The sequence below is a fragment of the Martes martes genome (assembly GCF_963455335.1).
Source record: "Martes martes genome assembly, chromosome: 17".
In the NCBI taxonomy this organism is placed as follows: domain Eukaryota; kingdom Metazoa; phylum Chordata; class Mammalia; order Carnivora; family Mustelidae; genus Martes; species Martes martes.
This window is the reverse complement of record NC_137905.1, coordinates 4,783,345-4,904,363: the sequence shown is the minus strand read 5'-3', so window position 1 is coordinate 4,904,363 and position 121,019 is coordinate 4,783,345. Positions and strand designations below refer to the sequence as shown.

The 121,019-nt window shown below is 53.6% G+C and overlaps 5 protein-coding genes across 10 annotated transcripts; 2 read left to right on the top strand and 3 right to left on the bottom strand.

Moving 5' to 3' along the window:
• Positions 1–2,133: 2,133 nt before the first annotated feature.
• Positions 2,134–54,101, bottom strand: MBTPS1 (membrane bound transcription factor peptidase, site 1). Of its 2 annotated transcripts, XM_080827720.1 has the most exons (23): positions 53,945–54,101; positions 41,476–41,966; positions 40,600–40,857; positions 37,404–37,607; positions 35,541–35,651; positions 34,995–35,104; positions 33,614–33,730; positions 33,109–33,176; positions 29,864–29,966; positions 28,396–28,547; positions 25,457–25,618; positions 21,097–21,241; positions 17,904–18,086; positions 17,152–17,324; positions 15,828–15,943; positions 15,147–15,303; positions 14,049–14,173; positions 13,297–13,374; positions 10,690–10,830; positions 8,749–8,880; positions 7,620–7,746; positions 4,473–4,603; positions 2,134–2,918 (listed from the first exon to the last, which is right to left on the bottom strand). In XM_080827720.1, the coding sequence occupies exons 2-23, from the start codon at positions 41,636–41,638 to the stop codon at positions 2,722–2,724; spliced, it is 3,153 nt and encodes a 1,050-aa protein (XP_080683846.1). In that variant the 5' UTR covers positions 41,639–41,966; positions 53,945–54,101; the 3' UTR covers positions 2,134–2,721. The 2 variants fall into 2 exon arrangements, with proteins under 2 accessions (XP_080683846.1, XP_080683847.1); XM_080827721.1 differs by lacking the exons at positions 40,600–40,857; positions 41,476–41,966; positions 53,945–54,101 and adding exons at positions 37,780–37,894; positions 38,362–38,496.
• Positions 54,102–55,879: 1,778 nt separating this feature from the next.
• Positions 55,880–75,952, bottom strand: HSDL1 (hydroxysteroid dehydrogenase like 1). Of its 2 annotated transcripts, none has more exons than XM_080829268.1 (6): positions 75,835–75,952; positions 68,045–68,114; positions 64,358–64,583; positions 63,282–63,727; positions 62,836–63,063; positions 55,880–58,202 (listed from the first exon to the last, which is right to left on the bottom strand). In XM_080829268.1, the coding sequence occupies exons 3-6, from the start codon at positions 64,575–64,577 to the stop codon at positions 58,104–58,106; spliced, it is 993 nt and encodes a 330-aa protein (XP_080685394.1). In that variant the 5' UTR covers positions 64,578–64,583; positions 68,045–68,114; positions 75,835–75,952; the 3' UTR covers positions 55,880–58,103. The 2 variants fall into 2 exon arrangements, with proteins under 2 accessions (XP_080685394.1, XP_080685395.1); XM_080829269.1 differs by having other exon boundaries at positions 64,358–64,542; positions 75,835–75,941.
• Positions 75,953–76,195: 243 nt separating this feature from the next.
• DNAAF1 (dynein axonemal assembly factor 1) lies at positions 76,196–97,989 on the top strand (the record flags this gene model as incomplete). Its single annotated transcript, XM_080828016.1, has 12 exons — positions 76,196–76,319; positions 78,844–78,979; positions 79,462–79,553; positions 81,668–81,889; positions 82,007–82,173; positions 84,430–84,551; positions 87,612–87,778; positions 90,888–91,151; positions 94,076–94,185; positions 95,998–96,057; positions 96,867–97,227; positions 97,892–97,989. 12 exons carry the CDS (start codon positions 76,196–76,198, stop codon positions 97,987–97,989), a joined length of 1,923 nt encoding a protein of 640 aa, XP_080684142.1.
• Positions 93,533–107,599, bottom strand: TAF1C (TATA-box binding protein associated factor, RNA polymerase I subunit C). Of its 4 annotated transcripts, none has more exons than XM_080828015.1 (14): positions 107,420–107,599; positions 105,120–105,258; positions 103,955–104,036; positions 103,673–103,770; positions 103,510–103,599; positions 103,343–103,416; positions 102,502–102,740; positions 102,238–102,354; positions 102,036–102,153; positions 101,875–101,946; positions 101,593–101,728; positions 101,258–101,401; positions 99,997–100,381; positions 93,533–99,914 (listed from the first exon to the last, which is right to left on the bottom strand). In XM_080828015.1, exons 2-14 carry the CDS (start codon positions 105,255–105,257, stop codon positions 98,941–98,943), a joined length of 2,667 nt encoding a protein of 888 aa, XP_080684141.1. In that variant the 5' UTR covers position 105,258; positions 107,420–107,599; the 3' UTR covers positions 93,533–98,940. The 4 variants fall into 4 exon arrangements, with proteins under 4 accessions (XP_080684141.1, XP_080684139.1, XP_080684140.1 ...); XM_080828013.1 differs by lacking the exon at positions 103,343–103,416 and having other exon boundaries at positions 99,997–100,134; positions 100,207–100,381; positions 102,238–102,366; positions 102,548–102,740; XM_080828014.1 differs by lacking the exon at positions 103,343–103,416 and having other exon boundaries at positions 99,997–100,131; positions 100,207–100,381; positions 102,238–102,366; positions 102,548–102,740.
• A 5,171-nt stretch (positions 107,600–112,770) lies between these two features.
• Positions 112,771–118,684, top strand: ADAD2 (adenosine deaminase domain containing 2; the record flags this gene model as incomplete). The annotated part of the gene is given in 11 exon segments (XM_080828011.1): positions 112,771–113,230; positions 116,217–116,357; positions 116,653–116,700; positions 116,791–116,954; positions 116,957–117,013; positions 117,016–117,170; positions 117,274–117,441; positions 117,542–117,771; positions 117,883–118,126; positions 118,373–118,493; positions 118,580–118,684. Coding segments are annotated over 11 exon segments (1,893 nt in total).
• Between the last annotated feature and the right edge of the window lie 2,335 nt (positions 118,685–121,019).

Here is a 121,019-nt window from a genome sequence, read left to right as displayed (position 1 = left end):
TAACCACAGGTCCCTAAAAATCCTGCTACACTAACAACTCTCCAATTCTCGTCCTGTCCCAACTCTGCAACCCTACGGACCCTACGCCCAAGCCTAAGCCATACACGTGTGCGCCCCGGCTGGCACAGTCCACCCCACCTAAACAGGAGAGCCAGTCCCGAAGGCAAGGGACACACGTGGACACCGACCTGGAGGGCCAGGTGAGGGAGCCTCCCAGCAGGAAGGGACAGGGGACATCTACCAGGGAGGAGATGCCCAAGTCTGCAGACAAACAGGCACACCCACGGCCTTCAGCCGGCATGGACTCTGCGGTCTAGCACTTCGTTCCACAATCACACGGTGTACAAAGTCACAAAAAATGTCTCTAATTCCGTCACTCACCACCATACTCCGGGTTTCAGGCTTTTCTGGAATAATCTAAAGACGTGCTGTCCCCGAGGCAGGGCCTGGGCATTCCAGCCAGTCCCAGCTCCCACAGCCTGCGGTCGATGCCCAGCCCGGCTCCTCATTCCCAGGACCTGCCTGGGCCTGTGCAGGAGCACAAGCTGGGACCCCGACTTCTACAGTGCTGAGGAGCAGGTGGTGAGCTGCCCACACCTGTGGGGCACAGGCAGTGGGACCAGAAGGCCCCACAACAGACAGTGCCCGAGCCCTGGGCTCTGACACACCCAAGCTACCCTCGGATGCGCGGCCCACCTGACGACCACAGGGCTACCGTATGCCAAGTGCTGATGTCCTCTGAGCTGCTTGGGGCACAGAGAGCTCTGTGGGGACCTAAGGGATGCCTGCAAAGTCACGAACATGACCTCTGAGGATGGCCCGTTGCAGGGAGAGGTGGGCCTCAGCGGCTTCTCCCTCATCCCGTGGCCTGGGCCTTCGTCTTCCCAGGACCTCAGCAGCAGCCTGATCCCTCGGGTCTCTGCCCCTCCGGCCAGTCTGTCCTCACCTGCGACGTGAAGGCTGAGGTCAGCCGGTCGGCATACGGAAGCAGACTGGACCGGCAGGGGTTAAGTATTAATGGGCTCCCTTGGATGAGGCCGTGGTTTCCTACGAATGGCACCTGAGAGATAAAACGGCCTTCATCAAAATTAGACACTTTCACGCCTCAAAGGAGACAATCAGGAAAGTGGAAAGACAACCAACAGGATGAGAAAAAACATTTGCAATTCACATACCTGATAAGGAACCTGCACCTAAAATACAAAAACAAGTCTTACTCACACCGTGATAAGGAAAACCCAATTACAAACTAACTCGAGACAGACACGTCTCCAGAGAAGACATAGACGGCCCACAAACAGGAAAAGATGTTCAACATCATTCGTCTTTAGGAAAATGCAAATCCCAACCACAACGAAGACAGCACTTGATGCCCACATTGTGCTAGAAGGACGGGGCGGTCAGGGGCCTGGGTGAGGGTGCGGAGAGGCTGGGACCCTCGGACCCCGCTCCTGGGAATACAAAATGGCACCCTCGCTCTGGACAAGAAAAGTTAAGCAGTTCCTCAGAAAGGTAAACATGGTGCTCTAAGATCTTACTCCTGGGTATTTACACCCAACGGAGATGAAAACTGATGTCCACGCAAAAACTTGTACACAAACACTCTTCCCATCAGTACTCCTAGGAGCCAAAAAGTAGAAGAGTCCCAGCGTCCACCGACGGAGGAACGGATATACAAAACGAGCCCATCCGCACGCGGCACCGGTGCCCGGGCCGTGCTGGCCAAGCCACCACAAGAGCGCGTCTTACAAACGTGCTACGTGGAAAAAACAAGCCATGCATCACGTGATTCCACACGCGTGAAATGTTCGGGCCAGATATATCCAGGTACAGGAGGGGCTGCCGTGGGCTGGAAGGGAACGGACACAGCTTGACTTCTTGATGGGACAGTCTGTTTTGGGGGTGATGAAGAAGTTCTAGAATCACAAGGGTGATAATTACACAACCTTGTGAATATACTAAAAACCACCAAATGGGACACATCGGAGAATTTTATCGGACGTGACTCAGAGCTCAAACCACACCCCCCACCCGCCTCCCCCTGCCACCCAGCAGGCTGACGGGGACCCTGTTCCAGGCGGTCATCAGGGAGAACCGGGGCAGGTGGAAGAAGAGCCTGTTACACTTTCTTTTCAGCTTCATACAGGTAATGCATATTTATTGAAAATTTTCTTCACCGACAATGGTGAAATCAAGACCCCAAATTACAAAACATGATGGCAGTTGATACTTATAAAAATAAAGCGAAGGTCTATGTTTCACAGATCTGTGCAAATTTCCTTCAAATCTCAGTCTGTCCTTTCATTAAAAAGGAGATCACGGAATCTGTGTTATTTCTCATGATGTCATAGTAAAAAAACCGCATTCCACTGACAAAAAAAATAGCTTTGCTTCCAAATAGCACAAGTCTTTAAAGTGACTCTTCCCAACAATAAATATAGAAAATAGCCTTTGATGAGCACAGTTCAGCTTGGTCAGAGCTTCCGCTGGTGTAAGGCGGCGCACCCCTGTGGGTCGGGAGCCCCCAGCCCGCGTGCCCGAGGCCCCTCCGGGTGGGCTCCCCGGAGGCTGACCGCCAGCCCCTCCCGCAGGCCCCCGGGAGGCCCGCTGAGGACAGACTGTGTGCCACCGCGGCTGGAGACGTGACCCCTTCCCGGCGGGCTGCCCCTCACGGCCATCCTCGAAGGCTCTCTTTGGCTCTCAGGGCCAGCGGGTCTGGGGTCACACAGAAGGGGTCTTCGGCGGGTGGGCCTGCTGCACGAGCTGGGGGCGCTTCACCCTGGGCTTCCTGCGCTTCGGCCGGCTCCTGGCCTTGTTGATTTGTACCACGAAGAAGGCCAGGACCACCATGGCTCCCAGGAAGGCAAACACGGGGATGGTCTGGCCCACCTCCTGGTTGTAGCGACCGGGCATGATCCCTGCAAGAGCACAGCGGCAACGGTCAGGGGCACCCGAGCGTCCGGCTACCGCCTCTCTGCCGCGGAGGCAGACGCGTCAGAAACGAAACGAAATGCGTCAGCGAGGCTCACGGGGCAAACGGAATTTTGAAACCTTAGGTGAGGGGACCCGGGTCATGTGCAGAGAACAAATGAGAGATTCTCAGATTAGCAGCCTTGGGAGCGGAGGGGCGGGGTGGGCAGAGGTGTCCTGAGATGAAGTTTTTGCTCCTTCCTCGCCCTATGCCCACCTTAGACGGAGCCCAGGACTGGCCCCTCTTCTGTCACACACAACCTACACAAAGGGGTGTGAAGAGCTGCTTCCGGTTCCCCTAAGTGCATGGGAAGACGGAGGAGTCTGGACGCTGGGCGGGAGACAAGTTGCTGGTGTCTGACTAGCTGAGTGGGAGGACGAGGAGGGAGGGCGGGCAGGGCGCAAGGACGGCTGGCCACACCCCTATGCTCCTGGGAAAGCCGACCACAGATGGGACATGTGGTCAGAAGTCGAGAGTGGCACCTGGAGGACGCTTGGTTCCAGAACGAACCACCATCATACACCCCATGACTGCAGGCAAGGCCCTCAGGAGCAGGGCGTCACCACACAAGGCCCCCAGGGTTGGAACACATGGGCCACGGCGCCAGTTCCTGGAATCAGGAATCCCATGGGGAGCTGTAACATCTCGAAGGAGCACAGAGCTCTCCAGAAAAAAAAAAAAAAAAAAAAAAAAAAACTGCTGCCCACACTTTGCTGGAATGACTGGATCCTGGTCGCTCCAGGTAAAAGATGACCTGTCCCAAATGGTCTAGTCAGGCCAAAAACCACTGCCCGTGGAGGGGACATTCTGTCACTCGGGATGGGGGGCACAATCAGATCAGCTGAGGGGCAGAAACACGCTTTCAGTGGAGCGTCCCAGCCCAGGTGAGCCAGAACGGAGAATCAGCGGAGACCTCTGGGCTGAGGGTTTAGAGGCCAGGGTGGCTCAGCCACTGGCTGGGACCCAAACCACCCAATGACAGAGGTGTTCCCCGCATCAGACACATTTGCCTGCAGAACTTTGACAAGAGTGTGCAAATTACTCTACAGGAAGAATTTCAGGTGTAACACCTGGCTATCACAAAAGAACTTTGTTCTTCTGAATTTGAAAATCACGGTAGAAAGTTCCGAAGGGAACACGGTATGTAATCTCAGGCCTACTTCTGGCCGTGCTGATTCATACCACAGAGAAAGCATGGGGGCGCCTGGGTGGCTCGGTGGGTTAAGCTGCTGCCTTTGGCTCAGGTCATGATCTCAGGGTCCTGGGATCAAGCCCCGCATCAGGCTCTTTGCTCAGCAGGGAGCCTGCTTCTCTCTCTCTCTGCCTACTTATGATCTTTCTCTGTCAAATAAATAAATAAAATCTTCTTTAAAAAAAAAAAAGCAAGCATGGACCAGATGCTGCCAGGAAGGCGAAGGCAGGCCCACCTGGCCCACCCTGAGGGGGGGGGACCGGAACAAAGCGAGCAGGGTCTAGCACACCGAAGCCCCTAAGAACTGACCTCCAGGAATGTCCCAGGCACCGCTCTCTCCGGGAGACAACGGCCTCACTTGAGGGCGGTTCGATCGGAAGTTGGGTAATACCACTTTGTCCAGGTCGATGGAGAGCAGCTTCTGGTGTTTCCAAAGATTACTTCAGGAAAACGGATCAAAACAAATTAAAAAAAGCAATCACACTAGCTTATGAAGCTTAACCAATACCTGAGAAGTAAGAAGTGATTTAAGGAGAAAGGTGAAGCCATGTCCCACCAACACCTACCTAAGCCCAATGCACAGCACACTAGCGACAGCTTCCAGGTCCCAAGACAGAAATGTCAAATTGAGTCTGTACATGTTCTACTGGGTTCCTAATAGGCCCCAAACGGTGTGCCTCTGCTTAAACTGGACACATCGCCGCGCAGTGGGGGAGGAAACCACCCATGAACCTCTGAAAGGAGTCTGAAGGGGCTCCGGGCCCCGGGGCCGGCGGGAAGGTGTGTGGACGTCTCTGTCACGGGGCGGCACAGCCAGCAGAGCCTGCTTTCCGAGGAACCCAGACCAGTGCGGCCTAGGAGGCTCCACGGGTGCTGGGAACCAGACGGCCTCTGTCCTCAAAGATATCACCACAAGGGAGGATGAGGCAGACACACAACGACGGAGCCATCAAGAAAAGCCAACTGTGGGAATGCACGTCAGCCTTGCCCGCTGGGCCAGGACGAGGAAGAAGGGCGACGTGTCCACTCTGTAAACACGCTGGCCTCACCACGGTAGATGAACCGCTAGTCTCGTTCCTGATGCTGAGACCCAGCAACATTTTGGGGTCGTACCTGACGTATAGAGAGGCCAACACGCTACACAGAGCAGCAGAAAGCTGGCGGGGGTAGGGAGCGCCCAGATTAGAGCAGCGCGCTGCAAGTGGGCCACGCGAAGACTGCTCTGGCCGACTCGGCAGGAAGGAATACAGTGTGTCTGCTGATTATCAACTCCCTTTTTTTCTGCTTCTTACTCTTCTGGAAGCGGGGAGCCGGCCTTGCACTTTGGCCCACTGAGGCAAAGATACTCCACTCTCTGGGCACCTGGGTGAAGGGGCGCCGGGGGATCCCGGGTCTGGGAAGGGGCTTTATGCGCAGGAAAGGCAGAAGCTCCTCTCGGCTACCTGCAGCTGGGCAGCGGCTTGGAAAATGCCGGTGAGCACAACCTATCCTGCCTCGCAGGACTCAACTTTACCATTCAGGTTCCAACCTCCGAAAATCAAACTGACAAGGTCAAGTTATGGAATCCAGGCCAGATATGACCCTGTGGCTGAACAGATGCGGGCTGTGCTGTAATTCTGATGTGAGATCCGGCTCTGGAACGTAATTATCTGGCGATGGCACCTTCTAGTTGAACAACAGTGGAAAACAGCACACTGTGTTGTAGTCCTCCAACGCAAGGACAGAGGGGTCACCCGGCCCACAGGTTCCTCTAGTGTGACATTCCTGCAACTGCTCTAAGTAAGGACACCCGGTGTCCTTAGAACTCAGAAAGGGGTCATTTCAGAAACAGACAGAAACTTGTGCTCAGCACTGGACTGACAGACACTAGGCCTTTCCAGGGCTGTGTAGAGCCGTCTGATGTGGTCTCAGATCTCTCAGCTCCAGAACTGAGACCCAGATATAGATGTCTGGGGACTGAAAATAATTTTCAGCAAAATGTTTTATGTGAGATAAGGGGGAGCCTGACGGGCAGGTTAAGAGGCAATTCCCGGGAGTGCTGGCGGACGCCAATCCCAGGCGCTGCACGGCATCCTTTACGACTGGCTGGTGGCGGCCAGATGCCCGACGTGGGCGCACCTAAGGACGCAGGACAGCCTTATCTGCTTCTGAGTCCCCAACAGCACCGGGGGGAGAAACTGGGCTTCGGCAATTCTGGCTAACACGGGCTGTTCCCTGACTAGGAACTGCTGACGACAGCTGGAACGAAGTGTGGCCTGAATGCTATGATAATGGGAGGTTATGAAAAAATGGATGTAAAAATGGCATCTTATCAGAAATTTTTAAATGACAGGATATTAACTAGAATGGAAAACTACTCCGTAATTAAAGTTTCAGGAAGAAACAGCTGATGAGAAGATGACGTGAACACTTCACAATCCCACGGTCTTCTGCCGAGCGTGTTCTCCAGAGGACACACGGTCCGTGACTGGTGCACTGAGTAGTCTGTTCACGACGTCCGGGCTTCTTCCTCCCGGCCACTCACTGCGTCGACAGTGGTCCTCTGTCCCTTGCCACCCCCAGCCCCGGCCCACCAAAGCCTGTACACACCAAGACCCAAGCTAAGTGGGCAGCTTGGTAGGGGGAGCCCCGCTGGCCAGGAGGCAGGAGCCGCGCTGCTGGTGAGGCGGGCGGCTGCCCGCAGCGCGGCGCAAAGGAGAGGCACGGGAGGACCGCCCCCCAGCTGTCCTGGGACACAGGCCCCGCCTCACTGTGCCAGGACCCCAAATCAGGACCAGCGCCCATTCCTCTGTCCAGAAACAGGGAGGAGGAGTGAGGGGAGAAAACAAGGGGAGCGGCTCAGCGGGCCGCGGTGCCCAGAGGGAAGCAGCAGGAGTAACTCTCGCGGTGGCTTCTGAAAGCAAAGGGTGCGGAGAAAGGAGTCGATGGCATCCGTGAAACGAAGCAGCAGGCAGACCCGCAGCGTCTGGGCACCACACACGCAGGGGCGACAGGGACCGGGGGAAGGGCGCGGACATGCACTCCAGGCCCGGCCACAATCTGGAACGCACACCTCCCCCGAGCAGCGTCGGCCCCTGGACTGACAGAAGAACCTGTCGGCATTTCAGAATCCGCACCACAAATAAGGAGCACTCGCCTCTCGAACCCCAAACCAGAAGAGTCAGAGCTTCTGTTCAAGTGACAGCACTGTCAGACCTCGGCTTTTTAAGCAAGAATCAAGCAAACCTAACACAATGCTAATTACCCAAAGCGCTTCCTTAGGCAGGACACCACCAGACAGCGTAACTGTAAAGGTCGATATGGGGGCTCACCAATTAAATAACGTCACAAAATGGCAAGCTAGAAGATCGGATGATTCGATAACGATGTCAGTAAAATTCCATCCTCTCTTATAAACAAAGAGTAACGAATCACAAACCCCGCAGAAGGAGTGGAAGAGCACAGGAAGGCACTAACCTGGGAGCCGTCTCGTTCAGAGGCTGTGGCTTGGCCCACGACAGGTGCGGACAGGCCGGCAGAGCCCGAGGCTCCGGGCCTCCCAAACGGGCCTCAAGGACCTTGGAGTACCGGTGCAGGTGGTTCCCTGGGGTGGCAGCAACACCAGCGACACAAAACCACGGTTGTTAGGAAGATGCCAGGAGACAACTGAGGGGCCTTAGCCTGTCTGCCTGCCTGCCAACAGGCCCACTACGTACCCTGGTAACCTGACTCCCAGACGCTGACCAGCGCCCCCGGGGGACGCGTGCTCACTGCTCACGGCAAGTGAACAGAGCGGAAGGGCCACTCCCTTTCAAGTGGCCACGCCACACGCAAGGCCGTGGCCGGGTGACCTCTACTGACCACACTTCCACACACTTGTAAATATGCTTCTGGAAGAAAAGCTTTCTCTTTAGGAGTGTTTAATTCTCAGGCAAAACAAAAAAAAAAAATATGCATCTTTAAATTTCAAAATTTCTTCTATTTCTCAGACCTGTGCTGTCCAGTACTGTAGCCGTGTGTGTGGGTACTGAGCGCCTGAAATGGCGTGTCACGTTCCAGCGGTTTTGGTGTACTGGGCCAAAGAACTTCACTAAAATGAATTTCACCCATTTCCTTTTACTTTTTTAGCACAGCCACTGGAAGATTTAGAACTGTATCTGCAGCTCACGCTACGCTTCTAGTGGTCCCAGCGGTGAGGACCTGAACACTCCGGCCTGGTGCGCACACAGGCCAGCCATGTCCGACACACAGCGGGCAAGGCCACAGGTCGCCACGGCTCACCAGCCAGTGACCTCGACCAGTTACATCTCTCAACTCCTGTCTCTTCATCTCTTCTCCCAGAGCTCTGAGAGGCCCGGGGGAGGTGATCCGTGTACCTGGCACTCAGTGAGTGCTCAGAAACGCTGGCCCTTCTTCCCACAGACCCCCAGGAGCCACGGCTCCATCTGGGAGAGGGCATGATACACGCTAACTTGGGGAACCGCGAGAACCTCGGAGTTCGCGTCCTTTCTATTCCCACAACAGCCGACCTGCGAACGCTGGCGACAGCCGGGGGCTCGCCAACAGGCTCTGTTTCTAGCAGGCACGATGGCCCACGCACACTCACCTTCCATCCTCTCTGGAGTGGCCGAACCGGCTCCGCTGGGAGGGCGATGCCGGTTCCCGGAATGACTGAGGCTGGGAGGGGTCACCCCGTAAGACGTGTACTGAAGGAGTGCATCGAGGAGCCAAAAGCAGTCTGCGGGTTCAATGGGCATGCCGTTTAGGGATTAGAGTGTTTTCAAGGAATGCCTCTAGGAAATTAAAAGCCCCCCAAGTGAGAAGAAACAGGGCGTGAGGAGGTCACCTATTCCTGAGAAGCCCACACCCCCTGCGGTCAGCGCCAGCCCACAAACACCAGGACCTGACCGAGGACTTCACTCCTAGCCCCGGGGCTCACGTGGGTCAGTGCCACTGGGCGCTGGGCGGGACAGGCTGCCCGAGCGCCACCTGGCTCTGGGCTCCTCACCATGAGGACAGAAATCCCACCCAGGAATGGCTGGACCACATGACACCTGCTGAGCAAAGAATCGCTCAGAAGAAGGGGGCACTAAAGCTGCTGCCAGTTCCCGGAGGCTGTCCTGGGGGAACTATCGGGATCGACACTTCGAGGGGTGAGCCGGGACCACTGTGTGCACGCCACTGGGCAGTGAGTTCAAGGTCAACACAAGGGCAGAGCCTAGTAATCTGGGCCGCTGGGCCCCGCACACAACATAGGGGAACAGGAAACAGTCATTCTGAGGGACCCAGCATGGAGTCCAGGCACTGGGCTGCGGCCGACGGCTCATCAGACCCACACGAGGGTCCTTGGGTCAGGACGCGGAGACACTGCGGCATCTGTAAACCGGGCCCCGCTGCCTCCACGCAGGCTCAGCCCGCGCCTGCCACTGCAGACCCGGGGCCACCAGCAGGGGCTGGACAGGCCGCCGACAGGCGAGGCCAGCAAGAGCTTCGCTCACTCAAGGGCGCTCTGGCTGCGTGCGTGAAGCACGGCCGCCGGCAGACTGCGAACCAGGACAGTCCTCTCAGGCATTTAAAATTTTAAAAAAGACTCTCACCAGGAGATCTCCTGTCTTAAAAGGGAATCTCTATGGAAATAAAACATGAATCTTCTTTCAACTGTGACTTTAACCTTTTTTAAAAAGATCAACCATATTCTAAGGGTTTACACAGAACGCTAGCAATCAGTCAAGCTCAGCTTCACTCAGAGATGCACGCACACCCGGCTCTCGCTCCACGGGCCCGGCGCTCTGCTCCGGCCGGGCTCCTATTTGCAAGCGTGAGGCTCCGGCCCCCTCCCCAGCCCCTCTGTCCGGGAGCCCGAAGGCGAGCTTTAGGCCTGGCTGTGGGCACCTCACCAGGCTTAGACATGCAACGCTTTCACCCCTCCTTTTCTCATTCCCAGCGAGAAATAAACAGTCTGCGTCCAGGCGCGAAACCCCCAATGTGGAGGATGCACTGATACCGAAAAAGCGGACGGATGCCAAGGACCAGGCCCCCCTCACTAGCTCCCCTAACCGAGGAGGGTACCGAATGCCCCCACTAATGAAGGCTCCCAAGAGCCAAATCCCCAAGTCTGGGAGGAGAGCCAGGCGCCGGCCCTTAGGAAGAGTGGATGCGACCTGGAAAGGGCACCACACGCGGCAGTGCCTGGGATGTACAGACTCCAGAGGGGGGCGCAGCAGGCGGGGCGGGCAGAGCCACACAGAAAGCCCCTCCGCGGACACACAACGGTCCCAGCGTCCGCCCTCCTGAGGACAGCAACGCGGCAGGGAAGGCAGCACGGCCCACACACGCGGGTTTGGCTTACTCCGCGTGTCCAGACTTAGACACGCAGCGAGCGAGCCCCATCACCAAGGCGGCTGGGAGCTGCTCGGCCGCACCAGGCATGCATGCCCCCGGATCTTCCAGCCCCTTATCGGTGCTTTTCGAGGGCCCAGGGGGACAAAAGGTTTGGCCACCAGTCAGGAAGCCCACACTGCTTCGCAGCCGCACCCCCGGTCCTCACCCCTCTGTCGGTGACTGTCGTCCAAGCAGTTGGAGTCTCCATACAGCACGATGCGGCCTCCGCCCTCAGTGGGAATCTGGTAGAGTCCCAAAATGGGCACGTTTTCAACAACTGCTGTTTCCTGCTTCAAAACCTCCAATCCTAAAATAATATCACAACAAAAACAAAAATGCTGAGGAATGAAATTTTTTGTTGTTGAGGAATGAAATGATTTTCCAATCGCTACTTGACATTTAATCCACACAACGAAGAAAAAGAATGAAAAAGAAAAAATAATAGCAAAATCTAATATTCAATCTCAACAGTGCAAACTTTTACAACAGGAAAACATCTTTAGTGCCACTAATTTGGTTTTACCGAAACTCACTTCTATGTGTATACACATTACCATGCCATCCTCTCACATCTTCATTTGAAAACGGTGGAACACAGTATTTGTAATCCTGAAAACACACATTTATGTCCCCTCTGATTCTGACGGAAGGCCTATATCCTGGGGCTGCATTCACAAGGGGTCACTGGCCAGGCAGCTCTCAGTACACAGAGGCACCTCTGTGGCTTCAGTTACATATCCCTAGGTTTTGCATTTTATTATTAAAAGCAAGGACAAATATAACTGATTTTTAGAGCAGATGCCCACCTACTTTAAATTCAGACTGAAGGCACTTGTTACATCCGTCTCACAAATGTTCCAACAGCAGAGCCTTCTTACCTCTCTGCCCAATCAGATTTCACAGTTTACAGTGGCCAACGAACCAAGAAGTCAAAAATTCATCAGTGGCATGGGCAGCAAGTGCCCGGGACCTCACTGCACACCCTACGAGGCTAGCCCTGAAGCCACAACATCCCTCTGCACCGCACAGATGCATACCTTCTGCGTGGTGTTTACCGTGCTGGTAACACCTAAACCAGTCTGTGGCTATAAAAATACGGCATTTCTTGGTCTCTGTGGATAATCCCACAAGGAACTAACTGGAAGAGAAAATAAGATTCTCTTTGTTGGAGGGAAAGACAGAGCAGGAAAACGGATGAAATGGGGCAAGTGCGTACCCCGTTGCCATGCGGCTCGTGGTAAGTCAGAGGTTTCTTTCTGACAAAGGGTCCCCCCTGATTCAGTATAACCCAGATTTCCACATTCCTATTTCGTACCCAAAAGATTATTCAACTTACAGGCTACTTGGAAATAAAAAGCCCCTTAGAAAGGACTTCAAGGTAATTAATTTTTATTTTCACCACCAGAACAGCAAAACACACGCCCTGAAATCTACAGTGCTTCCCCCACCCTCTCGCCCCAAAACCAGGCAGCGATAAGCCAGCAACATGACCACTACTCTCAGACCCGCACCAAAAACCACGTTGCCCTGGGAGAAACAGATTCCCGAAAGAATCACCAGCCCATGGTAAACTCTGCCTAGCAACTGGGAACACAGAATCATTGATGTGCCTGAAGTTAAAATACAATCTTATGAACACAGATCTATATATTGACTGACCTTGCCTTGAAGAAGGGAGAAAAATCACTCTAGGTAATTAAAAAAATACATTCTACTGTACAAATGCAAACGGATGACAGGGAAATTCTGCTTCCTTGTCATTTTTAACCAAAGAAACTGTCCCTAACTTCTAATTATAGGTAATAGCGACCTTCATTAGCAGCAAAACTGCAAGGGAAGAACTTTCTTTCCTTCAAATTCCTTTTTTTTCCCCTTCTTCTTAAGATTTTAAGTCATCTCTACGTCCAGTGTGGAGCTGGAACTCCCGAGCCCCAGATCAAGAGCCGCTGCCCCCCCGACTGAGTCAGCCAAGCGTCCCACTGCCCTTCGAATTCTTAAGAGAATTTTAAAAGATGATTCCGTAATTAATATTCTTTACACAGCTAAGAACTTTAAAACATGATCAGCAGTTTTCTAAAATTTTAGTGATCTGCCAATCACAGAGACAGACCAATTCACAAATAGTAACAAATTTTAAGCAACTTTGAAGGTTGTTAAAAAGTCACACATATTCAACAGCTGCCCTCCTGAAGGAGTTCTATTTATCTCGCAGTGATCAGTGCCCACAACTATTCAAATTCACTATCTCTGCAGCCCCCAGAGCCACCATCCAGAAGTCCTGCCTAAAGCAGGTACCATACAAAAAATATTACAATAAGCTTTTTAAAAACACAAAACTCCTAAGAGGTATAGAGTGATGAAAATGTTCTGGAAGCAGGTAATAGCGATGCCTGTACATCTCTGTGAATACGAAAGTCACAGAATTTTACAACTCAAAAGAGTAAATGTGGGAAAAAAAATTTTTTTTTTAAAGTCAAAGTGAGGGGCGCCTGGGTGGCTCAGTGGGTTAAAGCCTCTGCCTTCAGCTCAGGTCATGATCCCAGGGTCCTGGGATCAAGCCCCGCATTGGGCTCTCTGCTCAGCGGGGAGCCTGCTTCCTCCTCTCTCTCTCTCTCTCTCTGCCTGCCTCTCTGACTACTTGTGATCTCTGTCTGTCAAATGAATAAATAAAATCCTTAAAAAAAAATAAAGTCAAAGTGAATTATATGCAAATAAAATGCTTATTTTATTTAAAAAAAAAAAAAAGGAAAGACAGTAAAATAGCATTCCTTACCTTGGTCTTTAAAAGTCTGTGTTATCACTATGCCATCTTCTGGAAACTTAGCGATGCTGCACCCTGACGCATAATACACTGGGAAAAGAACGGTATCCGGAGTTACGAGAAGGTAGGGACGCGCTCGCTTTATCAACAGCTACGCGTTCACCTCAAGTGCAGTCTTTATGTCAGACGGTTTTTCGAACCTTGTTTTTAATTCTAAGACAGAGGCTGCTGCTACTGCCTGTTCACATTTAAACGGCAGGTTTAACCCCCAAATTCAAGCTGAAAAAATGCTACTAACGTGAGGTCTCAGGCTAGACTTCGGAAGCCCAAGCATTCCGTCAGGACGAGCAGGGGCTAACAGTAATGCTCAGGATACTGTTCTAGAGACAAATTACCAAAACTAACCTGCGGGGAAACTTCTTCAGAGAGACATGCAAAGTGATTTCCTGAACAGAATTTTATAAATCAGGGACCCGTGAGGGCTTCCCTCTCCGGGAACACACATCAGTGAGGTCAAGAACCTGACCAGTGGCACCAAGATCAGCAACGCCTGCAGGCAAGACTCTCATTTTAAGAATCTGGATAAAGCGACAGCTTTACTGCAGACATCCTCTTCGAAGACACTGACCCGTCCTGCCCACAGACCCTGCTTCTTCAGGAACCACACCGCCCTCTCCCTCTGCAACCGTGTCTTCAAAGACACGTGGCTTATGCTCTCACATCCTGAGATCATGGGCCCTTTTAAAGAACAAACGAAACCTTACTGTCGTGGTTTGCTAAAGTAAAATCCCCTTCGTACAGGCCATCGCTGAACCCCATGTTCCAGACCGAGAGAAGTTCGTTCAGAGCAGGGACATTCGCCCCTCCGGTGTCCGGCATCCACCACTGCCTAGGGAACAAACAGGGGGCTCGGGCTGTGAGGGGTTGCAACCACTCTCCCACCACACACACACACACACACACACACACACTCTCACACTCACTCTCGGTCTGTCTTTTCATGATGAGACTAAATGTCGCTGCCAGGATCCAGCCTGGGCACACTAAGGTTTCAGCTGAAACCCCCTGTCTGGGCTTGAGCGACAATGTAATATACACACTTCAGCCAATGTACAGAGTTAATCAAAGCTAAACGCACTGGACGCCACACACCACGTGTGCACAAATACATCACTCCAGAGCCTGGACCACGAGCGGGTCCGTGAAGAGACAAGAAAGAAGTCTTTAAAGCCGAAGTCACAGACTCTGAAGAAAAAAATTCAAAATATGTTCTAATGATACATTCATAAAACACTGGGAATCCCTGATCAATAACTAATCTACTAAAAGGTTCCTTTATTTTATTTTTTTTTTTAAAAGACTTTATTTATTTATTTGTCAGAGAGAGCACAAGCAGAGGGAACAGCAGGCAGAGGGAGAGGCAGGCTTCCCACCAAGCAAGGAGCCCAATGTGGGACTTGATCCCAGGACCCCGGGGTCACTACCCGAGCTGAAGGCAGACGCTCAACCGACTGAGCCACCCAGGCCTCCCTAAAAGGTTCCTTTAAATAATGGTTCCTTTCATCCACTTAAATTCGTATAGACTCAACAACAGAGAAATGAAGAAACTGAAAGCTCCAGTATCTAATATCTAGGACCAACGAGGGAAGACAGCACCCGGATGCAGAAGCGCGTTGCTTATTCCGCAAGCGCCCCTCGGCAGCATCGCCGTGGGGGACAGGGAGCCTGCTCCAGCCCAGCGTCTGAACCCGTCTCTGGCCACAGAAGGACTGCCTTCGGACCAGTCCTCTTAAGTACATGCTGGACAGAATTTAATCCTCAAAAGGCCAAATTTCTTATCAAATACCAACTCCCATCAGTACCTTGTGTTTTCATCGTAAAACTTGACTTTCCTCATGACAGACGTGTTGTACCAGTCACTGAAGACAATGAGTGAAAGGCCATTGTCCACATCCCGTCTCAGCTTGGCGACCTCCTCAGGGAAGTACTCCTCCTCGCTGTCCACCATGAGCAGAGTTCCTGAGGGACGGATTGCGGGTGGTGAGACTCTGTGCCTCTGAACTGTGGGACTTGTGGCTTCAGAAACACACTCATTTCCCTGGCGTCTGCGTCTCAAGCTCCAGCTTCTCATATTTTGGTCTGAGGCCCCCAAACCCCTCTAAAAGGGGTTAAAAACAGAGGACAAGGGTCCAAAGCACAGTCACCTACTAACAACGCTGGCCTCCTTCGTGTGTGACACCCAGGTACACAGATGTCACTCGATGGACAAGCAGCAAAATGCAGCGCTAATTTCTTTCAATTAAAATGAATACATAGAATGCACTTGTCCCGAGTTTGCCAGTCTCCCCTTTCCCCAAAGGTTACCACTGTCACCGCCAGACGGGAAGGCGTGTCACTCTGCCTCAGAGCCTGGCTGCAGCCTCCCCAAGGACGGCAGGCCCCGAGCCCGCTCCCTCGCCGCCTCTCGCTCAGCCCGCAGTCCGTCCTTCCCCACACCGCGACCCGGCGGGAAGGACACGGGGCCGGCACCCGCGGCGACTCACCATACTGACTGGCGTCAAAGCACGTGAAAGGGGAGCCGAGGACTTCGACGAAGTAGCCCATGCTCCTCAAGTGCTGGTACATGTCCCTGAAGTTGGTGTGGATGTGGTCGCCGTTCCTGAAAGACAGCGCGCCCCGCACTAGATGGCCCCGTCCCTGCTGGTGACGAGGGCTTAGCCGGCCACACAGCTGGCTTCCCACGCCGGCCGCCTCACACCCCACGGCTCGCTGCCAGAGGGGCCTGGGGGCTCCCGCCGGCCGCACGGAGCTCAGCCTCCGCAGACCAGCGCGCTCCGGGCTGGCACGTGAAACGGGGGGGCCAGGCAATCACACATACGGCATGAGCTCGGAGACACAACGATGAGAAGGACTGACCGAAGAGCTGCTCTGCCAAGTGCCCTGAAGCGTCACGTTGGCGGCAGCAAGCACGGAGAGCCACCACCAGACCCAGCACGGGAACGCAGAGCCTAGTGACGTTGACCGGGCAGCACCGACGTGGATCACCTTCCCATCCCTTTGCCCGAGCTCGCTCATTTTCCCACTGTGCCCTCTCCGTAAGGCCCTCGCCAAGCGCCCCACGGAAGCGCCGGGGCCTCCCTGCAGCCCCCCAGAGCCAGCTCGCCCACAGCAAGAGCCCGTCTTCTCTGTGACGTGGCCCCTACCTTGGCCCACCAACTTTTCACCACTCCTGCCCCCCGGCCTCTGGCCTGAGCCTTCCAGAGACATCTTCACGAAAAGCCCATCACACCTGTGAGTGTCCTGCCCCCATCTTTCAAGGCTCCCTCCTCCCCCATTTCCAGCATTAAGTCCAAACTCCAGTCCTTACAGAGGGCCACAGTGGGCCCGGCGTATGGGCCACAAGGAAGCCAGGCCAGCTGCCCTAGAGGGCAGGCCAGGAGGGCTGGCCGAGGGCTGGCATGGGGCAGGGTCTGGATAGTGGAGCAGGCCATAGCAGGGAGTCTGGCGTGTGAACGAGTCTGGAGAGTTCGAGGCCAAGAGTGCTCGGGTCCCTGCTTTTTCAGATGACCGGGGCTGCTGCATGGGGAATGGACTTCAGGGGAAGAGCGAGACTGGCCAGGAGGCTGCCGTCCAGGCAGGCAAGGACGATGACCTGGGTGCGGACGGGGCGGGGAGCAGAGGCACAGCAGCCAGCTGGGCAGGACTCGGGACGCGCTGAGAAGGCAGGACCGAGAAAGCGTGCTGACCGACCCGGCAGAGTAAGGAAAGACAGCAACTGAGGACGAGCTGGGGGGGGCGGGGCGCTAAGGTCGGGCTCCCCTGCTGTGAGAGGACGGGGGATAAGCGGGGCAGCTGGCGGCTGCTTACCAGTCCAGAGGGTCATTCTTCATCCTCAGGTTATCCCTGGGGAAGTAGCCGGGCGGGTAGCGGAGGTTGTGGTACTGGTCCCAGAGAACTCTCTTGCTCCGCGGAGGAGCGGGAATTATCTTCACCTTAATTGGGAGCTTCACGGTTGAAGTCTGTTCTGCACCATTTTTCGACTGAAATAAATAAAAGGCATTCAAACTGCCGCTTTTGCTCAGAAGAAACTGTCAGGCTTTTGGGTTTAAAAAAATCACTTCTATGTATCAATTTAATGCAAATAATTTGAACACAAGCATTCCTAATGACGGATGAGAAGAAACATTCACATGTCACAGTTCACCCCATTAAAATCCTTCCTTTCAGAATTTAAGACGTAAGATTTAAGGCACCTTGTTTCTAAAACCTACCGGACTACACAGGTTTGGCCCCACAGCCCCTTGTAGAGCACGAGTATTTGTGCAATCGTTCTGAACTTGAACTCTTGCACGAGATACTCTTATCTGCTGTTGCTCAGCAAGACCAGGGAGGCAGCACTACTCCCTGCTGAGTGGGCTCGGAAACTCAGCTGCTGCACAGGCCCGGGCAGCCCCGACCACGGCCTGCAAGCCTCATCACACCCGTCAGCCGGCTTCAAATCCCGGACCCCAGGCACTGGGCCTGCACCTCCCAGCACCAACCCCCACTTCCTGGCAGGAGACGGTGGAAGGTCAAGGGCAGCCCCCCACGCCCCCACCCCGGCGCGCACCCTCTCTCACCTCAGCCGGGGAAGCCACGGTGACCGTGACGTGGCCCTGCGCAACGCCCTCCCACGAAGCTGCCTTCTTGGTGACAGAGATAGAGATGGCCAGGTAGCCGGACCACGGCCATAACACGGAGGAGTATGAGAAAGCAACCTCGATGTTGTCGCCGTTCTGCGGTAAGTAGGGCTGCCAGTCAGGCTGCGGAGGGAAACATGCAGAGGCGCCGGTGAGACGCTCGCCTGCAGCCTTCCCCGTCTCAGCCTCAGACCCCTGCTCCACTCAGCAGCACCGAAGGACACTTACGTTCCGATCCTAAACTACCTACAACCGGAGCAGACTAGGTAAAGTCTGGAACAGCATCCGTTAGAACACTAGAAACAACTAATTCGGACAGTCTCCAATTCTAAAGAGGATTTTTTGCCAAGCTTAAAAAAAAAAAAGACAATGGTTTGGCAAAGAACTTTTATCTGATAAAGAACGTACATAAACAAAAACTCTCCAATTTGAAAACAACTTTCAATTATTTGTATGCTTTAAGAATCGCACCAACATAATGCAAGAAAATGCTAAAATGGCGTGGATTAACTGTCCAAACTCAGACCACACAGCCAGTGGCCGGGCAGGCAGGTCTCTGCAGGACGCCCGGAGGGAGAGGGGGCCTGCGAGTGGGCAGAGGGGAGCATGTAAAGAGGCATCTGAAAGAAACACAGACTCGCTCCTACAAAATGGACCAGTATTTCAAACCAACCTAAATTACTCATTTCCCTCACAAGCCAGAGAGCAATATTCTCCCCAAGTCAGCTTATTTAAAAAAAAAAAAAAAAAAATCTGAAAAAGATGACAAGTGCTTATAGGATAGGGCACCACAAACATTGAGGAAGGAAAGGGATTTGTAACAAATGCTCCAGGGATCACTGGTTAACAACGGAAAAAAGTTAGTTTTTATCCATCTCTTATGACATGTATCAAATGAATTCAACACTGATGAGAAAAGTAAGCATCTTACAAGCATAAACAGAATAGTAATACAAAATAAAATCAAGATTTTTGTCCCACTGTGGAGAGAAAAGTTTCTAATTTTTGAAACAAGAGAAATTATGAAAGATGAAAATTCAAGCGTTAGCAAAGTGTGGAACTTGTACGAAACCAAAAAGTAGTATGTAAATAACACTATCACTAGCGTCAAAGAGAAAGACACTCATCTGGGAGAAACTGTTACGTATAACACAACAATGGGTAATTCTTCTAGGACAGAGAGAGGTTCAGATCAACAGAGAAACCCTGAATTCTAGCAGGAAGAACAGGTCATGGGAATGAAAAGCTGCCTCACACAAGGGGCCATACAATCGGGGAACCAACCTGGAGGGCGCCACCTCCCAGATAAGTGGAGAAGACCTCAGAAGCAAAACACGCACTTCCTCCCCTCTGAATTTAAAGTTAAAAGATGAACCACCTTCAAACAAACCAAATGTCCACCAACCGATGCATACACAAACGTGGCCCAACCACACAACAGATATCACTCGGCTCCGAAGAGGAACGAAGCACCGGCGAGCTAGGACACGCTGCGCGAAAGGCCAGTCACGACGGGCCACACCAGGCGTGACCCCATGTGTACCAGCTGTCCATAAGCAGCAGCTGCAGAGACAAAAGGCCCTCAGGGGCTGCCCAGGGCTGGGAGGAGGGAGAACGGGGAGCGACTGCTAACGGGGCTTTTCCTTTTCCAGCAATGAGAACGTTCAGGAATTACAGAACATCGGTAGTTGTGAATATACTAGGAGCTCCTGAATCACTTGGTTTAAAAGGCTGCATTTTATGGTATGTGGATTTTATTTCGATTTTTAACAGCCTCATGGAATTAAAATAAAGAGCTGTCCCAGCCAGTGAATACAATGGGGCCCTCTGCAGAGCACTGGCAGGTCTGCTGACAGCAGCGTGCACGGACTTAACTCCTGGCAAGAGCTCAGTAGCGTGTACCAAGGGCCACAGTAACGTCCACGCTCTCGGACTTGGGATTCCAATCCAGGGAGTTTACGTTAAAAATGTATTTCAGAAGAAAAGGAAACCACGTATGCAAAGATGCTCAGTGAGACATTTACAGCTGGAAACCCCCAGCTGTCCAAGCCCCGGATGCGGGTCATTTCCCACAGGGCCCTGGCGGCTAACATGACACTAAGCAGTCATAGCGGCAGCCTCTGCGTGTGGACAGATGTGACATTAAGAATTCATACTGTGAAGAAGTGTGATACGGAAACCGTTGGCAAGTTTCTGAGATATGATGACGATGTTTCAAATCACACCCCAGGGAAGGACACTCAGATCAGTGGAAATACTCCACCAACAGAGGACGAGGGCCTGAGCGTGAACAGAGTTCTGTTTTGTCTTTTACGGACAACAAAGTAGAAATCTCTTTTAACTTAATGTTTGGATTATGTAAACCTGCACTGTAAATGCCCATTTTTGTATGCTCATCACAATTATCTTGAAAAGAAGAACAGCTTGTCCCCTGAAGGCTAAAAGAAGGGTTTGGGTTAAAAAAAAAAAAAAAAAAAAGTAGGTAAATTATGATTTAGCACTGCTCTGTGGTATCAAATAGCTGTCAGCAAGTACCCCGGGACTGTGCGGAGTTACGTCTGACAACATAATGAGAGTGGAGAAGACGAGACTAAACTTGGGCCTTACAGAGAACAAAAACACATACTTGAGATAAAGGCTGGAAAAGAATACTTTAAAAATAATGGTTACATTAGTGTGCTGGGGAGCTGGAAGTGATTTCCCTGCTCTCTTTTCCCAGTCCTTTACTATCGTGATAATGCTTATGCAGGAAGTAAAAGAAAAATTACAAAAACGAGACTAAAAACAAGAACACCCCTTTTCAACCAGAGGGCCCATTCGTGCTCACTCAAGAATACAGTAATGACAGGTGGGCATTTAATTATAGGTGGGAAATCATATAACGAAGAATCAAATGTAATTAGTCCATTCAGGAGCCAAATCTGAAATGCCAAAGTCAAAAAGTACCAAGTTGTCTCCATTAATTTATTCTGAGCATATCAGTTTCGGACTCGGGAGAAAAGAAACCACTGCTTCCACACCCTAGCACCCAGGACAGGAGGAAACCCGCCCTGCTTCAACAGGCAGGAGAGGGAGACAAGGCACAAAGGCTGGGCCACGTCTGAGTTCACCACAAGCCCGAGAGCGATGTCACCTTATCTACAATCCTTCCTGTGACGCCCATGCCATTAAGGATGGTGACGTTGACGATCGTCGGCATCCCTCCATAGTAGATGGGCTGGGAGCAGTACGGCCACATGTAGGGACACTCGGTCAGGTCGATGTAGCTGGGGCTCAGGCTGAAACAAAGAACACCAGGTCAGAGAAGGACAAAAAGGCACTAGAGCTGCAGAAACGCATCTGTGTGGGGACCCGAGCCAGGGACAGCTGCTCACAGGGCCGCCCTGGGCTGACACCCAGGGACCTACTTAGCAACACTCTGTACGCCCAGAGGCCACCAGGGCGGCCTGCCCAGACTGCTCGTGTGTGGCACGGTGAGCGGGAAACACCTCTTTCCTTCCACGATTCTGGAACTCTGGAGGCCCTGGCTGGCACAGAACCACCCCCAGGGAATACCCAGGACCCAGAGTCTCGAAGGACGGCACGTCACATCCCTGGGGCAAAGACAGACGTTTTGGAACGGGAGCTCACAGACGGGTGGCCGTGTGGCAAAGACACAGTAAGATCCCTGTTTCACAGGGACAGAAGAATAAACTCCACACGCACCAGAGAAACTTGAGGATATAAAAGAACACAAACACAAATTAGAAGAAAACGTGGGTGAATTTCTTGTACTTTCGTGCAGAGAAAAGGTTTCTGTGACTCAAAATCCAGGCTGGCAACACCAGCAAGAACCTAACAAATGTGGCTACTGGAAAAACACACTGAATACAACGAACACTTCACACCAAGTCAAAAAACTGACACATGGAGAGAAAGATCTGCAGCGCATAGCGCTGACAGAGGCTCAGTGACCCTGCTCTATAAAGAAGTCTTAAAAACTGAGGAACAAGACCACACAGGAAAACAGAAAGAATAAGCCGATGCTTCCCAAGAAAGGGATAAAAACAGCCCTTCAGTACAAAGTGCGCCACCTCACTCAGAACCAGACACAGACGAAAGCAGCGGTGAGTGCCGCTCTGTCCCCCAACAGACTATCAGACTGGCCGCTAGTTAAGCACGGAGGGCGTCCTGCGGCGGGGGCTCCGGGAAGCAGGCCCGCACGTGCGTGGGGCTGAGGCCCGCCGTGAGGCACAACCCTTCTGCGGGGGGGGGGGGGGGGGCAGGGCGGGACCTAACAAACCCCCGCACTGTCTTAGCATGGACCTAGCCACCCCGAGGACAGCCCCCACCCCCCACCCCGTGCAGCTACAGTGCACGGGCGCGGTGGCGCTCCCTGCAGCAGGCTGCCACCAGCACGCCCCACAAGTCATCGAAACGCCCACAGAGAAGGAAGCAGCTGAAGAGACAAGGCACGTCCACACTGCGCTGCTGCAGAGAAGAGAGAGCTCGGCGAGCTGACATGGAGTGATTTCCAGGATGCTGTTAAGTGAAAAAAGCAAAAGCAAAAAAACATGTGCAGTGATGTTGTTCTACGGAGGAAAAGGGAGGCAGGAACGTACACGTGTACCTGCTCATTTGTGCAAAAAGAAACACAAGAAGGATAAACCCCAAACTAATGAGACTGTTACCCACACGGGGTGGATGGGGACCTGGTGGAGAGATGGGGGAGTGGGAGCAGGAATGGGGCGGGGGTGGGCTCCCCTGTGCACCTTGATGTGGGGGGATCCACAAAAAGACACAAACTAACCAACTGTATCAAAAATGAGTAAGGGCAGGGGATGAGCAGCGAAGCACCAGGAAGCACCACAGAGGCGGTGGGAGACGAGAAGCGAGCTGGAGAACTCTGGAGAACTCGGGGGCACGGCAGGGCCACGTGCCGCACAGCCGAAGAGAATGAGACACAGACCCTGCGCTCCAGTCAGGACATCTGTGTTTCACGACGGGAGGGCTCAGCCATTCCGGGACTCTCTGGCACAGACTGTGAGGACTGAGCGAGCAGGTGAACACTCTGTGCCCGGCGCGGGGGAGAAGCGCGTGGCACGTAAGGAGAGACGCGCCGCCTGGGCGGAGCCGGGGAGCAGGGAGCAGTGCATTCACCTGCTCCTACCCACAGCGACAGAAAGACACTGCTACGAGGGCCTACAAAGCCACAAGCCCAGCGGCTGGGGGCGCACTGCCGCCGGGCGCTGCTCCCGGACACCCCCCACTACGGCAGGGCCGGGGCTGCGTGCGGAAACAAGGAACACCAAGGCCGGGGCTGGAAACGGGTGCTAAGCCCGCGCCGCAACAGTGAGAACGTGTTCAAGACACAAGCGAGGAGCCCCGCAAAGACACAGCGGCCGACCAGAAGGAGCCTCCAACGGGTCCCAAATCTGGGACGATCCGGTAACAAAACCAACAATGGTATCGATGGCTCCAATCCAGAGAAAAACAAATACCCCCGTGCCCACTCTGATATAAACCTGCCGGTAAGCAAATGCAGGAGAGAAAAGGCACAGTTCTTCCTTAGAAAAGAATTTCAACTAATAAACGTAGGAGGAACAAGAGAAATAAAAGTGAGCAGAGCGCACCCTCTAGATTAACAGTTACAGGCAAGAACCAGCAATGCATGTGGAACCTGTGAGTCAAAGGACGTTAGAAACAGGATCTCCGGGCGCCTGCGTGGCTCAGTCAGTTTAGCACCTGCCTCCGGCTCAGGTCATCATCCCAGGGTCCTGGGATCCAGCCCGGCGTCAGGCTCCCTGTCCAGAGCAGAGCCTCCTTCTCCATCTCCCCCCGTTCCTCCCTCTGCTTATGCTCACTCACTCTCTCACTGCCCCAAATTTTTTAAAAAAAGAAATTAAAAAAAAACAAAACAGAAAAAGAGAAGAAAAGGATCATCTCCAAGTGCGCCCACACAATGCACTCAGCAATCACAGGGGACAGGGGAGGGACCTGGCAGGCGCCACCTGTGGAGCCAGGAGCCCTGCTGCTCGGATCTGCTGCAGGAGCGCGGCCGACGGACCCTCTGCCGAGTCTGTGCTGGGGCAGGCTGCCCACTGCTGCCCCCGGCCAAGGCTGAGCATGGGGGGAACCAGGGCAGGCCCAGCCCGAGACACAGGCTCCTCAAAAGGGCCACTCTGGTTCAAGAGCTCCCCATCAGTGGACACACTCTGGGACCTGTGCTGTGGCAGTCCTAGGACTCTTCCTGTCTCCTTCCCATTGTCCTTCCTAGGTCCGTTCCCTGTAGCTGATCTCCTAGACATGCCCTCCTTCTTGGTGCCTGCCTCCTGGAGGGCGCAGAGGGACACACCACCTCAATCATATGAGGCCCATGGACACCACCAGCCATAAGAGGAACAGGAACCGAGGAAGTGTCCTCGCAGGAGGAGACCAGGCACATGGGCCCACCCCGTGTACTTGCAAGATGGTGGCTGCATCCTGAACCTGGAAAAGGACGGGACACACAATGGGTGACGTCTGAGTACAGTCTGGAGATGAGGCCATGGTAACGAAGCAGTGCTAATTTCCAGGCTTTGAGGCAGGCACCACGTTCCCTAAGCTGTAGTCCTCAATGTACTATTTGTGACTTCATTGTAAACCTAGTAATTTCAAATAAAAGTTTCAAAATAAAAAACAAAAACAACTCTGACTAAAAATACATAACCTCCAACTAATCATGAGAAAACACCAGGTAAATTCACATCAAGAGTCAGTCTACTTACTACCCGCTACTTAAGTAACCAGCACTCCCCAAGGAGTCGTGGTCACGAGTGACAGCAAAAGACAGATGAGCTGCGAAAGGCTGGAGAGACTGGTAAGGCAGGGCAAGAGCACAGGCCTGGATCCCGGCCGGATGGACGCAGCGCACTGAGGCCCGGGCGCCTGTGAGCCAAGCCTATGGCTTCATCACAGCAGAGTGTCAGTGCTCCCTGGCTGGCTCCAAGCGTTCAAGTACTGTCAGCAAAGGTGCTGGTGTCGGGGAAGCTGGGTAAAGGGTATGTGACAACAGCGACGCTACCTTTGCAAATTTCTGCAAACCTAAGATTATTTTAAAAGAAAGTTCTGGGGCGTCTTATGTGGCTCAGTCAGTTAAGCGACCAACTCTTGATTTCAGTTCAGGTCATGTTCTCAGGGTCCTGGAATCGAGCCCTACACTGGGCTCCGGGCTTAGCAGGGAGTCTGCTTGAGGACTCTCTCTCCAAAATAAATCTTTAACCAAAAAAAAAAAGAGTAAAAAGAAACCAAATCAGTATCTTAAGCTACATGTGTTCCAAGTAGCAAAACATGAGCGGAACCGCGCTCTGGCAGCAGCGTCCCCGTGGCAGCGGCGTCTGCCCTCCCCGAGGGTCCAGCGCAGTGTGATCAGTGCCCAGCTCCGGCCCCGAGGCCAGGATCCCGTGCAGGGAGTGGGGGCACCACCCTCAGAGCCCAGGGCGGGAGGGAGGCCGATGTAGAGGAAGCGTACCAACCTCGCCTGCGGCTTGTAGCTGTTGAGGATCTGATAGGCCCTGAGGAGATCCAGCTTGCCGTGGCCCTGCTCAAACATATTGACGCCAGGAAGCCTCCGGGCGGATGCAATGAGCGCCTGCTTCATGCTGGCCGGGTTCACCAGTTCGCGCTTCTGCACTGTGCTGGAGAGAAAACCACGGATTTGCTCATTACCTCTCGGCGGAAGGAGGAAAATCGGACTATCCCCGTGGACGCGCAGACCTGTGACCTCCGATCTGGCGTCACATCTCCCAGGGGCTGCTCCGGTCAAGCCCGTGCGGGCTGAGAATGAACATGTCATTTCCGCACCTGCCTCCGGACGACTTCTGAGCCACGTGACTCCGGGAGCTTCTGCCTGTTTGTACTGAGTCTGTCAGAAACACTTATTTTCCCAGCGACACGACTCAGCAGACCGCAGAGGCGGCAGGAGGCAGAAGAGGTCAGAGCGCCCGGCTCCTGAAGGGAAGGGGAGCCGGCTGGCCGGAGGCAGTGGACCAGCCGCGACAGCACCCTGCGGCGGAAGGAGCGGACACCAGACAGGGCCGGGGAGGACCTCCACGTGGGACAGGCCGGAGCCACAGGGCCAAGTGATGCCCACGGCCTCTGGGTGTTGCGCCGCCTCCCGGCAGGGAAGGCCCAACAGCACGCGCACACCTGGGCCGCTGCCTCATCAGAACGCACCGGACAAACGACGCACGGCTCTACCTGGCCAGGAGGCCCGGGATGCGCGGGTGCCATCGGCGCTGGAGGACGCCAGCACGAACACGCAGTTTCTTTATGTTCACAAATCATAAATACAAGTAAGTGTCAACCCCTCAACGTGGGGAACAAAACCCAGAAAACGAAAAAGAGAAACAGACTCTGCACAGCTCCCCAGTATCTGTGAGGGCGGCTGGTCTTGGAAGGTGCGTGGGATTTCTACTCGTCTGGGTGGGCCATCCAGTGTCAGGAGAGGCCGAGGCGGTCCAGCGGGAGTGAGACCCGAAGAGCTGCCAGGAGCTGGGCCGCAGCCGCCCATGCCCACCCCCATGCCGACAGGCCAGACCAAAGGCGAGGCCCGGCCTCCTCGGGAGGGCTGCCAGGCTGGAGGCGAGCAGACTCACCCTGGGAGCACTTCTGAGCTGCAGGGGGACAGGAAGGTCAAAGCCTTCCCTGACACCAGAAGCAGCTGTACTTAGAGAAGCTCCTGGAAACGAAAGCCTCCTCTCCTCCCCGCTCGCCCAATGGGGAGAGGTCTGCTGGGCTCAGGAGTGCAGCCGAGCCTCAGCCCGGCCCGCAGTCACAGTCGGCGGGGAAGGAGCCAGGGTCTCTGTGCCCCTAAGCAACAGCGTAGCAGGACCCTAGTCGAGCGCGCTCCCCCCACCGAGTATGAAAGCCTGCGTGCGCCAGGCGACTCCACGGTCCGCCGGTTCTCGCCGCCGCCTCTCCACGTGGAATGCAGCGTAAGGAAAACAAGTGGAAGGGGAAAGACGGTTCTTCTCCAAAGACTGCCCCAGCCAGGGTCTGTACTTTCAGGACTATGGCTCTGAACGCTACGGGAAGGATGGGAAAAGGAGGACAGAGATAGACAGCTACCTTTATCAAAGATTACTAATTAAAAAACAGCCCAGGCCTCAGAAGCTAAAATCAACATAAACTCACTTCCTTTAAAAAAGAATTTCAAATATAAAAACATTTACTATCATTTCCCTCTTACTTTTAAAATGAACACGGACTACATTAACTTTCCACTACACGGGTTTATGTGAGTCCAACACAAAAGCTCAACCGACACCTCACCCCAGTAGAGAGCAATTTGGGGGAAAACACCAAATGAGCACGAACTCCAAAGACCTCTCTGTAACCTTTGGACTGAGGCACACGGCCCATCCGACTAAGTCACAGCCCATGAGCGTCACTTCTGGCCAACTGCCTCTGAGAACATCTTCCAACTTCACTCTCTGCAGAAGTAAGGGCCAGTCACCAAGCTCTGTTCCAAGTGCACAAGGGATTCAACGAGAAGGACTGATAAACTACACAGAGACGGTCCGTCCCGCGGCCTGACCGCAGCTCCTCGGCTAACAGAGCACAGGGAAAGGGGACTCCCTGAGGAAATGAAGATAACGGGAGGAAAACATCAGACTCTTTGTGCCCTGCCTGATACACACACTTGTTCGGACTTAACAACTGTAGCACAAAATCGGCATGCTAAAAAAAATAAAATGGAGGCACAGGGTCCGTGGCGAACCCATACCTTCCTCAATATTGCTGTGAGCTATAACCGCTTTTTATTTAAAAAGCTTTATTTGAGAGACAGAAAGAGAGAGCACACACGCACATGCATGAATTGGGGGGGGCGGTCAGAGGAAGGAGGAGACTCCCCACGGAGCAGGGAGCCTGAGGACACGGGGCTCAATGCAGGACCCTGAGATCATGACCCAAGCTGAAAGCAGCCCTTCAACAACTGACTCTTTAAGGGGCCCCTGGGTGGCTCAGCCGGTTAAGCCCCCGCCTCTTGATTTCGGCTCAGGTCATCATCTCAGGGTCCTGAGAACAAGGCCCGGGTCAGGCTCTGTGCCAAGCATGGAACCTGCTTAGGATTCTCTCTTTTCCTTTCCCTCTGCCTCTCCCCCTGCCTCTCCCCCGACTCAAATAAATCAATCCTTTTTTTTTTTTTTTTTTTGAGGTATTTACCATAAACCAACCGGAACAAAAGCAGACACTGGAACTGTGGCAGGTACCGCCCCTCACACAGTGCTTTCCAGCCAGTCACCGTGTGCTCACGCACGAGAATCCCCCGAACACAGGACGCGGTGGAGACGGAGAGAGGGAGGGAGCGAGGTCCCCGGCACGCTCCTCGACCCTCCAGCCTGGCTGGGGACAAGCAGGACCCAGGTCCCAGTCTGCGGGCACCACATCCTCTCTGCTGAGCGGCACTCACCTTACCAGCAAGGTGACGGCGCCGGCGACCACTGGAGAAGCCACGCTGGTCCCTGACAGGGCCCGGCAGCCCCCCTTCACACCGGAGCCCCTCACTCCAGCACCATAGGTGACGATATCAGGCTTCACGCGGCCGTAGCCTCCCGGGAGTTCCTACGGAGGAGAGAAGCTTGGTTTCCCCCAAAGCACAGCGCCGGCACGCGGCTACCGCAGTTCGGGACAGACACGGGTATTTCCACACAACGTAACCTTAGCCATGCACTGGTTTTATCTGAAATTCACTGCACTAGAACTCACACTTAAATGGCCATGTAGGAAATGAAATTATTTTGGGTGTGCTTTATAATAGCCAGTATAAGAGTAATGCCACAAAACAACTGAAAGTGAGTATCTAAAAGACCAGAACCTGGAGATTGCTCTAAGGAATTTACACGTTAGAATTACATTAAAATATCAGAAAATTAGAATTAAAAATTAAGAAAAATGTTTCTTTACAGGGAAAGTATAACACGACACAGCTGGAGATTTCAGTCCGTCAGCAGAGGGGAAAGAAAACACCCAGAATGATAAAGGTAACTGCAAGAGCAACAAGATTTTAACTGAGTACTCACTCTTTTTAAAAAAATTTTATTTATTTGACAGAGATCACAAGTAGGCAGAGAGGCAGAGAGAGGAAGAGAAACAGGCTCCCCGCTGAGCAGAGAGCCCGATGTGGGGCTCGATCCCAGGACCCTAAGATCATGACCTGGGCTGAAGGCAGAGGCTTACCCCGCTGAGCCACCCAGGCACCCCTAACGGAGTACTCTCTTAAATGTCCCGGAAACTGAGGCAAAACGAGAATGACAAGATCTTACACTGTGTCAGAAAGAAGCACGCCAGTCTGAACTGAGCGAGTATTTCCTAGCTCTCAAACGTAACTAGGTGTGGGATCCAGACTCGCGTGGGGGACTGCGTAAAGATGCCTTCCAGACCAAGCACGAATGCTTCTCCAAATGCCGCCACAAAACAAGGCCTTGGTGAAGGCCAAGGCCACGACCTGTGAGTCAGAGCACCAGGAGGGCAGACGGGAGTACCCGGTGCGCTACCCACAGGAGCAGCTCTGCTCTGGGGGTGAAGGAGGACGACTCAGCGGCACCATTAACCCCAAGGAGCCCAACTGATGAATGTGCTGGCGCTACTCCAGCGAACAGGATTATCTCCAGGGCAGCAGAGCTGAGGAAGAGCTGTTCTTACTGGCCTCTCCAGCCTCCTAAGACAAGAAATATCCTCTTCCCTAGCATGGAGGAGGCACTGCTCACCTTCACCTGGGTGCCACAATGAGACAGCAGATGTCCACAGGGCCAGATCGCTCATCCTGGTGGCCAGGCGAGCCCTCCCCAGCTCTCCTCCATAGGCACACCTATACACACACCCACGGCTCGAACACACACATTCTGTGCAGCACATCCTGCTAGTGAAGAAAAGCCTACCCAGGTAGTCATTCCCCTCGAAGAGAAGCGGGCGATGTTGTCCTCAAAGTCAATGCCGCCCACTCCAATCACATCCATTTGGTCAGCAGGGTTGTTCAGCGTGCTAGAGCGAGGCACAAAAACACAAGGGAAGAGAAGTCAGTTTACATGAATAATTCAGGGAGTGCCTGGGTGGCTCTGTCGACTGAGCATATGACTCGTGATTTTGGCTCAGGTCAGGATCGCAGGGTCCTGAGATCGAGTCAGACTCTGCACTGAGCACAGTCAGCTCCTCTCCCATGGCTCCTCACCCCGCTCCCCGTCTCTCTCTCATAAATAAAATCTTAAAAAAAAAAAAAAAAAAGAGTAATTCAGGTAAGGGCCATACTCCCAGAGAAACCCGAGATGGCATTAGGTTCTCATATATCTCCTCGTGGCTGTCCAAAGGCCACGCTCTCTGCTGCCCACACAGCGGGCTAAGGCCGTTATCTTGTACATGGAGCACCTCCTCGTTTTCTCCCAAGACACTCTTCTCCCTCATGCTTCCGGGGCTGGAGGAGTCCTCTCTCCAAACGGCAAGAGTCCATGAGCTCACGACAGTCGTCCACTCACGTGCTCTCACGTCACCCGCATGCCGTGCCCAGGGCATGCACGCCGCCCCCATGAGATCGCACACTTCTCTGGGAAGCAGTGACAGCCACACACTGGCACCTGCCACCACCGTGAAGTCAGAGTTCTCAACTGGCCTGCCTCAGGGCGGACGGAGGACCGACCCCCCCACCCTCCTCGGGACCCCCTCACGGCGCAGACAGACATAAAGAAGAACCACGCAATTCTCCTCGATACCTCAAGTGGGCCGGATCTGCACAGGAATCACAGTGGAGCGAATCACAACAAAAGGTTTTAATCCTAAAGACAAGAGGTTAAGATAAAACCGAACTGCTGGAAAGTACCAGTTTTAATGCATGAAACTCCATTTCTGAACTTCACCTACTACAGCTCCATCACCAAAACCAGAACTGTGACAACTCAATAACCACAAGTGACCCGCAGGGCCGGAAGCGGTTCTAGAAGCAAGCCTCCAGGGCACGTGCTTTCACCCAACTATTCCGAAGCACCAGGACTCAATCCCGGCACGGCCTTCTTAGCTCACCGGCCACCGACATGCTACCAGCGGGTTGCTCGAAGGCCCCAACAGGGATTTTTTTATTGGCTTGTGAAAAAAACGAAGTCCAAGTGTGCCAAGGGTGCAGGACGCCGAGAGGGGCTGCCGGCGGGCATCTGTGGGGACGCAAGCATTACTTCCAGAGTGCGTGCAGCGCTGGCAAGAGGGGTGCGGACAGACGGCAAGACAAGCCAGGAGGCGGAGCAGCAAGAACAGGTGATGGCGGCGGATCAGCGGGGCTACTGCAGGGGGGCCAGGAGGGGACCGGGCCCGGGGAGCGTGCAGGGGGCTTGGGGGGCTGAGCGGACCCAGCACCTGCAGGCTCCAGTTCCCCGACTGGGGCTGCGGACCCGAGGGGGCCCACCGTCTGTCCGGGCACGTCACGGTTCCCTGGAACAGCCACGCCCACTCGTCCACACACATCCAGGGCCGCCTTCCCGCTACAGGGGCAGGTGGGTGCTGACATCGAGCACCACACGGCCTGCAAACGCTCAAGTATTTACTATGTGAGCCTTCGCAGGAAAGATTTGCCAGTTCCAGGATAGAGTAGCGAGGACCTTAAAAAACAACAAAAAAGTGTACCTGATTAGGCAATGAAGACCTACAGCAAAGTCTTGAATAAGAAATTTGCCAGAACGTCTCTGAGAAGAACAGAAAACAAGGAACGAGAACAGCCACCACTTCCAAGAGCTCAGTATTGGCAGAGCCTTCCCTGCGGGTCGAAGGTGTCCCTCGCAAGCGCCCCTCGCAAGCACCACCCAGGGTGGCCTCACGCCCACCATGACAGACAGCGAGGCCGAGGCCCAGCAACGAGAGGGCCCCACGGCCTGCGCTCTTCCCACAGTAGTGACCTTACACTGTCCAGGCAGGGAGACAGGCTGGAAAGCGGACGGACAGTCTGGGGACTCTGGAGTGAGGGGGGACCAGAAATGGGAGAAGTGGCCGAGGAGAGAAACACGATAGGGGTAACGGGACAACCGTAGAGGACTACGCAGTACCGGGGCGTCCCACAGTGGAGCCGGACACACACGGCAGGCGACACAGCAAACCAGAACCGTGGGCCCCTTCCCAGGAGACAGGACCACTAACAACAGTCAGGCTGGAACGACGGCTGCCAGCATGTACAGCTCCTGACCTATACCAACAGTCATCTCCCAGAGCTCAGCCCGGCCCTGGGCCCGGGGCCCCTCATGTCAGTGCGTCAGTCCTCGGGACCCCGGCGTGCACACCTGGAGGTGTCAGTTCATAATGCAGGGAGTGACTGGGAGGGCACACGCATGCACACACACACACACTCATCTCTCCCCACTGGGCTGCAGAGCAGTGAGCACACTCTGTTTTCTTCCTCCTCCATGGTCACCTCACCCCATCACAGCACCAAACCGCACACGGGAGGATGACCCACAAGGGAGAACGGTATTTCAGCACAAGAGAGGACTTACATGTGTCGCCTACAGGAAAATCGGAGCAGAGGTGAAAGACTGGCCAAGAACTCAGGGCCCGTACTGCAGTGACCGATGTTCCGCCTCTCACGCTGCGTTAGTTCACAACGACCCAGCACAAAGGGGCATTTCTGGGACAGTGTTCTCTCTGCCTCCCTCCATGTGACCCCACTCGTCGACCCGCAGACACTGGCCAGGTCTGCATCGCGGCCCACACTCTCCCTCTCCGCCAGCTCTGTGGCGGCTGCGCCCGGTCCTTCCCAAGACGACAGGCCCCTCGTCCCATTCACCTTCTCACGCCCGGGCTTTGCACAGAGCAGGTCTCCAAAAATACCATGCAATCCACTTATTTCTAGCAGGTTTACTTCCCTGACTGATTTTAGGGAAAAAAAGTAGAATAAAAACTGCAGGCCTCCAAACTGCTTACAGCAAACAAGAAAATAATAAATAAAAAATTAAACAAAAAGAGGCCAGCCTGAGCTGACCCATGAGGCAGTGGGCACTGGCTCATTTCACAGCCTGGCTGGTTGTGCAGGGAACATCCCCGTGATACACAGTTCGAGACAGATACAAAAAGGAAAAAACAGAGACAGACGAACAACAGATCTGGAGTTCTTTCAGGGGAAACACCTCCAAGTCATCGCTGGGGGAGTACTTACCCATAAAGAGGCCCGTCGTTGCCAATAGCAGAAACCATGATCACGTTGTTGGCCGTTAACTCCCACACCTACAGGATTAGCAGACATTTATTTATGGAAGCAGGCCAGTCTCAATCAACATACACCACACAACTGTCCAAACTGTCCTTCTCCTCGAGGAAGAAGGGTGACCTTAAAAATGTCAGACCCTCTAGACCCTCACGGGCATGGACGTTTGCCAACCAGCACGTGCGTGAGTGCTGACGAGACCCAGGGCACGGGGCCTTCCGTCACACAGAGCAGAGCCCGCTCTCCGGGCAGGTTCGGGAACGCACCGTTCGGAGAAGGAACCGAGCCGGCAGATGTGCCGCTCCCACTGCAAGTTGCCAAAGCTCACGCCACCACCCGCCGTCCTCGCGAGGCAGGCACACTGTGCGTGACAGGCCACCAGCGCACCAGAGAGAAAGCGCTCAGAGCAGAAGCTGTCAGCAGGCACCACCGTCCTTCGTGCGGGGACACAACCAACCTTGTCGACGAAGGGGTGGTCCATGAAGTCGGGGCCGCCGATGCTGAGGTTCAGCACGTCCATCTTCTTCAGGATGGCGTAATTGAAGGCGTCCAGGAACCAGGAGGTGTAGGACACCTAGTCAACCGCCAGACACGACTTTAGGGGTTTTAGTGGAAGTCTCCAAGGGCGACGACAGAGTCTGCTTCTAAGTGTCCCTACAGACTCTTAAGCAGCATGACGTATTAACTTAAATTTCAGAAACGAAAACCAAGAACAAATAATGCTCCAAAATGTGAAGCAGACACCCGGAAATTCTAGGTCCCGGCAGCCGGACTCAAGGGACAGCTGGGCTGTGGGGGTGGCCGCGCTCTCCCAGCCAGCCGTCCAGCACCTCGCCCTCCAGTACACCTTCCAGGGTGACCTGAACCCCACAGCTCTCAGTGCCACCTTGAAAGGACTTATCACAAGATATGTCCCTTTCAGCTGAGCATTTCTACACAGTTTAATGGACTCGTCTAATGTTCTTCATTCCTAACCAGACCGGAGGGTAAACGGCATCAATCAAAGTTATCTCACAGAATTATTTCTCAGACAGAGCTGAATCGCCTCATGTACCACCACTCAAGACGTTTTTATAAAAAATACAATTAAACTTACAGTAGAAATGGGATTAGTGCAATATTTAAGAATTACGTTTCTTAAAGGCTTTCATAAATAAGACCTGTTTATATTTGCTCATATAAGCAAATACAGGAGGAGGGAGTACAAGAAATTAAGAAGCTATCACATGGGAGACACGAGGAAGTAAAGGAAGCCCCTGCTGGACAGGGACAGCATTGCGGGAATTTTCCCTGCGTTGTCTTTAGATATTTCTGAACTGTGCACGATCTGTACAAAATTAAATTTAAAAAATAAGGATCAGGGTCCTCCCCTTTTCTATGACTAGTTCTGAAAAGCATGGGGACAGGGCCTGCTCAACGTGACACCTCATGGTACAGCGGCAGCCTCGAGCCTGTCACAGCCCAGGAGGGGCAGCAACCACACCACCTCGTGATTCCTCCCTCGTGTGAAAGCACCAGAACCGTGTCCGTGACGTGGGGGTGCAGGAGCCCCAGGCAGGCCCGGAGGACAGGAAGGAACGAGACACAGGGAGTCCCTCCTGTTCAGTGCCCTTGGGGTGGGGTCTTCAGGGTCCAAGTGAGGCTGATGAAGGGCGGGGGGGTGGCGAAGGAGCGAAGCCACACAGGGCCACAGAGGGACGGTGTGGCACACGCAGGACACCAGAAGCAGCACGGCATCGAGGAGGTGTGCTGCTTCTAAATGAACGGGTTCTTCCAAGTTTCACTTTTTATGTTCTGACGTCAACTCCAAAAGCCTCAGGGGTCCTCAAAACACCTACCTGGTTATTGGTAAAGACCCTGAAAATATGGAGTTCCGCATCTGGAGCAAAGCCTTGGCACTCCCGCATGCTAGCTATCACACCTGCCACGAAGGTGCCGTGGCCCAGCCCTGCAGACCGCAAGGAGAAAAGTCAGAACACGGCTGACACTGGGTGTGAAACCCACCTGAAAAAGACCACCAACTCAAAGGATGCCCTTCTCTGAGCCCCGGACGAAGAAGCTGCACTGCCCCGGAACGCTCCCCCAGCCGGAGCCCACGCCCTGGCTGCCCCGATTCTGGGCCTCGCACCCCCGCCGCCACCCAAACCGAGAGGTCAGTGCTCCTCCACCAGGCAGCCCTCTTGCCTCCGACACTACTTCCTGACCTCCCAGGACAGTCAAACAAACTTCTGCCCAAAGGCACATCAACAACATGGGTCTGTCTCGGTAACGGCTGCCCATGACTGTGTCGTCACAGGCATCCAGAAAACTGCACTCTTAACCCATACAACCGGGGACAGGAACAAGGGTCAGAGACCAGGTCACACCACAGCAGCGCCACCCACCGTCGTCCAGCGTCCGCTCATTGGTCCAGTTGGTTCTCTCCTTCACATTTTTGAAGTGGGGGTGCTTCTCACTCAGCCCAGTGTCAAAAACAGCAACCCTTACATTAGCACCTTATTCCGAAAAAAACAACCAAGCAAAATCATGTTTAGAAAAATCACCTTTTTGGATCTTGTCTATAAAACAGTCCTGAGGGTAGCTGGGTGATGGACACTGGGGAGGGTGTGTGCTATGGTGAGTGCTGTGAAGTGTGTAAGCCTGAGGATGCACAGACCTGTACCCCTGGGGCAAATAATACATTATATGTTAATAAAAATAATTTTTTAAAAACTCACATATTCTTCCTTGGGACCTGTCACGGAGGCCCAGAGACCACCCAACAACTGCGCATTAAGTCAGGTGCCCCAGGGGCCCTGGCTGAGCCAAGACGAGAAGGGGAGACTGGGAGAGATGTCATCACGTGCTGCTTTAAGTAAGACTTGAGGCTTCAGGGGAAATCTCTTGGCACATCCCTCCACTGTCACCAGGGCTCAGTCCTCTACACGAGGGAGTCCCCGCTTCTGGTGACTTCCCCGGGTCTCCCTCCCCTCATCTCCTTAGAGAGGCACTATGGAACAAGGGGCATCAAGTAAGAGCACACCCTCGGGGGACAGGAGACGATTCCCGTGCCTCCCCTCAGACACTGCTCATTAACCCCCTCTGCACATGGGGCTGCTGGCGACACGCGGGGCTGAGGGCATGGTCAGGAAAACCACCACGCAGTACACCTCGCTATAACAAGGAGCCTATTTCAGATACAGGCCAAAAGCTACGTGCACCAGTGTTAAGACTGATATTGCCAGATAAGGAAATTCTAGAAAACAGGTAGAAAACCCTAAGACACTTGTAATGTTAACAGCTAACAGGTATCATAGAGGTGGGGTCTTTCTGGTGCGAGAGCTGTGCTGACATGTCCATACTATGTTAAATCATCAATTACACCGAGATAACTAGCAAAACATACTGCTTACATTTAAATAATGCACATGATCTCAAAAACCACTTGGTTTGGGGGGGACAGAAAACGCTTTTGTTTCGAGAATTTGCTTTGTGAAGAGTTCTCATCTTGAAGAGATAAAACCACGAGGTGACAATCGTTTTACTGAAACTCCGGCCCACCAGGCCTGAAGAGTTTAATGGTCTCAGACCTACTGCAGGGCAGGGGCTGGGGAAACCAAGGGAGAGGTAAGGGTCTCCAAGGCTGGAGGACATGGGTGAGGACCCCAAGACCGGCTGAGATGGATGGGGTGGAGGGGGAGCTAGAGAAAGGGGCTTCCATTTGAGCGGGGGTTCAAGCCTTCACAGGAGTTATGACAGCGATTTTCTGCCATGATGCACGGGAAAAATACTATATTGGCTGTTTTATTTCCTAGGATATGGTCCCTAATGCCATCTCCTGCTCTGGAACTAAGCAACAGGTGCACAGGCTGTAACTCAGCCACTCGGCACAGAGCTCCACTCTCAAGGGATAAGCTCATTTTCACGTTATCACCTCACAGTAACCATGTTTGCACTTGATCTCATTCCCTGAGCAGCTGCTGTGTATTCACCTGCATGTCAACAGGAGAGAAATGCTCCACCATCTACCCCCAACCTCAGAAATGGTACAGAAACACACCGAAGGTACAGAGGATTCAACAACTGAAAAAGGCAGGCCCAGATGCCCCCTGCACAGCAGAGGCCAAAGGCGGGGCCGCCGGACGCGTGCAGCTCCACACGAAGCGGCAGGGCCAGGGCCCGAGGCCGTGGCTGCAGCGCCAAGCACCCGAGACGGAGGGCGAGCCAGCCACCAGCCCCCACGCGGGTCCTGGGTGAACAGCACGCACCTGTGTAGCCCATCTGCCAGAGCACGTCCGCCTGCAGGGTCTGGGCGACCTGGCGCGGGATGGCTCTCAGCAGCCGTCTACTCGAGTGTCTCCCTGTAGCGTGCCAGAACCCGGAGCCCAGGGACAGGCTGGCTCTTCGCAGCGGGCGCGACGACTGCCACTTCTGGCTCCACCGGGTGTCGTTACAGGGTGTGACAGGGTCAGCTAGAGCCAAGGAGAGAGAGAGATGAGGACGCGGAGCAGCACGGGGACAGCCCGAGCCGGCGGGGAGAGCACGCACTCTGAGAAGGGCGGCGACCAGCCCTGAGAGCCCGGGTGACCGGAGGGGGAGTTCTCTCCCCCCGCCAGAGGGCTTTCTCCATGCAGTCACACTCACGGGACATCACTTAGCTGTCATCACTGTTCCCCAAGAGTCCTCTACTTGGCCTTTTCTAACTGACGGAAGGCAGACTGGCAGAACCACCGCGTTGAACCGTGAACCGTGGCTGCAGCTGAAGGACCAAGAAATGCCCGAGCTTTTGTGCGACTTGCTCTCACTGAGCCAGAAGGGTTAAAGACAACGACGACAAAGACAACAAAACAAGGAAGCAAACGGCCCCCTGCGATGGCGAAGCTTCATAGCACTGGGCTGCTGGTACAGGAAGAGGGGCTCGTGTTAACCCATCACACCTGTCTCTGGTGCGACAGCCTCAGGACCTTTTGTCCACTGCACACTGCTCGCTACTCTCCACATGCTGCCTAGAGTGTCCCCCTTCCAAAGCAGATGCGCTAGAAAGGAGTCGGGGGTTCGGAAGGCAACGAACCACGTCTCCTCTCGATCCTACAGGCGGACCAGCCCTGTGCACATCAACACCCACCCCGTGGCACTGAGTCCACGGGTTCCACTATCTGTAAGGACCCTACTTGGTGAAAAAATGGAAGAAAAAAGCAAAAGAACCACCACGGGAGGGGTCCTTACCTTTCAGGACTGTGCTATCATGCGAAAACCTGCATCTCACACCAGCTTTCAGCAGAACACAGCCGTGCTGCTACGAACGACATTCTGTCTCTAGAGCTAACGCCTACCGTGCAGTCCAGTCTTGCCAGGCCCCCCACGAAAGGGTACAGGGACCTGGGAAAACATGTAGTTGTGTCAACTCCATTAAGTAATTATTTGCACAGACCAACTGAAATTATTCTGCACTGAACTCGCTGTGTTGACTCTGCTCTTTAAGTCAACAGTGCGGAGGGGTGTGGGGGGGTGTGCCCTGAGTGGCTCAGTGGGTTGAGCCTCTGCCTTCGCTCAGGTCATGGTCTCGGGGTCCTGGGATCGAGCCCCGTGTCGGGCTCTCTGCTCGGCGGGGAGCCTGCTTCCTCCCCTCTCCCTCTGCCTGCCTCTGCCTACTTATGAACTCTCTCTGTCAAATAAATAAATAAAATCTTTAAAAAAAAAAAAAGTCAACAGTGCGGACAATACTGGAGGTGTTGACGGAAGACGGGTGTTGACAGCACAGGAGGGTCTGCTCTGTCTGCCTGAGGCAGACCAGACTACACCTGAGTAATGAACTTGGCTCTGTAAGAGCAATTCAGAGAGCCTGGAGAGTACTGGAAGGGAAGCAGTTAAAATGGTAAGAGGGCTTGAACCCGTGTCAGGTGAGGGACAGGCTAAAGGATCTGGAGAGGAGAATCCATCAAGGACACCACAGATACCTTGAAAATATCTTTAAACACTGTCTTGCGGCAAACAGGTTGGCTCTGTCTTCCAGCCCACGGACAGGGCCAGGGACGGGAGCCAGGGTGGGACAGGCTCCAGCTAAAATAAAGCAGAGCCTGCTCACAACACAGCCAGAGAAACAAGCAGTATTTAACGTCTATTTACATCCTAAAAATTCTGCTAAGCTCTCACACTTGCTCTATTCTATTTCATCTCCGTGAGAACCCTTGGAGGTAGGCAGCATTATCTCCAGTTTTTGGACGGGAAAAGCTGGAGCCCACAGGAAAGCGGCTCACCACGCGAGGCAGCAGATGGCGACAAGGCTGACTGGGACTGTCAGCAGCGCAGCACGGCCTCAGGGGGCATCAAGCTCTGTGTCTGACAACCGTGGCGGAGAAGCAGAGAAAGGAACCCGGCCCTGAGAGGCCAGGACTGCTCTGCTAAAGTCAGGCGTTTCCACGCTCCTTACAATGTCCTGGGGGCTCTTTATGGTAAAAAAGTAAAACAGAAAAGCTAATGTACGCCACTTATCTGGCTAAGTGGACAAGGTCTGGTTTGCTTTCACTTCCTGATTGCTCGGAGGCTACTGCTCTTCAAAGAGAAAAAGCATCACAGAACATCTGGCCTGGCACAGAGCGCTGAGGAAGCCGGACAGCTGACCTCGGGGGCGCCCGAGAGCCGGCCTGTCCCACTATGCAAACTCGCGTGGCTTCCCCCGGTCCCTTCCTGAACCTCAGAGGCTCTCACGCCTACTACCTGACAAAGGGGGAAAGGGAGACTGTCCTCCTCTTTCCTCCAGGGCAATAAGTGACAGTAAATGATAACAGAGCTGGCAATCTGTTACCCTACCTTATCACAAATGGTGAAATAGCCCTTTTTTTGGTAGTAAGTATGCTTCAGAAAATATTAAGTAATAAATATGTAATTTGTTTAAGCTCTACCCTGATGAGACCAAGCTGTATAGAAGTGGGACAGAACAAGCCCTGCGGCTGAAGGGAGAATCATCAAGTTCCCTCCGTCCTCACCCCTGCGCAGCCTGCGACTGAAACTGGCCGCGCCCCCGTGCGTAGCCAGAAGGCTCTCAGAAAACAAAATGAACCCCATGGAAAGGGTGTTTTCCGAGACACCTTAACAATAAAAACACACACTGACGAGCAGAGCACAACCAAGAGGGAGACCCGAAGACCCGCCTTTCACTTCGGGATGTGCGGGGCGCAGGGGACTCCTGGCTCCGGCTGAGCACCGGCAGACACGAGCATCACCACCGTCCTCCTGCAAACCTGCAGATTTTTTCCCCACCAAACAGCAGGACATCTGTTTCTAGTTTTTCAAATGCCTGGGAAGATAACGTTCACAACGGACGAAACTGGATGAAGGGACTCGGGGCCTTCCTGGAACGCTGCTGGCCGGCCCGCGGGATCACACGCACTCTGTCCCCGCGCCGCAGCCGAGGGGGGGCCGCAACAGACGCGGCCGCGCGGAGCCCGAGCCCACGGTACTCACACTCCGCGTACTTGAGCGAACGGAAGACTTTCCGCTGGGGCGTCACCCGTTTGATGTTGGGATGGTCTTCAAGGGTCAGCAGGCCCGCTTTCTGCTTCTCTTTGATCTGAATCACCTCAAAATCACTAGGGTAGTCACTGGATGGGTTGTTTCGAGGAATGATTCTCCAGTTGTCTATTTCACTGCTCTTCAGGGCACTTGAAATAAAAGAATTTCTAGCTTTGGCTGTAAAGTATCCATTGAAAGCCACAATGTATTCTGAAATCAATGACCACAAATAAAAATAAGAATTTATGTCCCTGTATTGTAACCTAAGGGTGCACCTACTCCCTGAGTTCCCTGGTAAAAGAAAACCTATAGATCCTAAAACTGACAGTAGGAGGAACAGTAAACCAAGACTGGTTTGCCCTACACAGCAGTCCCCAGGGCTCTGAGGTCAAGCAATCTGTATGAGCCCCCTGATCACAGAATTCACCCCTTAAAATCAGATACCTGTGCTGTTTTTCAAAAAGCAAAGATCAAGAGAATTTTGAATATATGGCAAAGAAATGTGTGTAATTTTTTTCAAACAGGAGAAAGGGATTCAGAAGGAAAGGCTCGGTTTTACTTTCATGAGCATTTGGCATCTCCCAACTCCCCACCCTCAGCGGCTACAATGGCACCTGTTCCACAGAGTCAGGTTTTAGGGAAGAAATTCCCGATGCCAATGTATCCCGGGAAAGCCAACTTTAGCAAAGAGAACATCTAAGCACTGTGCACTCACCTCATGTGAAATCGTAGAAAAGAGGGAAATGAATTTTTTGGCAAAAGCTAATTATTTAGAGTTAAGGTTTTTTTTTTTTTTAAACGGGGAGGGGGCTAAAATAGTATCATTACCATATTCCACAACCGTTGAGGAGAATTCCACCTTCAACGTCAGGTGGGAACAGCCAGGGCACGGGGCCTTTTCGAAAGACTTCTTCTCCAACCTGTCCCCCAGATGTTTCCTCCCGCAGAGCAAAACCACGAGCAGAAGCAGCCAGATGTTCACAAGCTTCATGGTCAAAAGTGAATATGGTCATAAAATCGCATAAATTCAAATCACACTTTTTTCTTCCTTGATTATAAGTTAATTTTTGTTTCGGCAAAAAGCTGAAACATTATTGATCAGCCATTTTACAGTCTTGTCCAACATAAAAAGAAGTTAAATTTCATGGCCTTTTGTGGTTTGGCCTGGAAAGAGGCTTTCATTTCTTTCTTCGTTTCTTCTCCATCTTGGGCCTCGGTCTCCTCTCACTCCGGCCCAGACAACTGAGTCCTCCCCTCCATCTGCAGCACGGAAGCACGGTGCGGCGGGGCGAGCGGTCACTCCGGCAGCTCTGAGCAGCCTACGAAATGGAACAAAACAGGGCAAGCGGGCGGGAGTCAGTCCCACACGCACCGCGGGCCAGAGCACCCCAGAGACGCGCAGTGAGGAGAGCAGACAGAGAGGGCTCAGGCACTGAACACCTTATCATTTCTTTAGTCACTCCTTACTTCTCTCGTGGGGAAAAAGGTTTTAAAGCAGCTTCAAAACTAGGAAAGGTTAAAACAAACGAGAAAAACGAGCAAACTGAGCATAACAAACAACGCCAGAACACTGAGCCCCTCGCAGCCGGAGAGGGGATCTCGGTCCCGCACATTGTCCCTCCGCTCTGCCTCCACCTCAGACCCTCCGGTCTCACCCTGTGCAACCCTTCGTCTCCAGGGCTCTTCCCCCACAGCATTTTATTTATTTCATAAGTAGGCTCCACACGGAGCGTGGAGCCCAATGTGGGGCTTGAACTCATGACCCTGAGATCAAGACCTGAGCTGAGAGAGTCGGATGCTGAACGGACTGAGCTATCCAGGCGCGCTGAACAGCAGTTTAACTCCCCATACATTTTGCCAACTCTTCCAGCAAGAGCTTGGTAGATACATCCTCACCTTCTACCATAAAATAGTACCTAAGGACAAACTAATTTGCATCCAAGTCAAATCCTTACCACTTTCTTTTAGAGAAACTATGTTTTAAAATTATTCAAACTATTACCTTTCTGAATTTGAAATATTTCCTGCCAATTTTATGAAGAGGGCATAGAAGGATTCACGTGGTCATCCAATGTATTTTACGTGAAGCCTCACCTTAAAGGGATCTAACCCGCTAAATAGGTTGTAAAACCAGATTACCTCTTTCCCGGAAGTAATACAAGAGAAAATTTCGTGAGGTACCCTGCTGCCAAAGAAAGTGTTATCTGAGTGTTAAATTACACACAGGCACAGATACTTTTCAAGTATCTGAACGGCAGAAAAATGATCATTCTTCACAATGAAAAACAGACTCGCAATTGAAAAAAAAAAAGAAAGAAAACGATGCCGGATGTAGCACGTCCAGAAAGATCTGTTGCACGGATCCTACCAGAAACATAAATAATCCAGCAAGGGGAACACAATCAATTGAACAGGACAGGCCTTATACTGCTAACTTGTTTCTTAAAAGAAAACACTTAGGACCAGGAGTCAGGCCTCTTTAAGCAGAGGCACAGAATTAAAAACGCCTTCTTCTGGCAGCAACCGGTACTTTGGAGTAACGAGGACTTTGTGGCTTCTGGAATTATTCATACGTGCATCTATTCACAGGAAAACACTCATAGTTAGAGTTTCTAAAATAGCCTGTAAGGTTACTATCTAGGACTTCACTGCTGGAGGACCACACGATCCTGAAAAGCAGGCCTTCTCCGGCACTAGAGACTGAGGTGGGTTGAATGAAGCTCATCAGACGGAAATGAAATTCTAGAAGTTATTGCCGTATCAACACGAAGAACAACGATAAAAATGCCAACCACAAGAACAAAGTAATTAACACCAAAGATCAGAACAGAAAGAGTAAAGAAAGGCAACAGGAGACGCCAAAAAAAGCCGCTCCGACGTATTTCGTGGCAATACGCTTGGGAGCGAGCCCCAATTTTTTCGGCTTATACTAGGTATCTGCAGCAATGGCCCATCACAGCACAGAACCACAGGAGGCACATGCGTCCATTACAGGACGAGTGGTCACAGGAGACAGAGCTCAGCACCGGTGAGAAGGGTTCTCATGTCATGTTACACGAACTGACAGTGCAAACGATTTAAACAGGTCTCTCAATGAAGGGAAGTTTTTAAAAAAAATAATCTCTTTATCTCTCCTGCCTCGAGCTTGAAGAATCTACGACATATTTGGGCTACATGTAACAAGTATTAGTGAATGATACTAGTAAGCCCATCTCATCTAATTGTGTCAGATCAACTGTAATTAAACGTACTCTTAATTCACACAAGGGTCCGGACAGCGAACGCACAGCGCAGCCGGTGTGGAAGCGACAGCTGGCGTCCTACAATTGGGCCAGGAGACCGACTTCACGAGACAGAGAAACGGGAAGAAAAGGTTTGAGGGGTTTTAAACTTAAAAAATCCCTAAGATAATCAGCTCTCTCCCAAAGAGAAAACTTTCTAGGTTTTCGAAAATAGGACACCGCAATATCCCTAAGATGGTCTACCTTAACCTATGCAATTAAATTCTACAATCGGATATCGTGCTTACCAAGATCAAGGTGGGATCCAGCAAAGCGGCCAACGATGAACGCAAACAGCTAAACAAAGAGCAGGAAGCCACCGGAGAGGAGGCCCCCGCAGGGCCAGGACGCTGCACCGAGAGCTTCTCTGGGTGAAACGGCAGCACCTGCGGACGAGCTGGGGGGCACCTGGCAGAACCCGAGCCAGCAGAGCCACAAGCATGGAAATGAGGAGGGAGAAGGGGAGCCTGAACGAAGCTCATCACAGGCCAGAAAAACACGGGATGTGCAAGGGATCAGCGAGTCATCGCTCCAGGAGGAAGGCCACGGCGTGCCAGTCTGGGGGTGGAAAGACGGTGGGAAGCAGGCAGGGCAAGCAGGTGCGACCTCTGAGCAGAACAGGCAGGAAACAACGGGAGTGGGGTGCGCAGAGCCGGCCGGGGCTGCTGAGCAGCCCCGCTCACCCGCCCGGCTCCTTTATGGTGAGAGTCACAGAGCCACTGAGCAGGCAGCAGGGACACAGCAGCCAACAAAACCCAACCCAAACCTCCCAGTTCACGGCGCTGACCCAGAGTGTGTGTGTGTGCGTGCGTGCATGCGTGTGCACACACACGTGCGTGCACGTGCCAGCCTGGGAGGGGGGCCTCTGAGGAAGGACCCAGCGGAAGCAGGAAGCTGGCCAGGCCAGCTGGGCAGAGTACTGGCGGCACTGGGCATGGCGAGCCCCAAGGCCCGAGGCAAGGAACATGCCTGCTTTGTGTAAGGAAAGCGAAGGGACCGGTGTGGCTGGAGCAGGGAGAGGAGGCGGAAATCAGACAAAATGGGAGATGTGACTAATGGGGAGACAAACCGGGGACGGCCTTGTAGGTCAGAGAAAGGACCTCAGCTTTCACTCCGAATGGGAGGGAAAGCAGGATCTGAGCCGCGAAGCCACCCCAGCTGGTCTGCCCGTGAACTGGTTCACTCTGGCTTCCGTAAGGAAGGGGACACAGGCAGACACAGGAGACGGACTGGATGGCTCCCATGATGACACTGGCTCAGGCCGGGGCAGAAGGAGCAATGAAGGGGGGCCCGTGACAGAGGTGACCGCAGTGAGACAATCTGCGAACAGCCAGACTGGGAGGTGCGCACCTGAGGAGCCACGGGCAGCCCTGAGGCCTCCCGTCCGAACAGACGGGCATCTGCCCCTGATGGAGATGGAGAAGGTGCAGGCAAAGCTGGTCTGGGGAAGACAGGCAGGTGCTGAGCTCTGACCTTGTGAAAATCAGGGTAAGCATGAGCACTGGGAAGGCACGGCTCCAGGTAGAAAGGAACAGGGAGGTGAAAAAAACCCCAAAATCTGTGGGAAAGGATTTCCATGACTAATGGTGGCCCACACGCAAAAGGATGAACAGCTGCCCGCCCCTAACTCCAAAGCCACCAGCGGCAGGAAGACACCCTCAGGCAGAAAAGTGCCAAGGGGCTAAGGCTGGAAACAGTGATACAAGGACTCTTCGGTTTGGGTATGGCTGACCTGCTTACAGTCTTTCAAGGTGAACGAAAATCTAGGTTCTAAGAAGACATTCTTGTCAAAGACCCATGGCTCCTAAAAAATTCTGACAACAGGGGCGCCTGGGTGGCTCAGCGGGTTGAGCCTCTGCCTTCAGCTCAGGTCGTGATCCCACGGTCCTGGGATCGAGTCCCACACTGGGCTCTCTGCTCAGTGGGGAGCCTGCTTCCTCCTCTCTGCCTGCCTCTCTGCCTGCTTATGACCTCTCTGTCAAATAAATAAAAAATCTTAAAAAAAAAAAATTCTGACAAGATACTAAAGTTTCTGTGGTTTCCCAATCCCAGAATAAGAGGGCTTCGAAATATAAACTTGCTTTTAAGAAAACAAAACTGCTACCAGGGGCACAGAGGCTGGCGAACCATGCCACCGGCACCGAGGTCGCAGGGCCGGCCGCTGCACTGCTGGCCTGTTCTGAAGACAGCCCGTCCCCACAGACTGTCCTACAAGGCTTCAAGGGCGCAGACCGCAGCTCCCGCATCCGAAACATGGACTCGCCTGTGTCAACGAGCAGTCATCCCACCGGCTCTCATGACTCAAGGCAAACCTACGGAGCACCATCCCCGAGCTGGCCTCACCGTCTAGCCACAAGCATGGCAGCGGCTACGCGGCGTATAAACACAGGCACAGACATACATACGCAGGAAAAGACACGCTTTTTAACAAGAGTTCTGTCCTTCCTTTTCTTCCTCCCTTTCTGCATAATCCAGCCGAGGGCAAGAAGGTGAGATGCTGATGGGGGCCTGGTGGCCGGCGGGGGTGGGGGGGGGGGTGGCATCTTGAGAGACAAGGAAGGTGTGTTCGGGGCAGAGGCACCAGGAGAGGGAGTCGGAGCCTGACTGGGGCAATGGCCATGAAAGTGCGAAACTCATCTGATCAAATAAATACTGACAGATAATGGGAAGCAGCTTTCTACTGGCAGAGAAGAAAGGCACAGGTGCGAATACGGGAAACACCCAAAAGATCCACGCAGGATCAGACTGAAGCTGAACCCCCGGTGTGAGCTCTGGGTTCTCAATGCACGGACAGACAGACGTAGAAACAAACATATGCGAGTGTGTGTGTGTGTGTGTACATTTCCTAGCTCTGTCTACTGCAAGGGCACGGGAGAAGTGGCAGCCCAACAGGAGGGAGCCCATCTAGTGGCACCCAGAACTGGTTTCTTTTTCTCTCTTTTTTTAAAGATTCATTTATTTGAGAGAGGGAGAGAGAACACGCTCGCACGAGCAGGAGAGAGGCGGAGAGGAGGAGAGAAACTCAAGTGGACACTGTGCTAGCCACGGATCCCCACGCCGGTGCTCCATCCCGTGACCTCAAGGTCAGACGTGAGGCGAAACCAAGAGTCAGACGCTGACGGCACCACCCAGGCCCCCCAGGACTAGTTTTCTAAATATCATTCTCCATTGCAAGAAACCAGGCTCCTGGTTCCAGGCGAGTGGCCAGTGGAGTCTGGGACATCCCGGGCCACGGAGTGAGGAAGCGCTCCGACAGTAACGGGAGTGTGTCTGAGGACCAGAGAGGCCAGTGAGGGACAGCCGGAGCATCAAAATAAACAATGAAAGTAGCAGATGTTAAGCCACTGCAGAAAATACAAAACAAGCGTCCACAGTAACATTTATAAGCAAGCTGGAAGCCTGAAGGAGGTATTCACAGAGTCCCAGCATGCCTCCCAACGACATCCTGATTTCCAAAGGGACAAGCTGCTTCTCCTACAGCACAGAAGCTCACCAACCTGGCCAGCCAGGGCACAAACGCACCCAGGTACACGGAGCAGGTGACGGAAGAGGCCAGCACCGCCTGGGCGGGTCCTGCCAGAGACGCACAACCTGAGTCACATCAGGAGGAAGGAGCAGAACCCAACTAAGGACAGTCTTCAAAGTCAACACCTGGAATTCTCAAAATTACCAAGGAAGGTAAGGAGAGCCAAGGAATGGCTGAGACACAGCTGCAGACGGAAGGAGACTCAGGAGACTCGACCGGTAACTGAACCTGAGGTTCTCAACTAGGTCCCTCGGCCGTGAAGGCACCTGGAACAGCTGGCAAACCTGGACGGGGGCCTCCCTGGGACGACACGGCGGGGGGTATCCGGACTCATTTCCTGCACCTGAAGGCTGCGCTTTGATTGCGTAAGGACTGTGCGTGCAGGAAATGCCCCGCGAAGTATCTGGGGATCATGGGTATCAGGTCTGCAACTTGCTTTCACAAATGGTTCAGAAGGGAAAAAGGCTCGGTGCTGTTCTTGGAACCTTTCTGGTAGATTGAAATTGTTCCCAAAATATGCAAAAAAAAAAAAAAAAAGAAGAAGAAAAAGAAAAAGAAGTCTTATATTTAGTCTCAGCTGATAGGAATGAATGAGAAGAATGGGAGTATTAAATTTTAAAAAGGTGGAGAGGGCAATTTAGGCTCTCTTCTGGTACTCCGTCTGAGCTGCCCACTGTGCACGACCAGACTACACACCATGTCAGACAGACTCACACATGTCAACCGTCACACAGAATGACATCCTAACAGCCCAACAGATGTGACTGAGCTAGTCAAAGGGAAACTCAAACTCATTCCCCTTCTAACGAATTGAAAGAACCCCTGAAAAGTTTCATGGCAAAGTAAATTTGTTGAAACTGACTCCAGGGGCGCCTGGGTGGCTCAGTGGTTTAGCCTCTGCCTTCCGCTAGGGTCATGATCCCAGGGTCCTGGGATCGAGCCCCACATCCGGCTCTCTGCTCGGCGGGGAGCCTGCTTCCTCCTCTCCCTGCCTGCCTCTCTGCCTACTTGTGATCTCTGCCTGTCAAATAAATAAATAAAATCTTTAAAAACAAACAAAAAACTGACTCCAGTGTTCCCACTATTTACATTAGATCAAGAAACTTCTTAAAAACTGAAGTGTAATTGACACAGACTATCCTAGTACTTTTCAGGGCTCATCAGCTAATGCTCTGATTTCCCACACACTGGAAGTGATCCCCCGAAGTCTGGCTAGCACCTATCACACACGGAGTTATTGCAGTGCAGGCTGTGCCTGACACCCGACTTACTTATAACCACAGGTCCGTACCTCCCAGTCCCCTTCACCTATTTCTCCTGTCCCCCAACCCCTCCCCGCTCTGGTAACCAACAGTTCCCTGAACTTATCAGTCACTATTTGTTTTGTTTGTTCATAAAAATCAAGTAACATTGTCAGAGACATAAACTGAGACACCAGGATAAAACACAAATCACGTTTAAGAACTCAAGCCAATAAAAGGAGGACTCTCATATGTTGTGAGTGAACATAAAAAAAAAACTGTTACCTTTTAGAACATTTACCAACATGTATTAAAAGCCTTAAAAATGGAAAACCCTTTCCTAATAAATCCAGAAATAAAGATAAAAACTTAACACACAGAGCATTTATTCTGTGGCAGGCGCTATCCTAAGCAACCTTCACAACCTCTTACTAACCCCCCGCTTCCAGATGAGAACACGGAGGCACCCACAGTGGGTCATCACTGTGCCTAGAGCCAAGTGGCAGTGAGTGGGAAAGCCAGGCTGGAACTCGACTAGTCTGGCATGGAGGCCACCCTCTTAGAAGGTAGGTAGGTTACCCTGCTTTTCTAAAACCTCCCCTGGAAAGGCACTCTGGTGGCACACTTGGTTAAGTGTCCGACTCTTGGTTTCAACGCAAGTCCAGATCTCAGGGTCACAGGACCAAGTTCTGTGTGGGGCTCCACACTCAGGCCGAGTCTGCTTGATACTCTCTCTGTCTCCCCTCTGCCCCTCCCCTCAGCTCAAAAGCGCACGCATGCACATACTCTCTCTTTAAAATCTTTTTAAAAGGGGCGCCTGGGTGGTTCGGTGGGTAGGGCCTCTGCCTTCGGCTCAGGTCATGATCTCGGGGTCCTGGGATCGAGCCCCGCGTCGGGCTCTCTGCTCAGTGGAGGGGGGAGCCTGCTTCCCCCTTTCTCTCTGCCTGCCTCTCCGCCTGCTTGTGATCTCTGTCTGTCAAATAAATAAATAAAATCTTTAAAAAAAATTTTTTTTAAAGATTAAAACGAAATAAAATCTCCCCTAGAAATTCATTCCACAGAAGTGTGAATCTGAAAGCATACAATGATTTACACCCAAAGATTACAACCAGGAAAAACTAGAGAGTATCCAAATGTGCAACAGGAGACCAGCTAACTGACTAATTAACCGGGACTATGGAATGTTGCGCAGCAACTGCAAGTGACATTCCTCTGGAAGGCTGCATAACGGTCCCCAAAGCTATCCACATCCTCATCCCCAGAACCCATAAATGTTACTTTATACGGCCAAAGAGATTCTGCATGTATGATTAAACTGAGGATCTTAAAATAGGAAGCGTATTCTGGATTATCCGAGCGGGACCAATGTAATTACAAGAGTCTCTACAAGACGCAGGCCCACTGAGCTACTTCACCGACAGCGGAAGAGATGATGGAAGCCGTAGGCTGAGGTAGTAAGTGGAAGAGGCCAGGAGCCAAGGACCGCAGGTGCCCCTCGAAACCCAAAAAGGGAAGGAAACAATCTCTCCTGGAGCCTCCAGAGGACTGAAGCCCTCCCGACACCCTAACGTCAGCCCAGCAACACTGATTTTGGACAACCGACCTCCAGAACCGTAAGATAATAAACTGGTGTTGTTTTAAACCACAAAGTTTGTAGAAATTTGTTAGCACAGCCACAGGTCTCGAATATACTTCCCAAAGAATATGGGGAAAGGGTAATGCAATATTAAGTAAAACAGCTCACGGACAAAGACCCGAATTTCTATTTTTAAATAATGTATCTATATGCACAGGAGAAAAGGAACAGGAGAAGATCTCTGCCACAAGGGAACGTGGTCCTCCCTCTCCATGCCAGCAGTACAGGGAGTTAGGGTCTTAGTTCTAGTATTTACAATTTTACAAAGAGCCTGTTACACTTCCATAATTAGGTAAAATAACTACTTAAGTACTTTACTAAACCTTTTAAAATAAATTTTATAGAAAAACAAATTTTCTGGTTAAGTGAGCAGCACAGAGATTCAAAATAAAGGTTAGATTTCTTTTTAATAAATTCTGTTTATTTTTAAGTAATCTCTAAGATGCCTAACATGGGGCTCAAATTCAGAACCCTGAGACTGAGTCACACACTCCACTAACTGAGCCAGCCAGGTACCCCAAAGATTTGGTTTTATCTGTACATTCAGAGCTTAAAAGGGATCCATTTTCTAGGAATTGTGTTAAAAAATCTGTGTCTACCCTAGAGCTCCAGGCCAAGCTTTTTGGCATTCATTCTGAACAGGCTTATCATGGGCCGTATCACCTACTCAGAGGGCCTGCTTAGGGCTGTTACTGGATCCACGGTTTACTGGATTTAATTCCTATAAATTCTTTACAAAGGTGACCTGGTGATCTTTCCAAACAAAGGTACGCCCTGTAAGATGGTATTTGCACAATTATGGATTTTCTGTTAGTAAGTATGCCTCCAAGACAGGTGTAATCCAAAACGTATTTGACATCAAATACTAAATGGAAAATAAACAGTTCAAACAATATATGCCAGGAAGAAGATTTAACGAGCTATGAGTGAAAACGAGACCAAGGAGAGGAAATGGGTTACCTGGGCAAACCACTGGTCTGACAGCTAACATTCGTGCACCTCGGGTGCTTCGACTTTGCATTATAAAAGAGTATCACTCCGATTATAATTCTGGGTATAGCTAAAGTATATCTGAAATCATTTCTTTGCAAATAAGAACACAATTCAGGGCAGAGGAAATCACTGGTATCACTTGACAGTCATCTAATTACGCAGACACACCAGCTTTTTCTAACGAACCTTTACTGAAATAGCTCCAGAGAAAACGAAATTGTGTTTAGGCCACGAAAGAGTAGCACTCAGTTCAGTTCAACTTTGGCTGTAGAAGTACCACTTTCATAACTAATTGCGTCCTTGGCTGTACTACCATTATTTAACCGGCTAACATTCAAACGATGCCAGACAGCACTATCTTGAAATAAAGGTGTATTCTTCAGGCTGACCGAACCATTCCTTCTGGCACATTCTGTCCATTACCTTTTGTAAGGGGACAAAACAAGCAATTCGGCCCAAAGAGTCAACAATGCCAGGGTGAAGAGGTGCTTGTCTACACTGTCCTTCATTCTTCCACAGGTGCTGTGCCCGTCTCCTTATTCTCCTGACCCTTTAGTCACCCAGGACTAGCTGGCCGCACGAGGCAGGCACCTCCAAAGCCAGTACTCTCCTCCTTTTACTTGAAACTCATTTCCTAAAGCAAAGACACCGTCAAGATTAGTAACTCCAGGTCATCCAGATCTCTGCAGCACATCAAAACTGATTAGGTCACAGAGGAGGGAAAATCGACCTGTTTTTGCCACCTCCTTGGCCTGTCTCAGGCAAGATGCTGAAGGAAACCAAGCACCCCACCCAACCACCAAATGCAAGGTCTAGCTTCCCATCCCTAATTAAGATTTCAGGTCACGAAGGGTTGGAGAGTTGTCATTTTTCCAATGGAATAGAGAGAGAGTATCTCAACTCTCTCCCGGTGCAAAGAGGCAGTTGCAAATCTCCCCCTAAAAACCCCACACGGGACACAGGTGGAAGCCAGGTGCAGTTCACCTGCGTGTTCCCCCTCCTAGCTTCTGTTATTCCATTTGTGACACTTAACTGTGGCTGCCACACGGAAGAGGCAGTAGGCAGGACAGAGCGGTAACTATCTACCCCGAGAATGATAGAAGACGGAATCGAACAACGTGTGAATTTGAAGGGAATGCTAAAAACTTAGCCAGAAGAGCTCCAGCTTGGTCCCACGGGGCCCCAGGTGCTTCAAAGGTTCTGCAAGGACTAAATGAGAATTTCTCTTTTTTCATGGATACAGACAACTCTCGAATATGAGAGATGCACGGGGAGTGCAATGCAGAGGCCTAAGGGGCACCAGTCCCACTGACTGAGGCCGCTCCCAGACACAAAGGCCACAGATGATCCCACCTCAGTGAAATATTCAAGAGAGACAAGCCTAGGCAGTTAGAGAGCAGATTAGTGATTGCCTGGGGCTAGGGTCAGAAATGGGTAGTGACTGAACATGGGCACCGGGATCTTTCAGGGGTGACGAAAATGTTCTAAAAGCGCGTTGTGGTGAGGACCACACAACTCCGCATTCACGCGGTGGGGGGGGGGGGACACGGAGGGCGGTCACTGAATAAGTACACTTAAAAGAGGTGAATTTTATGGTATGTAAATTTGACCTGAACAAAGCTCCGACTTAAAACAGAAAGAGAGAGAGAGTGAGTGGGGTTATGGACATTGGGGAGGGAATGTGATATGGTGAGTGCTGGGAAGTGTGGAAACCTGGCGATTCACAGACCTGTATCCCTGGGGCTAGTAATACATTATATGTTAATTTAAAAAAATTTTTAATTTATAAAATAGAGAGAGAACGTGTGCTGCAAATTAAAAAAAAAAAAAAAAGTTGGCAAGAATCAGTTCTGCAAGCTCCTCACTCTTAGACAAATGCAAACGGAGACCCTGCAGGTGGGCTGCTTACAGCACAGCTAAGGCTAACGAGGGGCCCCGGGAAAACAGATTCTACGGAGTTCAGCTCTGCGGTCCCACGGCCCTCTGCTTCACTTGGAAGCGTCGCTCAGAACCTAAAGTATTTGCCTTAATTTGCACAAACTGGCCACCATTCCCAGGGGCTCTCACCAAAACGAAGGGTAAGCATCTTAATAAAAATGATGTTGAAAATCCATCATACCCTATCCCAGCCGTAGGGAGCACAGACATGACAGGGCAAGGCAGGAGTCTCAAGGGCCCACCTTGCCCACCAGCTTCCCGCACTGCGCTCCTGAAAATCGGCACGCTGGGCAGTGAGCTCAGACCCCGGCTCGCGAAGAAGCGAGGTCGCTGGAAACGTGATCGCGGCCCCCGCGGGAGCCGGCCCGGAACCGCGGGTGCGCCGGCTGCGCGGCTTCGCTGCGCTCAAGTTTATCTGACGCGAGGAAACGGTGAGGCTGAGCAAGCCAGCACCCCGCGTGAGCCCGGAGACAGGGCCCCGCACCGGCTGTCTCGCGTACGGGAAAACGTCCCGTCCCCCGCCCCGCGCTCCGGTGCGGCTCCCGGAGGGTCCAGGGGCGCAGGGAGGCCCCGGCCGCCGCGGCGCACACCCCCAGCCTCGGGGCCTCGGGCGCGCGGGCGGCTGCACAGGCCGGCGGGTGGGGGAGCGGCGCTCCGGGCAGCGAGCCGCCACCGAACCTACCTGCGGCCGCCTCAGGCTCGGGTCCGGCGGGCCCGCGATAACGGCGCCTTCGCGGCGAACACGCCTCGCGTCTCCATTCGGGGCTGTTTACTCCCAAGTCTCGCGAGAGTGCGCGACCGGGGCGGGGAGACCGACGGCTGAGAGCGCCGGAAGCGCCAGCCCCGCCGGCCGTGCGTCCCCTGCGTGCCCGGCGCCGGCCTGCGTGCGCGCTCCAGACGCCGGGGGCCAACGGGCCCGGGGCGGGCTGACGGACGAAGGTCTCGCGACACTTGCGGCCCGGAAGGGGCGAGACAGGAGGGGGGAGAGGGGTGTGGCGAGGTTTCGGGTCCGGGTCCGTGGCGGAGGCCCGGGCCTACGGATGGCGGTCCTGGCGGAGCCGCCCGCGTTTACCGTAAACTCCCGAGAGCTCCGAGCGCAGCGCCCTGTCCCTGGGGCCCGACGGGGGCCGAGGCCGGATCCGGGGACCCGCCCTGGAAGGCGAAACCCCCGCCGCAACCGCGCTTGCTGCGCCCCACCCCGCGCATGGCCGGGACCCCTGATGCCCGGCGGCTACCCTAGTGGACGAAACGAGGCTCGGTGCGTTCGACTCGGAAACGCTGGCCTCCCCCAAACGGATCGCGGGCCCTCCTCCGCCCACGTGTTGGAGGGGCCGCGCTGGGCGCAGGGCACGGGCGGGGGGCGGGAAGCGTGGTTTTGGCCGTGCTGTTGGAAGGTGATGTGCTGCACGGCCGGGTAACACCGAACTCCCCGCAGCCCCGCGGTAACGCAGAGGGGCGCCAGCCCGACAGCACCGCGGGGCACTCGGTGTTCCCTGGGTCGTTCTCTAACCAGACCGGTTAGCACCCCATCACTCACTGGCTTTCATCTCGGGCAAGTCGCAGCTCCGCTCTTCTGCCTCACCTGCCCTACCCGAAAGCGGTATTCGTACCCACCCCCCAGGATGAGGGCTTAACGAAACACGTGTTCGGTACATCTAGACCCGTCCGCACCTAATGAACGGTGAGATCGCGCCGATGTTGGGAACTTCGGGGAATTCTGGACTCTCTGGCATGGTCAATCCTCGAAGTTAAGCAGTGCCTGCTGCCACCACGTAATACACTTGTTCTTAAACTTAACTGTGGTGTTCTAATGTGGGGTAAATTGGTCTAAGCCCCGGTTCTTTTAACAGGCCTTGAAGTCACTGTGCCACTGAATACACAACCCAACTGTCACGGACTGATGTAGGCTAGTGAGCTGCAAACACCCTTGTCATGGGATAGTGAAGCCCCAAAGCAGGGAAAAGGACATTGCTGCCAGCCCCCAGAAACCTATAAACTGAAGGGGGCGTGGGATGAGCAACGGGTTTGGAAATCTAAAGAAAGGATGAGAGCCACAGGATCCTGGTCTGTCAGTCTTCCACCACTCCAGGTTCTGAAATCACTGCATGCTTTATGTGTGTAATAAAGAATTTGCAAATTCCACGGGAAGGTAAATCTTTATTCAAACCAAGTAGTATTTTAAAGAATAACAGCCAAGCCAGTAGTGAGACAGACAGACTGGACTTGGTTTAGGAGGGCACATGGTGTCCAGACTGATGACACCACCTAAACCCTCTGGTTGCGAAATGCGGTAAGATTCTGAGTAATGGAGATTAAAACAGAAAGACTCCTCCAAAGAGCTCTCTCTTTGCTGACTCCCTTTCCACTCTTCCTCCAACCCACCACAATCAACCTTTCATCCCCACCACAAGGTAAAATGGCTCACGGGAACACCAGCAGCCATCTACAGGTGCTGAAGTCAATGATCAGAATCTACTTTCATCTACTCAACCTATCGGGGAATGAGATCAAGAAATCTAGTTAGTCGTTTGGAAAGACTTAACAGACACATGGTTGTGCACAAGTTTGTTGCTGAATTACAAGTTTTTAATGAATTACTACCACAGGTGTTCATAGATTAACTTTTCGATAATTTTAATGTTTAATTTTAATGTTTCTATAGGGAAAAAATCTCTCTCGTCCCAAATGCAGACACATGGAACAAAACCTCTTCCGCAGGAAGCAGAAGCAGCAGTTTTTACTGTTAAATTTTCAGTTCGCAGATTGTTTCAGAGGTTCTTAATTTCCCACATTCTTAAGAAACCCCGTCTCCAGTGGCCCAGTGATGATTCTCGAATGGATTCTGGAAAAAGGTGTATTATCAGAGAAAACCTAAGGAAGATTCTTGGTTTTGATCTTTCACTAGCTTTGCACCCAACAGCTTTTGCACGTGTCCTGCCAAGCAGAGAATTTGCAAACATCACTGACATGATTTACTTACTCATCATTTGGCAGTGACTCCCTACGTCACCTATAAATAGAAGACACGGCTGAGCCCCGTAACTCCTGGGAGGAAAACAAGGTGCTTGTACATGTGCATCTGCGGCTGCTTACTACATGTCAATTACAATTCAGGTCGATGTGGCAGGAAGTCAAATTTTCTCTAGTCTTAATGACCATAGGTTGACTATTAGGGGAGGGAAATTTGCTGAATGTGACAAAAGGAAGGCCTCCAAGCAGACTCCATCAACACCTTCTGTGCTGCGTAACACCGCTAGCAAGTTTTCACATCTGAAATGTCTTCTTTTGTGTAATGAGGGCCTGGTCTATATGTGGAAGAGCTTCTGAACTCAACCACTGAGCTTCTGAGTCCAAGTGAGATCGGGAAATACTGAGGCAATGGCAGTGGCAAAATCGTGGGTGTGCCATAAAGGCATGCCCAGGTCTAACTCCTAATGGAATACCATACTCAGAAGACAATTCCAACAATTCCTGATTTCAGCCAATTTACTAGTTTCTGCATCAGTGTCACAGTAATAAGCTCCAAAATTCTTAACTTGCACACAGTGTCACATTCATATAGTGATTTATTGTTGCTGAAGCACTAGAGAGTGGTCCCCAAAAATATCTGGCTTTGTGAGGTCTGAGCCAAAAACATTTATTTCACAGTAGGTGTCAAAGCTAACCCCTATCGTGGGGGGGTCGCACACAATGATCTTCACACCAACAAAAGCGTTCACTGTAATGCGTAGATTTGTTACACAAACCAAGAATGAGTTTCTGACTTATTTTAACACATACATCATATCACACACATCATTTATCCACATTTTAACCACTATTCCATAAGTAACTGATGTTTACTCCCATAACGCTACTATAAGAGAATATTACATAGAAAAGTGTATGAAAACCAGATATAACAAGCTCTGAAGGGCTAAATTTCAGTTATAAAATGGGTCACAGGCTGAGAAATCACCACTTAACCAAAACAATTATAAACCAAGAGATGACTAAGGGTCGACCATCATAGGTTCAATTCTAAGGATGAATTAATTCCACAGGAGATTAAAAAAACAACAACCAACAGAAGGTATAATATTACACACGGCAAACTTATAGCCCAAAATTGGATAGGCATGTTTAGTATGAAGAGGAATAAGCTAGAATTTCAAGACCCCATAAGGTTCTATATTAAGCCACCTTAGCAAGACATCCTTTTTTACAGTAACTGCCCCATAAATGAACTTGCCCAGATGTACAGAACATACACACACACACACAGTTCTCTAGTGGAATATCGCTTGAAAAGCAGCATTTTCATACAGAGTCAAACAAAGCTATACAATAGGACACAAATGGATTTCTACTGCTAATTACTGCTAATTAGCGATCTTACTTATAAAATAACACTTTTAAATACTCTTTCCTGATGAACATTCAAAAAACAATACTGGAATTCATCTACAGAAATAATTTCCCTTAAACAACATTTGAAAGTTCGAGAGCTGACAAGTCCTATATATTTCAGTAACGGACTGCTGTAGCTCCTAGAACATAAATCACACGGCTTGGAGAGAGTGTAGAGGAAAAAAAAAAAGCATCACAATTTAGGTTCCCTTGATACGTTCTTGTGCCTCGGTCACTGTGTGCCCTGTGCCATCTACGTGATGCGGCCCTCGTGGTTTTTCCACAGCATTCTCTGAAAGCATTATGTGCGCTTTGCAAATGATGAGTCAACAGTATGCTACATAACCAGTAATAGAAGAAAATACAGAAGATAAATTAAGTGTGTTCTTCCAAACATCAGAATACTGCAGGTTCCGAGGAGGTGGCGAAACTTCCCAAACCATCAGGCAGTTTCACGCTTTGCAGGATAAGGCCTCCTTACGTAAAGAACGATTGAGAACATTTGCTCCCCACACCCAGAGCCATTCAGGCATATACTGTGCAAAAAGAAACTAAAAATGAAAGAGAAAAAGGTTAGAAGGTTAGAACCCAAAGCACAGACCTTAAGTGTCAATATATGACTCAATGCAATAAATACCACCAAATTAAATACAAAAAAAGAAAAAAGAAAAAGTCCTCAGGTGCTCTTGTACCAAGCACCTACTTTGGCCTAAGAACCTATGCTAGAATCTGTGGGAGTACAAGAAACAGGACCAGCGCCTGCCCACCCCCTCTCCAATGAGGGAGACAGACTCGGGTGCGGCACTACAATCCCATCCTTACTTAAGCGGATACCAATAACATATCCACTTGGTTAAGAATGACAAAAACCACTCCAGGAATAAAAGGCAGGTGAAATGGATCAATGCATCCGTGATCAGTACAGTGTGAGAAAACTGGGCTGTGAGGGGCACACTGGGCTGAAATTAGTCAAAAACGCTGTGACAAAAAGAAATCAAAAACGCTAGGACGCTGGGCTGCAGTCCTGAGACGTGATGGGGACGGCCTGGGCACGCGGGGAGGCGGTCCTGCTGACCGAGCTCCGCTCTGAGGCTTCTCTGCCAGGGCCCTTCCCCCACCCCCGGGAATATATCCCAGGGGAATATATGGCAATGTCCAGAGACATTCCTGGTTATCACAGGTGGGGTGCTGCTGCTACTGGCATCCAGTGGGCAGAGGTCGGGAACGCTGCTGAACATTCTAGAGTGCCCAGGAGAGCCTCCCCACAAGGGATTATCCGACACCAAAGGCCAACAGCGCCGATGGGGAGAAACCCTGCGCTGTGCTGACGGGTCTGTCCAAGACTAAGCTGAGCACAAGCGCCACTTGTATGCAAAGGAAGGGAGATGAATGGGAGGTCTGACTCAGTCGGTAGATTGTACAACACTGGATCTTGGGGTTGTGAGTTCAAGCCCCATAATGTGCACAGAGCTTACTTTAAAAAAAAAAAAAAGGAAAGAAGGGAGATGAACAGGCCACTGCCTGTTCTAAAGTGCTAAAATGCTAGCCTTGAACAGAAATAACAGAGGTCACCCCAGACCCAGGGAAGCCGCACTGAACTGGACGAGGTCCCAGTCAGGGAAAGCCGCAGCCGGCCACCGCAGGTCCAGAGGAGCTCCAGCTGACCTCCTCGGGGTCAGGAGCCCTGTATCTGGCCAGGAGCCACGGGAAACGTTCTGGGGACACGACTAACATCTCTCTGGACCTCGTGTATCTGGCCAGGAGCCACGGGAAACATTCTGGGGACACGACTAACATCTCTCTGGACCTCGTGTATCTGGCCAGGAGCCACGGGAAACATTCTGGGGACACGACTAACATCTCTCTGGACCTCGTGTATCTGGCCAGGAGCCACGGGAAACGTTCTGGGGACACGACTAACAGACTAACACGACACGACACGACTAACATCTCTCTGGACCTCGTTAAAGAGCCAGGATTTTGTGAGGAAATACTGGGGTACCCTTCCTCGGAGCTGCTGTTTTAAAGCGAAAGATTCTAAGCGTAAGGAGATAAAAGAAGTCAGCTTCCGGTCGCTTAGGAGCACGCTGGAAGAAGGGATGCACTCAAACGCATAGGCACCTGGGACAGACTACAGAGCTGGATTGCCTCTTTCGAGTACACTGGTGCCCCCGCTGTCCTGGTTTTGCTTTCCACGGTTTCAGATACCCACGGCCAAGGTCAACTGTGGTCCAGAAGCAGATGATCCTCCTGACCCAGCGTCCTGTCAACAGCCGCCTAACGTGACGTCCCCTTACTCCCTGTCCCCACACAGGCATCTGATCATCTCACGTTCATCTCAACAAGAAGGCCACGTACTGTACAGGTATTTCCAGAGAGACCACATTCACGTAGCTTTGATTACAGGACACCGTTACGACTGCTCTATTTCATTACCAGGCATCGGTGTTAACCTCTCACTGTGCCTCACTGATAAAGTAGACTTTATCACAGGTCCGCCCGTACAGGGAAAAACACAGTCCTTATAGGGTCCAACACTACCTATGGCTCCAGGCGGCCACTGGGTGCCGTGGAACATATCCCCGCTGATAAGGGGAAGACTACCATGCATTTTTTCAGCATTTATTTAGTGGAGAAGGTATCAACAACCAGAAATCTGTTTGTTCTTAATTTCCGCTCAACATGGCCACTGTCTGTCACGGGGGAACCAGCAGCAGGACACGCCCTGCCAGGTTCCTACAGGGCTACGCCTGGAGCCGCCGCTGGCACACCACTTCTGGCTGATCTTAATGGGGTCTCAGCACCCTAGGGAGCAGCTAATGGAAGAGGAGAGAACTGCATCCTCTGTGTACTGACAGATTAGAAACGAGAGGGCTGACTCATCCGCTTGTTTAGAGGGGGAGTGAGGGAGAGCGGAGAGCGGAGGGAGGGCTGGGTCTTTGGCTCTGGAAGGCTCTGTGCGTGTTCAGAGACCTGACTCACCAGTCCAGGCCTAAGAAAGGAGCTGTCCTCCCTGCGACAAAAGCCAACAGTAACTGACAGCCCCTGTGGGGACCCTGAGCCAGAAGAGGACGTCAATGGCCGATACCCACGGACAGCCATCGGATGGAAATCTGCACTGGCAATGAAAATGCCAAAGCTTTAATGTCTCCCAGAGACTGGGATGGGCAGGACCTAGGTAAGAAATGGGGATGGGAAGGAAGGAAAAGACCCCGAGAACTCGGGCTGGATCCTCAAGCCAGAGAGATTCCGAAGGTGGAAACAAAGCTAAAGTGCTGGTGTGTGGTTTGAGGCTCCCTTCCTGGCTGGCCGCGGGCGTGGGAACCTGGGCTGTGCAGGAGGGCCCGGACCTCAGCTGCTGGCCTGCCTCCCCTGGACCTGCATCCCGGAGCCTTCTCAAGGCCAAGGAGCTCCCCTCTCCTCTAAATGCCACATCATCTTTCTCCAAGAGCAACACAGACACACTACGTGGGAACAGATACGCCTCAAGTGGGTAGGAATTCAGAGCAAACTGCAGGCCAGTCCAGAGCTCAGCTGCCCCCAACCCGCTTGCCAGTCCCTGTGGCTTTCTCTGTCTTCCTACACCAGGAACACAGCCCCTGGAGTTATAAGCAAGACTGGTCAAGTTGTCAAGTTAATGGCTTATCAACCTAACACATACGCACGTGTTTCTGGCCTCCACGTCAAGTAACCCAAACAGAAGGCCCCAGGCTTTTCCGCCAGCCTTACTCTGTGTTCCAAAGCTGAAAACTCGGCCTCATGCAATTCTGAAAATGAGAAGAAAGGCTCCCAAAACAACACTGATAACTAGTTAACAATTAAAGCCAAGACACCCGACGGCTTTAGAGCTGCTTTAAGTCCAAAGCATTTTTTTCTGTTTTCTGCTCACAAATCGTTAAGACAACTCGCGTAACACAGAGAAGATGCCATCATCTAAATCCATGAATCCCAAGAAAGTAAAAAAGGCCAACTCATTCAGCTCCTGCGTGGGAACGGGGTTGTGCAGACATCCCTAAGGGCTGGGGCCCGGGAAGGAGTGAGGGCTCCTCCCCCTGACCTCTGAGCAAGCTCACCACAAACAACTACTGATACACACTGAGCACCGATCCAGATCAGTAAAAGGCTATGAAACCACTCTAGAGGCCATCCTGGCAGGGGCTCCCAAAAGGGTCACTGGCACAGGAGCAGCGCCCCGCTCTCCACCCTCCCCCCGACACTCTCACTTCAAACCTCCTCGCTCTGCAAGCCCCCACCTCCTGGGAGTCAGCAGACAGCAGACAGCAGCCCCTGCTCGCCACTGCGGCTTCCCTGTCGCCCCCTCTACTGTGCTCTGGGTCCTGCCCGCGCTGCTGGGAAGCACACCTTCTCTCCCCTATCTTCAGGCCATTCTCCTGCACATCCCCTTTCCGCCAGCACTTGGTCCCAGCCACGTCTCTGCTGCTGTAAACGGATTAACAAATACACCTGCTTCCTCCATCCCAGTCCACCTGCCTGCCGCACCCCACAGCCTTATTTGCGGAGCATGCGGTTTCCGTGGCCCTCCCCCCCACTCACCTGCCCACTGCAATCCACAGCTCCCTGAAGGGCTCCCAAAACCGCCTTCAATCAAGACACTGAGCATTTCCCAGATCCCAGAGCCAACAAGGGCTAGCTTTCCCTCTTTACTCAGGCCCTAACGTGGAAGGCTGACCGGGATGAGCACAGACATTTCTTTACATGGTGTGTCTGGCACATCAAACTTCCTCCAGCAAACTCCTTATGGGCTAAACATTAACAGAGGAGTGAATAAATCAAGCTCCTTCTTACTAAAGAAACTTTCAGCCAAATCTTTCGATAAAAGTAAAAACTAATTGCTGTTTTTCTTATCTATGGATGTAGTGATGGCAAATTTAATAATCTTTATGCAAAGAGCCCCTATGAATCCTGAGTAATTTATACTCCTGCCACTTCCTAGAGTAAAGCAGCATTCTTCCATCTCTACGGGGCCACACAAATCAAACTATCAGTAAGAGCAGCACGGAGAATTTCAGGGACTTCACCAGAACCACTACGAGTGTCAGGTTTAAGATCAGAATGTGCAATTCTCCCGTTTCGGCAGCAGGCTCCATTGGGATCGCCATGTATCATTCCGAAAGGCTGAGGCCGCATTAACCTAATTGTAAGAGTTGAAGCGCATCCTGTTACCTGGATAGAATGGGACCAGTATCCTGTGGTCCTTTTCGAGATGCCAAGGGTAGAAACGGCATGGTGCGCGTACACTTTGGGCGAAGGCACCAGCCACGGGCACTTGTGCAGAAAGCTGCCAGGTGCGGTCACGTTGGTTGCGACGTAGAACGGGATGAGACTCTGTACGAAGATGCCTTTAGAAGCGTACTCATACTGCAGGGCTCTGCTGAAGTGGTCTAAATACGCCTGTTGAGAGAGCGGGGGTAAAGACTTAATGGGCGGGGGTGGGGGGGGGGCCTTGGAAGAAAATTCGGAAGAAAACAGCCCTGCTTATTACCATGTCAGGCAAAAGTACAGCAGAAATAGACATGAGCTGGACACAAAGAGCTCTGCAAACTGGACCGAACCATATAAGCAATGTCCTCCTGCTTTATGACTTCACTTTCCAATCGGGAATACATTACCTTAGAAGCAGAAAACGCAGCCAGCTGGGGCGTCGGCTTGCAGCAGGAGCCGGAAGAGATCGTGACAACAGCACCCTTCTTTCTCTCCACCATCCCTGGTAACACTATATGGACCATCAAACTAGCCGCAGCAATGTTTACATTGATGATGTCCCAGAGTTTGTCCTCGGAGACCTGAGTAAAATACTGGGGGTAGGGATAAAACACGCCTACGTTATTCACCAAGATGCCAATGTCTTTGTCTTTCAGAGCTTCTCGAATCGGGTCGTAGATCTCGCGGCCGCTGCTGAAGTCCGCAACTATGACCTCGGTTTCCACTTTGTAGGTGTCGGCTATGTCTTTGGCTACCGTCTGCAACTTGTCTTGGCTGCGGCTGATCAAGATGATGTTGAGGCCACGGCTTGCCAGCTCCTCTGCGTAGGCTCTTCCGATCCCATCAGTCGCACCTGCGATACAGGCCAGGGAAGGTGAGCGGGCTCATCTCATGGTGCAACCTTCAGAGCAAACCTTAAATCTCCTGTTTCTGGGTTTCAGCTGAGAAGGGTTCACACTAGAAATAAACCTGTTCTCACACTGATCACTGTGTCAGGTACAGTGTCGCATCCAAGTATCACCGGCACCTTTAGTCAAACACTCTCGCAGACACCCTGACAAGCAGGGGAAGGGAGCTTCACGTTCACCGAGCTTTTGGGAAACATGGCAGGAAATGGTTTTCAAACTTGTATCTGGCTTACATGAGTGTTAGGGAGGTACCTTCCTGGGAAATAATGATAAATCAAAATGAAACTTAAAATAAGGGAACAGACGGTGACAATTTCTAAGGACAATCTCAAAAGGGAGCGAAGGTGGGCTGAGGCAGGACCGGGGACAGGAGGACAGTGTAAGAAGGACAAACATCGTTCCAAGAGGAGGGCGCTAAGAAACGGTGACCAGCATCACAACAGAGCTGTGTTCCCAAGAACACATCACGGTGAATTCAGTGACTCCTCGAGGAAGGCACCCCATGGAGAACGCAGCCTCAACAGGAGAGATGTCTGTGTTCTGAAATCGGGCCAGGACCGCATCTCCTTTCTTACCACTCACGACTGCCCATCTTCCGTACTGCTTGATCAGATCTGCTCTGCTCACCAGGCGCGGGATGAAATGCAGTCTGACCAGACTGTAGAAATCACAGATGACCGTGATGCTCTTCCTAGCCGTGTACCAGGCTCCGACCAAGGCCAGAGCTTCCATGTAGCAATTGCAGGACCTGGCGATCTCCCTATACAAGAGGTAGAAGCTGTCAACGGCAGCCATGGCGGCCTGCAGGGAAGGGGAAAGAGAGAGGTGTTTTTGCTTAATTACGTTAAAGGAACACGCAGAGTCAGAATAAAGATAGACATCCAAGGACGTCGGAGCTTATCAGTTAGGCACTCGAATAACGGTAGCGTTTCAAATGCACGTTCCCCAGGGACCCGCTCGATGTATAGTCTCATTACCATCTGCAGCTCCGGAAGTTCTTTCCTTCCAAGGAGATTACCGAGAGCTGTGCGATTCCTACTAAAATCCAGGCACCGTGGGGCATGTTGTAGATACAGAGATAAACACAATATGCTCTGTGCCCAAAAAAAGCTCCTCGCCTGGCAGTGACAGACACAGACTTCCAATTCCTGTAACAGCTCAGAGGTGTGTTTACGTGTCTGCTCCTTCATCATCAGCCCGAGGAGGGCCGCCCACCCACGCGGAGACAAAGCCGGAGGAGCCGCAGCAGTACGAAGACGGCACCTTGGCCAAAAAGAGCTCACAGTCCGTTTGAGGTAAAACTACCCTGTAGTGAACTTTCACATAAATTATTTTATGTATATGTAATATGCATAAACGTTGATTTACAAAGAAATACTCCCCGAGCTTGAGGAACTGGTTTTCTTCTTTCTTTTTTTAAGATTTTATTTATTTCTTTGACAGAGAGAGACACAGCGAGAGACGGAACACAAGCATGAGGAGTGGGAGAGGGAGAACCAGACTCCCCCACTGAGCAGGGAGCCCAATGCGGGGCTCGATCCCAGGACCCTGGGATCATGACCTGAGCTGAAGGCAGACGCTTGCTTCATCGACTGAGCCACCCAAGCACCCTGAGGAACGGGTTTTCTGAAGCAACAAGAAAGCGAGCACTCCTCCGTCTTACTGCTGTCGCGGGCACCCCATCTCTGCCCTGCGCCTTACAGCTAAGGAGAGTCCCGTACGACTCGTGTATGTACCCACGCGGCAAGCATTTACAAAGCGCCTACTACGTTCCATGGACCGTGACAGATGCAAAGGATTCAAGTATGAGTTAAACTGTGCCCAAGAGAACAGAAGGACACTTAACGAAACTATTCTAAATGCCATATGAACGGCTTTATGTGTCCCTGTGGTGGGAGACGACCCCGCAGAGGCAAAGGCCTGGTGCCACCGCGGCTGATGAACTTGGGTCCTAGACCAGACCTGGGAACCACTGAGGCCAGATCCAGCTGCGTGCTGTCTGCGAGGGACGAGATAGCGAAGGGATCACAAGAGCCTGCAATTAAATTACGGGGAGCTCTGATACTCACAAACTCAAGGATTTATTTATTACATGAAGAAAAGCTGACTTTAATCCAAAATATATATGTAACACTTATGGGAATGGGCTCTCTTCAAAGTCCCCTTGAAACAGAAAAAAAAAAAATCATGAAACCAAGAGAATTCCCAACGATAGCAGCAAAAATAGGCATAAGCTGAAGGAAGAATGAGGGAAGGCGCCGCTGAAGTGCGACGCAGGCCCGAAGAGGTTCTACAGAGTGAAAATGAGCGAAGCGGGAGAAAACCAATCAGCCACTGAAATGGAACACATTCGAAGAGCAGCAGCGTCCTGCGCTAAAAGGCCTAAGATGACGGAAACCCTGTTGACCACAGAGAGAGGTCTGTGAATATATATACATACATACAGGGATATATACATCAAAGTGTAATCCAAATTACAAACCAAGAAAGGACACATGGAATCAGGACAGAAAACTGGAGACAGGAGCAGGCAGTAGGATTCCCAAATGCCCCACAACAAGGACACAATCGCTCAAGCCAGAAGGGGCACACAGCTACCATATTACTGAGTTGATGTCACATACTTTTTTTTTTTTTTTTTTTTAAATTTTATTTATTTACTTGGTGCAGAGAGAGACAGAGACCACAAGTAGTCAGAGAGACAGGCAGAGAGAGGGGGGAAGCAGGCTCCCCGCCGAGCAGAGAGCCCGATGTGGGGCTCGATCCCAGGACCCCGAGATCATGACCTGAGCCGAAGGCAGAGGCTTTAACCCACTGAGCCACTCAGGCGCCCCTGATGTCACATACTTTAAAGAAATGTTTTCCCCAAATGGCAGAGAGAACAGCAGAAGTTGGGCCATCTCAGTTCCTGTCGGTAAGTGCCATATCCTGGGGTTCTGCGCACAAAGACGTACCCCCCACAAGAATGCCAAGACTGATCAGGAAAAGAAAACACTGTAAACTTTATGAACACCACAAGCCAAATCTGTAATAATGTAACAACAATTAAATGCTCCTTTGGGGTAATTTGTCTTCAAGGACCACACTGGCTGAGATTTTCTGAGGTCTGAAGTTATCAGCATCAACGGAGTGTGGGCTGAAGAGGCCCTTCTTGTCCTGATCAGTGTGCCCTAGAGAAGGCAACAACACCGGGAGGGCTGCTCCCAGACCCTCGGAAACACATTCCCAGTTAGCATCATGTCTCAAATACGTCCATTCTCGTTTTGCCGTGCACAAATGCCCCTCCAAGCTTCCAGCCACTAGAGAGGAGGAGTGTCGTGTGACCCTTCTCAAGGGCCGTTGCTCTGCAGCTCAGTACACAGCCAAGTCCCTGCGGAGGGAGCCGGCGGACTGGGCATGCCCTTGACCTGGCATGCCCCCAACGTGTCTGCAATGGCAGCAGCCCCCAGACAAATGACCAAAACAGTAATTTCTTCCAAGAAAGGACATAAAAACGAAATCCCATGTTAAACCTTCACTTTGGGGAGTTCCTGAAATAATTCCTTCGAAGTGTGCACGTGCCTTCTGCTGTAACTAATCTAATACGAAGCCACAAGGAAAGTAAAAGCAAAAAAATAAAACATTTGTAGGTACTAGTCCTTTTCCAACACAATGTAATAAAATTAGGAATAACAAAACTACAACAAAAAAATCTGGATTCTTAGAATATTCAATCTGTTCTCCTAATAACAGGTGGGTGGGGGCACCTGGGTGGCTCAGTCGGTTAAGCCTCTGCCTTTGGCTCAGGTCGTGATCTTTTCGGGTCCTGGGATCGAGTCCTGCCTCGGGCTCCTGCTCAGTGGGGAGCCTGCTTCTCCATTTGCCTCTCCTCCCTGCTCCTACTCTCTCTCTGTCTCTCTCTCTCTCATAAATAAATAAATAAATAAATAAATCTTTGAAAAAAAATTACGGGTGTATATCTAAGCTACTGAAACACTGTTTTCAATGAAAATTTATACCCGGTGTATGAAGATCTACGGGGCTGCCAGCAAAGCCGTCCTTGTGGGGAAGGTACCCACAGAGTCTACAAGGTTCTCGCTAACAGGAGCAGGTCAGACACGGCTCACGGCACAGCCTCATGCTGATGGGAAGCTGCGGAAAGGGCCCTTCTCCCCCCTCAAACACAATTTTTTCCGAGAGTCTGAACGTTTGGAAGGAAAAACTATCAAAAGGGGCCTGACACACAGGAGATTCCCGATTCTTCTGCTGGGGTCCTTGCCCACCTTGGTTTTCTCTGACCTTCCCTCGGCCGGTTCTGGGTGTTCAGGAAGAAGCCGGTGTCTTCAGGCCAACCTGCGAACAGACAGACATGAAACAAAGTCTTCCCTTCGCCCTCACGCCTCAGCTGAGAAAGCTTGATAGAAACATTAAGCCGAAGTTTTTCAAAATTAAGGAAACACAAATCCTTACGCCATGAATCCCCTGTGCAGACGGCCAAGCCCTTTCTCATAGCAGAAAAAGGAGGACACCGCCCGCGTCTGACGGAAGGCTCAGCTGGAACGCGCCGGCTCTGCCCGCACCTTCTCTCTCAAGGAACAGTTCATCGAACGGAACGAAACCAGTCCCAACAGCTGGGAGAGAGGGGGCGCTCCGCACAGACACCGGGAGCTCGGGACGCAAAGCCCAGGAGCAGAGGGCCGGGGAGGGGGAGCACGGGGCAGGGATGGGGAGCAGACCGGGCCATCCTCGCCGCCCGGGCCCGGTGCCCGCCTGGGCTCAGCGGGGGCCTCACGGCTCTCTCAGCGAGCCGCCCCCCACGGTTCGGCCTGCAGGGCCCCTGGGCTCCCCCAGGGCTGCGGCCCCCCCGGTGCCACATCCCTGGCGGATTCCGGCTGGCCGCCGGAGCCCAGGCATCCCGCGCTGTCTCATCAGCGGGCAGAGGTGGCAGAGCCGCAGCAGCCCCTTCTAGCACTTTCAGAATGCACAGAGGAAAGGAACCTCCGGCCCCCCTTTCCCCTTCTTCCCACCCTGGACGCTGCCTTCTACCACTGTTTGTGAAGCCCCCCCAGCACGCTGAGCTGCTCCAGGGCTGAGGCCAAGCCTTACTCCTCTCTGTGCTTCCAGCCCCTCCCACCACAGGTGGCCCATGGCCAGGCGGCCACTACGTGAAGCCACACGACGGGCCTCTAGCTCAGCTCTCAGCCTGCACACTTTCACATGCGCCAGCTGGCAAGGGGACCACCAAACTCCCCCCCACAGAGAAAAAACCCCACGTGCAAAACCCGCCAGCGACCCCCCCGCTCAGGTGCAACAAAAGGGTGCACCCGCTGCGGAGACACGGAGAACAGCGGTCTCAAGGGCCTTGGACCTGGCGGGGCCTGGCTTCCCGGCTCTGCCCGTCACACTCCCCTCCAGCCGTCCTGTCACAGGGCGACCAGGACGATAGTCAACATCGCAGCTCCACCACAGGCCAGCACCTTAAACACAGACTGTCACGGCTACCTCTGTGTTCCATCGCAGAGGATCCGAGGGCTGCCAGGGTTCTGGCCGGGTCTACAGCCCTGGGGGACAGCACGCCACCTCCTCACTCCCCAGACACGGCTCAAGACGGAGACCTGACTCACAGCCACCAAACTCACAGAAGACGGACATGTTCAAACACCCCATTTACTTACAAACAATAAACAACAGCACCAAGAAGTCTAAACACGCACGGTCACTGGTCTGTAGGCGAGTCCACCTGGAAAACCAAACTACCAAAACAGCAGCAAGCGACTGAGCGCCAGACGCTGAGGACCCTTCCCCAGGAAGTCAGGAGTCCCTGCGTCGCCGTGTAGGCGGAATTCACCAAGATAAACAGCGCGACTCAGGGCGCAGTGGCGAGGGCACTGCTGGGCTTCCAGACCCTCCTGAGCAGAGAGGAGCCAAGGGCACAGCACTACAAAAGGACCAGCCTGCCAGGAAACGGTGACAAATTCAACAGGCTCCCGGCACAGGAAGTGCACCCAAGGGTGACAAGGCGGCTGGAAGGGAAGACCAGATTGTGAAAGGTCTTTGTGCCAAACAGAAGCGTGTGGACTGACTCTCTGAGTTAAGTCCCTTTTGCCAAAGGAGGGAGCCGATCGGGTTTGTCGTAAAAGGTGGCTGGCAGCAGAGGGGGGCGGCTGTGCGGATGCGGGCAGGAAGTGAGGGGTCTGGGACCCTCTTCCTTCCAGAAGGAGACAGGGCAAGGCTGAACAGAGACCACATGGCTTTGTGAAGACTCGTGCTGCTTCTCAGACAGACCAGACTTTCTCCTACATTCATTCACAGCCTGATGGACCGCAAATGGAAAATGACAGGACAGTAGACATTCCGGACATCCTCTCAGTCCTCTCCCTACCCTTGAGTACATGATGGAAAATAATGTCTTCCTAATGAAAGAAGAAATCAAGACTTCCCCCAGAGCCATTAACATCCAGGAAATCTCACAGAAAGGAGTTTATTACACATTTATTACACATTATTAAAGGAGTTTATTACACATTGAAGCCCAGAACCCTACCAAGATACCTAGCTGCATTTACCCTGCTACGAGGGTTTGACTAGGTCACTTCTCGGCAGACAGGTACTAGCCTAAAACATAGCGAAGCCCGTTATTTAGAAAGCAGCACTGCAACACAGTAAAATTCCGGCCCCCACCCAATCTGCTTGTAGAAGTTACAAAGCTTTGTTTTCCTGCCGCTACAGAAAACTCAGTCATCAGTGAACAAAGTTGGAGAAGAACAGGTGGAGGAAAAGAGAGCTGTCCCCCAAATAGGAAAAGAGCAATTCCCTATCATCTGAGGCACTTTCCACGTCTACAGGGCAACATTCATCAGCGCTGATGCATCAAACACATGAAGGTCTCCTAGGTAAACTACGAACTTCGGGTGATGATGATGTGTCCATGCAGGTTCCTCCCTGACTTAAAAAAAAAAAGGCACCATTCTGGTGAGTGACCTTGACAGTGGGGGAATGCTCTGCATGTGTGGGATCAGGGGTATGCGGGCCATCTCTGTACCTTTCTCTCTGTTTTACGGGAAACCTAAAATTGCTCCCAGAGGGTCCTAAAACAAACCCTAAAGGTAAGAGTGCAAACACAAAAGTGTCATGGGATAATTACAGTCAAGACTCCAAGGGGCAAAGTCACATCTTCAGAGCACGGCTATAGGGGCGCCTGGCTGGCTCAGTCAGTAGAACGGGCGACTCTTGATCTCCCGGTCACACATTCAAGCCCTATGCTGGGTGTAGAGATAATAAAATAAGTAAAATTTAAAAACAGAACAGAATAAAGCCCCGCTGTGACATGTAACATTCTCCTGACCCAGAGTTTAGCGGGCTCAGCCCAGCAGTGACAAGAGCCGGCAAACCTCATATGAAACCTTCATGAAGCAAAGAGTTCTGGGGCACAAGTAGGCTCCACCACTGACATCACCAAGTTACCTAAACAAATGAGGCCTGACGGCAAAGGCCATCAGACAGACGGGCCGGATGCTTTCACGGAAACAAGCTGGCATGATGGGAAAAGACAGTGAAAGCCCCACCAAACAAAGGCAGCGTGGGGCTCCGACAGGGGCCCTGGGAGCTGGCCATGCCCTAATCCTCGCACCTCACGAATGCCCCACCTTACGTGGCAAAGAGGCCTTTGCAGATGTGATTAAGCTAAGGACCTTAAAAGGAGGAGCTGATCCTGGATGATCCCGGTGGGGGCCGCTGTGGCTGTGATCGCAAGTGGCCTTGGAGAAGGAGGCAGGTCAACGTCGGAGGGGATGGGATCAAGAAGGAGATGGGATCGAGAAGCAGAGGTCAAGGAGACAGGCAGGATTTAAAGACAGGAGGCCGCTGGACTTGATGATGGGGAGAGGGGTTACCCTCTAGAACGCAGGCACCTCTAGCATCTGGCAAAGGCAGGAAAGAGGTTCTCCCCCAGAGCCTCTGGGAGTGACACAGCCTTGCTGACATCCTGGTGTTAGCCCGAGACGGATGCCAGACTTCTGACCTCCAGAACAGTGAGAAGTTTGTGGTCATTTGTTACAGCAACAATAGGAAATTAAGACGGATCGATGGATGGAAGGACAGGGAGACGGTCGGTCTCGTCTTTAGGATAGTACAGACACAAGTTGCAAATCCTGCACACCCCTTAAACCAAAAGCTTCTCGTGTTCGCAGGAGCCACGAACAGCCTCAGAGATTCCTATGATCTTCCCCTGAGTGGGGCAGGCCTGAGGTGGTCCTCCCCACCCTCATCCACAGCTGCCACTGTCCAGCTTTTCAATAAGGCTCCTGGGCTGGGGGCTTAGTTCTCGTTAAGGTTTTTCACAGAGATCTTACTTCTTTCACCTAGAGTCTGCATCTGTTTTGCTGTAGGCACTCAAATCCTGTCTGTCCTCCCAAGACCAGCTCAACCCTCCATTCGGTGCCAGCGCTCACCGATAAGTGCCAGCGACACGCCAGGCGTGGGGTGAAGGGGAGCCTCTTCCCACTCCTCCTCTGGCCACTGCACCGAGACCCCGAGTTCCCATTTCCCGGTCTCACCCACAAGGCCCTTCCCGCACCACTCTGGGTTCTGTTCAGCTGTTTCCCTCATCTCCTGGTTCCCCAGCCAGAGCACAAGCTTCTCAAGGGCAGATGAATCCAAAACTAATTTTGCTGCCACTTGAAAAAACTGAAAAATACGCACAGAAGTTGTAAAACCTCTTACACATACTTCAAAGAAGAGCCCAACACCCACGAGGCCACCCCACTCAGAAGCCCCATAGCATCTCCCCTGAACCTATCATCACCTTCTGGGCCCCCCCGGAGGGTTACCACCCTCCTCAATTCTGACCTCCCCGTTCCCTTGCCCTTTAAAGAAAAAAAATATATAGTTGTACGGTTACCCCAGCAACTTTTCTGAAAGAAAAGTGTTCTGTTTTGTCTGGTTTGGAACTTTCTCTAAAGGAATCACAGCGTGTGTATTTCTGGTGACTTTTTTTCACTCAACGCTGTCTTCGAGTCTCGTCCCTGTGATATACTTTCTCTGTGCACACTGGGTCGCGGGACAAACGCACCGGGATTCACACTGCCATTCTGTCCCTGATGGGCATTTGGGCTGGAGTTTTTCTGGCTTTTACTCTCAGTTAGGAACAGAGGTGCCGAATGCACAGGTGACCAAATCCGTTGAAGGGACACACCGGAGTCACGCTGCCGGGCCCCAGGGCCCCAGTGTATTCTGGCAGGCACTGTCCAAGCTGCTGGGCCAATCCCCACGGCACAGTCAGCCAGCGTTAGTTCACAGTGTCCCTCCCCAACTGGATGCACCAGTAGGTTCACCTTCGGCCCCCAGGGTGGCCTTGAAAGGGGGGGTATGCTCTGGCTTTAACTTTCATTTCCTGATGACTGATAAGGTCGACTGCATCCTTACAAAGCTTCTCTGCTGTCTGTGAGCCTGTTCCTAGCTTTTGCCCTTACTTCTACTGTGTTGTCTCCCTTTTCCCTCTATGTTCTAGATACTGGTTCTCTATGTTTGCTCGCTTTATAGTGCTTTTGATGAACTAACACCTTGATCGTACGGCAGACAAACAGATCAATCTTTTTCCTGTATGCTTTGTGCTTTGTTGGGTTTCAGGTAAGAAATCCCCTCCTAGCCCCAAGACATAAAGTACCGTTTTCTCGAATTTTTCACAATTTTGCTTTGCAGGTTTACGCCTTTAACCCTCCTGCGAGGGCTCGGTGGTGATGGGAGGCTGGGATCGCCTCCACCGTTAATATTTCTCCTCAGCAGCTGGTATAAGTCTGTATAAAACATCTGTTTAATAAATAGAAGCAAATACAGCTTTGGGTTCAAAGCTCAGATTTCACTCTTGAGGAGAAAAAAACACAAGGAGCTTCTCAACCTTTGTGTCAGCACTCTCACAAAGTTACTATTGGTGTATCATGACATTCTGGAATTTCCTTTCCTTCCTTTGCCCACTTTTGGGATACCACTAGCCTGAATTCACGGGGAGCTCGGCAGAAAGGGCAGAAATGGGAGTTCTCATCCAAGATCCAATAGGCCTGGGTTTCAGGGCTCCATTTGGAATTAAAATAACAATGGCATCCATTCCTAGGTATCCACCCAAGATAACTTACACAAAAAACTTGTAGAGCGTACTGCGTACCGCGTACCACCGCCAGCTCCGCCAGCTCCGCCGGCAGCTCCGTTCACAGTAGATAACACAGGGGAATAACCCAAATGTCTATCAACAGGCAAATGGGTAAACAAAACGCGATCTGTCCACATAATGGAGTATCAGACAGCAATAAAAAGACTGAAGCGGGGTGAGCCGCTGAAACAGACCCCAAAAACACCACGCTCAGCTTAAGACCAAACACCATATGATCCAATCTATATGAACTGTCCAGATAAGGCAAATCCAGAGACAGAGAGTAGATCAGGGTGGCCAGAGCAAAGGCAGAGCGGGAACAGGGAGTGACTGCTAACAGGGGTAGGATTTTTTTCGAGGATGCTGGGAATGTTCTGGAATTAAACGGTGGGGGCCGTGGCACATAGTGAATGCGCTGCTGTGAAGAACACACTTTTAAAATGGCTAAGAGGCTGAATTTTATGTTCTGTGAATTTTCTGCCAATTTTTAAAATCTACTAAAAAATACTGATTTGTTGAACTCTCTGCTCCTAGAATATTACTGTAGTGACTAAACCACAGACTCTGAAAATAGATTTCCTGGAGTCGGATCAAGGCTCTCCCCCTCCCAAGAGCTGTGCTGGATGAAGCTGAAGTTACTTCACCTCCGCGTTTTCCTTACGTTACCCGATGTCACCGAAACACGGAGATAAGAAAGAGTTCCAGCCTAAGATTTTAAGAATTAAACGAAGTCATACACGTAAAGCAGAGAACAGTCCCCAAACTTCAATGCTCAGTAAACCTTAGCTATTAGCTCCTCTAACTCCGTGTTCAAGGTGAGCTAGCACCCGTCAGGGTTAGAACTCAGAGCTGGCTTTAAGCAAAGGGCTGGGGGTTTTTTGGTTTTTTGTTTTTTTAAGATTTATTTGAGAGAGAGCGAGCACGACCAGAGGAAGCAGCAAAGGGGAGGGAGAAGCAGGCTGGATGCCTGATCCCAGGACCCCCGAATCATGACTGGATCTGCAGGGAGCCAATTTAACCTACTGAAACACCCAGACGGCCCTAAGCAAAAGGCTCTGTCCCTCACACCTCACTGTTCTCTCACCAACCTCAGGGGGCTGAGTTACAATCACCCGTTTACAGATGGGGAAACTGAGGCCGACAGAGATGCAAGTGACATACCCAGGCCCCCACGGGAATTCGGATCGAGGGGTACCGAAGTCCAGAGGCCTGGCTAACCGCCCCATTGTGAGACCCCCGGGGCGGGAATCCTGCTGGCCTCACCACCAGGGCTCCAGGGCTCGCTTGGGTCCGCCGGGCTGCACGTTCCTCTGAACCAGGGGACAGCTTCATCCATCTCCCAAGCCTTCCTCTCCGGCAGCCGGCAGCGCCCAGCAAACCCCAGCAAACCCCCGCGCTTCGGGGGCCGCGGGTGCCCTTCCTTCCAGAGCGCCCCGATTCCGAATTACTCCTACTTCAGAACAAAGACGACAACAAATCCCACTCCAACCAAGTCCTTGAGAAATGAGAATAAAGGAGCACGGACAAAGGGGTGACTCTCGGAGCCTCGCTGGGAGCCCCGGGCTGGGGTCTGCGGCCAGAGGGGCCGCGCTCGGGTGGGTGCGGCCCCGGGTCCGCCGGGTCCTGGGGGAGGGGGCGGAGGGCGGACCCAGAACAGAGGGTCCTCCGGGGGTGCGACTCCGGGATGGAGCCGGGAAGGGGCGCCGTGGGGCTGGGAGGCGAGTCTGGAAGGAGGGGTGCCGAGGCGGGGGTCCGAGGGGACGGAGAGACGAAGGGGGTCCGGGGGTCCGGGGTGCCGACGGCGCCGAGGGGTACGGCCCCGGGGGGCGTGGCGGGGCGCACCGCGAGGCACGGGCCGAGGGACAGCAAGTGGGGCCGGGCCCCCGGGCCGGGCGCGGGGAGGCGCGGGGTGAGGTGGGGGCGTGGTACCTGCAGAGGCGGCGCAGTCTCGGAGCCGGTCCCGCCACAGCCGCGCGGCCGCCGCCCCCGTCACCACCAACACCCCCGTCACCGCCGCCGCCGCCGCAGTTGCCGCGGGCCGCGCCCCACGTGACCCGCGCACGCGCCGGGGGCGGAGCCGTTGCGCGTCCCGCCCCTGGCGTCTCGACGTGCCGGGCCCCCCCCCGAGTGCGCGTGCGCGCCGGTTGCCGTGGAGACCAGACAAGCGTTGGGCTGCTGCCAACGACTCGGGCGCTAGTGGTCGGCGGGGAAGGAAAGCAGAGCTCCGCGGCCGGGCCCGGGGGCGGTCTCGACCCCGCGGAACCGGGTGTCCGGTGTGTCCGGAGTAGGCATGCACCCCGAGGCCTCGGAGCCCGTGGTGGACGGGCCGGCGGAGCAGGGCTGCGCGCAGGAGCCGGGCGTGGAGGCGTCGGCGAGAGACCACGGGGACGCGGGCCCGCGGGGCCGCAAGGAAGGTGCAGACCGCCGGCCCGAGGGAGCCGAGGGGGGCGGTGGGCTGACCCAGCGCCACCCCGGCCCTTGCCCGCCAGCGGCAACGGTAGTCACGACGGCAGGAGCGCCCGCCCCCCGCGGTGCGCGCTCCTCCCCCACGTGGTGCGGCCAAGACACCGAGACCCGCGGAGGTCCCGGCGCTTGCTCCTCGTGCGGCCCACGGTAGAACAGACCCCGCTGGAGAGTCCGACCCGGAGCGCGGGCCCTTCCCCACACGCCCGTGCGTGTTTTGACTGTATCCCTCCACTGCTGTCACCCTGTAAGAGCAAAGGCGCTGGGGCAGGACGTCCTGGCCGAGTCCACAGTGCCCGGTCCGGTGCCTGACCCACCGTGCAGCGGGAATGAGCAGCTGGTGGTCCCGGGGTCACTGCGTGACTCCTCACCAGTCTCCCAGACAGACTTCAGCCTCTGCTCCCACTCTGGGGCCCTAAAGGAAATTGTTTAACGACCAGATAAACTACTTGATCCGTGTTTCACTTTTTAGAAAAGATCTTATTTATTTGACAGAGGTCACAAGGAGGCAGAGATGTAGGGCGGGGGCGGAGGGAGCAGGCTCCCTGCTGAGCAGAGAGCCTGAAGCTGGGCTCGATCCCTGGACCCTGGGACCATGACCTGAGCCGAAGGCAGAGGCTTAACCCACTCAGCCACCCAGGCGCCCTGTGTTTCATTTTTTGAATCCGGTCAACAAACACGGAGCTTTAACTATCCAGGCACGCCCTGTATGAAGAGCTGTAGGGAAGCCGTGTAGCTCTCTGGAAAGAGACAGGCTTTGGAGCCACTCCCGCTGGATCCAGATTACAGCTCCACAACTCGCCAGCTTTATGGCTGTCACCCCAGAGTTTAACCTCTCTGCCGGCGGCCTACTCGTCCATAGGCAGGGATCATTACAGTTAGGTTTCTGGGTTAGAGTGGGCCATTAAGCAAGGCTAGTTCTCATATTCAGATAATCATGATGTATATTGAGTCCCTCTTCTTTATTTATTCCACAGACACTTATCTGGTGCCTCTTGTGGCTGGGCATTGTGTGCGGTGGGAAATGGAAGAGTGTAAGACACACTCCCACACACAGAGCATTTAGTCTGGTTCAATAGACCACAGGAACACAGCGCCCAGCAGCCAGCGGCTCTTAGAAATTAAGTGCATTTGAACTGGCTGATTTTGATTGACCTTTAAACAAAATTAAGTGACTTTGAATGTGCTCTTTCTCTTTTTACCAAAGATATTTTCACCACTTTTGTTTCTTTTCCCGTGGCTTTTCTTTTGGGCGTTTTTAAAAAGGAAGAGGGAACATTTTGACAACCACCCATGTGTCATCACTAAGAATTGAAAATGATGAACATTTTATCATTTTTACTTAAGTCTTTTTTTTTAGATTTTATTTATTTGACAGACAAGGATCACAAGTAGGCAGAGAGGCAGGCGGCCCGGGGTGGGGGGCAGGGGAAGCAGGTTCCCGGCTGAGTAGGGAGCCCCATGCGGGGCTCCATCCCAAGACCCTGGGATCATGACCCGAGCCGAAGGCAGAGGCTCAACCCACTGAGCCACCTAGGTGCCCCAAGTCTTTTTTTTAAATTGAAGAAATAAGACATTTCAGATAAAGTTGGCGCTCCTTCCCCTAATTCTCAGTCCCATTCCCTTTTCCCTTCCCTTCTTTGGAATTTTGTGTGGATTCTTTAAATCATCTCTCTCTCTCTCTCTCTCTCTATATATATATATATATATATCTCTTTCTCTCTCTCTCCCCCTCCCTCCTGCACATGCTCTCCCCCCCATACATATACATCTATAAAATATGTCCTTAAACAATATATAACACATTGGTTTGTATGTTTTTAACTTACATAAATGGTACCCTGTGCTTATTATGAAACTTGCTTTATCATCTCATACATGTTTCTGAGAATTTCTGCATTTATTAATGTAGCTCTGATGTATTCTTCTCCAAGGCAGAATCCTAACCCATTGTTTAACCAGTCACAATGGGTAGACGTTTGCACTGTTGACAGTCTTTGGTGTTAAAAGTGATGCAATGATGAATATCTTTGTACATGTGTCCTTGTGCCCCTGTACCCAAGACTTTTTATTTATTTATTTTTTATTTATTTAATAATTATTTATTTATCTATTTATTTGTTAGACAGCGAGAGAGGGAACACAGCAGTGGGAATGGAGAGGGAGAAGCAGGCCTCCCAGCAGAGCAGGGAGCCCGATGTGGGGCCCGATTCCAGGACTCCGGGACCACGACCCGAGCTGAAGGCAGACGCTTAATGAATGAGCCACCTAGGTGCCCCCAAGTACCTGAGCGTTCAGAGAGGACCTGCCCAGAACTGATGTTTCCACGGTCCTTACGAATGCTTTACACACTGTCACACACTTAAAGAGTACTCCTGGTCCATACTAAAAGCAGACATTTATTAATCAAGTTGAAAGTGGGCAAACTTTCTATACATCCCTTCATCTCTGTAGAGCAAATCTCTTCTTTTACAGAAGTTAATGATCCGAAGGAAATATGTATGGGTCCTTCTGCCACGTCCTACCCAAGTGAGCAGAAACAGAGCGGTGACAGCAGGTCGGACAGTCGCTTCACACACCAGAGAGATGACAAGGAAGACTGTGGCCCCAGGTATGTGGGCACGTTGCTGCCAATTAAATACACATTTACTGAGGAAGGTAGATGATGTCATCACCTCTTTGTATAGATAAGGAAATTGAGGCTCTCAGAGATTAAACAGTTGCCCTAGTGTCTGAGAATCAGTATCAGAGTCAGAACAGCTCTGCCTCTATGACACAGCTAACCACAACGTATTAAACTTTAATGCCAGGCCTGGAGAGAGAAACATCGGTAGTTCTTGATGACACTATTAAAAGTATTTTTATTAGAACATACATTGCAATTTTTAAGAATGCTGAAAGTAATGATATTGGATGAGGCCCTGAAAGGCATGCAAAAAAAGAATTTAAAATAGTTTACCAGGCCAAAAAAAAAAGAAGTTATTCGTCATGTAGGCTATTTTGAATTTTAAGGAAGAAATGGGTGTGGTAGAGAAGTTTTGGAATATATTTCACAACTGACAAATTGCGATCAATTTCTTGTTCACTTAACAGAATGACTAAAAGTTTTCTGCAAAGACTCTGCAAGCAACACAAGCTTTATATTACCCCGGCACTGAATGATACACTGTATTTACACTTTAAAGGTAAGGACCAGTAGAGGTATGTTGTGTCAGGGTGAAGGCTCTAGACGTCTACAAAATTTCTTGCTGGGATCCTCTGGAGTTCTCAAAATCCACTGAAGTAGAAATTTCAGAATTGAGTGAAGATTTGTAGAAAAGCAATCATCTTTCCTTGACATGTCTTCCCTGACTGGAGTTTATAAAGGGGGCCACCGACTCTGCAGATAGCAAGGGAGCATGTTGATATCCTTTATTTTTATTTTCTGAAGGACCTACACACATTTTTCAAGCCAGCAATCTAGTGGTGAACATTGGGCTTAGGGGGACGTGTCTTGAAAGAGGAGAGTGGTCGGTGCCTACCAGATCGGAGAAGCATGACCAGTGGCATCCGGGGGGGCCCAGGCTTGGCGTGCAGGGTCACATGGAAACCTCATCTGGGGTTTGCAGACCCGGCTAGTTCCAGCAAAGATGAAGAGGAGGGACAGCTTCCGCTGCCTCTGCGTGCAGGGTGGCGGGCCTGCTCCCTAGGTCCCTCTGTGTGGTCCTCATTTAGTCGGTGCACGTTCACCGAGAGTCCTCTGTGCTCAGTGCTGGAGATCCAGAGACGCACATGGCCAAGATGCCTTGGGTGTCCTGGGGGATGGGGCAGCCACTGTGAGACCCACGAAGGACACCAGCAGCACACACGCCTTAAAGAAACGCAAGGAATGCGATGACTCCTAACTGGTCTCCTCACCTCCACGTGGCCCCCTCCGAAATTCTGCACCCAACGTGGAGGTGTCGCAGTGCCTGGAATCACAGCAGGGTGACCCCAGGGGACCCGATATTTAACAGGAAGAAGAGGATCTCACGGGTCAGACTAAGCGGAAAGAAGGTAGAAAACTGAAACAAATTCATTATCTGGTACTGTTTCTGAGGGCCGGGACCCAGGGAGTGGCTTAGCTGGGTCATTCTGGCTCACAAGGGATACTGTAACTTTTTTTTAAAAGATTTTATTTATTTATTTGACAGACAGAGATCACAAGCAGGCAGAGAGGCAGGCAGAGAGAGAGGAGGAAGCAGGCTCCCCGCGGAGCAGAGAGCCCGATGCGGGGCTCGATCCCGGGACCCTGAGATCATGACCTGAGCCGAAGGCAGAGGCTTACCCCACTGAGCCACCCAGGTGCCCCAATACTATAACTTTTTAATTAAAACTTTTTCAGACAACAAAATAACTTTTCAAAGGCTTTGGTAATAGCAGATGAATCCTGAATTACAGACTGACGGTGAGTTACCAAAGCAAAGAGCATTTGTTTTCCTAAACTTAAATTTGGCTCCTAAAACTGAAAAATAGAACAAAACCCACAGCTGGAGGGCCCCTGGATCGCTCAGCGGTCAAGTGTCTGCCTTGGGGGCAGGTTGGTCGTGACCCCCGGGGTCCTGGGATTGAGCCCCAGGTGGGGCTCCCCCAGGTCTGGATCCCTGCTCAGCTTCTCCCTCTCCTTCTGCCACTCCCCCTGCTTGTGCGCGCTCTCGCTCTTTCTGTCAAATAAATAAAATCTGAAAAATAAAAAGAGGGAAAGACCCACAGTTGTCCTCGCTTGGGTCTTAGCCAGACCCCGTGCTCATGGCATGGCCTCCCCGGGCTGCCTCTTTCCCTGGCTTGGCCTGCTTTCCTTTGGTTCATTTGAGGCAGGTCGCCTCTCACCTCCACCCACCCCCAGCCGCGAAGGGAAGGTGGCCGCTGTGGCACTAGGCTCCACCCGATGGGGCTGGCAATTCCAGGAGACAGAAAGACTCCCTCTCTCCACTGGAGTCAGTGAAACCTCCCAGGGTTCATCCGAGTTGGCCTTGCTTGGCTAAGTGTGACCAGTGCAGACTGATTGCTGTGACTCTGATTGGCCACCCAGGGAGCCACGGTGTGTGTGTGTGGGCAGGGGGCAGTATCAGCAGACCTGGGGGAGCCCGACCTGGGGCTCAATCCCAGGACCCCATGACCTGAGCCCAAGGCAGCTCCCCAAAGAAAAGGGGCAGTGGGGGTCGCTAGAGGAAGGAGGTGTGGCTGGTGGGCTGGTAGTCAGCCACGCACAAGAGTGACCCCGAGCCTCGTGTGCGGGTGCGTGGAGGAGCGAATCCGACGCCCCACTCCTTCTCCCTAGGTTTTGGTCGCATTGAGAACCTGGAGGAGTACACGGGGCTGCGCTGCCTCTGGCTGGAGTGCAACGGAATACAGAAGATCGAGAACCTGGACGCCCAGACCGAACTGCGCTGCCTCTTCTTACAAGTGAATTTGCTCCATAAAATTGAGAACTTAGAACCTCTGCAGAACCTGGACGCTCTTAACCTGAGCAACAACTACATCAAGACCATTGAAAACCTCTGTAAGATGACGCGCGAGGGGTCTGGATGCCCTTGGGCCCACTGCGTTCCCGGGGGGGGGGGGGTTCTGAAAGGTGTCTAGATCCCCATCGCTCACTTCCGCTGACCTCACCTTGCAGCCTGTCTGCCGGTCCTGAACACGCTCCAGATGGCCCACAATCACTTGGAGACCGTGGAAGACATTCAGCATCTAAAGGAGTGCTTGAAACTCTGCGTCCTTGACCTTTCCCACAATAAGCTGAGCGATCCGGAAATCCTGAGCGTCCTGGAGAGCATGCCTGATTTGGTAAAACGTGCATTCCTTAGAGACCCGATCTCTTTAGAGACCTCCCGCTCCCCTCTTCTCCTCCCCTTCGTCCTTCGTCCTTCATCCCCGCCTGTGCTCTTGGGGTCTCTAGCTGGAGATACTGTGTCATTCCACTCACAGATCTCAGACCCATAAGCACTTCTTATGGGGTCCTGATGGGTCCCCCTCCCCTTAATCTGTCAAGGAATCCAGTTCCTCTCTCAGAACTCTGCCACATTCTGGATTTGGCTGATGGCCTCCTCGTGGCGTCCTGTAGCCCATTCTGTTCAGACCCGTATTTCTTGGGCAATGCCTGCGGAGCCGAGGCGTGTTCATTTCATTGTTTTCCTGGGAGGGGGGTCGCTGCGCCCCATCACAGGGCCTGTGAAGTCTGCTTGCCTCCCTCGTTTATAACTCAAACACAGCCAGTTGGGGGCTCTGGGGTCGCCCCCCTGCTGCGGCCAAGATAGAGCTCCCTCCCTCCATCTCCACTCTGGAGCGTGAGCCATTCCTTCAGGAGCCACGTGGTGGCCACTGTCCAGCCCTCCTGTTCCTGCCTCATTTTTTAGCTGGAGCACTTCTCCCACGAGGAACTCCCTCGTCTCCTAGTGGTTCCCCAATATATAGTTCATACAGAAAGTTTTGGTTCTTTCTTTTTCATTCATGGATTTTCAGAGAAAGGAGCCAAGCCCTAGCAACCACTAATGGTGACAAGGGACGGTTTTTCCTTCCATGGTGTCGTCATGAACTCACGGGTTTATGTCTGCCGTATTTGATAGGACGTAACCCTTGGTGTCATTCTAATTTTGGATATTTAGACAGTCCCATCTTCCGACCTGTGGCCAACCTCGTCCTGTGGGCCCCTTGATGGCTTCCTTGCTTTCCCGTGTGCCCGTATTGTCATGTGCTCTGGGGAACATATTAAAAATAGAACCCCAAAACCCCGAGTTCACTGTTTACTGATTAGAGTCCACACTATGTAAGGAAAAAATGAGTCCATTTTAAGAAAAATAGTAAGGAAAGCATAGTTCAGGAACAAATTTCTAGTAGATCAAAAGCAGGACTAGTTAGAATTGCCAGCACACAGCCATCAAAGAAAGCTGTATCATATAATACTTTTTTATTTTCTTTTCGTTTAACTGCTGTAATGAAGTACCAGCGACTGGGTGGCTTTAACAAATTTGTTTGTTTATTTGGAGAAATCGTTATTTTGGAGAATTTTGTTGAAATTGTTTATTTGGAGAATTGTTATTATTGGAGAAATTTATTTTCTCCTGACTCTAGAGGGTAGAAGTGGTCCGGGATCAAAGTGTCAGGGGCTGGTGGGTAGTGGTTTCTCCCGAGGCCTCCCCTGATGTCCCGTGTCCTCCCATTGTCTCCTCTATGTGTCTGTGTCCCAGTCCCCTGTTCTAAGGACACCCATCAGGCTGCACTAGGGCCTAACCCAAGGACCGCATATAATCTGATTCACCCCTTTAAAAGCCCTTTTTTTTTAAGATTTTATTTATTTATTTGAGAGAGAGACAGTGAGAGAGAGCATGAGAGGGGAGAATGTCAGAGGGAGAAGCAGACTCCCCATGGAGCCGGGAGCCACATGGGGGACTCGACCCCTGGACTCCGGGATCATGACCCGAGCCAAAGGCAGTTCCTTAACCAACTGAGCCACCCAGGTGCCCAAAGGCTCTTTCTTCAAATGCAGCCACAGTCTGAGGTGTGGGGGTTAGAAACTGGTTTAAGGACAGGTGATGCCACGCGGGTCCCAAAGACATCCGGCCAATGCACGAGCCTGGCGAGCGGGTGCCCTCCACCCTTTCCCTATCCACGCTTCCCGCCCCGCCCCCACCCCCCAGCCCCGCCCACCCTGCTGCTGTGTACCCTTTCTTAAAATTGGTCCTGGCTGGGAAGGAGAGACATCAATCAATCAGTCTGAGGTTACTGTCAGCAGAAGCGCTTGGGTGAGCAAAATAATGTCCTCGCTGAGTTGGACAGGCCTTCGGATGTGTTTTCCAAGATTGTTCTGGAAAGACACTTGAGATTTCAGGTCTGGAGTTCAAGTACAAGAAAGGGCTGCTCCGTGATCAGGACGGGTCTGACGGCCTGAAAGCAAGGACAACCTTCTGGCTTCCCTAATAAAGTCCACAGGAGGGGACGGCGGCACGGATGTCGTATTTATGGATTCTCAGAGCGCAGCACATGTAAGCTCTTTGAATCACACCCATGGTTTATTCATCAGTCTGGTTCTGCCTGTGCTTCCAGCGCGTCCTGAATTTGATGGGAAACCCCGTTATCAGGCACATCACTAATTATCGAAAGACCGTCACTGTTCGACTAAAACATTTAACGTACCTGGATGACAGACCAGTTTTCCCAAAGGACAGGTAAGGGGGAGAGAAGCCTTTGGATCACATTTTTATATGGCATTGTTGAGCACGCTTAATAGTGAACTTGTACACATCTCTGACTTGTAAGCATTTTCACACATCATTAAATATTCTTAGGAAACAAGTTTCAGGGTTACATCATTGTTCATAACAAGAAATTCCCTACTTTTGAGGACAGATTTTTTTTTTTTTCATAATCCTCTGCTAACTATCCTTGCACATAAGTCTCTTACCTCCATGTTGATTTCCATAGGGTGGGATTCTAAGAGTCGTATTATTGGATTGAAGACTGTGGTTTGAGCCTTGTTAAAGGCGCTTGTAAATATTTTCTAACCGTTTTCTAGAAAGTTTGTAACAGCTCATGACTTCACCCGATAGAGCCGTGTAAAAGAAATCTTCACTGGGTGAACTGATCAGTAGAGATTGTGTCTCCTCTTATTTTGGGGGTAACTGATGAAGTCCGGCGCTCTTACTGTGTTTGTCGGGCAGGCGGATCTCTTCCTCCGTGAGCCCTCCATTTGTAACTTCCCCTCAGTATCCTTTTGGAAGTCCTTTTGTTATTGGTTCGTAGGAGCTCTTTTTTTTAGGTTAAGAATATTGAGCACAGACTGCCCTGTGTGTGTTGTCGCTACTTTTATATTTACGTTTTTAATTTAGGTCACTATTCCTTCCACCTTAGAATAAAACCTCAGTAACATGGGCTGCTCGAAGGGAAGGGCAGTTTGAACTTTAAAATACACAGCATTTCAGAAACCATGCAGCTGCTAATATGTTTTTGAATTCACAAAGTTAAAGTAACAAATATCTCAAAGAGAAGGGAGAGCCTGTTCGCCAACCAGGTCAGAAAACAAGACCACCTGCTTCTGGGAAGTTGGGGCGGCAGAGAGGAGGCGCACCCAGTTCCGTGGCACCCAACCCTGGGGGCAATGGTGGGGAGACACCGAGCAGAGGCTGGGTGAGGATTTTGGAGCCCAGCCCCGCAGCCCTGAGCTCTGTTCCCTCAGATGGGCTCGCTAACCTCCCCAGCCTCATGTTCCTCATCTGGAAAGTGGGGACAATATGACCACGGGGTGCTTGTGAGTAACAGGTGAGATTTGAGAAGCACAGGGGTCAGAAGGAGTGAGCCAGTGGGAGCAGCTGCGACTAAGGACTCCGAGCCTCATCCAGGGGGACAGGAACTGGCCTCCGTGCGTAGAGCCACTCGGTTCAGGGGTTGGGCTCACCTGGGTTTGAGTCTTCATTCCTCCCATCCCTAGCGGTCCCACGCTAGCCACTCGCGGTTCTCCCTGCCTGGAGAGCTCCTCACAGGTGTTTGCATGTGTCCTCTCCCCTGTCACCTCAGGAGGCCCTCCCTGACCCAGCCCCTATCTCAGGAGCACCTTTCCCACCTGGTGTCTCTTTAACTGGATTTCGCTTCTTAGGACACATCAGCCTCTCACATACTCATTTCCTTCTTTAGGGTCTGTCTGTCCCCATAAAAAGGCAGCTGGTCTTGTCACCTCTTATGTTCCCTGCTGTATCCCCAGCCCCTGGACAGGTTCTCCCACTTCAAGTGTGCGACTCAACGGTCTCTAGTATATTCGCAGAGTTGGGCAACTAAGACCGCATCAATTCTACAATATTTTTATTGCCCCCAAAGAATAACTTTTACTTGTTAGCTGCTAGTCCTCATTCTTTCCTCTGCCAGTCCCTGTCTCTATGGGATTTTTCCTATTCTGAATGCTTCATATTGGTGGACTCATACAGCATCTGGTCTGGTGTGACCGGCTGCTTTCACTCAGCGTCATAGTGTCAAGGTTCATGCACACTGCAGCGTGTGTCTGTAACTCCTTCCAAAATAACGTCCCCAGACAGTATTCCCCTTGGACACCCCATGTTGTATTTAGCCATCAGCCGATGGACTTGGGGTTGTTTCCACTTTGGGGCTATTGTGAAGGGCACCGCTGCGGACCTTCACGAAGGCTTTCATGTGGACGTTTGTTTTCAGCTGCGTAGAGCAGACACTTGGGAGCACGGCACTGGCTGGTCGGGGAGGATTTCTTGTAGCTCTGTAGCTTCCAGGCTCTTCCAAGCTGGCGGCGTGGGCCCGTGTTCCCAGCAGCCGAGGGAGGCCACCTCCTCGCCAATGTCTGGTGGCAGCGCGTGGGATTTCAGCTGTTCTGACAGGTGTGCTGTGGTAGCTCGCTGCCGTAACCACAGTTCCCCGATGTCACAGCATCTTCAGCTGCTCTGCCATCTGCCTGCCTTCTCGGGTGAGGTGTCTAGGTCATTAGGTCATTTCCCACTTTTTTTTTTCGGTGATTTTTTTTTTTTTGAGGTTTCATTGTTGTCTGTCTGTTTTGGATATAAGCCATTTATCAGTTGTCTTACCCATGAATATTTTCTCCCAATCTGTGGCTTCTCGTTTCATTCTTTGAAATTCCCCCTATTTCTCGATCGTGTTGTTTTTGCAGTCATGAGTCATGGAAGTTCTTTGTGTATGCTCTATACACGTCACGTCCCTCCGTAGGCATATGATCGCAGACCCCATCCCTCATTCCATGGGGTACCTTTTTACTCTGTTTATGGCGTTCTTTGTGTCTCAAACATTTTGAATTTTTTTTAAGATTTTATTTATTTATTTGACAGAGAGATCACAAGTAGGCAGAGAGGCAGACAGAGAGAGAGGAGGAAGCAGGCTCCCCACTGAGTAGAGAGCCCGATGCGGGGCTTGATCCCAGGACCCCGGGATCATGACCTGAGCTGAAGGCAGAGGCTTAACCCACTGAGCCACTCAGGCGCCCCTCAAACATTTTTAATTTTGATGGAGGCCGACTTCTCTATTTTTCCTTTTATCGCTGGTGCTGTTGGCATCCCATGGAGAAGGCTCTGGAAACCACCAAGGACGGAGGTGTGCACGTAGGAACTGGTATCCTTGTGGCCACATGTCCCACGTGCCTTCAGTTTGGTTTGGGGAAATGAGCGCGTTTGGCGAGACAGTCTGTTTTGAATGTACTTTCGACCAGTGAAGATTCAGATCTCCCCACTTTCGGTTTCTTGGCTTGTCGCCCTCCACAGAGCTTGTGCGGAGGCCTGGGCCAGGGGCGGGCTTGCCGCTGAGAAAGAGGAGAGACAGCAGTGGGAGAGCCGAGAGCGGAAGAAGATCGAGGACAGCATCGAGGCGCTGGCGATGATCAAGCGGCGGGCGGAAGAGAGAAGGCGGCAGAAAGGCAGCCGGGAGGAAGGTACAGGTGTGGGACGGGAGCGGCACCCAGGGCTCCGTTTAGACTACGAGTCTGGGCTGGGGAACTTGGTCTGTCATCTAGGGGATTCATTTCCCACCTTGGATTCACACACGTTCGGATCCACGTGCCTGTGGCCTCACTCACCCGCCAAGGGCAGGGAAGAGCCGTGGCATGAACGGACAGTTTCAGTCCACTTTCAGGGACGGAAGCTCAGTCGTGTTAAAATAGCCTCCGTTTTCCCAAATAAGCGATATATTACTGTTCTTGGACTATGCTAAGAAATTACCGTAAATGTGGGGACTTGAAAAACAACCCATTTATCATCACAGCCGTGTAGCTCACAAGTCTGATGGCCGGTCTCACGGGGCTACAATCCAAGTGCAGGCAGGGCTGCGTTCCTTCTGGAAACTCCAGGGGGAATCTGTTCTTCAGTCTTTTCCAGCTTGCAGAGGAGCCCCCATCCCTAGGCCTGTGGCCCCTCCCCCACCTTCCTAGGCAGGACCTTCAAGTCTCTCTCTAGCTCTGACACCCCGCCCCCTCCCGCCCCCCTCTCTTAAGGTGTGGTGACACCGAGCCCACCGGGATAATCTAGGATCATCACCCCATCTCAGGGTCCTAATCTCATCTGCCAAGTCCCTTTTACTACATGAGGTCACATGATGACAGGTTCTGGGATTAGCAGGCAGACGCCTTTGTGGGGCCATTATTCCGTCTACCACAAAGGAACATCGTGAATTCTTATGAAAGCAGTGTGGCGGTGTACTGATTTCCTGCTGACCCCGGGTAGGGCCACCGACAGCAATAACACCAGCCAGCATCTAGGCCAAGGGCTCAGTCTGTGCCTTCTGAATCTCAGTCACATGGTTATTAAGGTTTTCCATTCGTACTACTGCTCCCTTAAATCCACCATTTGTCTGCAGGGAGTGGAGTAAAGAAATAGGTTTTGGCACCCACATGTCCAGCCCACGTACTTCCTTGCGTGCAGACATTGTCGCAGATGCCCACAGGGAGAGCACAGGGTTCCGCTCCCCTGAGGAGCCCGCACCTCCCCTGGGGAGCTGCAGAGGACAGCCAGATGCCCGTGCTTAGAATTCAGTTGGAAACTGGGAAATCAAATAAGGTTAGCTGCGTTGGGCGACATCAATCTAGAAGGGCCCTGAAAACCAGCCTTGCCGTAGCAGGTGACAGGAGGTGCTAGGCCATGAAGGGGGGATGCTAGTGGCATCAGCTTGGTGGCTCATGTGGGAGCAAGGTGGCCCCAGTCCGGGGGGCCAGGGAGGGAGCCACAGCCCGGGTTCTAGAGAATCACCACGGAAAAACATGGAGGCCCTGGAGCTTTCTTTTCATTGACATGAAAATCGCATAACATAAAATGGACCATTCCGACGGGGCATTTGGTGTGACCACAGCAGGGGGCAACCAGGACCTCTGTCTATTTCCAAAACATTGTCATCATCCAAGAATAAAACCCTGTGCCGGTGAGCAGTGATACCCCCCCCCCCGATGCTGTCCACCGCCAGCCTCTGATGACCACCACCCATGTTTCTGGGTGCTTCGTATACATGGCGCTCTCCGTAAGACGTGACATTTGCGTCTGGCTTCTCTCACCTGGCCTGGTGCTTTGGGGTACCTCCGGGTGATTGCATGATCCGAACTCCATTCCTTTTAATGGCCCACCGCCACAATTCAGTTCTGTGAACTCGGAATGGTGGCAGCACGCCTTCTCTGTGGCACAGACCGTGCTCCCTCTGATTAGTTCGGACCAGAGCCAACAGTCTGGGCGGTCGTATGAAGCCTGCCAAACCCTCGAAAGGTTCGGCATCACCCGATCCCTCCCTTGGCAGGGTCACAGCGGGCCTGGGGGATGTTCTCGGCCCTGGTTGGTCTATTCCAGGATCTCAGAACCTGCCTCCCGGCCTCGCCCTCTCTCACCTAGTTTCAAGAATCTGTCTGCTCCCAGTTTATGGTAAATGAACCCCCCCACCTCCCCAATCTATTGCCCCAAAGCCAGGGCTCAGAGTCACCTGCCCACACCCGATCCATTTGTCAGCATTTGTTAAAGGCTTCTAGGGAGAGAGTGAATCCTGGGTCTGCGCTGGTCCAAGCCCGGCACAGGATCCTAGGGATGGTCCTCAGGCCACCTTAATAAGTAAGGACCCTCTTCCTCATCCTGTACCCAGTAGAGGAGCTGGAATCTCCATGTGTGGGTTTTTTTTTTTAATTAATTAATTAATTAATTAATTTGACAGAGATCACAAATGGGCAGAGAGGCAGGCAGAGAGAGGAGGAAGCAGGCTCCCTGCTGAGCAGAGAGCCCAATGCAGGGCTCGATCCCCGGATCCCGGGATCATGACCCGAGCCGAAGGCAGAGGCTTAACCCACGGAGCCACCCAGGCGCCCCTCCATGTGTGTTTTTAAATGAAATTGACTGTTTCTCACCTAATTACGAAACGTGAACCCGACCACACATAGGAAACAAGAAAGTGCCAGTAATAATCGCAGCAAGAACCACTCAGGATCTCGCGCGAACACGTCCCCGCTTTCCCCACACGTGTAACATTTATGGATTTTGTAGAACAATGGCATAACTCTATTGCTTTCTGCCTATTGTTTCAAATTAGCATAATGTATTTTCCATAAAGCCGACATTCCCCTAAAGCATTTTTCCTGGTCCAAGCTTTTCATTTTGGTATTTTTCAGAGTTTCAGAAAAGCTTATATTGTGCCTGCTTAGATTGGATGGTGTTCAACAGTTTCTCACACACACACACACACACACCCGTTCTGCGGAGCCATTTCAAAGTCAAGGTAGACATCAAGGCTGGTAAGCCCAGTGCTTCCGTGTGCATCTCCTAAGAGCCCTCGGCACGCTCTCGAGGCGTGTCGCATGCCACTAGACGGCTGTGCTGAGCACCCCCCCACCTCCACCGAGGACACCGAGCTCTGCTTCCTCCCCACTCAGCGTGCACTTCGACAGACGCCTTCGCTGCGTCCCTGACAGTCCCCTGAGCTCACCTCCAGCAGCTCACAGCATGTCCCCAAAGGGACGTCCAGACCCCCCTGCCCTCCCAGGCCGTTTTGTGGCTCACCCTCGGACTTCTCCTGTTCAGGGGACGAGCTGGAGCCCGAGGAGAGCAAGCTCGTGGATGGCAGCGTGCCAGGAAAGGAGGAGCCTCGCGAGGAGCGGGAGAGGCAGCAGAAAATGGAGCTATTTGTCAGGGAGAGCTTTGAGGCCAAGGATGAGCTCTTCCCGGAGAAATCGAATCTTGGGGAGGAGCTGCCGGTGGAGGTCAGCAGGGAGGCGGAAGGCCGGGAGCCAGCGGGGCCACACCTGGAGGAGGCCGTGAGGCCGGCCCCCGGAGCCGCCTGCGAAGGTAAGGAGCCGAGGGCCACATGCGTGCACCCCCGGTGCACCTGGGGGACGGTTTCCAACAGCTGTGCCTTTAGGATAAAGTAGACTTGTCGTCTCATTTGCTAGCGCGGCGCTGCTCATGGAAATACAGTGGGGCCAGAACCTCATTTTCTAGTCAATAGAGTAAAAAAGAATGTTGGGTGAAACACCAACATTCTGCTTTAATTGAACCTGATAGATCTAAAATATATTCACGTGACTCAATATAAAATTCTTCATATTGATACTTTGATCAGCCCTGTGTCCTCAAAGCCCAGAGCATATTTGATATCTCTGGGCTGATGGTTCAAGGTTCAGTGGTTCGAGGGAGAGGGAGTTGTTTCTCACTGCCTCAGGTGTGAAGTGTAAATGAATTAAAAATAAAAGCCAAATAAGAACTTCAGTGCCTCGGGAGGACGGGTGACATGTCTAGTGCCCGGGAGCCAGCCCTCCGTGGCTTCGTGGCTGCCGTAGGGGGTGATGTGGATGTAGGCAATGTAGGCCCCCTGGCAGGGTCAGCCACGCTCCTTGGGTCCCGCTGACTAACAGGTAAACCCAGCACTTGCCCGGGACGCTGTGAGCCGGACCTGGAGCGTGCCCAGCCACAGGGCCTTGAGAGATGGGGAACGTTTTGTCCCCCTGAGCAGCATGTGGGGTCTGTTTGAGGACTTTGGCTGGGCTGGCCCGAAACACAGGTTCCCAGAAGGCAGGCTCCCCACTGTCTGGGAGCGACCTAGAAGTAATCCTGTCTGCTGACCGCCAAGGACACCAGCCAGAGGGACAAGGGCCACACCACACCCCAGGGTGCCAGGCATGGCTGAATTCTCTTTCCAGCCAGAGGATCTGGACAGAGCAGACCATCCTCAATAATTAACCCAACAGAGCCCCGCCCCACTCCCCACCTCCAGACAGTGCCCCACTGTCCACGGGGATTTACAGCCGCATCCTTTTCTTCATCAGTATCTGAAAAACCGATCTTGTAGTCTGGTCTTGCACAGGCTGTGTGTGCGAGAGAAAAATGTACATTAGGAAGGGGACATATGTAGGGAGGGATGGACTCAACCCCCCTCAGGAACTCAAGGACACTGTTCCTGCCGGGGGTGAGCCCCAGGAATTCCCCAGGGATCCTGGCCAGAGGAGTGAGAGGCGGCGGGAGGAAAGGAGGAAGCGGCAGGAGGGATGAGTGAGCTCGCAAGGCAGGCCCAGCCCTCGGGCACCGCAGGAGCAGAGAGTCCCATGTGAACGGTCACGGCCACAGTCACAGTCACAGGAAGAGAACGGTGCTCCCTGGTGCTGGGCTCGCCCCTGCCGGTGGTCGTCTCAAGCTCTCCAGACTCCGCCGTGAGGCTGGAGTGCATCTCTGAGAAACACGACTTGTTCTGAATGACTTTTTCCTTCGGAAACGCTCGTGGGCTGCTCTGCACCCTCGCGAGGCTTCGCTGCATGGGGCTGCTAACAGCCCCAGGGCCTGGTGATCCTTGTTTCCGGAAGAGAATGTCTAGCGAAAGCGTCCTGCTTTCCCTCCAGCTTCCCACGGATGGAGACCGGCCAGGCTGTATTGTTTAAAAGGCGCAGTGGCGGCCTGACCACGGGCTTCGGAGCAGGTGTCTCGTGCACTCCCCCGCACGCCCACCCCTCCTGGGAGCCTTCGCTTGGGAGCTGCAGCTGGCGTGGGAGCAGAGTGGCCCGAGAGGGACCCCAGCCTTTGCCGTCTGGAAGGGGCGGAGGGCGCATTTGAAGAGGAGCTGGTTGGCCGCGGTGTGGACGCAAGACACAGCCAGCTCTGTTCACCCGACATGCATGGGGGTGCTCTCGTGTGGCCCCCCATCTTATGGGAGTGGGAACAGAGGCCCAGAGGAGTGAAGTAACTTGCAGATGCTTTTTGGGGAACAAAGAGACCCAGCCGCTGCCTTGACAATCTTCCGGTGGCTGGGAAGCTGCAGACCGCGGCACCAGGAGCAGGACAAGGACAAGGGGTGCAGGAGGGAGGGCTGGCAGAGGCGAAGCAGGCTGGGGCCGTGATTACAAGCACTGAACCGGAGAAGCCACCGGGATGGCCTGTGGAGACGACCGCCGGGCCTAGCGAGGGAAGGTCTAGAGGTCCCAGCTGGGGTCACCCACAACAGCAGCCGCAGAAGCCCTCGGGGGCTCTCGGAGCCAAACTGCACACACTGGACCTACGAGTGATGAGCAAAGTTGGGCCACGGATCTCTAATGACGGAAGCCACAAGACCAAAGAGCAGGGCAGAACAGAACCCAAGGACGGGGCCTTGGGGACCTCAAAAACTGGAAGCCTGGAGTGGGGAGAGGAGCCCATCCCAACTCCATGTTCGCAGGCAACCCTGTGCTCATTTTTTTAAAGATTTTATTTATCTGAGAGAGAGACAGCAAGAGCACAGGCGGGAAGGAGAGACTCCCCGCGGAGTGGAGAGCCCAGTGCAGGTCCCGATCCCAGTATCCTGGGATCACGACCTGAGCTGAAGGCAGACACTTAACCGACTGAGCCACCCAGGCGCTTCATCCTTTCATTCCTTAGTGGGTCTCCCTGACACTTCCGCCGCCGCTGGGGCAGCCCCTCCTGGGCAGGGCCGTGACCCGGATTCTCCAGCCCACCGCCCCTCCACCTCCCCAGGTGGCCTTTATCTCCTCACCCACCAATCAGGCCTTTTCCCACACCTGCTCCCTGGCTGGTACTTTGATCTTGTTGGAGTCGTGGCCAAGTTCCAGCAAGAGGGTGGCGCTCTGCTCCCCCTCTCCTCTCTCTTTAGACAGAGCCCTGTCCTAACCTGGATTCTCGCAGCTTCTGTCCCTGGGGGCTGGCCTCCCTCTTTGCTCTTTGGCTTGTCAGCCTGACCACTGCGCGTAAAACTCACCCCAAGGCGAGTAACCCTGTGTTCTTGTCCTTAGAACCGGCCCCCCAGACCGTGGCCACTGAGGGCGCAGCAGGCACAGAACTGGGTGGAGACGAAGATCTAGAGACCATCAGACTGGAGGTGAAGGAGAAGCTCTGCATCGACGTACGTACGCAGTGGTCTGGAGAGAGGGGTGTGTCCGCAGCAGGTGCCCGTCAGGCAGAAACCCTTCAAGTCCTCGCTAAGCAAAGTGTGCTCTGGGGCCAACGGGGCCGACCTCCCTGAGCCGGTCAGAACGCACAGCAGACGCCCGGGCCAGACCGGCCTTGTAACACGATCCCCCCGGGTTCATACATGTGCACGTTTGAGATTGAGGGGCGCTGGGCCAAATGTCTCCCCTCTAGCCCCCCTACAAAGCTTGGTTTGCTTTCCCCGAAGTCACACAGCAAAGCAACTCTGTCCAGCGAGCTTTCTGCAGAATTGTTGAGAACATGACACTTAATCAGCAGGGCCTCCTCCCTCGGCGGCCAGCTGCCTGGCCTCCTGCCGCCCGGGCTTCCTTGAGAACACCCTCCTCTCAGCTTTTCCCGTCTTGGGACTGGTCGCAGGAGCAGGTACCATGGGAGTTCACACATTTCCGCATGACCCCCAGGAAGCGTACTGGGCAAGTGAGGTGTGAGGAGTGGGGAGACATCGGTCACCCCTCAGCCTCATGGCTGCGGGCAGCTGGGGCTCACTAGGGGCCCCGGGAGGGAATCCCGCAGCCTTGCCCCTCCCCCGGTAAAGTGCACAATTCCATGCGGCTCAGGAGACACACACTGACACTGTCAGTGCTCAGAGCGGGTTTCTAGTTTCGGAGCCCACACACGTATTGTAAGAAACAACACTGGGGCGAGAGAACCAGCCATGTCTGGGACGACCCACAGAATTCATGGTTTTTATTCTGCCTGGCACTGTTCTAGACAGATCACGTCCTGATGGACTGAACCTTCCGGTAACTCTAAGAGGCAGTAGGTACCACCATCATCCCCATGTCACCGATGAGGAGACTGAGAAACAGAGAGGCAAAGCAAGTTGCCCAAGGCTGCACAGCCAAGCTGTGGTGGGGCAGGACCACCAAGCAGGGCAGTGGAGCTCCACAGGTCCTCCCTCTACCTGCGCAATGCGCCGCCCACCCCACGTGCTGGCCTTGTGGCCGAGGAGGAAGATACAATCACGCAGCCACAGCACAACCGTCCCCCCAATCACGCAGCCACAGCACAACCGTCCCCCCAATCACGCAGCCACAGCACAGCCGTCCCCCCCAATCACGCAGCCACAGGCACAACCGTCCCCCCAATCACACAGCCACAGGCACAACCGTCCCCCCAATCACACAGCCACAGGCACAACCATCCCCCCAATCACACAGCCACAGCACAGCCATCCCCCCAATCACGCAGCCACAGGCACAACCATCCCCCCAATCACGCAGCCACAGGCACAACCATCCCCCCAATCACACAGCCACAGGCACAACCATCCCCCCAATCACGCAGCCACAGGCACAACCATCCCCCCAATCACGCAGCCACAGCACAACCGTCCCCCCAATCACGCAGCCACAGCACAACCGTCCCCCCAATCACGCAGCCACAGCACAACCGTCCCCCCAATCACGCAGCCACAGCACAGCCGTCCCCCCAGTCTGGGGAGGCCTGGACTACACTCACATCACACCACGCAGAGGCCTAGGAAACGCCTATGGTTTGGGCCCCACTGTCTCCCCCATGATGTGCTGGCGGAGTCTTTGATGGCCGAGGCATTCCTGCCGACCTCCATCGCCACGGTCCAGACGCCTGTGCTGAGTGTGCTCAGCTCACCACAGGGCTCCGGCCCCTTCCTCGCCCCTCCCGCACACTCCGCTTGCACACGTCCCTGGCTCACAGGACCCTGTGCCTGCCACTGGCTGACAGGGGCTTACTTTTGTTCTTCCAGGACCTGCCTGACTTGGAAGAGGTGGACACAGGCGAGCCTCTGGAAAGCCAGGATGATGAGGTCATCAGCCCTGCGTCCCCACCATCAGCCTAATGTCACTGTCACTCTGGTCCTGTTACAAAGCACAGTTCCATGCACGTTAGGCGCCCCCACACCCCTGCACCCCTGGGTCTGCCTCTGCCAAGCAGGTGCAGAGCTGCTCACTCCCGGATGAAGCACCTGGGTCTTCCTGAACACACCTACTGGCACGGACTTTTTACTAACTCCTCGTATGTGCTCACCGGGGAAAAATTTTCTGTCCTTCTGAGGTGGCCAGTGTTCATTTTTGGGATGCCTGCCCCGCAGTGACACACAGACAGGGTAGGAGAGTGGACGAGGCAGGACTGGGAGGGGTGGTTCTCCTGCATGGATGGGCACTGCAGGGGCCTGGGTGCGAGGACCAGGTAAGACACCATCTCTGGGCAGGAGCTCGTCACCAAGGGAGGAAGTTCACACCAGCCCACAGTTCCCATGGGGAACTCCTCTCCCAGGAGGCGATGTCCCCGTGGAGCATATGGCAGCCGGAGGCCCAGGCTCTGAGTGCAGCCGACTCAGGGCCCCAGGAGCATGCTGGTGTGGCTGGCCCCGACGGAGGGCTGGAGAGGAGCCCTGCCGGAGCGCTCACCACCCCTTCAGGGGCTTGGGGATGGCTGGCCACAGGGCGTGAGTCCTGTGGCCTCACGTCCCAAGGGTGGAGTGTGGGGCTCCCCCAGGCCTTTCTTGTACGTGACAACAGAGTATTTTATGGTCAGTAAAACAGCAGCGCTGGCACTGGGCATTTTATAGCGACTATCCTGAAAGCAGCAATTTTCACTCATCTTTCTTAACAGATGTGCTTTCCAAAGATCACAGCCATCTCGAGCTTGAGTGACGACAGTGACCCTGAACTGGACCACTCCTCACTCCCAGTGCCGGAAGACACCCCAGACGCCCTTTCAAACATATTCGCCATCCCCAGGGACACGTGGAGGAAAGCCGAGACACCCTTCACCGCCATATGTGAAGCAGCAGCCGAGAGGGACTCAGAAACACCAACGGGAGCCACCAAGTCCCCACGCCCGCTGATCCAGGAGCTCCCCGGCGAGCAAGCTTCAAGCCAGCCACCAATGCCCCCAACCTGCCATCGGGACGCCCCACCACCCGCTCCCAGCGAGGACAGGGACAGTGATCTACTTCCAGCCTCTCCCCCAGGTAAAGCCACCCTAATTTCAAGACCACAGGGGCCCAGGCCCCCTGCTACCCACTGTGGTGGGGGGAGCAGCTGATGGGCTGGAGGCCACTGTGGATTGTGTCCCTGCCGATGGCTGCTGCTGGCCCGGCTGGAGAAGCTGCACAGCCGACCTGCTCCTGGTCGGCCTGACCAGGGCTGCCAATCACCACGTGGGTCTGGAGAACCCGGGTTTTCACCCCTGTCCACACCACCCGATCCTCAGCCTCTCTGGACCTAGGCTTCTGAGAGCGGGCAGGCTCTGGTGACACAATGACAGGGAGTGTGGGAGAAAATGAGGGGGACCGATGGCCTGTGGGTACAGGTGAATGCTGAGAGGGGTAGTGCTGGAGGGGAAGGGCGGCCAGAACACCCGGCTGGGCGGGACAAGTCACCAGCTGACCAGTCGGCCTGGCCAGGAATTGGAGGTCCAGGCACATGGCCCGGGAGAGGCACATGGGGGACGTGGGGCAGCGCTCACAGGTAATGGGCAAACGGGGCAGGGCAGTGCGGAGTTCCGTCGCTGGGCCTCTGCTGACCCCAGGCGGTTCCGACGTGACACTAGCCGGCAGCCAGGCTTGGTGCCCGACTCTCGAGGGCCGAGCACAGGTCCCGAGAACACAGCTACCTTCTCTCCTGCCTCCTCAGGTGAGGTCACTGAGGAGAACGAGGCGCAGGCTGAGACAGAGCTCGCTGAGCCCGAGGCGGGAGAAGACCGGGAGGACATTGAATTTGGTTTGGACTGAACCCCAAAGTGGCCCTTCCGCCCCTAAGCTAACGGGGACAGTGAGCCCACATCTAGGGTCCCCCATGGGTGCAGGTCACCCCCTTGGCTGGGCCCCCCTTCCTTCCAAAGAGTCACAGTTCCTGAGAGCACTCGGCGCACCCCCCATCCGCTGACCCCGTGCAAGTGCACACCAGCTGTGTTCAGGTGCTCAAACCAGAACGTGACGTCCCCGGGGTCTCTGGGGCAGAGGTTGTGTAACTGAGCATTACAGACATTTTAGTATCCACGTGAGTCCATGCGTCACTGGGTCGTTTCACATCCGCACGAGTCCTGTGTGATTCCTTCTACCAGGTCCCCTGAGAAAAGCACCACTCTTCACGTGCGAGGAGAAATCTAGACCCAACGCTGGTGTCTTGGGACATTCTGAGGGCGGGTTTCCCCACAAGGGAGCAAGGCCTTCCCCGGAGCCACACGCTTCCCAGGAAGGGACGTAGAAACCCCGTCACTCCCAACCCCGCGCAGCTGCCAAGCTTATTCGGTTCCTAAACGTGGTTTCCAAGTGTCTCCCTCCGTGAAAAGTCCGATCACAGTGGACGCTGCTTAACCAACAGACTGAGCGGCTGGCCCCAGCAGCTCGGACTCCCCGCAAACGCGGCGAGGAGCAGATGCCCTTCCGTCACCCCCGTGTCTTGGGGGGAGGGGGCAACAGCCCGAGCTCCTGGGCAGCACGGCCCACCGTCTCCTGGAGGGAATCCCCACGACACAGCCCTTCAGGACAGGACCACTAGGGCCTACTCAACATGCCTTCTGGAATGATCTAGCAAAAGCATAAGGAGAGGAAACAACTATCCTGCTGTCCCCATTGCTCTGGAAACAGGAAGGCCTGTGCCCCGGGGACTGTTCTCTTTCCACTTCCCAGCAGGTCCAGGATGAAGGGCTCCCCCGAGGGGGAGCAGCTCCCCCGGGACCCTCAGAAGCCCATGCGAGGCTTCTTCCGCTGTGGCTGAGAGCCAGAGGGGACAGGTGCCCGCTGCCTGGAGGGGGTGGCCCCGAGGCTGGAGGTCTGGGAGGAGGACACAGCAGCACCTCTCAGGGTGGTCCTTCGTGGCGGCAGCTCGGCTGTGCGTTCCTGGAGGGTCTGGGACCTGGAGGGTGTGGCCCGGAGGCTGGGGCTCTGGGAGAGGGGCGAGCAGACACCACGTGGGCTGTCCCCTCCGAGTGGCAGCTTCGCCATGTAGTCGCGGAGAGTCTGCTGCCGCTCCGAGGGGACACCCCGAGCCCATAGCTCCTGAGTCGACTCATGGGAGGGCGGGGTCACTGGTGGTTGAGGCTTGGCTTCGGGGGATGCCCGGTCTGGGCTATGAGGGGGGCTGGTGGCATCCGAGAGGTCCAGGCGGCCGCTGAGCGAGGAGAAAGTGCTGGACAGTTGAGTCCGGCGCTTGTGCCGCTTGGGCGGTCTGCCGGGCCCGGAGCTCCGGCCCTGCTGCCTCTCCCACCAGGCGGCCATCTGGCCTTCCCAGGCCGCCTCCAAACGTGCACTGAGCTCGTCCTCGGGGCCTGGCTCGGGGGCAGGGGGCGGCTCCGCAGAGGGGAGTGGGCCCAGGTCCCTCTGCTGCAGCAGCCGCCCTCCAGCCATGGCCGCCCGGAGACCCTCTGGCCCCCTGCGCTCCCCCGTCCTCTGCTCCATGCAGCCCAGCAGACAGCGGTGGGAAAAGGTGGGTGCCGCCCACACAGGGGGAGGCGGGGGCACCTCCAGCAGGGCCTTCAGCCATCGGCTGCAGCACGCAGTGGCCTGGGGAGTCCAGGAAGCCGTGGGGGCATGGAGGGTAGCCCCGGGGTCTGCCTGGAGGCGGAGGCGCTGGTGGAAGACATCCCCGGCTGCCGAGAGCTGGAAGAGCGACAGGACTGGCTCGGAAGCCACGGAAGGGATGGTGGCAGCCAGACCTGGACATGAGAGTGACAGTGACGCCAAGGCCCAGGAGGGCACCCCCCCCCCCCCCGGACGCACTCCCCGGCCCCAGCGCACCTATGGTCGGCGCTTTCAGACGCTCCTGCAGCCACCACTGACTCTTGGGCTCCAGCAGGGGGAACGCGGAGAGGGAGTCGCTGCTGGAAGGGAGAGACTGGGGGGGCCCCGCCAGCCGGGGTGCAGAGGCCCCCTCTCCTGGAGGAAAGCCAGACAGCTGAGGCCCTGCCCATCGTCCCGCCCACCTCCTGCCCCAGCCCAGACTCCTACCTGTAAGGTGTAGCAGCCGCAGGTGCCCGCGCTGGGCGCCCAGGAGCAGCGGCCGTGGGCAGCCGGGCCGTGGCGGGGGCAGCAGCTGGGCCCACAGGGGCGCCGAGGGGAGGTCATGGTTCCACTTCAGCATGGGCACCAAGGGGAGGCGCTCATCCACCAGGTAGAGCGAAAACTGGGGGCCGACAGGAAGTAAGAAGCGTGATCAAGGGAGAACCTGACGGAGGGGGACAAGACAGAGCAGGGGAGGGACGTGATGGGGAGACGTTGGGGGGAGGGACAAGGCCAGACTGAAGGACACTACAGTGGGAGTGAGTGGGGCTTGTAGGGGGAGGCTATGCACAAAGGCGACTGGGACCGAGGGGGGCAGCGAGCGAGGGGGAGGAACGCAACCGCGGGGGGAGGGGGGGTGGACAGCAGCCAAGCAAGGCGATGGGGATGGGTGCACGCGTGCATGTGTGTGTGTCGCGTGTGTTTGTGTGTGTGCCTGAGTGTGAAGACCGCACACCCCAGAGGGCCGTGACCGAGGCAGGAGAAAGCGTGTGATGGGACAAGCAGCTCCACGCGGCTCTCAAGAGGAGTTCAAGGCCCGGAGCTGTCCCAGCAGCGTGACCGCCCTGATGCCCCTCCCGTCCCCACCGAGCAGCGCCACACAGGGGAAGCTCCCCGGCATATCACTCGGAGGGCCGCACGGGAGTGACTCTCAGGAAAGGCGCAGTCTTGTCACACAGACTGCTACCAGGCCTTCCCCGAAGCCGTCCAACCCTGGGACCTGTGCTCCAGACACTGCCGGTTAAGAGCCTGGAGTCCTGGCGGGTGGGTGGGGGGCAGCCCCTCAGACCACCTCCCCTTCTCCTGAACACACGGCGAAACTGTGCCACGTAGCAGACCACTCCCCTGACACCCCGTGCCTTTCCTCCTGCACCGTGGGGCCTCCCCACAAGGCCGTTCCCACCCGCCAGCCAGACTCAACGGAGTCTCACGATCCCCGTTTTGCCGAGCCGTCCTCCCGGACGCCGTGCGCTGGGCCGCGGGGGCAGGTGCGGCTCACCTGCGTACAGATGAGATGAAGTGTGGGAAGCGGGGGCTCGGGGCCGCACGCCCCCAGGTACTGGGTCAGCAGGACACGTTCCCCTTTCTGGCATGATGCCTCTGCGCCCCCACGAAAAAGCAGCAGACCACAGCCGGGTGGGCCCTGGGGGAGAAACCCGGGTCAGCCGGCCTGCAGCTTGGGGCTGTGGCAGGACTCGGAACCAGTCCCCGCCCCGGGTGGGCAAGGCTCACGGCCCCGCCACCCTTCATGCCCTCTGGGGAAGACGCCCGGCCCCGGCCCTCCCCATATCTGCTCTGCCCCACTGCTGCACCTGTGCCGTCCCCTCCGCTCACCTGAGTGTCAATAATTTTCACTCCTGTGCGGTCCCCCACAGTCAGCACCCGGGGATGAGCGGTGAAGTCTGCCCAGCGCCAGGGAGAAGGGTCACAGAACACGAGGGTCTCAGGGTCCTTGTAGACTTGCTGCAGCCTTGGGGAGACAGGCCAGCCATGGGTGGGGAGATGGGCTGACATGGAGGGGCCCAGGGTCCAGAACACGTTGCACGGGGAGCACGGGCTGTGGTGCGGGGGAGCTGTGTGTCGCGGTGGAGGGTTTTCACAGGAAAGGGGCATTACCCGTCCTGGGGGGTCCACAGACAGACGGCTCCGGAACGGCTGCAGACAGCCAGCTCCCCGGGCAGGTGCGGGCTGTAGGGCACAAGGAGGATCAGCTGACACCCCCCCCCACCTCTACCCACGCCCAGCTCCATGCACACCACCCCGGCCAAGCCCCTCACCTGAGGCTGATCCCAGTGGCCCCCTTCCCGACCTGCAGCACCTGGAGAGGGACAGGCTGCCCCTGCTTACTGACCTTCCACAGAGCACAGTGGTAGTCAGAGCGGACAGCCAGCAGGGCTGAGGGACGGAGAAGGTCAGAGTGAGAGAGCAAGTCAGCGAGGGAGGGAGGCAGGCGGGGAGGGAGGTGTCCAAAGGACTCACTTTCCCCTTGCACAGCGCGGGTCACCACCTGCCGGACAGGTCCTCGGAGCTGGATGTGGCCAGGGTCCCCGAGAGCGTGAGCATCACCGCCTGAGGTCAGACTGACCTCTTGGAAACCTGGGCCTCTGGCTAAGGATACGTATATGAGCTCTGGTCACTGCAAGTCCCGCAACATCCTGCCAGTCTCCGGGACCAGGCCGAGAGCACGCCCTCCACCAGAGGGAGCCGCCTCTACCCCGTCACCGCCCCCCTGAGAAAGGATACAGAGCTTGTCTAGAGCGCCTCCCGCAGGGTAGACCAACTGTCCCACCTGGGGCGTCCTCCCGGGCACCCAGGCCAAAGCACCGCCGGCGAACGCGTCGTCCAGGAGCAGCTGCTCCCACCGCACGGCCAGCTCCTCGTGCAGCAGCTCCCCCAGGAGGCTGGCCACTGACTTGCCCAGGACGGGGCCCCCGAGGATGGAGAAGCGGCGCTGTCGGTAGCTGAGGAAAGCCCAGGGGCAGCTGGGGACGAGGCAATGGCAGGAGGATCAGGCGGCAACAGTGACCGAGAGGAGGACTGGGTCCCATCCCAAGAGAGGCCAAGCCAGTAGGTGCGTTTTTTTTGTTTGTTTGTTTTTAGTTAACCTAGAATTTCTTCCTTTGGGAAACGATTCCACCTTATTCCCTGCTGCAAGAGTGGTCCTAGGTCACCCCTGGCCACAGTGATCGGCTCATGGAGGAGCCAGACACCCAGGCCACGCCAACCACACCTTTTCCAGGGCTTTGGATAGTGCCTCAAGAAAAACACTAGCTTCTTCCTTGAAGTCATAAGCCATCTCACTGCTGCTTAGGAACAGTTCGTCCAGGAATTGAGAAAAGCAAAGCCAAGTGAAGGAGAAAAGAGAGACAGAACCCTAGCAATGTTATTCCAACACCTAGATGCAGCCATGCCTGCAGCTCATAAATCGAATTCCCTCTTCCACTTAGAGTTTGGTGCGAGGAACTGGAGCCCCTGACCACATGGGGCAGAGGAAACAATTTTGAGGGGAACCTGGACCCCCCTGGCTGCTTCCACATCACCCCAGCTAGGCCTCCCAGCCCGTCCTTTCTCACTAGCCACTTGCCCCCAGGGCTGGTGTCCACCGAGGTCCTGGAGTAGGCTCTTCACACTGACCACTGTCTTCTTCTTAGAACGGCTCTGTGTGGAAAGGCCTTGTCAAGCTCGCACACCCGAGGTTACCCAGACAAGAAGTGGGGCGCCCCCTCTCCTGGCTGGGCAGGGGTTACTCACCCGTGCTCCCTCCAGTTTGAAATTCTCCAGCATCAGCTTCCCCAGGGGTGCAAAGGCTATGTCCCCATGGTCCCACAGGAAGCGGCTGAGCTGCGGGAAGGGAGGCTGGGTCACCACGCACAGCCCCCGCCACCCAGCACTGCCCGCTGTGGGGCTAACTCACCTGTTCGGTAACGTCCAGCACGGCTTGGGGCTTCCTTCGGAACGTGAAACCTCCCCGGAAAAGCAGGTCCTGGGCAGTCACCCCAGGGTCCCAGGGATCTGATGGAAGAATGAGGCCGGAGAAGGGGTTTGTTCAGGAACCGGAGAGGGCTCACAGGTGGGGGCAGGTGTCCTCGGTGACCGAAGATCACCAGCAGGGAGGGAAGGCCTTTGGGGGGGAGGCGGGGGACAGAAGGGACACGGGGAACAGCTTGGAAGGAGCCCCAGGAACCAAGACACTTACCAGGACCAGGAGGCAGCAAAGGAAGGGGTCCAGGGGACTCTGGCTCCCAGAGCAGCTGCGTGGCCATGTGTGGCGCCCCATTCTGGGGAAACACAAGCCCGAAAGGAACACAGTGAACACAGCCCCAGGCCGGGTGCACACTTTTTAAAAAAATTTTTGTTTTTTAATTTTTTTATTTTAATTTTTAAAATCTTTTTAATTTATTTTTTTAATCGTTTTTTAATTTTTATTTTAAGTAGGCTCCATGCCCAACGTGGGGCTTGAACTCACGACCCTGACATCAAGAGTTGCATCCTCTACCGACTAAGCCAGACAGGTGCCTCTTCGTTTATTTTTAATGTGTAAGCACGTATATTACTAACTTATCGGTGCAACGGTCATCGCCACCCTACTGGTGAAGGAGTGGAGGCACGGGGAGGCTCGCTCCAGGAAACAGCTGGTTAAGAGAAGGGGCTGGGAGCCTGGGGCCAGTCCCTACCGCTGAGCTGCAGCTCCCCCCAGCCCTGTGCCATCACTGGCTGACCCAAGAACTGCCTGATTCTCACGTCCACTCAGGAGACCTCATGGTTACCGACTGGGGGGAGCCCACAGGCCATTTCGCTCCCCAGCGCTGGGCTCGCCCAAGACCACTCAGCTCCGACACTCAGGGGTACAGGAGGCAGCGAGCTGGGCTCCCAGAGGGGACCGAATGCACATTAAACCCTTCTTCATCGGGGACCCTCCCCTCTGCCGGGCATCATCCTTAAGCAGCCTGACTCCAAGTGGGAGCCAGATGGCTTAGGCCTCCAGGGAAAGTCCCTTGTCCCTCTTGTCTGAGGAGGCCTCTCCTCCCCTCCTGTCTCCTCACCACCACTTTCTCCCCACTCTGCTCCGTGAGCATCCTCTGGGTTTCGGGCAGAGCTCTAATCACACAAGGGTGGTGATTTTATCCTTTGGTTCCGTGTCCTCCTGGACCTAACCCTAAGTCCCCCAGGGCAAGGGATGCCTCTGACTCGTGCTGGATTCCCAAGGTCTAATGAGCAACCCCCCCCCTGCCCCCGCGCACTGCAGGGGCTCAATAGTGAGCATCTGCTGAGCAAAGGCAGCAAAGGAAAACCGAGGAAGAGGCAGCAGCCTGTGCTCTGGAGTGAGGGGTCACAGCCAGGGCTCTCCCCCCGATCTTCACCTCAGAGTTCTCGGGCAGGGATTCCGGCAGCATCAGGGCGTCTCTCCAGCTACACATGAAGGACAAGTCAGGGACATTACTGAGACCAAGGGGGCCAGTCATGAACAGCGTGGGTCGAAGGGAGCTGGGGAAGTCCATCCTGGAAAGCAAGAACCACACAACACGTCTTCTCGGAGACTTGAACCTGAGCATGCCTTCCAGGGTTCCTGGGAGAGTAAGAACTGCCCTAACAGGACTGTATTTTGAGTTTTAGTTCAGAAAGATAATAAAGAATAAATAAATACACAGCCTACTGCCAGATATTAATAAGTGCTCATATTAAAACCAACCAGCCAACCAGGAGGCAGGGGATGGCAATGCGATAGGCAGCGGCGGCCAGGGAAAGCCTCGCTCAGAAGGGGGCATTTGGCACAGCCTGAACCTAAGGAAGAAAAGAACCGTGCAGACAACTGGAACGAGGGGTCCTGCCAGAACGAACAGCAAGTACAAAAGTCCTGGGGCAGAAAAGTGTGTGAGAAACAGCTGGGAAGCCAACAGAATGAATGAGGAGGAGCATGGGAGGGGATAAAGTCAGATATGTGATGTGGGGGCAGCTTCTACTGTAGCTCTCAGCTCCACTTGTAGCTACCGTATTACAATCACTGGTGGGAAAATGACGCACCCTCCACCCCAGACTACACTCCCAAGAGCAACTCAAGTTCCCCCAGAGCCAGGACAGAGTCTTCTTGCCTTCTTGTCTTCCCATGTTCAAGTATAGTACCTTGTGGGAAACGCAACTGACCCTGTGTTGAATAACAATAAATTTATGTCAAAGGAAAAAAATAGAATAAATTTACATCAAAGGGTTGTGCCACATTCAAACTGCTTTAGAAAAATAAGCAGCCACGCCATCCCTCTTCTTTTATTAACCACAAAAGTAACAGCAATGGTCTTCCTGACCACCAGCAGCTGCCAGAGACGGTCTACCTGTTTCATTCGTCTGTTGCCCCTATTTCCGAGTTCTGGAAACTGAAGCTCAGGGAACAGCAAACCCCCCAAGGCCAACAGCTTGGTCCCCCATCCAATTCAAAGTCCAAGTTCTGAACCACTCCGCTGCCATGCATCCACAAGGAAGCAAGCATTAGCATTAGTCTTGGAAACCAAAAATCTCTTTCGCTTGGAACTGCCACTGCATTTTATCAATCTATTCTGATAAATAAATTCATCATTTCATTCCGCACATCCACATACTGTCAGCACCGCGCAGGATACCCGTCACACAGTAAAAGCCAGTAAATACTTCTCAAATGAAGGAACACGCGTAACTCACCGCACACCAGCCTGACCCTAACGGCGGTCTCTATGTATAACCGCATCTCTTTCGTGAGACTGGGCGCTCTCCCAGGGCAGGGGCTGTATCTGACTCATTCCTGAGTTCCTAAAGTTGGGCTGCTGCCCTCACTCTCTTTCCCATAACGCAACAGGAGAGGGCGGTGGCACGAACCAAGGAAGCGCTCCGTGAATCCTTCTGCCCGGTCCTGATCGCAGCGCGGGAGCACCCACGCCACCCCCGCGGCGGCCGCACCCCCGACAAACCCGCGTGCGCCCGTCTCCAGCTCACCTCCGCCTCCCCTCTTGCGCCTGGGCTCCAGTCCCACTGACCTCCTCCGGGATTGCCTCATCACACTTTTCACTGCAAACCCTCTCTCGTTCCGAATGAACGCCAGCACCCTTCCCACCCACCCACAAAATCCTACCCATCCTTCAGATTTCCAGACAGCAGGCCTCCCGCGGGTTCTCGCCCCAACACCTTCGCCTTCCCCCAGAGCACGCACGGCAGCGTGTGATTAGATACTGAGAGACTCCAAACTGCTCTAACAGTCCCCATGGGGAAGGGGCTTCTTTCCTTCCCAGCACCGCGGTGTTTGCGCCACAGTAACAACCAGTACTTACACATCGAACGGAAAAACCCAGAAGTGAGTGAGCCTCAAACCACGCGGGGCAGGCAGAGGGCGCTGGTGGAGCTCCCGACCCCCGAAAAGCCCCTCGACGAAGCAGCCTCACTTCCCGCCCCCACCTCCGACCACCGCAGGGGACCCGCGGGGACCGCTGCGTGCCGGACAGCTGCCGCCACGCTTTGCACGTGTGGGGGCCTCCCGCGGCGTGAGGCAGGAGCTGACGACCCCGCGTGCAGCTGCGGGGAGACCTGTGCCAAAGTCACACAGCGTGGAGCCCGCGGACCCGCGCACAGGCCAAGCCCGAGCTCCGCTCCCGGCCCGGGGGCTCTCCCTCCCTGCCGTCCCCGCGGCGCGCGCGCTTACGTGGCCCGGGCCCCGCGGTGCTCGTCGGGGACTGGGACCTCCACGGGGCGCTCGGCCGACCCACGAGCCACGAGCCACGAGCCACGAGGGAGCCGGCCAACTACACCCCGACTCCAGGGCCCGGGACGGAACAACAGGGCAAATTAACGGTCTTCCGGGCAGGACCGGAAGTGCTCCCTCGAAGGTAGGAAGTCCCGCCTCCTAGCCTACCCTCCGCGGGCGCCCTAGAGCGCCACCTCTTGGATGGAGGGGGAATGGGTGTGAAGGCGCTGCCTTGCGCAGTAGGAGTATAGTCCCGTGAAGTGAAGTCTGTGTGCTCTTAAGGCCCGTCTGACGCGGGTTCGAATCCTGTATCTTCTTAACTTCCTGTTTCACAGGCTTGTTCTTGAGTATTAAATTAATTCACTCAGCAAACACTGAGCACCAATATGAGACAGGCACTGTATTAGTCAGTAAAAATCCAGTGAATTGGCCTCATATCTTATGAAGCAGACTTTACAACTAGGGGTACGGGAACCCCTGGAGTGCAAGAGTCTCTCCCAATGGTCAAGCAAGTATAGCTCTAGGCATTGCTTCTCAAGTTCTAGCTTTCATTGCATCACCTGCATGGGGTGTAAAAGACTTTCTGGATGGGGTGGGACCTGATGATTTGCGTTGCTAAATTCCCAGGTGATGCTGAGTGTGCTTGTCAGGAGTACACACTTTTAGGAACAACCATGCAATCAAAAATCTTACCATTATCTTAACCCAATAGCTCTCAAACTCGAACATGCAACAGAATCCCCTGGAGGGCTTATTAAACTAGTTTGCTGGGACCCACTCCAAGAATTTCCTGTTCAGTAGGTCTGGGATGTGATTCAAGAATTTGCATTTCTAATGAGTTCCCAGGTGATACTGATGCTACTGGTCCAGTCACCCCACTTTGAGAACCGTTATTTTTAAAAAATCTATTTCCAATTGCACAGCAAAGGAAACAGTTAACAAAACCAAAAGACAGCTGACAGAATGGGAGAAGATATTTGCAAACGACATATCAGATAAAGGGCTAGTATCCAAAATCTATAAAGAGCTTAGCAAACTCAACACCCAAAGAACAAATAATCCAATCAAGAAATGGGCAGAGGACATGAACAGACATTTCTGCAAAGAAGACATCCAGATGGCCAACAGACATATGAAAAATGCTCCACATCACTTAGCATCAGGGAAATACAAATCAAAACCACAATGAGATACCACCTCACACCAGTTAGAATGGCTAAAATTAACAAGTCAGGAGATGACAGATGCTGGCGAGGATGCGGAGAAAGGGGAACCCTCCTACACTGCTGGTGGGAATGCAAGCTGGTGCAGCCACTCTGGAAAACAGCGTGGAGGTTCCTCAAAAAGTTGAACATAGAGCTACCCTACAACCCAGCAATTGCACTACTGGGTATTTACCATAAAGATACAAACGTAGTGATCCGAAGGGGCACGTGCACCCGAATGTTTATAGCAACAATGTCCACAATAGCCAAACTATGGAAATAACCTAGATGTCCATCAACAGATGGATGGATAAAGAAGATGTGGTATATATATACAATGGAATACTATGCAGCCGTCAAAAGACATGAAATCTTGCCATTTGCGACAACGTGGATGGAACTAGAGGGTATTATGCTGAGTGAAATAAGTCAGTCGGAGAAAGACAACTATCATATGATCTCCCTGATATGAGGAAGTGGAGATGCAACATGGGGGGTTTGGGGGTAGGAAAAGAATAAACAAAACAAGATGGGATCAGGAGGGAGACAAACCATAAGAGACTCTTAATCTCAGGAAACAAACTGAGCGTTGCCGGGGGGAGGGGGGTCGGGAGAGGGTGGTGGGGTTATGGACATCGGGGAGGATATGTGCTACGGTGAGTGCTGTGAAGTGTGTAAACCTGGCGATTCACAGACCTATACCCCTGGGGCTAATAATACACTATATGTTTATTAAAAAATTTTTTTTTAATTTTTAAAAATCGATTTCCAAATTCCCAGCATCCGTCTGTACAGTTTTTAATCTGGGAGGTGTTTGAGATCAGACACTTGCCTTTCCACACTGTGGAGTATTGCCTGAGCTGGGTGCTGAACGAGCGGGAAATTCCAAAACGCAGAGTTCCTACAGGAGAGAGTCCCCATCAGACTGAGAAAAGTGGGTTCAGTAAGAAGTAGTGATGGAAGGATGCAGAAGGGGGCCTTTTGAGAGCTGACAAGACTGCGTTCATCTCAGTGCTGGTTACATGGATGTATTCAGGGTGTGAAAATTCACCAAACGATTTGTACACTTTTCTGTACATTAGGTATATTTCAGTAAAGCAGTTTTTAGAAAAATCTGATGCTTTATCACACTGAAACTTCTCAATGCACCTTTTCAGTTGTCTTAGAATGTAGAAGTCACTCTATGAGGTCAGGAATTCTTCTGGGCTGGTCACTGCCATACCCCAAAACACCTGGGAGAGTGGATGCTTGGTAAGTACTAGAGTTATTGGAAGGGAATTATTGGAATGAAATAAGATGGTTCTTCTGAGAAAGTGCCAACACTTTTATTTAAACTGAAAAAAATGAAGTCAGACTGTTTTTGATAGACACTAATTCTGTTTTAGCCGATTGGTTTGATTAGAAGGGTAGGCTTTGCCAATGAGGTCATTTGGAGAGTGTTTTTCATAAATGGAATAAGTGAAGCTTGCATCTCCATGGTTTTGGTGGAAACACATTGGAAATATGATTGTAATACATAATAAACTAGAAATTGCTGCTTTTGTAACTATTTAAACTTGCAGCTAAAAACTTGGGGATGTATAGTTTTTCAAAATTGTTTTGAGGTTATATATACAAAAAAAAAAATGAAAGCCATCTGTATTAGTTTCCTGTTACTGCTGTAACAGATTGCCAGGAACCCAGTGGCCTAAGACAACATAATATTGGGGGTGCTTGGGTGGCTGAGGTCACCATCTCAGGCTCTGCACACAGCGGGAAATCTGCTTGAGATTCTCTCTCTCCCTCTGCCCACCCCTCCCACTCTCTCTCTCTGAAATCAATAAATCTTAAAAACAACAACAACAATGTAATATTGTACGGGTTTAGAGGTCAGAAGCCTGAAAATGGGTCTCACTGAGCTAAAACTGAGATTTTAGCAGAGCTATGTTCCTTTCTGTAGGTTCTTGAGAGAATTTGAGTTCTTCTCTTTTCTGTCTTCTGAAAGCTGCCTGCATTCCTTGACTCATGGTCCCCTTCCATCTTCACAGCAACAATGGCCAGTTGAGTCTTTCTCAAGATGCCAACTTTCCAATTCTGCCTTTGTCTCCCACTTCCCTATTTAAGGACCCTGGTGGTTGATTACCCTAAAGCAGTCTCCCTCTTTTTTTAAAAAAAAAGATTTTACTTTTAAGTAATCTCTCCACCCAACGTGGGGCTCCAACTCACAACCCTGAGATCTTGAGTCATGTGCTGCACGTACCAAGTCAGCCAGGTGCCCCCAGTCTTCCTATCCTAAACTCAGCTGATTAGAAACCTTAGTTCCTTTGGTAACCGTAACGCTCCTCTTGGCATATGATGTAACATAATCCTAGGCGGTGGGAGCAAGGACACGGACATCTTTGGCGGACCGTTATTTCACCTATCGCACCACTATTCTGTATCCCCCTTAGGACACACCCACCTAGCTTCTGCATTGCGAGGCCAATTCCATTTCTTCCTTCCTTCTTTTCTTTCCCTAAACAAGCTCTTCCTTTTTCTTTTCTTAATCGACATACACTTACCATGCAGTAAACCGCACAAGTCTCAAGTGTCCAGCTTATCAAGTTTTTACATACATGTGCCCCCCAATAACCACCACCCAGATCAAGACAAGAGAACATTTCTGCCACTCGAGAATTCCCTGGTGCTACTTCCCAGCCAACACCCTCTTCAAGTGGTAACCGTGACTCTGAATTTTATCCTCCTAGATTAATTTTGCCAGCTCAAGGAATGTCTATCAACGTAATCATGGGGAAGATGCCCTTTTTGGCCTGGTTCCTTTCACTCAAATGCCTGGGAGATTCACCCACGTTTTGAAGGTAACAGTAGTTCCTTGCCCTGGGGTTACAGTCTCTGGTATGACTCTTCCCCGTTTGTCCATGCAGTTTCCTGTGGGTGATGTTTCCGAGCTCGGCAACACTGTCCATGTCTCTTCGTGGCTGTAAGCAGCTGCCATTCCATTTCTGAGCACCTGCTGCGCCGTCCCTTCTGTCTGCTGAGGCCTGCTTCCGCTCTCTGAGCTATCCCCGAACCAGAATTGTTCTTCCCGATGCCATTCCTTGAGCCGTTCCAGAGGGTGACTCTACCCTGCCCCGCTCTTCCCAAGTCAGGTATTCCTGGTTCCCCAACCTGCTTCTATCAGGCCACACTTCTTGGTGCGCATCGTCAGACCCGAAGGGAGCGATCGCTAGCAGCGGCGGCGGCGGCGGCGGCGGCAACAGCGACAAACCTCACGGACTGTGAACGCAGGAACGGGTCATAGTTTCCCGTTCGCTGGCTCCTCTAAGACCCCGTGAAAGGTGTGGCCCCTCGAAACCGTTGTGTACGGCATCATAACAGGCCATACGCGATTGTCTTCACCCCTAACTTCATCTCGTTTTTATTTTCCCTTCGTTCCTGGTCCCTCATCCGAAGAACTGCCGTTTTGTGGTGTTTCCTATAAGCTGACTTAAAATGCCTGCTGAACAACAACAAAACCGGGCGGGGGGCTGCTAAATGGTTAATGTGGGTGGGCTTCAGGAAGGCCTGCAGTGGACACTTTCTAAATGTAGATCCTAAAGGTGCTGTGGGGCCGCTTCGGTCGAGAACACCGGCCTGTATCAGCCAAGCACATTCACCGCACCCCCTCCCGCCCCGCCGAAGCTGAGCGGGCGCGCTTTGGGGCGTCCCGGGGCGAGAACAAGGCGGAGCCAGACCCGCATCCCCAAACCCCTTCCCAGGTCTTCATTTCCAGCACCACCCCAGCCTGGAGAACGCCGACATGGGAGCGACCACCTTCCTCCCGACCCCACTTCCTGGCCTGAAACCCCACCCCGGAAGTGGGGGTTAGCCAGGAGCCCGCTCATTCTGCGCTCCACCTCCCGGCAGCCGCTACTCAGGAAACTGGTCTTCCAATTGGCTGGGCAGAGTGTCCAACCTAGCTCTGCAGGCTCTCATTGGCTAGCAGTGAAGGAGAGGCGGAGCTTGTCTTGCTCGGGCCACTGAGCCACGTGCTCGTCGCGCAGAGCCGCACGCACGGGCACATGTAAAAGGGCGCAGGCAGCGTGAGATTGGTCCCACAGTACTTTTTGGTCCCCGCGTCCGGCCATGGCTTCAGCAACCCGCACCGCGTCAGGCGCGGAGGACGGTGGCCGCAGGAAGCCCCGTCTGGCGGCGTCGTTGCAAATGAACCCCAGGCCCAGACCCTGGCGGCCCACAGCCAGCCGGGGCCAAGATCCCTGGGAGCCCGCTGTCAGCCCCAACGCGGAGAACGACGAGGGGGCCGGGCAGCCCCAGGCCTCGGCAGCAGGGGACGGTGGGCCTGGGGAGGGGGCCGGACTCGGGGACCTGGGGGCAGTCAGGGCACAGGAAGAGTTGGGGGGACAGATGGGGACGTCCCCGAGGGTCTCTGTCCCGCCCGCAGGGCCTGCCGGGGACCTCCCGACGGCGGCCAGGCAGCTGGGCCTGCAGCTCAAGGACCCGCCACAGGGCCAGGCCGTGGCCTCGCTCGCGCAGTATGCGGCCAATCTGGGCGTCTCCCTGACCTTCCAAGAGGACCAGACAGCAGGTGAGGCCCGGTGGCTGGGACCGCGGGGCTCCCTGGGCTAACCTCAGATGAAGTCGGAGGGACGGTGAGCTGGGCCTGAGCCGGGAGCTGAAGCCGACCTGCCGGGAGCCGCCCGGTGCCCTCTGACCGGAGAGGCCACAGCACGGGGAGGGATAGCCCCTCTGAACCTTGGAGAGGTTTCAGCCCGGGGATTTTTTGAGGGCCAATTATATGCAATTAGAGTTTCCATGCCAACACCGGAGCGACCCTAGTGAAGGCCAGCTCCTGACGGATAGACCTCACTAAGCACGGTTTGGTAATGGCAGCAGCGCGAGGAGATGTGACCGCTAGCATGTCCTCTCTCTTCCTCCGTGTGTCCCCCCACCTCTCACTCAGACACCCACAGCCGTGGCCCAGGTCCCACATTCAGGTTCCCAACCTTAAGGCAGAGAGCATTCCCAGTTTCTAAGGAGATAAGAGACTCTGTCCTGCTGCAGGGCACCTTGGTAAGGCTGCCTAGTAGAACCCCAAATGAACAGCTCGAAAAAAGGGACTGTATTAAAAATGGACCTGGAACATGTTTTAATGAGGGATGGTAAGACAGCAGGCATGGAGAGGATTGTCATGGTGGAAGAATTAAGGACAGATCCCTAGGAATGGGTGGCACGGCTCACCACAGAGGGTCCCAGGGGGCAGAACCAGGGTTGGCCGGGAGGCGGAAGAGCGGGTAGAGAAAAATGCAGAGCCTTTGTTGGGGTTTCTGGGGGAAGGAATGGTTGAGGCAGGGTAGGTATGCTGGGTAAGCTTACGATTGTGTAAGACAAGGCATTGAGTACGTTTTGGTGTTAGGAGGGTGTCTCTACTTGCCCAGTACCTGCCTTGCAGTGATCTAGGATTGATGGTCTGGATTGGTTGGTTTCTTTTCCTATTTTAAGATTTTTTTTTTTTTCTATTTGAGAGTAAGCTTATGCACAAGCAGGGTGAGGGGTAGAGGGAGAGGGGAAGCAGACTCCCCCACTGAGCTCAGAGCCCAATGAAGGACTCAGTCGCATGACCCAGAGACTGTGTCCCGAGCCAAAATCAAGAGCTGGACAGCCAACCAACAGAGCCAGCTGGGCGCCCCTGGACTGGTTGGTTTCTAAACCAAAGGTGTGTTGGCGGGGCACCTGGGTGGCTCAGTTGGTTGGGCATCTGCCCTCAGCTCAGGTCACGATCCCAGGGTCCTGGGATGGAACTCTGCATAGGGCTCCCTGCTCAGCAGGGAGTCTATTTCTCCCCTTCCCTCTGTCCCTCCCCCCAACTCAAGGATGAGCTGTTCTGTAGCTGCACGGATCGCTAATCTCCTGTCACGTGACACAGTTCCTTGGCCCACCTTTGTGTGCAGGACACTGATGTTCTTGGAGAGTAAAGGCTGGTGGTTTTGTAGAAAGCCCCTCCACTTGGGTTTATTTCCTTGGGACTCGGTTCAGATTATGATTTGGGGCGGGGAGCGTGCTCAGTAACCTCGCATCCTTGGCTGCACATCCCCCGGGAGGCCTGGGATCTGTCTGTCCTGCCACTGGCGGTGTTAGCTGGGAGGGCCTCGGGAATGGGGGGACGCCCCTCAGGGGTCTTCACTCTCCCCTCCGTGGTGAATCTGGCACCAGGGACTTCCCTGGTGGTCCTGCACCTGCTCGTTGGCATTCTGGGTGCCCTTGTAAAGGGAGTAAATCCTGGTGCTAGCGAGGAGTGCTGAGATGCTGGCTCCCTTCTCAAAGGGCAGTCCTTTTGGGAGACACATTAGCAGTGAGTACCAGCGAGAACCACGAACCAAAATAGGCTCACACACTTTCACTGAGTAATCCCAGTTCCGAGGTTTTCTTCTGCTCTGTGTCATAGCCACACTGGACACAAGAGCATTTGGTCGATGAACCTTTCAACCAAGGAGAGTCACAGAGCGGTGTGTGCTGGGAGGGGTGGGTTCTCCGGACTCTGGCCATAAGTATCTTTGCTCTTGACGTCTTCGCCACGAGCCTTTTCACCTGGTAACTCATTGGCCATAAGGCAGTTTTGCTGTGAAAGATTAAAAAAACAGATTGACCGTTTTTGTTTGTTTGTTTGTTTGTTTTAAAGATTTTATTTATTTACTTGACAGAGATCAGAAGTAGGCAGAGAGGCAGGCAGAGAGAGAGGAGGAAGCAGGCTCCCTGCTGAGCAGAGAGCCCGATGCGGGGCTCGATCCCAGGACCCTGGGATCGTGACCTGAGCCGAAGGCAGAGGCTTTAACCCACTTAGCCACCCAGGTGCCCCCAGATTGACCGTTTTGTGGGACAGTTTGGTTTCATCAAATTGGTTGCCAGTTGGGTTTCATTTCTCCACTGACACAGAATTCACATTTTAATATTGTATAAATTGCAGCCCTCCCAGAGGTCCATGCAGAGTCTGAAGCCCCGTTTCCCAGAGAACTCTGGACTGTCCACACAAGGGGGACAGTTTGCCCGAGGTAATGACAGTGTAGATGCTCCCACAACACGGTACCCTAGAGCTCTGTCCCAAACATGCAGTCCTGTATTCGGAAACCGATTCCTCTCTTAACAGAGAAAGAAATTTTAGCGAAAAAAGCAAAAGTGCACTGTCAAGCAAGGAGACGTGTAAGACTGTGTGTGAACCGAGAGGCTTTGAAGACAAGACCTCAGGTCCAGTCCACGAAATGAAACTCCTTCGTTGTGCCGCGTTACCATGAACCCACACTACACGTTTTGATATGCGTTCAAGCATTTTGTATCTTGTGGCCATCGTTTTAACTTTGTCATTCATTTCTCACGTGTCGTTATGTCCTTTCTGAGGAATATCCTTCTGGTTTCTCCTGATTTTCTTTTATGGCGACATTGCCTGATGTCCCACCGTAGTTCGGCGGTGCAAGTAGGGGTGGGGTCAGGAGGAAGCAGGCTGAGAGGGGCTGGGGCTCAGGTGGGCCCCTGACGGGGATGGAGTGCGGGGCGCTGCTTCAGGGACCCTCCTTCCGCAGACCCCTGCCTTCCCTTCACTGTGCACGAGGAGCTGGATGGGCTGCTCTGCCCCGCGGGCAATGCCGGCAGCAAGTCCGAGGCCAGGCAGCAGGCGGCGCTCTCTGCCCTGCACTACATCCAGAGTCAGCTGGGGAGCTCAGGTAAGCCGGACACGTGACCCAAGTGGGAGCTCGTGCAGGGCTGGGTTGTCGCAGAGACCATCTGGGCATCAGGACCTCGCCTGCAGGGAGCTGGGGAGGGGGGCTGTGAGCTGACCGCTGCCCACCTCGGGGGTTGCAGGGAGTGCTGGAGGGGCAGCCCAGGAATTTGGGGTTGCTGGAAGATGATCCCCTCCCCCCATTCCCACCAAGGAAACTTCTTGGCTTCCAGAAGGACAAGGGACAGGCAGGCAGGCCCTGGAATACATGGTAACCGATCCCCTTGTCTTTGTTCCAGAGCCTCCAAAGACCCCCAGCAAGCCTCCAGTCGCCCCTCCGAGTGTAGGTAGGTGGGCCTCTGTTGTCCCAAGCCCCGGCGTGAAGGGAGGGGTACAGTCTGCGGGGTCCCCACCTCCACCCTCTCCCCACCGTGCAGAGAACATCCTGACCCACGAGCAGCGCTGTGCGGCCGTGGTCAGCGCTGGCTTTGACCGTCTGGTGGACCAGACCTCACCGTACAGGGCCTGTAAGGGGACGGTGGCTGCCGTCATCTTGGAGAGAGGTAGGGCTTGCCCTGCCCCCACTTCGGGACCCCTCCCACGCCCCCCTCTACACCATGGACCCCTGGCCTTTTCCGGCGTGGCTCTGCTCCCCTTCCCTTACAGAGGTCCCAGGCGCCAGGGGCCACGCCAAGGAGATCTATGAGCTGGTGGCGCTGGGCACAGGCAGCAGCAGCTGTGCCCGTCGGCTAGACTTCTCCGGGCGGCAGCTCCACGACTGCCACGGGCTGGTCGTGGCCCGCAGGGCGCTGCTCAGGTGAGGGGTGGGCCGGGGGGGGCACTTGGCTGCAGCCCCTGGGGGGCACGCAGGACCCCATGGCCCGAACCGCTCCTCCGCCTGCCTCTCCCCCACCCCCCAGGTTCTTGTTCCGCCAGCTCCTGTTGGTGACCCAGGGTGGCCCCAAGGGCAAGGAACGGTCGGTGCTGGCCCCCCAGCCTGGGTCTGGGCCCCCCTTTGCCCTCAAGCCCCGGATCTTCCTGCATCTCTATGTCAGCAACACCCCCAAGGGAGCTGCTCATGACATCTAGTACGTGGGAGGCCCTGGTGGGACAGGTGGTATGGGGGGGCCAGGAGAGCAGCCCTCATTCTCGTGTCCTGGGCCTTTGCTCCCTCTGCCGCCTCTGCAGCCTCCCACGGAGCTCCGAGGGCAGCCTCCTGCAGAGCCCGCCCTCCCGCCTGCAGGCCCACGTCCGTGGGGAGCTGAAGCCTGTGTGCTACGTGGCCCCGGCGCTCCGGGACACCCACGTGGGCTGCCTCTCGGCCAGTGACAAGCTGGCTCGCTGGGCTGTGCTGGGCCTGGGTGGTGCCCTCCTCGCCCACTTTCTGCCTCCCCTCTATGCCACCAGCCTGGTCCTGGGTGAGGGCCCTGGGGGGCTGGGGGGAGGGTGGAAGGTGGCGTCTGCGGGGGGGTATGGGACAGGGCGGTGGTAACTGAGACCTTTTCTTGTGCCCCTCTGCTCCCCCCCAGCTGACCCCTGCCATGACCCCCCGACTCTGAGCAGGGCCATCCACACTCGGCCCAACCTAGACAGGGTCTTGGGGCCCTGCCTGCCACCCCCCTACACCCGTACCACATTGCACCTGTTTGCGGGGCCCCCCGTGGCCCCCTTGGATCCTACCCCCAACACCTGCGATGGCCTAAGCCTCAACTGGAGCCTGGGGGACACCGATGTCGAGGTCGTGGACGTGGCCACTGGGCGTGTGAAGGCCGAGTAAGAAAGGCCCGTGGGTGGCATGCTGGTGAGGGGCCCGTGTCTCCCTGCCCATGGGGCAGAAGCCTGCATCGGGAGACCAGCTTGGGTTCTAATCCTAGCTCTGTGACCTGGGCTGGCGCTTCTGTCACCCACCCTCTGACACCCGTGAACCACCCCCCCAAAATTGCATGGCGAGAAGGGAGATGGCATGAGCCGCGTGGTGTGGCCTGTTAACTCCGTCTCCGGGCTTCTCTCTCCATCCAGTGCCGGCCTCGGGCCCCCCTCCCGCCTCTGCAAGGCAGCCTTTCTCCAGGCCTTCCGCCAGGCAGCCGGCGCTCTCGGGAAGTCCCACCTCCTGGCCTTGAAGACCTACGAGGCAGCCAAGGTCAGCGCCTTGCCTCCCCTCCAGCCCGCTCTGTCCTGCACCCCCAGCAAGCACGCGCCCTCCACCTTCCTCCCGTCCTGTCCTAGGCCGGACCCTACCAGGATGCTCGCAGGCAGCTGTCCCTTCTCCTGGACCAGCAGGGCCTGGGGGCTTGGCCCTCGAAACCACTGTTGGGCAAATTCAGAGGCTGAAGCCCATCTCCCGGGCCGAGCCGAATCCTGCTGAAGGAGGGTCGCTTCTGGAGAGGGGTGGGGAGGCGCATGGGGGGATGGGAGATGCACAGGGTAAAGTTGGGGTTGCAGGGAGGGGCCTCCATCGTGGGGGTAGGGGCCGTGGCATATTCGGACTGAAATAAAGAGCAGTTTTTGGTGCTTCCGCATGTCTTTGGCTCTTGGTGGTGGGGCGAGGGGTGGGGACCTGCACCCTTTTGGGGAAGGGTTGACGAGTGGGGCAGCTTCATCTAGCCAGCAGAGCGGTGATCCAAGGAGCCGGAGAGGTTGTCAAGTTTTTCGAGGAAGATAGCGGCAGAAAGTTCTTGGCAAAAAATAAAAAATAACTGTTCTGGGCATAGAGCTTTCTAGGGGAAAAAGCAAAAAATCTTATCACGCAGATCCACTCATCTTTCTGTGGGGAGGACCCAGGTGGCGGCCTCATTGGCTGGAAAATCCCTGATGGACGATTGAGACTACCTTTCTGGGGACCTTGAAACTGCAGTTAGATTATGTATTAAACCCTGGTTTGGGAACTCAGTCTAAGCGACACCATTTGGGGAGTGTGGTTTTTTAAAAACACAGAATGACTTTATTGTGTCACTGGCCACGCTGTGAGGGTGTGGCCCTGTGTGTCCTGGGGCTGGGCTGCACAGTGAGTGTGGGAGCATTCCTTCTTGGGTGTGACGGGGGCTCCTGCCTCCCTTCCTTTCCCAGTGATGTGGGAACCCAAGGCAAAAGACAAATTATTACACTTCCTTACTTCCTACAGCCCGCAGACACGTCCTTGAGACAGAGGGACATTCCTCTAGGGACTCAAAAGCCTCCTTGATCAGACTTTGCTGAGGGCAGAAGGCAATCCTAGCCCCATCCCCTCCCACCCAGGATCCTGTAAGTCTACTTTAACATATCAAAATGCCTTTAGAAATTTCCTTTATCTCTAACCCCCCCCCCAGATACGTGTTGGTAATCACCCCCCAAGCACAGGGCCCAACGATATACACCTGAAGGGTCTCATGACTCAGGTTTTATTAGCTGGTAATAAATGACCTTTTCCCATCAATAGCTCAAGGCCCTGGAAACCTTGCTTCCAAAACTCCTTGAGACTGACGCTATCCCTAACCCCCTCCCAACCTGAAAGTCTATAATGGGCCAGTCCTCGTGACCCCGTGGCCCCGGGGCAGCACTTTCTGCCCCCAGGTCCTGTCCCCGGGCTTTAATAAAACCACTTTTTGGCACCAAAGACTCTCAAGAATTCTTTGGGCCATAGGGCTCCAAACCTTAACGCCCTTTCCTGCATCAGCTCGGGGAGAACAGACCACCCAGGCAGGGCTTCTGATTACTTCTCTAGATAAATTGACTCATGTGCACCGATTTCAAATGGCTGGCCAAGGCCGCACACACCTGGGGGTACAGAGGTGTCTTGGACGGAGGGGGTACCCTCCCAGGACTCCAGATCAGCACTGGCGGGCACCTGAACGTTGACCCAGCTTCCCAAGGCCCACCTAGGGGAGCAGTCCGTAGTTCTCAATCTTAAAATGCCGGGGTGGGGGGGGGGGGTTGTGCAGGGAGCCTTGAGCCGCAGGGCGTGGGGCTGGGGGGCTGGCGGGATTTCAGCCACCCGTGGGCCCTGGGCTCCTGCTCCATGAACACCGCCCGGGCTGGCGGGGTGCCCAGGCATGCAGACATATGCAGTGTGTATCCCTGTGCAAGTGTGAGTGGTCTCCCCACCCAAGACCCTCAGAGTGCCTGACAGCCCTGCTGATAGACGGCAGCCCCCTGGAGCAGGAAGGCTATGCATGAGCCCCCCTGGGGAGGCAAGTGGGCTCAGGCAGCCCCTAGAGTTACCCAGGGAGCAGCTGGAGAGGCACAGAAGGAGGACCAGGACCCCACTCTGTAGGGATCCCTCTGTCCGCTCCCCAGGGCCACAGTAACGAAGGACCACACACTTGGGGCCTTAAAACAGACATTTATTCCCTCCCTGCTCCGCAGGCCAGAAGCTTGATGCTGGCTGGGCTGGTTACCTCCCGGGCCTCTTGGGAGAAAACCATTCCCGGTGGCAGCTTCTGGGAGCAGCTGGCCATCCTTGGCTCGTGCCAGATCACTGGCGTCTCTGCCTCTGTTCCCGCGGCCACCTCCCTCTACATGTCTGTGTCTCCCTTCTAAGGACCCCAGGATTTAGGGCCCGCCCAATTCCTGTTCGACCTCATTTTAACTTGATCACATGGGCAAAGACTGCTTCCAGGTAAGGTCACTCTCAGTGGCTCTGGGTGGACTGTTGGGTCGCCAATGTTGGGTCCCCCAATAATGGGTCCAT

Coding starts and splice junctions, on each gene's coding strand:
- MBTPS1 (XM_080827720.1), bottom strand. CDS start 41,638: ATGAAGCTTGTGAACATCTGGCTGCTTCTGCTCGTGGTTTTGCTCTGC. Junction 21,242..25,456: donor AGCTACAAGCCGCAGGCGAG/GTTGGTACGCTT, acceptor TCTTTGTTTCAG/CCTGAGCCCCAGCTACATCG. Junction 17,325..17,903: donor CCGTGGCTTCCCCGGCTGAG/GTGAGAGAGGGT, acceptor TATTTATTTCAG/TCGAAAAATGGTGCAGAACA.
- HSDL1 (XM_080829268.1), bottom strand. CDS start 64,577: ATGGCTGCCGTTGACAGCTTCTACCTCTTGTATAGGGAGATCGCCAGG. Junction 63,728..64,357: donor AAGATGGGCAGTCGTGAGTG/GTAAGAAAGGAG, acceptor CCTGTATCGCAG/GTGCGACTGATGGGATCGGA. Junction 63,064..63,281: donor CTGCGTTTTCTGCTTCTAAG/GTAATGTATTCC, acceptor CTCTCTCAACAG/GCGTATTTAGACCACTTCAG.
- TAF1C (XM_080828015.1), bottom strand. CDS start 105,257: ATGGACTTCCCCAGCTCCCTTCGACCCACGCTGTTCATGACTGGCCCC. Junction 103,600..103,672: donor TGCTGGACGTTACCGAACAG/GTGAGTTAGCCC, acceptor CCCTTCCCGCAG/CTCAGCCGCTTCCTGTGGGA. Junction 102,741..103,342: donor GGTGGACACCAGCCCTGGGG/GCAAGTGGCTAG, acceptor CCTCGTCCCCAG/CTGCCCCTGGGCTTTCCTCA.